General features: G+C 39.9%; 4 protein-coding genes across 10 annotated transcripts; 2 read left to right on the top strand and 2 right to left on the bottom strand.

The window, feature by feature from the left end:
- Positions 1–51,059: 51,059 nt before the first annotated feature.
- On the top strand, positions 51,060–76,380 carry FHL2 (four and a half LIM domains 2). Of its 3 annotated transcripts, none has more exons than XM_058184549.1 (8): positions 51,060–51,128; positions 51,357–51,434; positions 54,041–54,099; positions 58,196–58,375; positions 64,046–64,220; positions 66,201–66,370; positions 68,777–68,963; positions 74,044–76,380. In XM_058184549.1, the coding sequence occupies exons 3-8, from the start codon at positions 54,073–54,075 to the stop codon at positions 74,193–74,195; spliced, it is 891 nt and encodes a 296-aa protein (XP_058040532.1). In that variant the 5' UTR covers positions 51,060–51,128; positions 51,357–51,434; positions 54,041–54,072; the 3' UTR covers positions 74,196–76,380. The 3 variants fall into 3 exon arrangements, with proteins under 3 accessions (XP_058040532.1, XP_058040531.1, XP_058040534.1); XM_058184548.1 differs by having other exon boundaries at positions 51,115–51,185; XM_058184551.1 differs by lacking the exons at positions 51,060–51,128; positions 51,357–51,434; positions 54,041–54,099 and having other exon boundaries at positions 58,218–58,346.
- A 1,026-nt stretch (positions 76,381–77,406) lies between these two features.
- On the bottom strand, positions 77,407–84,166 carry C5H2orf49 (chromosome 5 C2orf49 homolog). The gene is made up of 4 exons (XM_058184552.1): positions 83,990–84,166; positions 82,651–82,817; positions 80,245–80,608; positions 77,407–78,932 (listed from the first exon to the last, which is right to left on the bottom strand). Exons 1-4 carry the CDS (start codon positions 84,152–84,154, stop codon positions 78,885–78,887), a joined length of 744 nt encoding a protein of 247 aa, XP_058040535.1. The 5' UTR covers positions 84,155–84,166; the 3' UTR covers positions 77,407–78,884.
- Positions 84,167–85,537: 1,371 nt separating this feature from the next.
- On the top strand, positions 85,538–119,501 carry TGFBRAP1 (transforming growth factor beta receptor associated protein 1). 2 transcript variants are annotated; one of them, XM_058184544.1, is made up of 12 exons: positions 85,538–85,677; positions 98,885–99,819; positions 101,315–101,509; positions 102,290–102,444; positions 105,000–105,082; positions 107,795–108,136; positions 109,877–109,934; positions 112,015–112,158; positions 112,807–112,953; positions 113,641–113,800; positions 117,453–117,886; positions 118,380–119,501. In XM_058184544.1, exons 2-12 carry the CDS (start codon positions 99,141–99,143, stop codon positions 118,566–118,568), a joined length of 2,586 nt encoding a protein of 861 aa, XP_058040527.1. In that variant the 5' UTR covers positions 85,538–85,677; positions 98,885–99,140; the 3' UTR covers positions 118,569–119,501. The 2 variants fall into 2 exon arrangements, with proteins under 2 accessions (XP_058040527.1, XP_058040526.1); XM_058184543.1 differs by lacking the exon at positions 85,538–85,677 and adding an exon at positions 96,123–96,623.
- Positions 119,502–124,791: 5,290 nt separating this feature from the next.
- Positions 124,792–133,547, bottom strand: GPR45 (G protein-coupled receptor 45). 4 transcript variants are annotated; one of them, XR_009155272.1, is made up of 3 exons: positions 133,457–133,543; positions 132,595–132,659; positions 124,792–125,071 (listed from the first exon to the last, which is right to left on the bottom strand). XR_009155272.1 is itself a non-coding variant. In XM_058184546.1 (3 exons), exon 3 carries the CDS (start codon positions 126,681–126,683, stop codon positions 125,568–125,570), a length of 1,116 nt encoding a protein of 371 aa, XP_058040529.1. In that variant the 5' UTR covers positions 126,684–126,949; positions 132,595–132,659; positions 133,457–133,543; the 3' UTR covers positions 125,078–125,567. The 4 variants fall into 4 exon arrangements, 2 of the variants coding, with proteins under 2 accessions (XP_058040529.1, XP_058040530.1); XM_058184546.1 differs by lacking the exon at positions 124,792–125,071 and adding an exon at positions 125,078–126,949; XR_009155271.1 differs by lacking the exon at positions 132,595–132,659 and having other exon boundaries at positions 133,457–133,547.
- Between the last annotated feature and the right edge of the window lie 10,632 nt (positions 133,548–144,179).

Here is a 144,179-nt window from a genome sequence, read left to right as displayed (position 1 = left end):
AAGACATTGCTTTCTTTAGATAATGATCAACAAGCAGAAACTCACATACCTTGAGCATGTTAACCATGTGGATGATGGACTGGAAAAAACTTGTTATGTTTGCCAAGACTGAGAGAAACAGAAGAAGGGGAGGACAACAGATAAAACCAGTTCTTGAGATCAGAGAGATTAGTGGACTGTTCTTAGATCTATGAATTATAACCGAGGAATTTTTCCATACAATCGCCAGAAGTCAAACATGACTTGATGATACCTGACTAATATACACTGGAGATCAGATACTAAGCTTGCATTGTCAGCTCTACTGCTTTGGAAGGAATTCCAGAAAGTTGTTGTCAAGCAAACATGTTCCTTATCATAATGTGACCTAATGTGATCAGTTTATAAGGAGAACACAACAAAGGGTTTCAATTTAGTTTGCTACCAGTTCACTCGTGCACGCAGAGCCTCCCACCGCCACTGCTACCAGTTTGCCCGATCCGGAGTGAACCAGTAACAACCCACCACTGGTTCCCCCTCACTCTTACAAAGAACCTTGTAACCATTCAGGTGGCCCTTTCTCAACTGAGATAAAAGGGAAGTTATGTCTGCCCATGAGGAAACAAGTACAGCATGCAGGGCAGAATAACTATAGAAATAGTCCTCATTTAGTAACTGGCTCATTTACTGACTGCATTTACAACAGAAATGAAAAAATAACTTTACATTCTATCCTCACATTTATGACCTTTGCAGGTCTGTAAAGCAAAGGAAAGCTGAAGTAGGATCAGAAGCACAGTCACAATTTCATTTAACGATCACTTTGCTTAATGACCATGTTGCCCACCCCAATTATGGTTGCTAAATGAATATTACCTGTAGTGATTTGACAGGTGCTGGTAGACCTATCTTTTAATGATGATTCACTTATCTGCTCTATACGGATTCAGTGCAGATATAAGAAATTTGTAGCTGTTGCGTCCAGTCCACTCTCTGGTCCGCAGGAGCTGATGCACTCTAATTGGTTGTTGCAATTCAGGCGCGGGTCTAAAAGGAGTTGTCAGAGTGCTGACAGCTGCTGTTGTGACCCAGGTTCCTGGACCCGGACTCCTGGACTCGGATGATTCAGAAAGTGAGGGAGAAGACCTGGCAAGCCCTGCTTCTCTTGGGCCCTCTCCCTCCCTGGCACCCACTCAAAGGGAGGAGGAGGGGCCGGCAAGGCCTGATTCTCTTGAGCCTTCTTCTGATTTGGCAATGCCCCAAGACCAGTTTTGGAGTGATGCAAGACTGCGCAGACGTGATCGGCGCGCGCAGCAGAAGCAGCGTTGGGATAAAGCCAAGGAATGATTGTCATGCAGTGACATCTGCAGAGACTATAAATAGGAGGCGGGACTTCCTGGTTTTTTGTCTTTGACAAAGCAATGAATTTGCGCGGGCAAACAGTATCAATGGAGGGAAGAATATATTCGTGAGTAATTCTGGCCTTATCTATAATTTCCTCGTTATCTCCAGAAACTTGGCAGGCCCGTGGGTAGACGTGGCCAGGACATTATCTATGTAAATAAATGAAAAAAGAAGGCCTTTGACTGACTCTTTGCTGGGAGTATTGGGGAGAGGGAAGCAGAACAGCTGCTGCTCCTGTTAGCCAAGCAGCCTTCGCTAGCCGCAAAGCTAGCGAATAAGTTAATGGGCAATGTTAACTCAAAAAACATTTGTTAGCCTTACAAACTTGTCTTGCCTCAGTCTGTTCGTCCCTCACAGGGACATAACAGTAGCAATAGCACTTAGATTTATATACAGTGCTTTTATAGCCCTCTCCGTGCGGTTTACAGAGTCAGCATATTTCCCCCAACAACCTGGGTCCTCAGTTTATCCACCTGAGAAGGATGAAAGGCTGAGTCAACCTTAAGCCTTTCAAAATGCCAAATTGCCATCACCGGCAGTCAGCAGAAGTAGCCTGCATTCTAACCACTGTGCCACTGCCATTTTCTGGTTATTTGGATATATTTTCTCTACAAGCCTGATGTTTTTTTGACACCAATTTGTTTTATTTATTCCTTACTGTATCTGATGGGTCCATTAGAAAAACGATGTAGGAGAGCATCATTATTAAAATACACCAGAAAATAAATTGACATACGAGTTACTAGCAGTTTGGCTGTGAAATATCTTGTGCCCATAAAACAGTTGCATTTGTTTATTATTACTTGAAAAGGGGAGCAGAAAAAATTACTTGAAAAGGGGAGAAGAAATAAATAAATAAAGCAATTACTTTTCCCAAAACAAACCAAACAAACAAAATAAATAAATAAAAAATGTATTCGACAAAGTTGCTGGATCATATGTGGACACAAGAGGGCAGTCCTGCTTTTGACACTATAGTTACGGTTGATGTGGAAAAGATGAAAGTATTTAATAAAGGAGAATATTTGTAGCTCAGGGTTGACATGAGGGGTCCTTGGTGCTCTCTGAGCTTGCTTGATTTCTTGCAGATGTTTCATTACCCAGACTAGGTGACATTATCAGTGTATCATCAGCATTGATGATGTCACCTAGTTTGGGCAATGAAACATCCTCAAGAAAACAAGCAAGTTCAGAGAGCACCAAGGACCCCCTCAAAGTGAAGTATGCCCCATGCATATCAAAGGATGAATAACTGAAACAGAACACTGATACTCCAGCAGTGTAAAATATCAATTGCATAATTCAACGTCTAGTCAATGCCATATCAATTATTTCTCAGGGAAGCATTTGTTCACATACGATATCCATTTTTTCCCCAATGCCTGTAAGTCACTCTTTACTCTCAGCAACTGCCTGGACAAGTCCCTACAGTTTTCTTGACAAGCTTTCAGAAGTGGTTTGCCATTGCCTGCTTCCTAGGGCTGACAGAGAGTTGCCTGAGGCACCCTGTTGACTTGATGTCTGAGGTAAGTCTGAAGTTCCCACTTTAAAGTAAATCTAGAACTCCCAGGCTCCCACTTTCTAGCCTGAAGTCTTAACCACAATTCTTATGCCTTTGAAAAGTTGTATCTTTCTCTAAAGAGGACAAAATTACTTTTAGAATAAAGCCCTTTGCCGAGGAACGATTATTTGTTAACAACCCTTCTCTCTAGGTCAGAGGTGCCCAATCCCCGGGGCCAAGCATTGCAAGAGTAGTGGGTGAGCACACATGCACGCAAAACTCCATTTGTGCAAGCGGTGGGCCATTCTCTCTCCCTCCCCTCCTCCCCTGGTCCACAAAGCCGAAAAGGTTGTCATTGCTGTTCTAGGTAGACCAGGGATTCTTATGCATTCTACCTATAACCAGTGATGGGATTTAAAAAAAATTACTACCAGTTCTGTAGGCATGGCTTGGTGGGTGTGGTGTGGCATGGCGTGGCTTGCTGGGTGTGGCTTGCTGGGCATGACAGGGGAAAGATACTGTCTCCATTCCCACCCTACTCCAGGGGAAGGTTACTGCAAAATCCCCATTTCCTTCCAATCAGCTGGGACTCAGGAGGCAGAGAATAGATGGGGATGGGGTCAGTCAGAGGTGGTATTTACTAGTTCTCCAAACTACTCAAAATTTCCACTACTGGTTCTCCAGAACTGGTCAGAACCTGCTGAATATCACCTCTTCCAATTGTGGAAGATTGTTCATTAAAGAAAACCCTAAACTCTGTCCTAGGACAGGCTTGTGCAGACTTCAGACTAGTAAATTCCACTATGCAGATATGCATGCATTTTACAGGGCGTATCAACTGTTCCATAACTAACTCAGAGCAGCATACTGGACAATTCTCACTTCTGTAAACTCAGATTAAAACAGAATACAGGTAGTCCTTGATTTACAACAGTTCATTTAGTGACCGTTCAAAGTTGCAACATCACTGAAAAAAGTGATTTATGACAGTTTTTCACACTGATAAGCATTGCAACCTCCTCATGGCCATGTGATCAGAATTTGGGTGCTTGGCAACTGTTTCACATTTATGACCTTTGCAGTGTCCCAGGATCACGTGAATACCTTTGTGACCTTCTGACAAGCAATGTCAATGGAAAAACCAGATTCATTTGACAATTGTGTTACTAATGTAACAACTGCAGTGATTCGAGAACTTCCAGTTGACATCGCAGTGGAAACAGACTGGAAAATAGTGGGCTCTGATGAGCTGCGTGAAATCCAGCTGGACAAACTGCTACCAGAAGGCTTTCGAGTCATAGCCGTCTTGTAGGAATGGTGAAGAAAGGAGAGGCATTTCGTGGACCGCAAGGAATTGGCAATTTCCTTGCTGGAACAGAAACGGCTCTCCTGAAGCAGCAGCGGGGCAGCAGCCATCTTATGGTGGTTGCTACGATGCTGGGACAACCGGAGATAAGAATTGAGCAGGAGTGGCATTTGGACAGAATGCCAGAACTGGGTGATATAACTGCCAATTTAAGCTAAGAAAAATGGGAAATGAAGTCTTAAAAGAATCCTTGAATTTGGACTAGCAGTTATCTGGCATTTGGGGAGAAAAAACACAAACATGGAAAAAAGAGAAAGCATGGACTGTAATACAAAGAATCTAAGAGGAAGTCTTGGATTTGGAAAATTGGGGAAAAGCAAAAAATTTTAAAAAGGGAATAAGCAATTTTTGGAAGAAAGACAACAAATTATAAGAGTTTTTGAAAAATTACTGAATATTTTGATAAACAATACAAGACTATTTTATAAGGTGTAGAAACGGAGAGTGCCATCTGCTGGAGAAAAGAAAAAGTACTGTGATACTGTATTCAAATAGACAAAATAGGAAGCAGCTGTTTGAAGAACAAAGGAATATTTTAGGAGGAGATATAAGAAAATTACATAGACTTTAAATTTTGGCTAAGTGAGAACATTTAAGGAGTGACTATGTTTTACATCTGGGTGGTTGTTTTATTTTCCTTCTCTTCTGGAAGATAGCTTCATAATGGGATTTGACTGTTTCTGAATTTGGATAATAATGAATAATTGAGAAGAACATTTTAATTTTAAAGACAAAAGGAATAATTGAAGAAGGAAAGGAGAAAAGAAGCAGAGATACAAGAAAACTATATAGACTTTAAATTCTAGTTAAGCTCATAGAGATAATTAGGGAGGTATTAAATTGTTATAAAATGGAGTTGTAGATGTATAAAGAGCTACTTTTGATGCTTAAAAGCATATGTGAATCTTTAATAGGCAAAAAAGAAATGGAAAATTCATTTAAAAATACAGAAAAAGAAAAGGAAGAGGAGTTGAAAGAGGAAAATTTAAATGAGAAACAGAAAATTAATAATGTTGAAGAGAAAGTATTAAAAAATAATAATCAGATAGAAAATTTCACAGAAATGTTTGGGATATTAAAAGAGAAGAGAGAAAAGGGAGAAAACCCACCCCCTAAAAAAGAAACAGACAAAAGGGGTAAAGGGGAATATCTGGAAGAGACAAGGGAAAATTTTAGTAAGGGAAATTCAAACAACACAACAAAAAAAGATAAAAGGAAGCCAGAAGAAGAAATGTAACATATATAAAAAGAAAAAAAAGAGAATTGAGAAACTGGAACGATATAAAGGGGTGTGCAAAAAACTATTAGAAAAGGGGATGTTAAAAAGATTTTGAGATGATGGTTAAAGATGAGATGATGAGGTAAACATTAACAAATATATATAAAATAGATTAATAAATGGGAATGGGAAAGTAGACAATATAATAATAATAGTGCTTTTTATAGCTTTTTAAATTAGAATGAAATTTTAATTGTTATAGTAGTGGCAAGAGGGAAGAAGTATAGGATATACTGTGATGTTAGCTAGATGAAAGCATTAATGAATTGATAAGGAAATATGTGAGAATAACATGGCAGAAATTGAAAAAATAAGATACGGTGGAAAATGATTATAAGTGATTATATGATAAAGATAAATGAATAGAATTACATTTAATTACATTAAATCCTAATAGATAGAACTGTGAAAATAAGAAACTTGACAATATTATTAATTTTGATAACAATGTAATTAAATTTTTTTTACTACCGGTTCTGTGGGTGTGGCTTGGTGGGCGTGGCTTGGTGGGCATGGCAGGGGAAGGATACTGTAAAATCTCTGTGAGTAGATTGATCATGTGACCTTAATTCTGCGTATCCTCAACATCTCAAGAGGCATTGGAATGGCATCCAGATAACATTTAGAGGCATCCATGATATTTCAGAATTGCCTTAGGAAGCTATTGATTTAAACCTACCAAAAATGCTATGCATTTATCACACACAGCTTGTTCTACTGAGGTGTTCACAGGATACAAATACCAGCACATTACAGTATGTCTGTATAATGTGCTGGTATCTGTAAATAACAGAATTGGAAGCGACCTTGGAGGTTTTTTACTCCAACCCCCTGCTCAAGCAGGAAACCATATACCATTTCAGACAAATGGTTGTCCAATCTATTCTTTAAAACCTCCAGTGATAGGGCACCCATAACTTCTGGAGGCAAGCTGTTCCACTGTCAGGAAATTTCTCCTTAGTTCTAAGTTGGTTCTGTCCTTGATTAGTTTCCATTGCTTCTTGTCCTGCCTTCATGTGCTTTGGAGAATAGCTTGACTCCCTTTTCTTTGTTGGTGACCCTTTAAATATTGGAACACTGCTATCATATCACCCCTAGTCCTTCTTTTCATTAAACTATACATACCCAATTCCTACAACCATTCTTCATATGTTTTAGCTTACAGCCCCCTAATCATCTTTGTTGCTCTTCTCTGCATTTTTCTACAGGGGTAGGTCGATGCGTCCAGAGAAGTGCCTTAAGTCTTATCTGCTTTTTGAAGTACAATCCTGATTACTTCCAGCTAGCAAGAATGTGGACAGGCTGGATGGTAAAGATATGTTTAATTCCACACATCTGGTAGGTTGAGCTGAAATTTCTAACTCGAGGTTTCTTTAATTGAGCAACTCAGTGTCACTTCAAAGTTCAGAATTGTGAGATCAAACCTAGAATCCCCTGGATACTACTTATTAGTCCACACACTGTTTTATTAGAGATAAAATAAAATAGCAAAATTAATAATTCCATTTCTGTACTATAGGAAAGATTTCCTATACTTCCCCGTGAACTATTTATTCCATTTGCAGGGTGCCTAGAAGTAGTGCCTTATTAAGCACTGCTGAAATCCATGGAATGTATGTCCATTTTAAGATAATTGTACTTTTCTGCCTAGATCCCAAGTTGCTCTAACCCTCAAACAAGTGAGTGTTAATTACACTGATGGAAAATGATAATCTTATGCCAGTTGTGCACATCGCAATGCATTGGCACAGGAAACATTTTAAGTGCTGTGAAACATTCTAATTTTATAGTGTGGAATGTTCTTTAAAAGGTCACTGTTAAGGACAGTGTGAGCTACTTCCTCATGATCCCATTTGCTTCCTACTTCTTCTTTTCTATCTGTCTCTCCACCAGGAGATGACCGCAGTTTACAAGCCACTTGCCTTAGATAGCTCCATTTTTCTGCTCTCAAAAGAAAGGTATCTCAGGTGGGGGAAGGGGGAGGGAAGGCAGGATAAGAAAATCTAGATGTGTCTGTAAATAAGGTGTATACCTTTAATCATGTTGTAGTGGCTGCCATCTTTGATTCTTTAGTGCCTCACAGATATCCTTTCCTCATGTTTGTCAAAATACCAAAAGTGTCTTTGGTACTGCAAATCCTCCCTCCCCTGCCGTTCCCCTCCTTCCTCCCCTGTCCTCCCCTTTCCTCCTTTCCTCTCCCTTCCCTTCCCTTCCCTACCCTCCCCTTCTCTTCTTCTAGTGAATATAAATGGCCATATTGGCTGTAGATTCTGCCTCAGTACACTCTCTGCAATAAGCAACCGATTTGGAAGATCTTTTATACAATTGATTAGGGTACCCTGACAAAAGGGATCTCTTTACGAAAAAGAGGGAACCTCAGCCAAAGCCTCCAATTTCCCTTTATAGTCAGTATAGCAGAAAGAAGTACAAAAGAAAATCTGATGGGGTGGAAGAAATCATCCTGCCCAATTACTTCAGAGGCATGGATGGTTAGTTAAACCTCCCATTACGGTAAGCATAAAATGTTACGGAGTGAAAAGGCGTCAGAGTCACATAGAATCCGTTGTGAAAAGATGTAGTTGCAATCAGTTTAAACAATTAGCAAGTACAGTTTGTTATTCAGCCAGAGAAAGGTTTTCTCCTGCAACTAAAAAATTAGAGAGATTTGGTTGCTGCTAGGGCAAAAGGCTTCTGCATTCTATTCTATGTTACAAGCTTATGATAAATATATTTTTTTTAAAAGTGAAAGAAATCCCATATTGCTTTGCCCTCATCTCTATAAGACTCAATCCCTTTTTCACCTTAACCTTCCCCTCCTTTAGGAATACAAAGTTAACTTGAATATCCTAATATGCATTTAAAAATGAGTTAAACTTTACTACTTTAAGAAAAAGATACACATCTCAAAAAAAGTTTTATTGCTTTCAAGAGCCAAACTTTGATCAGCAATATGATTCCTAAAATTTAGAAAAAGTGGACTGTGCTCCATCAGAGTTTATGTGTTAATAGATTTGTTATCTTTTATGGTTGCACAAGATTTTTTGTTGCAAAATATGGTATAGAATTTGGGAAACATTAGGTCACTGGAAAACTTCCCCCCAATCTTTAGGGTAGATCTTTTTTGAGGAGAGAGATGAGGGGAGGGTGTTGGTTATTATACAAAAAAACATTTTGAAACCATTCTTCCCTGAAAGGCCCTGTAACAATAAAGAGTATATTTATATTTTTCTCTTCTAGCTTTGGAATTGCATATAAATGCCTCCTCCTGACAGCTCTGGCAAGAATTGTAAGCTAAGAGATACCATCTGACATAATTCATAGCAGAATTCAGAGATGCCTACAGAGATCTCACTGTAACAGCATTGCCAAAAAGGCATTAAGAGTTGTTAACCTAATTTTGTGAAGCTTCTTCTCCAGTAACATTGTACTGTAAACTAGGACATTGCCAGACCAATTCTTGAATACAGCTCATTTATCTGGAATCTGCACTGTATATCGGACATTAATACAATTGAGCGAGTCCAGAGGTTTTTCATGAGAAGAGTACTCTACTTCACTGCTCACAACAGAATACCTTATGCCACTAGACTCCAAATTTTGGGCTTGGCCAACCTAGAACTACACTGCCTACGGTCTGACCTAAGCATATTATACAAAATTGTCTGCTACAATGTCCTATCTGTCAATGACTGCTTCAGTTTCAACCACAATAATACGCGAGCAAACAATAGATACAAACTCAAGATAAACTGTTCCAAATTTGATTGCAGAAAATACGACTTCAGCAACAGAGTGGTCAATGCCTGGAATGCACTACCTGACTCTGTTGTTACATCCTCAAACCCCCAAAACTTTAACTTTAAACTGTCTATCGTGGGCCTCACCCCATTCCTAAGAGGTCTGTAGGGGGCGTGCATAAGTGCACCAGCGTGCCTACCATCTCTGTCCTATTGTCCCCATTTATTCGTACTCATTTCCTGTGTTCATGTCCACGTTTATACATGTTCATGTGTTCATGTCCATGTTTATATATGTTTTCTTGTACATGTTTGACAAACTAAATAAACTAAATAAATAAAAATAAAATGTCAAGAAGCTGGTTGTAATGATGCAGTTGAAGCTCCATTTTTATGTGCATTTATCAACTAAATGCATTTCCCCTTTATTAAAAGGGGGGGGATGCATTGAGACACATATCTTCTAAAGAGATCAGTGAAAATTCCTATGAGGCATTTTTTGTCATTAGTTTGTTTCTCTCTGTAAATGCATCCGGATGTCCTGAGTTCCTTCTATTCATAAACAATGTCTGAATTCCAGGGAGGAGGTCTGGCTAATCCCTTGGCTTGAAGGGTCATTAATTGAGCTTTGGACTCTTGGTGACTTGCTTGTCAAATGCAAGCTGGATTGACTCTTATTTACTTGACATTTTAGTGTTGCTTAACTGACAAATGTCTGCACAGCGGACTTCCTTGGAGCCAGAAGCTCCAGCTCCAGGACCAGCTTTAAATCCAAACTATAAAGTGGGATTTTGTGAAGTACACTAATATGCTTTAGAGTAGACCCTTCATGTCAGACATTTATCTACGCATAAACAAACGAGTCTGAGAAGTCCCTAAGGGAAATGGTGTCAATTTCTGGCACATTTTATTTTAATGGAGAGCAATAGAGACAAGATTATTGTTTATTCAAAATACGGTAGGGTTATGCTGTGTTTCATCTTCAGATATTAGAATGGCTTATGAAATGCCACAAAGGTAGCAAACACAGTGTTTCTCAACCCGAGCAACTTTAAGATGTGTGGACTTCAACTACCAGGGAATTCTAGGGAATGAAGTCCACACATCTTAAAGTTGCCAAGGTTGAGAAACCTGGTCTAGAAGGATGCATATTTAAACACTCAGAATCAAGAATGAATGAAGAAGTCTTTAGACATGTACAGTATTTGCTTGTCATCACCAATCTTACAAATGGTGTTATGGATGCTAATTCTAGAAATGCCACGGCCTGGGGATATCCTCTATGAACAGTGGAATTTGTAAAAACATAGAACAGAGACAGATGATTAGTCTAATTCACTTGATGTTGTCAAAGTTGAGAATGGGTAATCGGAAGTCCCATCAACCCCAGCCAGCAGGCCCAATGACATGGAATTGTTGGATTTATGATCCAAAATATCTGGATGACAATAACCCCAGACTGTTTACTCCTAGCCAGTGGTGAAATCCAATTTTTTTTACAACCAGTTCTGTGGGCGTGGCTTGGTGGGCATGGTGTGGCTTGGTGGGCATGGTGTGGCTTGGTGGGCGTGGCAGGGGAAGGATACTGCAAAATCCCCATTCCCACTCCACTCCAGAGGAAGGATACTGCAAATCCCCATTCCCACTCCACTCTGGGGCCAGCCAGTGGTAGTATTTGCTGTTCCACTGTCAGGAAATTTCTCCTTAGTTCTAAGTTGGTTCTGTCCTTGATTAGTTTCCATTGCTTCTTGTCCTGCCTTCATGTGCTTTGGAGAATAGCTTGACTCCCTTTTCTTTGTTGGTGACCCTTTAAATATTGGAACACTGCTATCATATCACCCCTAGTCCTTCTTTTCATTAAACTATACATACCCAATTCTTACAACCATTCTTCATATGTTTTAGCTTACAGCCCCCTAATCATCTTTGTTGCTCTTCTCTGCATTTTTCTAGAGGGGTAGGTCGATGCGTCCAGAGAAGTGCCTTAAGTCTTATCTACTTTTTGAAGTACAATCCTGATTACTTCCAGCTAGCAAGAATGTGGACAGGCTGGATGGTAAAGATATGTTTAATTCCACACATCTGGTAGGTTGAGCTGAAATTTCTAACTCGAGGTTTCTTTAATTGAGCAACTCAGTGTCACTTCAAAGTTCAGAATTGTGAGATCAAACCTAGAATCCCCTGGATACTACTTATTAGTCCACACACTGTTTTATTAGAGATAAAATAAAATAGCAAAATTAATAATTCCATTTCTGTACTATAGGAAAGATTTCCTATACTTCCCCGTGAACTATTTATTCCATTTGCAGGGTGCCTAGAAGTAGTGCCTTATTAAGCACTGCTGAAATCCATGGAATGTATGTCCATTTTAAGATAATTGTACTTTTCTGCCTAGATCCCAAGTTGTTCTAACCCTCAAACAAGTGTGTGTTAATTACACTGATGGAAAATGATAACCTTATGCCAGTTGTGCACATCGCAATGCGTTGGCACAGGAAACATTTTAAGTGCTGTGAAACATTCTAATTTTATAGTGTGGAATGTTCTTTAAAAGGTCACTGTTAAGGACAGTGTGAGCTACTTCCTCATGATCCCATTTGCTTCCTACTTCTTCTTTTCTATCTGTCTCTCCACCAGGAGATGACCGCAGTTTACAAGCCACTTGCCTTAGATAGCTCCATTTTTCTGCTCTCAAAGGAAAGGTATCTCAGGTGGGGGAAGGGGGAGGGAAGGCAGGATAAGAAAATCTAGATGTGTCTGTAAATAAGGTGTATACCTTTAATCATGTTGTAGTGGCTGCCATCTTTGATTCTTTAGTGCCTCACAGATATCCTTTCCTCATGTTTGTCAAAATACCAAAAGTGTCTTTGGTACTGCAAATCCTCCCTCCCCTGCCGTTCCCCTCCTTCCTCCCCTGTCCTCCCCTTTCCTCCTTTCCTCTCCCTTCCCTTCCCTACCCTCCCCTTCTCTTCTTCTAGTGAATATAAATGGCCATATTGGCTGTAGATTCTGCCTCAGTACACTCTCTGCAATAAGCAACCGATTTGGAAGATCTTTTATACAATTGATTAGGGTACCCTGACAAAAGGGATCTCTTTACGAAAAAGAGGGAACCTCAGCCAAAGCCTCCAATTTCCCTTTATAGTCAGTATAGCAGAAAGAAGTACAAAAGAAAATCTGATGGGGTGGAAGAAATCATCCTGCCCAATTACTTCAGAGGCATGGATGGTTAGTTAAACCTCCCATTACGGTAAGCATAAAATGTTACGGAGTGAAAAGGCGTCAGAGTCACATAGAATCCGTTGTGAAAAGATGTAGTTGCAATCAGTTTAAACAATTAGCAAGTACAGTTTGTTATTCAGCCAGAGAAAGGTTTTCTCCTGCAACTAAAAAATTAGAGAGATTTGGTTGCTGCTAGGGCAAAAGGCTTCTGCATTCTATTCTATGTTACAAGCTTATGATAAATATATTTTTTTTAAAAGTGAAAGAAATCCCATATTGCTTTGCCCTCATCTCTATAAGACTCAATCCCTTTTTCACCTTAACCTTCCCCTCCTTTAGGAATACAAAGTTAACTTGAATATCCTAATATGCATTTAAAAATGAGTTAAACTTTACTACTTTAAGAAAAAGATACATCTCAAAAAGATTTATTGCTTTCAAGAGCCAAACTTGGACCAATAATATGATTCCTAAAATTTAGAAAAGGTTGACTGTGATCCATCAGAATTTATGTGTTAATAGATTTGATATCCTTATGGTTGCACAAGATTTTTGTTGCAAAATATGGTATAGAATTTGGGAAACATTAGGTCACTGGAAAACTTCCCCAATCTTTAGGGTAGATCTTTTGAGGAGAGAGATGAGGGGAGGGTGTTGGTTATTATACAAAAAAACATTTTGAAACCATTCTTCCCTGAAAGGCCCTGTAACAATAAAGAGTATATTTATATTTTTCTCTTCTAGCTTTGGAATTGCATATAAATGCCTCCTCCTGACAGCTCTGGCAAGAATTGTAAGCTAAGAGATACCATCTGACATAATTCATAGCAGAATTCAGAGATGCCTACAGAGATCTCACTGTAACAGCATTGCCAAAAAGGCATTAAGAGTTGTTAACCTAATTTTGTGAAGCTTCTTCTCCAGTAACATTGTACTGTAAACTAGGACATTGCCAGACCAATTCTTGAATACAGCTCATTTATCTGGAATCTGCACTGTATATCGGACATTAATACAATTGAGCGAGTCCAGAGGTTTTTCATGAGAAGAGTACTCTACTTCACTGCTCACAACAGAATACCTTATGCCACTAGACTCCAAATTTTGGGCTTGGCCAACCTAGAACTACACTGCCTACGGTCTGACCTAAGCATATTATACAAAATTGTCTGCTACAATGTCCTATCTGTCAATGACTGCTTCAGTTTCAACCACAATAATACGCGAGCAAACAATAGATACAAACTCAAGATAAACTGTTCCAAATTTGATTGCAGAAAATACGACTTCAGCAACAGAGTGGTCAATGCCTGGAATGCACTACCTGACTCTGTTGTTACATCCTCAAACCCCCAAAACTTTAACTTTAAACTGTCTATCGTGGGCCTCACCCCATTCCTAAGAGGTCTGTAGGGCGTGCATAAGTGCACCAGCGTGCCTACCATCTCTGTCCTATTGTCCCCATTTATTCGTACTCATTTCCTGTGTTCATGTCCACGTTTATACATGTTCATGTGTTCATGTCCATGTTTATATATGTTTTCTTGTACATGTTTGACAAACTAAATAAACTAAATAAATAAAAATAAAATGTCAAGAAGCTGGTTGTAATGATGCAGTTGAAGCTCCATTTTTATGTGCATTTATCAACTAAATGCATTTCCCCTTTATTAAAAGGGGGGGGATGCATTGAGACACATATCTTCTAAAGAGATCAGTGAAAATTCCTATGAGGCATTTTTTGTCATTAGTTTGTTTCTCTCTGTAAATGCATCCGGATGTCCTGAGTTCCTTCTATTCATAAACAATGTCTGAATTCCAGGGAGGAGGTCTGGCTAATCCCTTGGCTTGAAGGGTCATTAATTGAGCTTTGGACTCTTGGTGACTTGCTTGTCAAATGCAAGCTGGATTGACTCTTATTTACTTGACATTTTAGTGTTGCTTAACTGACAAATGTCTGCACAGCGGACTTCCTTGGAGCCAGAAGCTCCAGCTCCAGGACCAGCTTTAAATCCAAACTATAAAGTGGGATTTTGTGAAGTACACTAATATGCTTTAGAGTAGACCCTTCATGTCAGACATTTATCTACGCATAAACAAACGAGTCTGAGAAGTCCCTAAGGGAAATGGTGTCAATTTCTGGCACATTTTATTTTAATGGAGAGCGATAGAGACAAGATTATTGTTTATTCAAAATACGGTAGGGTTATGCTGTGTTTCATCTTCAGATATTAGAATGGCTTATGAAATGCCACAAAGGTAGCAAACACAGTGTTTCTCAACCCGAGCAACTTTAAGGTGTGTGGGCTTCAACTACCAGGGGATTCTAGGAATGAAGTCCACACATCTTAAAGTTGCCAAGGTTGAGAAACCTGGTCTAGAAGGATGCATATTTAAACACTCAGAATCAAGAATGAATGAAGAAGTCTTTAGACATGTACAGTATTTGCTTGTCATCACCAATCTTACAAATGGTGTTATGGATGCTAATTCTAGAAATGCCACGGCCTGGGGATATCCTCTATGAACAGTGGAATTTGTAAAAACATAGAACAGAGACAGATGATTAGTCTAATTCACTTGATGTTGTCAAAGTTGAGAATGGGTAATCGGAAGTCCCATCAACCCCAGCCAGCAGGCCCAATGACATGGAATTGTTGGATTTATGATCCAAAATATCTGGATGACAATAACCCCAGACTGTTTACTCCTAGCCAGTGGTGAAATCCAATTTTTTTTACAACCAGTTCTGTGGGCGTGGCTTGGTGGGCATGGTGTGGCTTGGTGGGCATGGTGTGGCTTGGTGGGCGTGGCAGGGGAAAGATACTGCAAAATCTCCATTCCCACCCCACTCCAGAGGAAGGATACTGCAAAATCCCCATTCCCACTCCACTCTGGGGCCAGCCAGTGGTAGTATTTGCCGGTTCTCCGAACTACTCAAAATTTCCGCTACAGGTTCTCCAGAATCTGCTGGATTTCACCCCTGCTCCTAGCTGAAACAGTGGCAAGAGACAAAAATATTTTTATTTCCCATGTGGAATTAAAACTGGGGTCTTCTCAACATCCAGTTTTCACATTTCCATTATAGCTTTTACTTTCTGGCTCATAAGAAGTTACAACTCTTTCCTTCTATTCTTGACTTCAAAATGTTTAGATAATCAAACAACCAGATGCGCAAATTGTGCTTTTTTTGCAGTTTCAAAAGGCTACAACATGGAAAGAGTGGGTTTAGAGTTCTAGTTAAACTACTGCTTATCATAGGCTAGACTTTCTAGGGTAGCTATAATCCAACAAGAGTGGCATTTAACTGGTTACATAGGTGGATTTTCAGCAGGTTCTGAGCAGTGCTGGAGAACCTGTAGCGGAAATTTTGAATAGTTCCAAGAACCAGTAGTAAAAATTCTGACTGACTGACTGACTGACTGACAACCCCATCTGCCTCCCAAGTCCCAGCTAATTGGGAGGAAATGGGAATTTTTCAGTAACCTTCCCCTGGAGTGGGGTGGGAATTGAAATTTTACAGTATTCTTCCCCTGCCACGCCCACCAAGCCACGCCCACAGAACCGGTAGTAAAAAAATGTGAAACCCACCACTGACTGGTTACTAAACTTCTACATATAATTGTATATGTATTACAAATAATAGCAGTTTCAGGGATTGTATAATTTTCACATCCAACAATTCCTTGTTTTCTCAGTCATCATTTCATATAACCATTTGCAAAAGTTCCAGCACTGGTGTTTATAGCAGATGTAGCCTTCCTATTTGGGGAATATATCAACTACATACATGTTTTTGAATGAGTAATTATAAATGGCAGAATTCTTGGAAATCTCTTGATGCCATAATAAATACTATTGCAGCTAAGCAGGAGTTGATCAAGGTCTGAATGACAGAATTATGTCAGCTACTGTATGTTAGCTCATAGTGATGGGAAGTAGAAGTCTGGTTTTCAGGAAGGCATGAAGAAGAGAGACAAAACAAAGAATAAAACATTTTATATTGTTGTCCATGGATTACCAAAAGGAATTTCTATAACAATGCTATTTAATATATATCGCCTATTCCACATTAATTACCTGAAATTTCACTGTTTATTGCTTTGTTTACCTTCACAGCAACCATGTGGAAGATCTGTGTGGGCACGCTTTGCTCCAGGGGTGGGATTGAAAAATTTTAGCAACCGGTTCTCTGCCCGGTTGCTGAGTGGGTGTGGTCATGGGGGCGTGGCCTATTCGGCCTCCTGCACCACAGGTGGGGGGGCATTTTCACCCTCCCCAGGCTTTGGAGGCTTTCCTTGAGCCTCCAGGAGGGTGAAAATGGCCTCCCCCCGGAGGCCCTCTGGACGCCAGAAACCGGCTTGTTTCTGGACTTACAGTACTTCCAGTAGGCACATTTTTTGCCCTCCCCAAGCTCCAGAGGCTTTTCTCGAGCCTCCAGGAGGAGAAAAACAGCCTGCCCAGGCTCCAGAGGCCCTCTGGAGGCCAGAAACAGGCCCATTTCTTGACTTCTGGAACTTCCAGGAGGCTCATTTTTTGCCCTCCCAGAACCTCCATACGGGCCCTGCACTTACCTCGCATCCAAAATGGGCTGCGTGGAGACTCCAGGGAGGGGAGGGGAGGGATGGGCAGGGCCAGTCAGTCCTTGCAACTACCGGTTTGGCAAACCAGATGTAAAATTAGCATCCAGTTTGCCTGAACCAGTCCAAACGAGCTGAATCCCACTCTTGCTTTGCTCCTTGTTCCCATCTGTCTCCAGGTTTTACTTGTCTGTTAGACTTCAGTAGTGAAAGAACAAAGCAGGCAACAAGAGTGGGAGTGAGATTCTTCTTGGTCTTCATTAATCTAGGTCAGTGTTTTTCTGCCTTGGCAACTTTAAGCTGTGTTGACTTCAGTTCCCAGAATTCCCAACCAGCACATCTGGAAGTTGAAGTCCATATGTCTTGAGGTTGCTAAGATTAAGAAACACTGATCTACTCTCTCCTTTAAAAAGGAACACGTATTCAGGTCAAAGGAGAAGATTTCCTCTAAAAGAATCTAGTCAAACTAAAATACAGTAAGAGAGGAATATCTTCATTAAATCTGAAGGCAGTAGGTTAGGTTGAGGAATAAAGGAAGATCTCAGTGCATAAGATCAGTTCTCAACAACTCTTCATTTTCTAGGCTCACCTGCTCTCCACTGACTCATTTGATTTTTTTGATAGCCCAGCCCTTTGACTTTAGGGACTTAATAAATATATTGCATTTCTTGAAAAACTCCAAGATTTCCACAATTTACTCAATCTGTTTTTAAAGATAGGAAACTGATGATGGAGAGAATTTTTTTTGTTTATTAAAAATAAAAATTATACTTTCCCTTTTAACAGAAATGTTTTTACATAAGCTAAATGCCCTAACCTTGAACCTAATGGAGAGGAAATGTAATACCACACCCTATCTAGATCACTGGTGCATATGCTGGGACACAGCCATAAAAACAATAGCCGACGCCCTACTGAATTGCCAATTATATCAGGAGTGGCAACCTACATTACCCCATCCACTCCTTGGTAGGTGTGGTGGTAGAAAGGATTGAATATAAGATTATGCAGTTCTTACTTGCAGAAACTTCTAAAAAAGTGGTTCAGTTCTGCAACTGCTTCAGAAATCAATTGGCTTAAACTCACCTAGGCTGGGTCATTAGCCAACATTTAAGGGATTATAGTTATACTTCTCTAACACTAGTTACTGTCTTACTGCTTATCACTGCTTATCACTGATTTAATATTTCTCCATCTATGTGTATCAGGGATGAAATCCAGCAGGTTCTGACAGGTTCTGGAGAACAGGTAGTGGAAATTTTGAGCAGTTCACAGAACCAATAGCAGAAATTTTGAGTAGTTCAGAGTAGTTCAGAGAACCGGCAAATACCATATCTGGCTGGCCCCAGGGTGGGAATGGAGATTTTGCAATATCCTTGTCCCAGGAGTGGGGAGGGAATAGGGATTTTGCAGTATCCTTCTCCTGCCACGCCCACCAAGCCACGCCCACAGAACTGGTAGTAAAAAAACAACTGGATTTCACCACTGATGTGTATATATATATAATTTATTTGATTGTATGTTTTTGATTTAATCTGTTTTATGTGTATTTTTAAAAATTTGGCCTCTGAATATAAATAAATAGAAAGATGATAATTTAATGATTTGACAAAGGTAATTTTGTATGGCACTGGTTGAGCTGCTGGTTGTTTGAGTTAGTCGGCATTATGCACAATGATAATAGCACATTTACAAGTATCCACCAAGAGCTGACTGGTAATAGCACATTTACAAGTATCCACCAAGAGCTGACTGGTAATGCATGTATATATCTTTTCTATAAGGAAGTAATATTTGCTCATGTTTTTCAGTTTCATATCTTAATGATTAAGAATATCTATGTATGGAAATGTCAGATACTCAAGCTGGCTTGCCTGGGTGTGGACATTCTGCATGTTACTGAAGAATTAATTTTGGAAATTTTTCCAGATGATAAAGAAAGGCCAATGAACTGCTCCTCCCAGCATCAATAGTAGCCTTGCAACCATGGGCTTCAGGAAGTTCTGGTTCAGCAATGCAGCAAGTTCGCAGTTGAAAAACGCCATGGTTTAAATATGGTCCATAGTTAAGAACAAAGCCTAAATAAATACAAATGATTCAAGTTAAATACACAATGGTTCAAATTCATTACATAATACTACTTGTACAGTATTCTACAATAATACTGTTCTAAATATATGAATAATACAAATTCAACTTGAGGACAAACCTTGTTTTTAAACTGGAAACTAGCCATTGTTCACCACCCATACGTTAAGGCCAAACAGAACATATCTCAAAGCTTATCATAAATATAAAAGGGATTATTCTTCCTGAACAAATCTTGTAATAATTGCATGATCATTAAACAAAAAACATGTATGTCTAGATCAGGGCTGTCAAACTCCCGGACTGTGGGCCGGGTGTGTCACACACTGGCCACGCTCATGCCCGGTATAGTGAAGGGGAAAAAAATCCCAATACGTCATGTGATGCCGCCATGATGACGTGAGTTTGACACCCATGGTCTAGATGCAAGCAAATTTTGATGTCATAAACTTTGATGTCGCAAAAGCAATGCTTCGCAAGACTAGAGAAATTTTATGTCTTGATGGTACCAGGGATAAGACTCTTCTGGGTAAATAAAAATTGAAAGATCCATTGCAGTGTTCCAAAGACTAACCAACTTTATTTCCTTCTTTTGCTGGTATTATCATTGTATCCCTTCAACTGCAGCATAAAAATGCCCATTCATCATTTCCAACTGTAATGTATTTGAAATTTTGGAGGGAAATTTGGGCAGGAAAATACACGTTGCTGATTGGCTGGTGCCTCAGCCAAATACTATATAAAGAGAGGTGTTTGCCTGTTGTCTTTTGCTGGGTTTCACAATAAACTAAAGAGCTGTTGTCACTTGCATAGTCTCCTGCCTCTTCATTGCCCAAACATAACATTGGCGACGAGGATGGGATTTTGAAGGCAGTGAGACGAGGAAAAGAACTGAAGGAGCAACTTAGTTTCAAACCCAGGCAGTTATCAAGGACGGATACATAGTGATGTCTAGCTATACGCCGCCAGCGCCATTCAACCCAGCCAAAGAAAAATGGGGGTCATATATGGCTCGCTTCGAGTGTTTCCTCGAAGCCAACGAACTGCAAGGAGTGTCGGATAATCGGAAGCGGGCTTACTTCCTGAGCCACTGCGGACCAGAAGTCTTCGATACCGCCAAATCGCTATCAGAGCCAACGCCGGTTCAGTCGGTACCGTGGCCAGTGCTCCAGACAATGCTACGAGCACACTACGCGCCGGTGCCATTGAAGTTCGTGCAACGTTTCGAACTAAGGCAAAGAGTTCAGCGAGAGGGCGAATCGATCAGTGTGTACATGGCCGCATTAAGAAAAGCCGCAACCCACTGTGAGTACAGGGACTTGGAGGACACTCTATTAGAACAACTCATTTGTGGGGTCAGGGACATCCGACTACAGAGGCGGCTGCTTTCGAAAAGCAACCTAACCCTAGCGATAGCCCTAGATGAGGCCAGGGCGCACGAGATGTCCACCAAAGCGGCAGAAACCTTACAGAAGCCGAACACGCCTAATTCCTCAGCGAAAGCGACGCCGATTCACAGCGAGGAAATCCAGGCAGAGTGGGAAGATGAAGAAGATGAAGAGGTTTTCCACACCGGGAGGCTGGAAAGAAGCGACCATGACGAGTGTGTGAGTTGCGGAGGCCAACACCAACGACAGAATTGCCGGTTCAAAGACGCAATTTGTCGGAGGTGTGAAAAGAAAGGACACATAGCTCAGGCTTGCCGAGCCTCCCAACCTTGCCGCCAAAAATTCAAACCGGCCAATCAGCAGGGCACCGGTTCCGCAAGGCGGCCAGGGATTGGCCAATTCAAAAAAGGCGCGAAGTCAAATCACACCACTGTGCGAGTGGGTCACGCATCGACATGACTGGAAAAGAAAATATTCACCAAGACCTACATCGAAGGAATGCAGTGTAAGATGGAGGTGGATACTGGCTCATCAATCACGATTATGTCCTGGGACACAATCGCAAGGGACCTGCCAGAAGTCGCGAAACGCCAGCTGCAACCCCAAAAGCTGAGAGTGCAAGACTACCAGGGAAACCGAATCCCTGTTCAAGGAATCACGTCGGTCAGAGTGAGATACAGACAATTCAATAAAACCCTGCCGATCACCATCATCGATGGAAACCTGCCCAGCTTGCTGGATCTCGATTGGTTCCGAGCCTTGGGAATGGGCATTACCAGGGTTCACAGCATCGGCTGCAACCTGAAGGAGGAACTGTTGTGGGAATTCGAGGACATTTTTCAAGACATCCTGGGCAAGTATGTGGGGACCCCCATTTCATTCAATTTAGACCCCCAGATAGTTCCGATTAGGCTAAAAGCAAGAAGGGTTCCGTTCGCGCTCAAACCCAAAATTGATAGGGAATTAGACAAACTAGTAAACCAGGGAATCCTAGTCAACCAGTCGACCATGCAAAATGGGAGACGCCAATAGTGACCCCAGTCAAACCGGACGGATCTGTCCGTATTTGCACTGATTATAAGGCAACGCTTAACAAAGCATTGCAAAAGAGTGCTTACCCTGTCCCCATCGTACAACATTTGTTTCACTCGTTAGGGCAGGGACAGGTTTTTGCCAAACTCGATCTGGCACAGGCCTACCAACAGTTACCAGTTGACAACGAAACAGCCGAAGCACAGAAAACTTTCACACACAGGGGCACTTTTAAATGCACTCGACTTAAGTTCGGAGTTAGTGTAGCCCCTGGGTTATTCCAAAACCTCATGGAATGGCTCCTACAGGGTTTACCGGGAGTAGTCCCCTATTTTGACGATGTGTTAATATCAGCCACAGATTTGGGAGAGTTAAGGGTCAAATTGCGGAAAGTTTTGGAAATTTTCAGGACTGCAGGACTTAAGGTTAAACTTAACAAATGCCACATCGGAGTTGAATCAGTAGAATTTTTGGGTTATCGGATAGATAAGGAAGGCATCCATCCCACGGAGAGCAAGGTGCGAGCCATTAGAAAGGCCCCAATCCCAAAAAACAAAACTAAATTACAAGCATTTTTGGGGCTTGTAAACTTCTATGCTGTATTTTTTAAAAATAAGGCAACGGTAGCAGAACCACTACATAAGCTGCTAGCGAAAAACTCTGTGTGGACTTGGGGCAGGGTTGAGGCTAAGACATTTGAAGGCGTTAAGAGACTTTTGTCCAGCGACAGCCTTTTAATTCAGTATAATGGGACATTGCCATTAGTATTGGTATGTGATGCATCACCCTACGGGGTAGGAGCTGTCCTGAGCCACAAGTTACCAAACGGTTCGGAAGCCCCTATCGCATACTTTTCCTGCACGATGTCAGCAACAGAAAGGAACTATAGCCAACTAGACCGGGAAGCGCTTGCCATAGTCTCTGGGGTAATGAAATTCCACGAGTATCTGTTTGGGCGGCGATTTGAAATAGTCACAGACCACAGACCATTATTGGGACTCTTGGCGGGGGACCGTCCAACACCGGTTGCATTATCGCCCAGTCTGACCCGTTGGACTATTTTCCTGGCAGCATACTCGTACCAACTGTCTCACCGACAGTTGACAATTGACAAGAGTTCTATCAGTTACCCCTTCTTTTCCTAGGTGTATTCCCAGCTATAATAACCTTGACGAAGGAATGCAAAGCTAGTTACACGAGCATCCTCTTAGCTCTAAAAAAGAAAGAAAATGAGAAAGCAACTCAAAAGTGGATGGATTGTTGTTGATAAAGGGGATCAGAGGAAACTCTGTCTGGCTTTCAAGGTTCTGTTATTATATCCTACAACAATAAAGTAGATTTCCTGTAGTCTTTATGGAGCCTTTTAGCCTAAGAGGTCTGTAACGGGCGTGCATAAGAGCACCAACGTGCCTACCGTTCCTGTCCCAATGTCCCCTTTGATTGTATCCAATTTGTATAGTTTTTTTTATACTTATGCTTATATATATGGGCGGGATATAAATGTAAATAAATAAATAAATAAATAAATAAATATATCGTATAGTTATTTCATGCTTATGCTTACATATATTGTTATGACAAAATAAAATAAATAAAATAAATAAATAAAAATAAATAAATAAACAACAATCGTTTTCTGGAAGAACTATAACCTATATCAAAAAATAGGCCAGATGAGAGGTAACTGGGATGGACAACTGGCTGAGCTGAAGTGGAAGAGATCTTTCTCAATGCATTGTATGAATTTACTCCTTCTCCTCCTCTCTCCCCTCCCCCACCAATCTGACAACCAGCTGGACTGAGAAATACGCAAGGGCACAAATTACAAACACCTCTGCATTAGTGACTTGTCGATCAGGCAATTTGAAATGTCACCAAAGCTTCCATTGTCGTTATCCATTCATATCAACTTAAGCCTGCCCTGCCATACTTTTAAGTAAGGAAGTTGGTGATGATGTTCCGCCACTGGTTGGTGACACTGAGTGGGCGGGGAAACAAAGCCAGGCAATCCACCAATTGCTGGTCTTAAGTTCTGCCACAGTGTTGTAAAGACAGAACCACTTGCAAGCCTCATCTTAAACGTAAAGAGACCCCAGTTTTCAAGTAGTGAAGATTATGGTGGCATATTTTTCTCTTGATTAAGGAGTGGCACAATGTATATGAATTCATTCATGAGAAAGAATCCTCTCTCTTCTCCCTCCCTCTCTTCCTCTCCCTCTCTTTCTCTCTCTCTCTCTCAAATACACACATACACACACACATACACAGAGAAAGAGGGAGAGAGGGAGAGAGGGAAGGAGAGAGGGAGAGAGAGAAGACTTCCATCCTTTATAAGGTAGGTAAAATGAGGACCCAGATTGTTGGGGGGGCAATAAGTTGACTTTGTAAATATACAAATAGAATGAGACTATTGCCTTATACACTGTAAGCCGCCCTGAGTCTTCGGAGAAGGGCGGGGTATAAATGTAAAAAAAAAAAAAAAGACTTTGTATTATGAAATCCAAGTTTTTGGATGGCATATGGCATATATTAAAGGACTTCTTATAGCCAATGAGGTAATGCTTGTCCATAGAATTGGACAACCTGACCTTATCTTCTTTTGTAAATCTGACAAGATCAAATAGCTGTGCTGGGGCTTCTGAAATTTTGGATCTTTTAATCTAGAAATACTCTTAGCAGTGAGGCATGGACATATGGTCCATAATGATATTCGGTATAATATTTCTGATATTTCAGAAAGCTTTGATGAGTAAAACAGTAAAAAGATACAAGCTACTTCAGTCCCAGTCGCACATCAGTAACAATTCATCACCTCTGAAGATGAATCGGTGAAATGTAGCAAACAGTTCTGTTCTCAGAATCTTTTTTCTTACATATAAAGATGGGAAGAGGAAATTGGGCAGGGTGCAATTGTGGACGTGACACTTTGGACAGCAGCAGCACAACCAATTTCTAAGTTTAGGCCCATGTTCAAATGTGACTCTGATAAGCAACACAGCTGCACATTGACTTAAAAAGGGCAACAACCCTCATTTGGCACAAGTGCACTGCATATAAAAAAGACTCTTAAGTTTTAATTCACTGCTTTATTAACATGAGTACAACTACCAAATTGCTGTCATCTTGTTCCTTTTCTGTGTTAGAGAAGGGAGAGAACATGCAATGCAAAATTAAAAGGGGCTCCCTAGGCCTTCATCTTTTGTGATTTTTATACCCTACTATAGGTGTTTCCTAAAGCAAGTTTTCATTAAGTGCTATGGCAAGACTGACCCCAATTCAGCCAACAGGGCAAGTCATCAATTGTATCTTTCAGTGAAAATTAAAATTTGTTTCTAATTTATTTATTGAGCAACAATAAATACCTTTGGAAGGACCTGATACTATCTGATGTATAAAATACATGTAAAAGAGATCTTGCAGTGCAGTTATAAATAAAAAGTAAAAGCTCTAATCCTTTACCTTTCATGCTAAAATAATTATAATGTTCCTTCTAATGATGGGAAGCAAATGCAACTGGATCAGGCAGCATTCAGTCATGTCAGCAAGTGTAAGTCCTGTTGTGTGCACAAATGCAGCAAACAATGAGAAAGAATTCATTATCTGAACAATGTATTTTGCCAAGTATGTCCAAGAATAGCATTACCTAATGAAAAGACTTAACTCTACCTGTCACAAGCATAGAACGTTTGACTCTTATCTAGGTGACGAGGTTAAGAAAAGGAAGTCATATAATTTTAGAAGGCTATTCTGCTCAGATGGTCGTGAGGAGCCTTGCTTTTTATGTCTGGCCATGATCTGAATGCTAGGCTCAGCTGCCCAACGGAAAGGCTGGTCATTGTACTAGACTTATTCATGGCTCCTTTAAAACTAAATAAAACCTAAATCTGGGTACACAAGTTATTCTGTGAGCAGTTATTTTGCTTTAAATGTGGAAAAGGGAAATGAATATTTTAACAATAAAGTTAGTATATGAAGGATAGGAACAAGGTTCACTTCCTTCTTTTAACCTTGTTTCTTCCTATTCCACTGCATTAAATGTTCCCAACGATAATCTGTATTTGCTGTATTTCATAAAAGTAATCTATATCAGGGGTCTCCAACGTTGGCAACTTTAAGCCTGGAGGACTTCAACTCCCAGAATTCCCCAGCTGGCTGGGGAATTCTGGGAGTTGAAGTCCTCCAGGCTTAAAGTTGCCAACGTTGGAGATCCCTGATCTATATCAGCCTAGATTTAATACTTAGGAAACATCAGGTGAGTTTTATCCCCTCTGTGCCCTCTGTGCCCTCTGCTTTTTGTTTTATAATAACAAAAAACCTACATTCCTACAGCCACAGATACACACATATGCATTCAGAATAGGAAAGTTTATAAAGTGATTGTTTCATAAATCAGAGCATGATTAAATACCAAATACTCAGAGGCCACCAATCTAGGGAGGCACCTTCTCCTCATTGATCTAATATCCCCAACTGAGCAGCTGATTGTATCATAGTACACAAATGCAATTGTGTGTATTGTTCTTGTGGAGAACAAAAATAGAAGCAATGGGCTTAATAGGACAGTGTGACCTTAGTTCAGAAAACTATTTGATAAGAACCACTTGAAAGAGTAAATAAAAGCATTGAATTAGAAAATATTCTTGACGGGCTTTTAACTTTCCTTTGGCCAAAATAAAAGTACTGCTGGTTTTGATTAGAGTTCATACATCACTAGAATAGAATAGAATAGAATAGAATAGAATAGAATAGAATAGAATAGAATAGAATAGAATAGAATTTATTGGCCAAGTGTGATTGGACACACAAGGAATTTGTCTTGGTGCATATGCTCTCAGTGTACATAAAAGAAAAGATACGTTCATCAAGGTACAACATTTACAACACAATTGATGATCAATATATCAATATAAATCATAAGGATTGCCAGCAACAAGTTATAGTCATACAGTCATAAGTGGAAAGAGATTGGTGATGGGAACTATGAAACGATTAATAGTAGTGCAGATTCAGTAAATAGTCTGACAGTGTTGAGGGAATTATTTGTTTAGCAGAGTGATGGCCTTCGGGGAAAAACTGTTCTTGTGTCTAGTTGTTCTGGTGTGCAGTGCTCTATAGCGTCGTTTTGAGGGTAGGAGTTGAAACAGTTTATGTCCAGGATGCGAGGGATCTGCAAATATTTTCACGGCCCTCTTCTTGATTCGTGCAGTATACAGGTCCTCAATGGAAGGCAAGTTGGTAGCAATTATTTTTTCTGCAGTTCTAATTACCCTCTGAAGTCTGTGTTTTTCTTGTTGGGTTGCAGAACCGAACCAGACAGTTATAGAGGTGCAAATGACAGACTCAATAATTCCTCTGTAGAATTGGATCAGCAGCTCCTTGGGCAGTTTGAGCTTACTGAGTTGGTGCAGAAAGAACATTCTTTGTTGTCCTTTTTTAATGATGTTTTTGATGTTAGCTGTCCATTTGAGATCTTGCGATATGATAGAACCCAGAAATTTGAAGGTTTCTACTGTTGATACTGTGTTGTCAAGTATTGTGAGAGGTGAAACCACAAACTACAATACACAAATTACAATTGTGAAACCACAAACTACAATATTTACTTTCTCTCACTCTTCTGCCCCTTCCTTTTTCTTTCAAAGTTACTATTTAGATTTCTAAGGGTCTTTTCAGTAGTGTGCATAGCCTTTCCGAATATTGACTGAAATTTGAAAATGCCAATTGTTTGTATTTTTAAAAAGAAAGCAGAAAGATGCTGAGATAGCATATCAAACAAATTCCAGGTATGGCCTGCTAGGTATAATATAAAAATATCAGAAACTTTGTGGGTGTAGCTGAAATATCTCCTTTGCCAGTAATACCCAAATTTGCTAGGATTCAGCATTACTTCTGGCCTAAATCATTTTAGAGAGATTATTCAGGAAAGAGGCTAATATTCCTGAATTGGAAACAGATGTCTTTCATTTCCGTTTACAACTGAATAGCATTTCTGAAAGATGATCAGTCTAAAGGGTTGAGCAGACTTCTCCAACACTGCCCGGAAAGGAACATATGTATCTGTTGTTTGGGATTGTTTCATAGGTATTCCATTTATGTGATGTTCTGGCTAGGAGGCATTCAAACAGCAATGCAGAGATCAATCAAAGAATGCAGGAAGCACGTCTCCATATAAAATGCAGCTGGGATTTGGGAGGTGTTTGCATTGGCCCATCTGCAACTATGCTTACCCATCAACCCCTTCACAGCATATGTATGTGGCAACGGCTAAAGGCAGTTGCAGACAGCACTAAATTAATCTTTAGAATACAGCCCTGGACATCAACTATCCCCGGGTTTGGTAAATATGGCCATGCAGGGAAGAACGGAAATACTCTCTAATTCATGAAAGACCAAAAGATTCTAGCTGATTATCCATTTTTTGCTAGTGCTGTAAACTAAAGGCTAATTAAATATCAGAAACATTTGGATGAGGGACAGGAAATTCCCTTGATCTTTGTTGCAGATACCAGCATAAGTCTTTGCAAACCGAGTTGTGGGGAATTATCATGAATAATCCTATGTCTTACTTGATTACCTGAGCAGCATTTTCTTTTTCTTAGATATTTTCTTGTTGAGACTGGACTCTAAAATAATTGAGTAAACATTTTTAACAATAAAACAAGTCCACATCACTGTGCCAAGTTGAGAAACACTGCTCTAAAAGAAACTTCATTTGCTTCAGTATCATCGTTATCCAACAGATTTCTCATGTTAAATATGCTTTGTAACCTGTTCCAAGCAAGGTATTTCCTCATTTATGGCATCTGGACCCTGACCATTGTTGCCCAGTTACAAAGCACAAATGTGATCATTCAATGCAGTTAAATTACATCATATTTAAAATATATTACTATAGTGGCTAAGCTACCTGGCTCTTGTGACTCACGTTATTCCCCAAACATGAAGGAGGTACAGTATGCATGTGGGCATCCTTTGTGTGCTTATTCTACTTAATTTCCTACTACCTATCTTAATCTCAGGGGTCCTCAAACTACAGCCCAGAGGCCGGATACGGCCTGCCTAAGCCATTAATCCAGCCTGCACAGGACCATGAGATTGTCCTGCCCACATCGCCCCACCTACCCGCTGGCCCTCACCCGCCTTCTGGAGGCCATGGAAGACAAAAATGGGACATGCGGAGGCCTCTGGAGGCGAAAAATGGGCCTGTTTTGGGGCAGCAGAGCGGTACTGGAGGCCGGGGAGGCCAAAAACAGGACACGTGGAGGCCTCTGGAGATCAAAAATGGGCCTGTTTTTGCCTCCCTGGCCTCCCAGAGAGAGCAAGAGAGAGAGAGGGAGACACCCACACCCACACCCACAAACAGAAGTCCCTCATATGCACTCCAAGGCAGCCACAACCCTTCACTAGCCTGCTTTCCACCCTCAGGAGCATAACAAATTAAAATTTAATTTGTGTGTATTGTTTGGACTGCTAAATTGGCAACGCCCATCCAGTCACATGACCACCTAGCCATGCCACCCAGCTGGTCTGGCCCCTGAACAGTCTGAGGGACCATGAATTGACACCCCCCTTTTTTAAATTTTGAGGACCCCTGATCTAGAGTCTTCATATTACTATGAGTTTACAACTACTATTATCTTACATCTAAAATTTCTGTCTCCATGTTTTCTGTCTATTTTCCTATTTTTCATACTGTGGAGAAGATCTGGCTATTTCATGGAAGTTTCAATGGATTTTGCATGGAACACCCAAAATATTATGTTTCAGGGTTCTTGGCTAGAGTCTACTTTCAGTGTGTGGACCTTCAGCATGCAATGTTCAGTGTACATTTTTTTAATAAAGCAGGATGCAACAGCAGCAGACATTTTATATTTCATTTAACTGCTGCTTCATTTAGCTGATTTTTAAAACAATTGCTTAAACAGCAGAGTTTCATTTGAGTTATGACTGATATCCTATTAGAATATGATTGATATTCTACTAGAAGAGTGTTTTTTTCATATTCTTCTGCAGGCATGTCTTTATCTATGTCTATTCATGGAAGATTACTATATTCTTCTTCATTGTTCCTTCTATTTATTTGGATAAACTGACCAAATCTTTTTTATTATAGAAACTTAAAAGATAAAGACACTATTCTCCTTCCAGATGAAAAGTCAAAAATGGCATTGAAGATGGTTGCAAATCCAGTATGATTGCCAGTGCTGTTTGGCCTGGGATTGCATAGTTACTGCATTGTGCTATTTTATACAAAAGATGTCCCGTTCTGTATTTTAAACTTAGTTTAATGCTACATTTTTGTTTATGTAAATTGACAGTAAACCAACTGAATTTTCAGCTATGCTCAGCGTTTCTTTTGGAGAAAAACAGAGTCTATTAGACCAAAACCTTCAAAACATAAACATCCTGCACATAATAATCCATACAATTTAAGGCAAGCAGGGAGGGTGAGGGAAATGTATTTAATAGAAAGCCTGTTTCCATGTTCAGTATGAAAATGTAATATTAGAAATCCCTATTCTTCTTGGTTTGGTTGTACAGAGTCCATAATAAAAAAAAATACATATACTACTCCATTTTTTCCAATATGTCCAAGGCCACAAATATTCAATCAAGATATCTGTATTCCAACAGTTTCATACTATTGCTTTTCATGTGGTATTTCTTGAACACATACAATATGTCCTTTTTTCTTTTGCCAAGGTAATTGGAGAATATACCCTTTTGAATGGGCTTTTTAACTCATTAATATTGGATAAAAATATTTTGATATGATCCTTATATGAATTCTTAAATTAATTGAGGAATAAATAACATATGCTTAGTCCATTTTTGATTTTCTAGCTGCTTTTGATCCCTATTCTGTTACTGTTTAAAAATTAGGCATTTTATTAACATCATCAGTGGAATACAGACACTTTATCCACAAAACCTCTAGACAAAATGGAGTAGCCTGGCCATATTTTCAATCTATATGCCAAATGACAGAGTAAAATTTTATGTGGTTTTTTTTAAAATTGCTTCCTGAAATTGTAGAGGGGAATATCTTAATTCTTGGAGGTCTGAATAGGATTAATTCACCATTTAGGATAAAACCACTTCATTTAAAAGCCACAGCATTTAAAATATTTCAGACTATGTGTCACTATTTTCTGTCAATAAATAGAAAATTGGAATTGCTCAATAAAAAGTCATGGTATATCTATTCAGGAGTCAACATGTATTGGATTACTAGCTCATAATTAACCAACTTTTGAGATATGGAAGTGGTACATCATTAGCAGATCCTAATCCAGTAATTGTAAGATTAAACAGAGGAACTTCCAAACCAAAAAGTGATCAAGTGTTCACAATGTGAACGGCACCTTCCAAGACTGAGACAGAGTCTTAGAGAGGGTTTCTCCAGGCATTTACATCTCTGTGGTTGTTTGGATTTTCATCCCCCTTGGCCATATAGAGAAGTGAAAGATGTACAGAATGGGATGGGGGGAGGGAAAGTGGGTAAATCCTTTTTATTTGTAGTGATGGAAACCCTGATTATGCCACTGAGGAAAGAAGGAAAAAAGGAAGGGAAGGGAAGGGAAGGGAAGGGAAGGGAAGGAAAGGAAAGGAAAGGAAAGGAAAGGAAAGGAAAGGAAAGGAAAGGAAAGGAAAGGAAAGGAAAGGAAAGGAAAGGAAAAGAAAGGAGAAGGTTAGACATAAATACTATATGAAAATTCCAAGATAGTTATCAACAATGGAGGCTTTAATATATCCAAATACTTTTAATCTTAGAAATATTGTTAGGTATAGGGACTTGCTAACAGACAGGGGAACTGAAGCAGAAATAAGATTTGGAAGAACAGGGGATTGAGTTAGATTGGTATATGTATATGCAAATACAAGATATTAGAAAGATGTTAAACTCTATGGTTTTTATTTAGAAAAGACTGAGCTGGATAGGATTCTCACAGGAACGGAGGACAAATTAATCAAAAACCTTTATAACTTTTTGTTGGGGATTGAGTTAGAAGAGGAACAAGTAAAGGAAACTATGATAGCTTGGGCTAAAAATTTTGGATATTCAATAGACCTAGACAAATGGCAACAGCTATGGCAGAGGAATTATAAATTAACAATGTCCACTGCATATAAAGAAAATCAATATAAAATGTTTTATAGATGGCATATGCCACCTGAGAAACTGGTGAAAATGTTTTAAGATAAATCAGCTAAATGTTGGAAATGTCATCAGTTACCAGGATCTTATTATCATATGTGGTGGACATGTCCAGAAGCCAAAAACTATTGGGAGAAAATAAAGCGTTGATTAGAAGAAATGACCCAACAACATATTGATTTAAAACCGGAGTTGTTTTTATTGGGGATCCTACCGAGAAAATTAGTAAAGAAAATATTTATTTGATTATATCTGTAATTACAGCAGCAAGAATAGTTTTTGCACAAAATTGGAAAACAGAGAGAATATCCCTGGAAGGAGAAATTATTAGAAAAAATTTAGATTGTGCAGAAATGAAGAGATTAACTTTGATGATTAAAGAAAGAGAGGATTCAGAATATTTTAAGATATGGGATAAATTTTACCATTGGTTAGAAGAAAGGTACAGATAAGCAATGGATAATTATGTAAGAAAATGATAATAATGTATTTGTGGGAAAATGGTAATAGTTTAAATTGAAGTGAAGAAAGAAGAAACAACAAAATGATGGAGTCAGGAAGAAAACACCGAGATGTCATACAGAAGGAATTGATGATATTTTAATTGTATGTTTGTCTATAAAATAAAAAACTTTATTAAAAAGGAAAGGAAAGGAAGGAAAGGGAAGGGAAGGAAAGGAAAGGAAAGGAAAGGAAAGGAAAGGAAAGGAAAGGAAAGGAAAGGAAAGGAAAGGAAAGGAAAGGAAAGGAAAGGAAAGGAAAAGAAAGGAGAAGGTTAGAGATAAATACTTTATGAAAATTCCAACATGGTTATCAACAATGGAGGCTTTAATAAATCCAAATATTTTTAATCTTAGAAATAATTTAGGTAAAGGGACTTGTTAACAGACGGGGGGAATTGAAACAGAAACAAGGTTTGGAAGAACAGGGGATTGAGTTAGATTGGTATATGTATATGCAAATACAAGCAAAATATCAGAAAGATGTTAAACTCTATGGTTTTTATTTAGAAAAGACTGAGCTGGATAGGATTTTCATAAGAACAGAGGACAAATTAATAAAAAAAACATATTTTTGTTGGGGATTGAGTTAGAAGAGGAACAAGTAAAGGAAACTATGATCGCTTGGGCTAAAAATTTTGAATATTCAATAGACCTAGACAAATGGCAACAGCTATCGGAGAGGAATTATAAATTAACAATGCCCACTGCATATAAAGAAAGTCAATATAAAATGTTTTATAGATGGCATATGCCACCTGAGAAACTGGTGAAAATGTTTAAAGACAAATCAGCTAAATGTTGGAAATGTCATCAGTTACCAGGATCTTATTATCATATGTGGTGGACATGTCCAGAAGCCAAAAACTATTGGGAGAAAATAGAGGGTTGGTTAGAAGAAATAACCCAACAACATATTGATTTAAAACCGGAGTTTTTACTGGGGATCCCACCAGAGAAAATTAATAAAGAAAATATTTATTTGATTATACATGTAATTACAGCAGCAAGAATAGTTTTTGCGCAAAATTGGAAAACAGAGAGAATATCCCTGGAAGGAGAAATTATTAGAAAAAATTTAGATTGTGCAGAAATGAAGAGATTAACTTTGATGATTAAAGAAAGAGAGGATTCAGAATATTTTAAGATATGGGATAAATTTTACCATTGGTTAGAAGAAAGGTACAGATAAGCAATGGATAATTATGTAAGAAAATGATAGTAATGTATTCGTGAAAAAATGGTAATAGTTTAAATTGAAGTGAAGAAAGAAGAAACAACAAAATGATGGAGCCAGGAAGAAAACACTGAGATATCACACGGAAGGAATTGCTGATATTCTAAATGTATGTTTGTCTATAAAATAAAAAACTTTTTTTTAAAAAAAAGGAAAGGAAAGGAAGGAAAAGTGAAGGGGAAGGGGAAGGGGAAGGGAAAAGGAAAGGAAAGGAAAGGATTGTCTTCCTGTAATTAGGAGGACCATTGCAATACATATACAATATAATCCCATTTTTCTGCCAATATAAGATGGCAAAACTGGGGGAGCAGATAACAGGGACATTTATGTTGTGAGACCAAGGCTAATATATTCTTTAGTGATTGATTAGTGTCCAACCTTGATAACTTTAAGACTTGTGGACTTCAACTTCCATGGCTGGCTGTGGAATTCTGGTAATTGAAAGGAAAGGAGTCTTAAAGGCTCCAAGGTTAGACACCCCTGGCCTAAACCATAAAATCTTCCCATGCTTCAATTTTTCATGTTGCATCCTCTACCACAGTTCCTTAAAGATAAAGGTTCCACTCACACATATGTGCTAGTCATTTCTGCCTCTAGGGGGCGGTGCTCATGTCCGTATCAAAGCCGAAGAGCCAGCGCTGTCCAGAGACATCTCCATGGTCATATGGCTGGCATGACTAAACTCCAAAGGCACAAGGAACGATGTTACCTTCCCACCAAAGGTGGTCCCTATTTTTCTACTTGCATTTTTTATGTTCTTTTATGTTCAACTGCTAGGTTGGCAGAAGCTGGGACAAGTTACGGGAGCTCACCCCATTACGCGTCACTAGGGATTCGAAATGCTGAACTACAGACCTTTTGATCGACAAGCACAGCATCTTAGCTACTGAGCCACCGCGTCCCTCATAGTTCCTTACAGTACTATTGTTTTTGAAGATCCTGTTTTTAAACTCATGACATTAAAAACTACAGTGAAGATTTTAACCTAATGAACTCTCAGCAGGAGAGTGTTGTCAATTTACCAAGAGCATCTATTTGGCAAGCTCTTCTCCTAGATGAAGAATGTAGCATGCTGTCAAAGCATTCTGATATGAACTTGTCAGAGCTACACAGGTCAAATTGTTCTTTCTCCAGACCAGCTATGGAGGAATCTGCTAGTTGTTTCTTTTCCTGTTGACACGAAGGGCTGTTTCCTATAATCAGTCCTGGCATTAAAACGATAAACCCTTTCTTGCTTTCTGACTTAAATATCTTAGAATAATGTTGTAAGTGCACTGCCAAATGTGCCTGAAATGTGATTTTAATGAACACCAAGTTATCAATGCAATAGAAAGCACCATTTTTTATTATTTTTAAAATAGCATACAAGGTAGCATGCATTTTATTCTCACAACTTTAGCTAATCCATGGTCAACTTTATTTACCTCATATCCTAATTCAGCTGTGAAACCATGAAACCTACAATTTCTGTCCAACACACTAAGACCAGGATGTAAAACAGTGTGCACTTTTGTGGTAAAATTCAAATTTTTTTACTACCGGTTCTGTGGGCGTGGCTTGGTGGGCGTGGCAGGAGAAGGATTCTGCAAAATCTCCATTCCCACCCCACTCTGGGGCCAGCCAGAGTGGTATTTGCCGGTTCTCTGAACTACTCAAAATTTCCGCAGCCGCTTCTCCAGAATCTGTCAAAACCTGCCGGATTTCAACCCGGTACATATATTACATATGGCTACCTAGCCAACTCTTTTTTTTTTTTTTTTTTGCAGACCACAGAGCCCATCCTGTGATTGCGCTGCCAAAATGTGATATCAAATTGCTGAAATCCACATTTTTAAAAATCGCAAATAGTTGTGCTGAGCCTCAGGCTTAATGTATCAAGGAGATAGAAAGAGAGAGAGAGAGAGAGAGAAACCAACACAACATCTGACATAAATTTTTAAAATAAGATTTGTTATTGCTCACTCATCCTCTGGTAATGTCAAGCCCTCAGTATGTCAGGAGGAAAAAAAAATGACCAAACAGAATTTTGAAATGATTTGCTCTTTCATCTGGCAACTTTTCTAACTCAAATATAAACTCCGTTTGAGATGCCTCCAGGCTGTTTTGATTATTTGTAGAGCTGTTCTCCTTCTTTCCTTCCTTGCCGTTCTTCCTGGTGGTAAGAGCAGAGCCGAAGCAAGCTGGGATGAAATTGATTAGAATAAAATAGCAATAGACTAGCTGAAATTGTCTTTCCTCTCAGCGGGCTAGACAGGAAAACCCCTGTTCTTCCACAGGGAACAAATCAGCTGGGCTACATGCTCTGTCCATTTTGGAGAGAATAACTGCCTTGCAAAGGATAGTCCACATCAGTGGTGGTATTAAGCCGGTTTTATTCAGTTTGGGCGAACCAGTAGGGGTGGACTGTGGGATGCTCCGCCCACTCATGTGGATGTCATGATGTCCCATTTTTCCATGTTTTTGAGGCTCTGCGCATGCGCAGAAGGCCTTGCACATATGCATGTGCCTTGCGCGCACGGCCTTGCCCATTGCACATATGTCTTGCGTCTTGCACGTGTGCACATTTTCAAACTAGTAGGGAAAGTAAGTGAATACCACCCCTGGTCCACATCTATGAAAACAATGGGGATACATCAAAAATTTCATTCAGTTGCAAACTCATAGTTGTCATTGAGCAGGGATTCTCAATCTCAGCAACTTTAAGAAGTATGGATTTTGGTTCCCAGATTCTCCTAGAATGATTGGCTGAGAAATAGTGGGAGTTGAAATCCATATCTCTTAAAGTTGCCAATACTCAGAAACATGATCTAGAGTAGGGGTGTCAACTCGCATCATCTCGGCAGCGTTATGTGACATATTGTGACTTTTCCCCCCTTCGCTAAACTGGGTGTGGGCGTGGACAGTGTGCGGGTGGGTGTGGGTGTGGACAGTGTATGACACATCCAGCCCACAGGCCACAGTTTGATAGCCTTGATCTAGAGGTTCACCACACACCAAAAACAAGACTACATCTTTGTCAAAAAATTGCAAAACTTTGGCATATGTCTGCAAAAAAAATACACCTGCTATTGCTAAGACTGTTAAGTATCACCAGCTCTTGAACTATGTCTTAATAGGCTTTTCTCTCTCAAAATATCTGAGACTTTCAGAAATGTGCCACATATGGCAAGTGACTCTTGGTTCATTCCTTACCGAGATGAGAAGACCTGTTTGCTTTACAAGTGCCTCTCCTATGTTTTGTCTCCTATAATGATAAGATATTAACATATGTAGGCTTTCATGTTGTTTAATGATCAAAACTAGAATTAAGACAAAAATGCTGTGTTTGTACATTATACTGAATCCCAAATTGGCAAGGGGCATGTTTGACCCAGCATGTTTCATGTCTAGCCTGTGCGGTTGGTCTGATGTCTTGCTCAAACCCAGAACATTGAATTAGTTTAATAAACCATGATTCACTTAACCATGGGTTAATTGATCCCATAAGATATGGGATCAGATATATAGGCTGTATTCCCACACTGCAAAGATCATCACATAGTCAGTTTGCATTTGGTACAGCAATTTATTTACTGAAGAGTTGAATCCAACTTGTCTGGTTTTGACTTAATGTAATGTATAAACCCACTCCAAGAAGGAGGTTATGCTTGATTTTGAATAAGAAACAGCATTTTTGTATTGCCGTTTTTCAATTCTGACTTATTTTGACCACCATTTGCCATTATATCTGAATTTAGAATTCTGGGTTTATTCCAGGTTTATTTGCTCTATTGATTTCTTTTGGTTATAAGCAGAAGTAATGTCTGAAAAAGTTAGTAATGTCTGAAAAGTAATGTCTGAAAAGTAATGTCTAAAAAAAAGTAATGTCTGAAAAGTCAAAAACTTTGACTTTTCTTCAAAACTTATTGTGATTTGTTCCTTGTTTGTTCAGCAAAGCACAATTCAAAGCAGTATAATAAGGTACAAATATATCTTAAAACTATATGAAATGGAACATAGTAATGGACTGATTGAGGCCATCTGATGACATAGTTTCCAGCTCACGAAAGTGTCTGCCACAGTAAACTTGCTGGTTTTCAAAGTGTTGCTTATCACAGTGTACACTTGGATATAAACTGACTAGCTTAGTGGAAGACCTTGACCAACGGCTCTCTTCCATTGCCAATTTGGGTTCTCCCCTTTAGTGATGCCTTAAAAGGCTGGAGCTTGTAATGATGTTGAGGGTTCTTATCTCTTTGGATGGCTCTTTCTTTAGAGTTACTGTATTTATAGCTCATATGGCAAATGAACCCTGGACAGTCAGATGGTTAAATGCATAGTTTGGGTAATCCAATAACACGGTTAGTCTGTCTGTCTTTGTCTTCTTCATTCTCCAAGTGAACTTACAGATGTCTGAAGGTAAGAGCTAAAAGTGTTGTGTGTGTGTTTTTTTCCACTCAGCAATGCAGCTGCAGGCAAGCAAATTTTCCCTCACACGCCCCCCACTCCACAGTCTGTGAGAAACATGAAAATGCACAATATATTTTCTCCTTCCCTTCCTGGAGAAGCTATGGTATCTTTACATTTCTGAATAGGTAAACATTGTATTGCATAAATTGTATCTCAGCTTAGCTGTATTTTTACCCTAGTTATGGAGTAATCAAATGCTAACTTTGCATGTGGATTCAGATCATGAACTCCCAAGTAGTAAGACTCCAGGCTTATAATTCAATCCAATATTCATCTACTCAGAAGCAAGACCTTTTCAGTTAAATGGCACTTACGTATGCAAAGGTGCAGAGAGCTACAGTTTTTACTCCTAATAGGGACTTTCAGTGGTCATAAACATAAACAGAATAAGGCTGCCTGAAAAAACTGCACTCCTTGAAATGCAAGGAAAAATGTTTCATCTGTTTCTAGTTATTGTGTTTTTCTAACTCAGCTTTGAAAAATATTTTTCCTTCAAAGTGGCTGTTTATTCTCTAGTCCAAGTCCAAGTTCTCCTGTCTTTTGTGGTGTTTATTTTTGCACAATAAAGGAAAAATCTGAACATTTCTTTCTCAGATTTCCAAACTGCCCATCTCACCGAAAGGGAGGGCACATTTAATGAGACAGTATTATGGAGCATTAAATGTGCTATACTAGGAGCAAGGAGACCAGGAGTTCTGGTCCTCTCATAGGCACAGAAGCCAAGGGTGTGATTTTGAGCCAGTCACACTGTCAGAGCTAGCCTGGGATTCTGAAAAATATCTCAGAAAAAGGCAGTGAAAATCACTTCTGAAAATGTCTATGGAGATTCTCAGTCATCCAGGTCATGGTTGTCCCAAAGGTGTTTTTTTCAAGAGGCAACTGGACTTTCTTGTTTTTCTTTGAAGATGTTTTCCTTCTCATTCAAGTACTTTCTTCAGCTCTTCTTCTTCAGAGCTGAAGAAGCTTCTTGGATGAGAAGGGAAACGTCTTCAAAGAAAAACCAGCAAGTCCAGTTGCCTCTTGAAAAAAAGCATCTTTGAAACACTTCTGAAAAGTTGGCCAAGCAAACTGTGTGTACTTGTCTGTATGGTTACCTGGACTCAACATTGACTTGTAGAACTACAATAACATTTAATGAATTGTATGTTCTTCTACCTGCAGTTTAAGTGCAGTGGTTAAGGGCATAGGGCTAGGAAATGGAAGTTTGTGAGTTCTAGTCCTACCCAGAAAAATCAGCTGGGTGACTTTGGAGTAATTACTCTCAGCTCTCTGAAGGAAGCAATTACTACATTTACTCCTGAAAAATGTAGAAAAATGCATGGACTTGTCCAGACCATTGCCCAGGATCAAGAACAACTTAAAGTAGGGTTGTCCAATCTTGGCAACTTGGCAACTTTAAGACTTGTGAACTTTAACTCCAAGAATTCTTGAAGTCCACAAGTCTTAAAGTTGCCAAAGTTGGACAACCCTGACCTAAAGTATAAAAATGTTCCTCTAGAGTATTAATGTCTTAACTTGATAGTTCCTACTGTACTTCTACAAATGGTTGTTTGTGTGTGGGGGGTTCCATTCCTTTGGAAACTTATCAAGTTTCTTCACGTTAAATATGTAAGTACAGTAAAATATAGAAAAGAAAAAATGATTGCTTTTGATTGTACAAAATGGAATAATATTCTTGGGGAAAGGGCACTTTGAATTTTCCCTTTGCCACTATTTGTCAAACTGGAAAGCTTTGTCAATATTTCTCAAATTATGAAATAAAAAGCTAACACATCTATTTTTGGCACTTTGATATACATTCCCTGATGGTGTTTCCCAATATCCTGAGAAGGTAATTGGCAATCCAACATTCTTGTGCTGGAAAGAAGACGTGCTGCCAAGAAAAGCTTCCACCACTGATTTCTGTGAGATTTTTTTTAAAAAAGAGACTTCGTGCTATCTTTCTGCAAAAACAGCACCCAGAACTGCCAAACATCCATGATGAAATGCTTTGCATAGTACATTGCCTTTTAAAGTGATCTCAAGAGACTACTATGTTTAGTTTGTCAAACATGTTTATACTGTATGGGAATTTAGCATGGTTATTTATGAGTTTTTTTCTGACACTGTAAATGAACATAGCAATTATTTTTCTGTACATTATATATAGCACTCCTATAGCTAAAAATACAGAAAAAGACCAGATCTGAAATTTTACGGATTTAACTCCATTATAATAAATGAAAATAGCAACAAACTGATTACTGGATAAAGTTTTCACCAGAATGGTTGATGCTTTAAAATAAGACCCTTTCCTGTAAGTCTCACAAACTAATTCTATTGCACAGTGTTATTTATGCATTTTATCTCTACAGCAAATGTCCTTGTATAAGATTATGTCTAGAACATTAAATCTAATTTAATGAGCTTGAATTTTCTATATACCAGAATTTATAGGGAAGAGAGAGATGTATTATTTTTTAGAATTTGCCTTCATATTAACTTAACTGCAACACACACATTCTCTGTTAAGATCTTGCTTTCATCTCATCCCAGGCCCACAGCGGAGACAGATAGTGTAAAATAGTATTCAGTAGTCCCAGCTTTAAGTAATATTTGCTCTCTTCTCTGGACCCAGTTTAGAATTTTCATCAGTGCTGTGGTTGAAATCTCAGTCAGGAGTTGAAATCTGCCTGGTTTAAGCTGTTGTGGGTATCCCCTCTTCTAGAGAAGGAAGCTCCTATTTTATTGTTTAGATTCTATTTATTGTGCTTGGAACTGCCTAGTGAATTAATCAGTGGAACAACTTGCCTGCAGAAGTTGTAAATGCTCCAACACTGGAAATTTTTAAGAAAATGTTGGATAACCATTTGTCTGAAATGGTGTAGGGTTTCCAGCCTGGGCAGGGGGTTGAACTAGAAGACCTCCAAGGTCCCTTCCAACTCTGCTGCTGCTGCTGCTGTTGTTGTTGTTGTTGTTGTTGTTGTTGTTGTTGTTGTTGTTGTTGTTATTCTGGAGTTGCGCAGCATCCAGTTGAATAAAATAAATAAATAGGGTCATGGTCTGCTGCTCTCTATAGCCTTTTAGATATGAGACTCTTTATTTGGTAGAGCCATTTGCTTGGGCAATGCCTGACTGACACATTTTTATCAGGTCTAACATATTCATAGATTTAGGGCTTTTTTTTTTTTTGAAAGAGCACAAGACCTATGATTAAAACTCAAGACCAGCCTTCCCCACCTCTCCTTGAGAGACTGGTTAATTTAATGATTGGTTGATTTAAATGAGGAAAGAGAATGAGCTTCGGCTATAGCTGTTACCAAGACATTACAGATTTTTGTCTGCTTCTGCTAACACTTTTTCCTATTTTTACTACTTAGGGGAAGGAGGCACCATTTTGCCTATTTCATGAGCAATGTCAAGATGCTCCTAGCTACAGCAACTCACTGCCAGGACCAGCATCCTGGCCAATGATAGATTTTGCTCTTTATCAATGCTTGCTTCACCATTTAACTTTCTTCTATGTGCAACCTCTTGACCAAGGTATTTTTGAACAAGGGTTTATGGTTGCTTTGTGTTCAGGAGTAGCCTGACTGACATTAATAGGTACAGAGTACCTCTATACCTACACCCTGTTAAATCTTGGTTAAATATCCATGCTGAAAACCCTTGGCCATCACATGATTAGGAGAGCGATGGCTCTGACAAGCAGGTGACACTTACCAGAAAATACAAGTTTAGCAATCCATTAATCTCTTTACTTAACTTGTCCTGCATTAAATCTATAAAGAGAAACTTGTAACTGCCTGTGATCAATTAATTATAAGTGCCACCACAATCAGCCCAGCAGACAGTTGTGACATATTGTGGAACACTGCCCTCTGAGCACATATTAGGGAAACCCCAGAGGCTTTCTGGATGCAACTCATCATGTATATAGAAACAGTCTACCTTTCAATTTGAAAATAGTTTTATATTTGCTCATTGAGAATATAATTGTGACTTAGTTTTTAACATTTTTACCATATGCTAAATACATAAAGAACTATAAAGAGAAGTTAACTCATTGGTTTAACTATGAAGTAGAACATAAATTGACATGAAAGCAGTGTAATTTTTACTGGCACAGAGCAAATCACTTTGATGCAGTTTTCTGAATGTACCATAAACATTGTATTTGTTTGTTTTTACGTGAAACAAATTATTTCTAGACTTAGTTATCTAGACTTGCTCTACATCAAGTTGTAAATTGATCTATAAATCTGTTTCTGTTTAGACAGAAAGTTAGAGTTCTATTTGATGACACTTCTTCTATGATCCACATTTTTCCACTAAAATCTTATTTATTTTCATTCATTTATTTATTATTTATTTTTTTATTAATTTAATTTATATACCGCCCTTCTCCCGAAGGACTCAGGGCGGTTTACAGCCAAATAAAAACAAATATCACAAAAATTAAGAAACATTTTAAGAAGCTAATTTGATCAGGCCAAAACAGACTAAAACTATAATAAAACCCCCATTACAACTACATTAAGCTAGCCCTGCGCGATGAAACAAAAAAGTCTTTAGCTTGCGTCGGAAGGTCCAGAGGTCAGGGAGTTGATGTATCCCCGGAGGCAGCTCCTTCCAGAGGGCAGGCACCCCCACTGAGAAGGCCCTCCCCCTGGGGGTTGCCAGTCGACATTGTTTGATTGACGGCACCCTGAGGAGACCCTCCCTATGGGAGCACACGGGTCGATGGGAGGCTATTGGTAGCAGCAGGCGGTCCCGTAAATAACCCGGTCCTATGCCATGGAGTGCTTTAAAGGTGGTAACCAACACCTTGAATTGCACCCTGAAGACCACCGGAAGCCAGTGCAGCTTACGCAGGAGAGGTGTTACATGGGAGCCTCGAGTTACTCCCTCTATTACCCGCGCAGCCGCATTCTGGACCAGTTGGAGCCTCCGGGTGCTCTTCAAGGGGAGCCCCAAGTAGAGAGCGTTACAGTAGTCCAGGTGGGAAGTGACGAGGGTATGAGTGACCATGCATAGGGAATCCCAGTCTAAAAAGGGACGCAACTGGCATATCAGGCGAACCTGATAAAAAGCTCCCCTGGCAACGGCCATCATATGCTCTTCTAAAGACAGCTGTACATCCAGGAGGACGCCTAGATTGCGCACCCTCTCCATGGGGGCCAATGACTCGCCCCCAACAGTCAGTGATGGAGTCAGCTGGCTATACCGGGGTGCCGGCATCCACAGCCACTCAGTCTTGGAACGGTTGAGTCGAAGACTGTTTTTCCCCCTCCAGACCCGAACGGCCTCCAGATACCGGGATATCACTTCCATGGTCTCGTTGGGGTGGTTAGGGGTGGAAATGTACAGCTGGATATCATCAGCGTACAGATGGCATCGCACCCCAAAACCACGGATGATCTCACCCAGCGGCTTCATGTAGATGTTGAACAGAAGAGGCAAGAGAACTGACCCCTGTGGCACCCCACACATGAGGCGCCTCGTGGCCGATCTCTGCCCTCCTGCCAACACGTCTGCGACTGGTCAGAAAGATAGGAGGAGAACCACTGGAAAACGGTGCCCCCCACTCCTAACCCCCCAAGCCGTCGCAGCAAGATACCATGGTCGATGGTATCAAAAACCGCTGAGAGATCTAATAGGGCCAGGGCAGAGGAACAACCCCTGGCCCGAGCCCTCCAGAGATCATCTACCAACGCGACCAATGCCGTCTCCGTGCTGTACCCAGGCCGGAAGCCGGACTGGGATGGGTCAAGATAGACAGTTTCATCCAGGTACCGGGGGAGCTGTCGCGCCACCACACTCTCAACAACCTTCGTCACAAAATGAAGGTTGGAGACGGGGCGATAGTTCGCTAAAACAGCTGGATCCAGAGAGGGCTCCTTGAGGAGGGGCCTCATCACCGCCTCTTTCAAGGTGGTAGGGAAGACACCCTCCATCAAGGAAGCGTTGACAATTCCCTGGAGCCAGCCTCATATAACCTCCCGGGTGGCCAGTACCAGCCAGGAGGGACACGGTCCGATAAACATGTGGTTGCATTCAGCCTCCCCAGTATCCTGTTCATGTTCTCGGGAGCCACAGTATCGAACTCTTCCCAGATAGCATCCTCAAGACCTACCTCCATCATCCCGCCCGAATCTACCCAATCCGAGTCCAGACCATCCCGAATCTGAGCGATTTTATCGTGCAGATATTGTCCAAAATCCACAGCACGCCTAGCAAGGGGTCCTCTCGTGCTCCCTGATGGAGGAGGGAGCGGGTCACCCTAAACAGGGCAGCTGGGCGATTATCTGCCGATGCAATAAGAGCGGAAAAATATTCACGTTTTGCCGTTCTTATCGCCACTAGATAGGTCTGAATATGGGACCTTACTAGTGTTTGATCGGATTCAGAACGACTGGCCCTCCAACCATTCTCTAGGCGTCTTTTCCAGTGCTTCATCTCTCTCAGCTCCTCAGAATACCAAGGAGCCAGTCAAGATCGGCGCCGGGTCAGAGGCCGCAAAGGCGTGATGTGATCCAAAGCCCCAGCCGCCACCCTTTCCCAGGCGGCCACTAGTTCTTCAGTAGAGCCGTGAGCTAGATCCTCAGGAAATGGCCCAAGCTCCGTCAGAAACCTCTCCGGGTCCATCAGGCACCTGGGACGGAACCAACGAATCAGCCCCGTCTCCCTGCGGTGTGGGTTGGCGGTTGAAGGAGAGAATGATCTGACCATGACAGGGGTTTGATGACTAAGTCCCCTAATTCTAGGTCATTCAACCACTGTCCAGAGACAAAAATCAGATCCAGAGTGTTTCCCCCGATGTGAGTGGAACCATCAACTAACTGGGTCAGGTCCAAGGCCGTCATGGAAGCCATGAACTCCCGAGCCGCCGCTGATGTTTCACTGACTGATGACAGGTTGAAATCCCCCATAACCATAAGTCTGGGGGTATCAACAGCCATCCCGGATATCACATCCAGCAGCTCGGGCAGGGCTGCAGTCATGCAGCAAGGAGTCAGATAAGTAATCAACAAGCCCACCTGCATCCCCTGGCCCCACTTCACAAAGAGGGACTCACATCCGGCTATCTGTGGTACAGTGACCTCCCTCGGCTCCAGACCTCCGTTAATAATAACTGCCACCCCCCACCCCTACCCTGGGCCCTCGGCTGATGAAATGCACGGAAGCCCGGTGGATACATTTCAACAAGGGGCACCCCCCCTTCTGTGCCCAACCAGGTCTCCAAAATGCCCATCAGGTCCGCACCCTCCTCTTGTATAAGATCAAAAATGAAGGGGGCTTTATTTACCACGGACCTGGCATTATATAACATCAGCCGAAGGTCCAGGCTCTGGGGATTCAAGCCACTCGGGGAACAAGGAAAGTCAAGGGGACCAGAGTGCATGATCGCTTGCAAACAGCGAGCACGCACTCCCCGAATATGATATGGGCTCCCGCTTCCGCCATATCTGCCCCTCTTATTTACCGTGCATATGGAACTGCCCTCATAGAGTCGAGCTCCAGCCTCCTCCTTCGCCTCCGAACCTATAGCATCCATACCGCAAGCCCTCGAAGGGTCCAGCCATGGCCCTAATGGGTTTCCCCCAGAACCCATCCTAGCCCTCCCTCCCCTTAAAAACCCTTTACTTAAATTATTTAAAAAAATAGTAGCAAACGATTTAAAAAAACTCCTAAGTCCCTTCTTTGCAACATGCCACCTCTCGGGATTCCAAATTCCATCATCGAGGTAGGCCCTCAATAGAGTGGAGGGCCACGTCTGCAAGAGGGGGGAGTCTCGCAGACCCAAAAGTTCCGCTGGCGAATACATCAGGGTTCCGAAGAATGGTGGATGATTTTATCCCGACCAGTCCGGATGATAACATAGCAAGACTCCGGTTGGGAACGCGATTAGGTGACAATAGGTCCAAGGTGGAAAATGAAGTCACAGGATGGCAGGTCATCTGGGTGGGCACCCTCTCAGGCACAGATGGAATGCTGCCAATGATGATCCTGCCAACCGCTCTGACCGTGGGACCAGCAATGCTAATCGGCGACTAAGCAATTCCCTCATCGTCGTTGCCCACATCGGTCACTGTTGCCGCTGCAGCTGGGCCACCCAGCTGGGCTGCCCATTTGAAGTTACTGCTAAATAGTTGCTGCTTGCTAGGAGTGTTCTGGCAGCTGTTGGTTGCCAACTGCATGTAATTGAGGGACTAACTCATCTCAAATAAACAACCATATCTATTGTTACAGAGGAAAATATATATCTATTATGTGCTCTTAAAATATATTTTATTAGGCTAATCAAGATAACTTAATCCTTTTTTTCACTGGTAGTTATCTTCTGTACAAAACAAAAGAGATTGTAAATTGTACTGAAATATTGAAAAGTTTTGAATTGTTTTACCTTGAAAATTATATATGGTATAAACACATATTTTAAAAAACCTTATGATGATATATTTTTCATTTTAATGAAATGTAGTTTTCTATCCATATTTTGCTGACATTCCATGAAAGTGTTTCTAAGGCTTAAATTTAAAACCTTAGAATGGGACCACATCATGTTTCATTTTCAGTATTGATTTTGATTATTTATTTGAGTTATTACGAGGGATGCTGTAGTACTTATTTTATGTTGTATTAGGAGAAAAGTAGATTGCATGGATTTCAAATGCTGTTACTGGTACTTTACTGTGTGTGGTAAAACATTTTTTATGTTGAGACTAGAAGATATATGCAGAAATGATAATATATTTGAAATGTTGCACATTAGGTAGGAATCAACAAATACAGAAGGCAAATCTGAATATTTCCGATTTCAAATAGCAGCCTTGAGTCACCATGGGTGAATAGGCGACAATATAAATTTAATAAATAATAATAATAATTTCAGTGTTGATGGTTCTCTAAAGGCTGAATGAGATTCATCAAAGTCAAAGGGCATTCCTTATGCCAGAGAGCAGAGCCTTCTATTTACATGAATGGAATACAAGAGATACAGGTTTTACAGACATTTTCCTGGCCTGCCAGAGTTCTTCTTCCACTAAGGTGAAAAACTAAGCAGCATTTTCTACTGTTCTTTTGTCATTTTCTATCCTGTATAAGCCCGATTTCTATAGACCAGAATTTCTATAGACTGCCTGTCTTGTATATTGAATTCCTCAGTTTGCAAGGCATGTATTAGACCTCAAAATGGCAGATTTCGCATCACAATGCAACCACTATTCCTTTTGTATATTTATGAAACTTTTATGAGTGGTTATATTTCTTATTAAGGCTTTATATTTTCTTCATTACATTGTGTTAGGTGTAATTTAGTGGATGTGATTTCAAAGTAGCATGATGATTGCATCCAGTTGTCCTGATCAATAAAATTTCTTTATGGCTTGATATTATGAGTGAATCATGAGACTATGGCTTATTCAACAAATCATGCTTAAAACCATTGATGAGCTTGCATGTTGTGTGAATTCAATACTGGTCTGAAATGGTATGTGGAGTATGAAGTATGCAAGCATTTAAGTTAGGCTCTGAATGAAGATTTCTAATCTGGCCCAAGACTCCTTGAAATGAAGAAGCAAACAGTAATGACTCCCCTAGTTTAAAATATGTAATTTTCAGCTGCATCCTTGGGTAAAATTCCTAGTAAATGAAAACAAGTAGAAATTAACTGGCATTTTTCATAGTCAGAAAGTTTAACATAGATTTTTAATAATATATTTGATTTAAAAAATAGAAACTAATAGCTTTTCTTTTCTTCTAATTTAGAGGAATACAACTTCAAAGATTAAATTTCCAACTATTCTTTTTCAGATTAGAGAAAAAAGCATTTAAAGAGTTGCAAAACTCCCTAAGGAACCTCTGTGCCTTTTTGAGTGGGAGAGAAGGCTCTCTATGAAAAACAATTCCTTTTCCCCCCTATTTCATCCTCTTTAATTTCCATCAAATACATTTCAAGTTTTAAAACTTGCAGTTATGCTTCTTTTAGGCCTTCGGCAAGTGGGTTTGTGGAAAATTATGGGTACATGCTGACATATGATCCATCATACTTGTTATTCCAAGATTTGTAGGAAACTCACTGCAGCCATTGTTTTAAAACAAACATAGACGTGTTACAGTCATAGTGCTACCAACTAGCGCTTGCTCAGGAACTTTTAGGTTTATTATGTTTGTCCTGGAAAGTTTTCAGCAAGATCAACACATTTGTCAAGGATCTCACTTCATAACTGATTCTTTTAAAACTTGAGTTACATCCAGTAATAATCACTTACTGAATGAACTTTGCTTTGCCTCCTGAATACTAGAAGCCCTGAGCTCCCCACCCAACCCAGTTGCTACATGATGGAATGTATTTCTGTTCGAGGCTACAGAATCCCTTTGGCTGATTCTTAACTAAATTGATCACTGACACTAAACCAATACTTTAAATGCGTATATACTGTTATTAAGAATCTGGTTACTGTGAGAATGATAGGATGCATGCAAACCATTTGAGAAGATAGCCATTTTATCTGCTAACATTTGTTGTTGTTTTTAAATAAAAATTGCAAAGAAGAGCCTGAAAATTTAAGCAAAAGAGTGAGGGGCTCCCAGGAGTTTCATTCCTTGAATGGAAGTTAATAAGGGGACTGGAATTTTTTCCTTGAGAGAAACAAAAATGACATTTGTGACAGTTTGGAAAGTTGAACAGAAAAGTAAGGAGAAACTTTTCATCATGTATTCTCTGCTCCTTCCCAACTAGATCTCCAATTGTTGTTTTTGCTTTTAAAATGTGTATGTGTGTGGGGGGAAATAAGTCCTGTATATAATAATAACAGTGTCACATATGTGCTGGAATCAGGCAAAGGAAGTACAAACTTTCTTCTTCAGTTGTAACATATTTGGTAAGAAGAGTCATACAAGCTGCAGTTCTAATTGCTTTCCATCTGTGTTGCCTAGCAACTAGAAGAAAGCAGGGGCATCTACAGAGACCCCCAGAAAAGGCAGGATAGCAGCTGCAACCATGTGATGGAAGCCCAGCCCATTTTTAAGTACATAAATACATATACATGGTTATATATTCAATTCTTAAAACTGTTTGATCTACTACCATACTGGGAAAAGATGGTGTTTAAAATTGGTTGCTGCTGTTTTACATTTGTTCATAATCGTTGCTTTGTACCAAGCTGTCAAGGTCACAATTCTAATTACCTTATTCAGATTTTCTGCCAAAAGACGTTGCTCTCCTCCCCTCTCTCTCTTCCTTCCCAAAATGCAGTGTTCCTACCAGTGTACAAAGTCCATTGCATTCCATTTTAGTCTTCATTAAAAAGCAATGTTTGAGTGCCAGGAAGTGCCTGGAGATGTTACTACCATACCAAAATCTCTCTTATTTTCTAGACCATTTCATAGAAATAAATACTTTATGTACTTAGAAGTGGATGAGAATACTGGAGAAAAAGAACTCATTTCTAGTTGAAATGAATGAATTAAAACAAATCTATTCGTCTTTTCTTCTCAAAGGTAAAGCATCTGAATGAAACTTTAATGTATAAATTGAAAAAAATGTAAAAAGCACTGAACTACTACTCTAGATTTTTAAGAAAGATGGCCGCAAAAGAAATAGACACTGTAAGCCAGCGGTAAAATGCACTTACCTTCGCTACCAGTTTGGAAATGTGAGCCTGCACGCCTCTTCTGCACATGCGCAGAGGGTCAAAAACGGGACGTAATGATGTCCCAGTGGGTGGGCGGAGCTTCCCACTGCCTACCCTACCGGATCACACAAGCCGGATAGATGCGTCTGGATTTCACCTGCCATCTAATTGTGATCTGAATTTTTACAGTTCTAACCTCTTAGCCCTAGACAAGAAACCCTTATTTTATATACATTGTACAAATGCACATGAATGATGGGACCAGTGTCGCAAGACTAGGGAAGAGCTGATTTTTATTATCAGAAAATGTATTAAAAGTAGCATTCCACGGGCAACTTGAAGTTGAATAGGGTTGTTCTCACATTAACTTGGAGGAAAGTCAGATCATGGGCCATGTTTGGTTCAGAAAAATCTGAATTTTGATCACGTGACCTTGAGGATGTTGCAACGATTGTGTAAAAAATGGATGTAAGTTACTTTTTTTAGTGCTGTTGTAACTTCAAACACTCACTAAATGAACTGTTGTAAGACAAAGACTATCTGTATTTCCCAGACTTTTTAACCCTACTTCGATCATTTCATATTTTAATTCATATTGTATTAAATTTTGACAATAGATATTCCTTGACTTACAATCGTCTATTTAGTGACATTTTGAAGTTATAACAGATCTGAAAAAAGTGATTCATGACTGTTTTTTAACACTTACAATAGTTGCAACTATGGTCACGTGATGAAATTCAGATGCTTGGCAACCGGTTCATATTCATGACAGTTGCCGTGTCCTGGGGTCATGTAACCCCCCACTTTCATGATCCTCTGACAGGGAAAGTTAATGGGGAAGCCAGATTCACTTAACAACCCTGTTACTTTACAAGAACAGTTGTAAAATGAGGCAACAATCGCTTACCAAATATCTCACTTAGCAGCATAACTGCTAAGTGAGATATTTGGTGAGCGAGTTTTGCCTCATTTTGGGCTCAATTGTGGTCGTACATTGAGAACTACCATTTTGCAGCTGCCTATTTTTATGGTGTCTTATTTATTTTCCTTGTTGGTGTGTTTATTGTAAACCACCCAGATAGCTTCAGCTATTATGAGGTTTAAATTTTTTTTAGAAAAGAAAGGGGAGGGGAGGGGAGGCAATTCCGGGACACGTGACCTTTGCCCACCTTTGTTGCCCACCACTTTTTACCAACATCTGGATGAAGGAAGGCTGCTCTAGGCATTACGTTACTTCTCAATGGGCAGTAAAGAATGAGCCTTCCAATATCCTCCTCCTCTTGTTTATGACCTTAACTAGGTGAAGAGGTATAAGATTAATAAAGAAGAGGGTGTGGACGCATGAGTAAATATTGAAAAACTTCATTTATGAACTTCTTGCTCTCTTTCTGATGCAAGCCGCGGTTGCTTCAATCAGGGTATTGCTTAGAAAGAAAGATTTCAAATGTTTAGGCACATCTGTCACAAGGACATAAATACAGGAGTGGGGAGCCCGATGATGATGATGACGATGGCGATGATGATTGAAAGCACTGTGGAGTGGAACTGATCAAAGGCAGGGTGATGAATTGAGAGAGAGAGAGGTAGGTGTGGAGAGGAACGATTCCTTCAGAGAATGCCAGCTGCTTTGAGCACAGAGAGTGAGTGTCTTGGTGCTTTTCTCTCCATATATGGTAAAATGATACACAGGGGTTTTTCACTAGGCTGTGAAGGCAGACGCCTGCTTCCACACCACACAGACAGTGGAAAAGGACTCCAGAGTGCACAGACATAAGGATTCCCTGGCTAACCGCACACCCCTTCTCTTCCAGCTGAGCACCCGGTTACCCATTCATAAATGGATGTGATTCTCCATCCCAGCTCCAGAGGCTGCTACTAATTATCTGCCTGTAAGTACACCTCCCTTTCTTTTTTTGCTTTTTTTTTGTCCCAAAAAATCTTTGAACCAATCAATGAACCCTGAGAGGTTTTGCTGTAATTAACAAAGGCTGTGTGCTATGAGGTTGGACGGGACAGAAAAACCCTAAGCATAAGATCAATAGGGAATGGTTGCCCTTTTTTAAAAACTCCAGACAGAGGCTGGTGATAGGGAAGGAGTTATGTGTTACTTCTTTATCTTCAGAGAAATTGCTCTTTTCGGCTTGTGACAAGTTAGCCAAGGGACATCCCCAGCATGTCACTGTGCATTAGAACATTTTTTTCCCCCTGGCAGATGCTGTGCTGAATAAGCCCCAGAGAAGATCAGAAACGGGTGACATCTTGGTTTATTTGTCTTCCTGGAAATATATCCTGTTCCCTACAGGAACAAAGACCCTATTAGATTTCCAGTTCTGCAGAAGCACAGAAAACAAAGAGTGTCTTGCCTGTTTGCATTCTTGTGATCTCTGTATTACACATCAGAAAAATTACAGCATTCACAATTTATCGTATGAGCATGGAACAAAGTTTTTTCCCCATTGACCCTTTGACAGCTATACTATTTTTTCTGTAGTACATGCCGGTACATGATATATGTTACAGTCAACACCCATTTTCATGTTTTGTAAGTTATTTACATATTTACTTCATTGTTAATACAGAATGCTTTATGTCTCTTTCCACCATAGTAGATTATTACCACTGCATTTTCCTTTTTATTCAGAATATCTTTGGATTACTGCCCATGACATTCAAAATCATCTCTGAACACACTTAAAAGAAATTATTATTTGGTTTATCATTCATTATATTTCTTTTATTACCCTCCTTCCCCTGAAGCAAGATAAATTTTGTGCAGAGTTTGAAGGTTTGAAATTCAGTCTATCAAAAGGACTTCATGCTCCATTTAAATCTGGTTAAAAATTTAATCAGTGCATTTACTCCCATTGATTTCAGTTATATATTGTCACAATTTACTTCCGCTAGATTATATTATGGGAATAGAAAAAACTTGCTATAGTACTTTCCTCGTTTGTCTAACACATGGGTTTCAAACTCAATTGCATCATGTGACGTATCGTGATGTTTTTTGCCTTTGGGGAGCTGGGGGTAGGTGTAGCCTGTGTGTGACGCATCCGGCCCACGGGCCACCAGTTTGACAGGCCTGGATTCTAGCATTTACAAGGAGATTTATTTGAATACAAAATTATTATAATATCAATAAATACTTTATAAAGAGATATGCTTTCAAAAATTGCCTTAATATAGTTTGATTATGACTTCTGAACTAAGCTAATTGGCAGACACTATTTAGGGATACTTTCAGATAGAAAGACTGGATTCCCTCCTACAGTTTGAAACTCAACACTGAACTTAGAAAAGAAAAATTGTAGCAGGGTGTCACCAGCAGCCTTAGAAAAATCTGTGCTCCACGCCAAACTCCTGTTGCTGATCGAAACTAGGACTTTCAATTTATTGCATGAGAAGGAAAAGTGCACATTCTAAACATTCCCCAGGTTAAATAGCCCAGTATGAGCTGGCCTGCATTCTACCAGATTGAATAAATCACCACAGACTTATAAAATAACACGCTCCAAAGAAAGTCGGGTGAGGAGTTTTTAAAAGGAGGTGTCTTTTTTCCTGTTGTGTAGAGCTGACAAATCCTTAATATGTTTAGTCATTTTTTTTCCTTTTGGGGGAAGGAAACTAATTGTGTAAAGAGGAAGGAAGAAGAACAAATATGCCTGAGATCTTTCTAGATGTCTCTGGCTAATTTGATGACTGCCAAGACAATAATTCTTTGATATCCTTTAGTGTATTTTTTTTTAATTATTTCTTTTCCAAAAGCTGATTGAGGGATGAGAGAGTTGCCAAACCTCAGACATTAATGGAGCTTTACTTTAACCTGGTTTATGTCATAACGCTGTATTGCTTAAATTGAGATCATTATTTGACAGAGTTCATAGTTCACATTCTCAGCTAATTCTAAGCAAAATACATTATGATTTAGCTGCATAATGCATGAGTCAAATGTCTGTAGGCATATGATTAAGAAATGGAGAGAAATAGAAATCTTGTACTGTAAATGACTGAACGAAATCCTAAAGTGTCTAAAAGAATGATCACATGTTGACATCAGTCTATTGCCAACTATAAACATTTATACTTTCCAAGTTAGTCATACCCTTTTAGTACAATATATTTTTCCAATGGATGATTGTAAAATTTTATACCACTATAAGGGTTGGTTGGTGGCCAAATGTAGGATCAACAATAATTGAAGCAATAATGTCTCAGTAATTCTTTACTGTTGCCTTCTTTCACTTCTTACTTTAAAAATTTGGAGACAGGGGATGGGGGTCAGTAGATGAAAGTGAAATGTGTGTGGAATTTAGTGACACTGGTTGATTACTGACATAATTTACACCCTCAGTAGATTCAAAGTTCTCATTTGATACAGTTTAAACTATGAATGTAGCATAACGCAGTTGTCTTCCAATAAAACTGATTTCCATGTAAAAAAAAGTTGGTTAATATGTAGACAGTCCTGGTAAACCACTTTTTTCTTCTGGTGCAGGTTCAGGGAAAGTGAGATGATTGTTCCAACTGATGGTTATTAACACTTGTGGATTAAAGGTATGTTTTCCGGACTCTTGCCCTTTGTATCTTTGTTGAATGACAAACAATTGTCTGCTGCTAGGAACTTTATAGATATCACTATGAAGACAATAATATTTTTATATCCTTTGAGCTCTTTAAAATTTTTATCTTTTTACCCAAAATGGAAAAGAAGGACATCAGTTGCCACACTAGTCTTATTTATTAGTGTACCATTTCATGGAAATCCTGTAAATTAATGGCTGTTAGTTTTGTTAGTAGTCTGACTGTCCCAGAGGTCCTTCTACAGACAGACTAGTGGACTTCCCTGTGTAGCTGGTTGGCAGTTGTGAGAACAGACTGCTGGACTAGATAGGCCAGGGGTCTGATCCAGCAGCGCTTTGTCATAATACAGTCTGAAGGAGGTGTACAACATGGAGGAGAACAACCATATTTAATCAAGGATCATTAAGGGGCTGCTTTACAAAAAGAGGGACCCTGAACAAAGGATAAACAAAGATTTTGATACAAGGTAGGAAATCCTAGGGATCTGATTTGCTGGCTGGCTGTCAGGTTCAGTGTACCTGTGGTTAGTTCTATTATTAGGTAAATGGACCTTTCAGGAGTGCAGCAGAGCTGGGAAGTCCATTGCAATGGAGATGGAATGTTGAGGTCATCAATTGATATAGGATGGAATGTTGGAGTTTCTTTATGTTGCAATTCACTTGTAAGGGTTGGTCTTGGACTAGGCTGAGGGCAGGTGAGTTGAGGCCAACTATTCTTTGGTGTAGATGAACTTGCATTGGGCTTTGTCTGGGGATAAGGAGGGTTCATTTCAGTCTGATGGGGATTAGGCCAAGAGATTAATTGAATTTGACTTTGGCCATATCCAAAAGACAAAGGAGGAAATTGGTGCAGTCCCCATTTTGTTTCTTAGGTTTATTTTGTCTCCTACAGGCACTGCTGATGTTCTTATGTTCATAAAGCTGAATGCTTGATTTAAAGAAGGACATAGATGTGTCAGGCTTTAGGGAAAAATGCTAGACTGTCCATGAACATATTGGAGCATTTCAATCTATTCTGCTTACTTGAAATATAAATTGGTGTATTAACCATGAATATGAAGTAATAACTATAATCTCCTTCATAATATATAAAATATGGTCTCACATAAACAAGTTTTTATCATCTCCTGTTACTTCAGGACTAAATAGAATATGTGACAGAATGTCTATGTTTTTTGAATATATCACTTTAAAAATATTGTTGGAACAGAGTATTATAAGGTGGACAAATTAATATTTGACTATGATGGCAGTTTATATATTACTTTTCTTCACCACTTATTAGTGCAATGGTTATTAGTTATTATTAATTAAACATTAGGATCTTTTCATTTATATGTAAATTACATATATTGTAAAACATCTTGGATGCCCTTATTTTGGACTAAATATGGAAAACGTATATGTATATTTCAATGTTTTATATATGGAATATGTGTTAATTTATTTATTTATTATTTGTATTTGTCTTTATTATTTTTTACAAATAACTCAGGGCAGCAAACATATCAAATACGTCTTGTTTCTTCTATTTTCCACACAACAATCCTGTGAGGTGGGTCGGGTTGATAAAGAGTGATTGGCCCAAAATTACGGAGCTGCTTCAATGGCTAAGGCAGTTTCAGGCTTTCTAGTCTGGTGCCTTAACCACTAGACTAAACTGGCTCTCAGTTAATGTTTATGCACAAGCTTTTCTTCTCTCTCCCTCTCTCCTTCCCTCCCTTTGCCCCTCTCCTTCTTTCTCTCTCTCTCTTCCCCCCTCTCCCTCTCCCTCCCTCCCTCCCTGCCTCCCTCCTTCTCTCTCCCTCTCCCTGCCTCCCTGCCTCCCTCCCTCTCTCTCCTTCTCCCTCTCTCTCTCCCTCCCTCCCTGCCTCCCTCCCTCCTCCTCCCTGCCTCCCTGCCTCCCTGCCTCCCTCCTCTCTCTCTCCCTCCCTCCTCCCTGCCTCTGCCCCCTCCTTCTTTCTCTTTCTCTCTCTTCCCCCCTCTCCCTCTCCCTCCCTCCCTGCCTCCCTCCCTCCCTCCCTCCCTCTTTCTCTCTCTCTCTCTTCCCCCTGATGTATTCTCATGATTACTTTATGCATGTGAACAAACTTCCTGGGTATCTTACAAATATTAACCACGATAGAAGAAGATTTTCAACAATGACTAGGCAAGTTGCTCCATTGAAGTGGCTTGCTTTGAAGATCATTCTGTATAACAGGCCTAGGAACATTAGAACAGGGGTCTCCAACCTTGGCAACTTTAAGCCTGGCGGACTTCAACTCCCAGAATTCCACAGCCAGCAAAGCAAAGCAATGGCTGGCTGTGGAATTCTGGGAGTTGAAGTCCGCCAGGCTTAAAGTTGCCAAGGTTGGAGACTTCTGCATTAGAAGACCCATCAATGAAATGAAATCTCTGAACCCTTGACAGAAGCAATCCAAGTTGATAGAACGAAAGTGGCTCTTTCCAGTGGTGGGATTCAGCCAGTTCGCACCACTTCGGGAGAACCGGTTGTTAACTTTCTGAGCAGTTTGATGAATTGGTTGTTGGAAGTAATCATTAGAACAGAGAACTGGTTGTTAAATTATTTGAATCCCACCACTGGCTCTTTCCCATTATCTGCAATTAAACAATGGGGTAGAATGATGGGTCATCTGTCTGCAGTTTTTTGAGCCAGCAAGGAAACATTCCAAATGTTTTTTCAGGTTGAATGCAAAATAGTAAATATACAACATTTTTCTTTTTAAAAAAAAAAATTCTGTGGTGAAAGTCAGCAGGACTTCTGTATAGGCTTCCTTATCATGCTTGTGACTGTTCAAAGACCCACAGAGAATGCTTGCAAATATGTGTAGACTTCAAAGGTCTGCTCCATTATCAGGCATGATCAAAACAAGAGGTGGATCTACAAACACTACCTGTACTAGGCTATGTTTATACTGGGAGAAAATCTAACAACATTGCTTAATCACCAAGGTTAATTTTACACAACAGATGCAGAGTTTCTAAAGTTCGGAGACATTTGCAGCAGAGGCTGGTCATGCAATAATGCCATTTAACCTGATATTTGCTCCTGATATTCTTCCTTATGAAAACAAAAATATATGGCTTTCCCAGTTCATCTTGTTTCCCCTACAGGAGGTATGAGTCTTGTGCTCATACTCAAAGCAGAGACGATATTGCAGTTTGTCCATCTGTATTCTGATATGCTATTATATTTTGAAAAGCTACTATCTTTACTGTATCTGTCACACAAAAGGAGCTCTGATGAAGTTCCTATCCTGGGGTTAGCACGCTGTCAATTCACAAGCTCATCTTTTCCTCTCAGAAGATAATAATAATCATATTGAATTTATATGCTTCCCCCTATCAGTGACTTTGGGTAATTTGTAAATCATTCAAAACATTTAAAAACAAAGAAATGACACAAAAAGATAAACAAACAAACCCAACACAACAAAAGAAGCAAAGATGACAGAGAAAGCAAACCCAGAATAGAAGAAAGAAGAAGAAAAGAGGGGTCTATCATCCTCACCAAAGACTTGGTTGAAGAGCCTTGTCTTCAGTAGGGTAGGGACCATTGGAATCTGGGTGGAAACCTGGTTCCAGAGAGCAGGTACAACTACAGAAGGCAGGTCCTGATAGCTAGCATTGCTTAACTGAAGGAACCCAGAGTGTGCCAACTCCTTGACTCAGCCAGGCAAATACTATGGGAGATAGGTGGTCTCTCAGGCTAAAAGGCCTTATGCCAAGTAGGGCTTTATAGGCAGTGACCATCACCTTGAATTGCACCTGGAAGCACACTGGGAACCAGTGCAGCTTGTGAAGCAGAGGTATTACATAGGCGTTCGAAGACATGCACATTACTGCCTATGCTGTTGTATTTGGGACCCATTGAAGCTTTTGGGTTACTGAGATGATCAGGGCATCTGAATGACTCTCCGAAGGGTCGTTTCATATGTCATCCAGAGTAAGGCTCCTAGAAGAAATCATGGAAAATAAATAATCTTCTCCGCCTCTTCATCTTCCTCCTCCTCCTCCCTGCTGATGTTCCACCCTTTTGAACTTAACACTTCTCATCTTTTTGTTGACAGCCTGATCAAATCCTTGATGCCAAAATGACTGAACGTTTTGACTGCCACTATTGCAAGGAGACGCTGTTTGGAAAGAAATACATTTTGAAGGAGGAGAGTCCCTACTGCATCAAGTGCTACGAGAGTTTGTACTCCAACAACTGTGAAGAATGTAAGAAGCCAATTGGCTGTGATTGTAAGGTAGGCTGCCCTGCCTTTGCCCTGGCCTAAGCTTCCTTACTTGTCATTAGGTCTCTCCAAAAGGTTCCTCAAGGATTCTACCCAGGGGTGGGCTGCTGGGGATTCGCGGAGGTTCAGAAGAACCTCTAGCTAAGATTCTGTGCAGTTAGGAGAACCCCCAAATCCCACTCCTGGCTGGCCCCTCCCACCTTGCCCCTCCCAGGAGTCCCCACACAGAGGCTCAGGGACGGTGAAAAACAGGCCTGCTAGAAGTTCAGTAAGTTCAGAAACAGGCCTGGCTTTGGCCTCCAGAGGGCATCCGGAGCCTGGGGAGGCCATTTTTGCCTTCCGGAGGCTTGAGGAAAGCCTCCAGAGCCAGGGAGGGCAAAACGTCTCCCTGCTGTGGTGCAGGAGGCCAACTAGGCCACACCTACTATGGCCACACCTAGCCAGCAACCAGGCAGAGAACCCCTTGCTAAAATTTTTGAAGCCCAGCCCTGATTCTACCCATGTTAAGGGGTGCAAGAAATATGTCCCCCGTGAATGGCTCTGGTTCATTGGGACTTTTCAAAACAGTCAAAGCAGAGTTTCCTTATAACAGCTACTCCAGATGTTGTTTTTCTCTAGTCCTGAGATAAACAATGTTTCTGTTTGACTTTGTTTTTCCTTTTTATGCATTCTGCTTCTTTTCTTATATATATTAAAACAAATACCATGAAAACTAGAGGTGGGTTTCATCAGGTTCTGACCAGTTCTGGAGAACCAGACGCAGAAACTCTGAGTAATTCAGAGAACTGGTAGTCAAAATTCTGACTGGTCCCACCCCCATCTATTCTCTGCCTCCCAAGTCCCAGCTGATCAGGAGGAAATGGGGATTTTGCAGTAATCTTCCCCTGGATTGGGGAGGGAATGGGGATTTTGCAATATCCTTCTTCTGGATTAGGGTGGGAATGGAGATTTTACAATATCCTTTCCCTGCCATGCCCACTAAGCCATGCCATGCCCACCAAGCCACACCCACAGAACCGGTAGTAAAAAAAATTGAAACCCACCACTGATGAAAACTAAGAAGGCCCAGAAGTGCTGTGGATTAAGGGGAACCCATTCAAGCACTGTACTCATCCTACCCTGGGCAAGATGCTTGAATGATTTCCCAATTTAAGGCACAAGGAACAACTTGATTGTGAGGAGGACAGATGTGGGATAAAGGGAAAGAATACAACCCTTTAATAAAAGCAACAAAGACTTATTTGCCCCCATTAATAAAAGTAACCAAGTAACAAATAGGCCTTTTTCCTTCCCTTCTTTTTTATAAAATGTTAAAAATTATATAACTGAAAATCTAAATTGCAAAAATATATTACAGATTGTCCTTGATTTACGACCGTATTTGAGCCTAGAATTATGGTTGTTAATTATTGCAGTCCTTCAGTGAGTCACCATGTGACCAGACCTGATTTTATCAATTTTTTTGCAGTGGTTGTTAAGAAAACAGCATGGCCATTTAAGCAAATGCCACAGTTGTTAAATGGAGCCATTATATCCAATGGGCGCTTTTTGCTGAAAACTGGAAGTAAATGTCAAAATCCAGCTAAAAACAGCAAAAATTGCAGATGTGACCACTGGATGCTGCAAATGTTGATAAAAGTGAGCTGATTGCCAAGTGTCCAAAATAAACTATAATGATTAATTAATTAGTTTAATTTACATTAGACAATCTGGGGGCGCAGCCAGCAGATGCAAAGCCAGAAATAAGAAGAGGTTAGTATGTGGAAATTCCTGAAGCTGACAAACTGTTTCTTCCCAGAATTCCTTTTGAGTAGGATTTTTTTTAAAAATCCCTTGTGCACTTTGTGCATCTTGACATTTCTGAATCCCTTTGCTGGCTCTGTCTTCAAGATATCTCAGAGCAATTAGTTGAACTTTTCAACTCAGACAGAGGGATTGGGGAAGCTTAGTGCTACCTGATCTCTCCTATACTAACAGGCCCTTCTGCAAGAGCAAATAAGTGAGTCATAGAAGATGGTGGGCCCCTTCATCTCTGGGTGAACAACTAAGAAAATATTTGTTAGCGATGGGGGAATATAGGTGAAAAGTGGTGTGTTCACACATGCTTGTTTATGCGTTGACTTAGAAGCTTGATGTCTTAACTACAATGGGAGAGACTGACCAAGCAGAGGTGTGCTATATTGATGGTTATACAGTATTAACCATCCAGTAACTCCCAGAAATGATATACAATAGATCAGTGTTTCTCAAACTTAGCATCCTGAAGATGTGTGGACTTCAGCTCCCAGAATGGCTGGCTGGGGAATTCTGGGAGTTGAACTTCACACATTTTTAAAATGCTAAGTATGAGAAACATTTCAGTAGACAGTACTTTCCAAAATTATTGAAATAATAAGTATGTGAGTTTCTCCTGATGATACATGTCTTGAGTGCCTGGTACATTTTTACTTGTGTGCAGCAGACAAGCTTGGCATATAGGTTTCTCATAATATCTTTTTAATACTCGCTTAATTGCAATTCTAAAGAGGGCCACAGTGGCTCGCTTAAGATGCTGAGCTTGCGCTCCACTGAGGTCGGCAGCTCGGCGGTTTGATTCCCGTGAGGAGGTAAACCACATAGGGACAGGAAAGGAGCCTCCCTGGATTGCCTACTGGCATTCAGGTGTCCCATGAGTAAGATAAAATTCCTCTCACAGAGGCAGCCAGCTGCTTTGGTGATCCCTGGCTAACACGTGCCATACATTAAATAAATAAATAATGCAATTCTAAAATCCCATTCTTGCATTAAACAATAAATCACGTCAAGTTAAACCCCAGTAAAACAGATTTGTATATGCATAGTTCTGCAAAGGTCAGCAGCTGTCGTATTTTATGGTTTGTTTTCCACTCAGTTTAACAGGAATATAAAAAAATTGATGAACACAGGAAGGCATGTTTGACTGAATCTGAAATAAAATACCATGAGAAATAAAACAGAAAAAAGTTTCCAGCAGCCAGTTCTACATAATGTGTTCATTTGATTATTTTATTAATTTGATTATTAGTAAAGTACAAGCCATCTTGTAGAGTAAGGCTCTTTTAATATGGGAATTGGCTTTATTGGAGATGTCAAAGCATTGTTGTTGTTGTTCTTGTTAGTTGCGAAGTCATGTCTGACCCATTGCGACCCCATGGACAATGTTACTCCAGGCCTTCCTGTCCTCTACCATCCTCTGGAGTCCATTTAAGCTCACACCTACTGCTTCAGTGACTCTATCCAACCACCTCATTCTCTGTCGTCCCTTTCTTCTTTTGATCTCAATCTTTCCCAGCATTAGGCTCTTCTCCAGTGAGTCCTTCCTTCTCATTAAGTGGCCAAAGTATTTCAGTTTCATCTTCAGGATCTAGCCTTCTAAAGAGCAGTCAGGGTTGATCTCCTCTAGGACTGACTTGTTTGTTCGCCTTGCAGTCCAAGGGACTCGCAGAAGTCTTCTCCAGAACCAGAGTTTAAAGGCCTCAATCTTTGGTGCTCAGCCTTTCTTATGGTCCAACTGTCAAAGCATATGGTAGCATTTTTCCCCTCTAATCCAGACAACATTTTAGCTTTTAGTTCCAGTACATTCAAAGAATTTCTAACACTTATTAGGTATTTGTGCAAAGAGAAAAACAATTGAGGAGAATATGCTGCATGCCCCATTTTTTCAAATGAACCCCTAACATGCATTAATATACTTTCTATTATTAGGTATGATGCTGATAAATTCCTATCAGTAAATGGACAATTTGTTCAAATTGCTCAGGGTTGTATAGAGTGTAGTTCTTTGTTCGAAAGTCTTCTCTGTAAATATGTCTTTGATATAAAGGTTTGTTTATTATCCCACCTTTATATTATTTGTATAAATAACCCAATGCCGTGAACATAACTATTACTTCTTCTTTTTCCTACTTTTACCCACAACAACCCTGTGAGTTGGACTAAGAGAGAGAAAATCTCCCAAAGTCACCCAGTCAGCTTTCATTCTAAAGCAGAGATGGAACTCACAGTCTTCTGGTTTCTGCCTTGGTGACTTAACCACTAGACCAAAAAGCAATCTCAATATGGATTTTAGGTAAAGAACCCTAAGAGAGAGAGAGAGAGCAAAGAAAATCTTGAAGTTGACATCAAGAGTGAATAAACCTAGCAGCAAACACATGATAACCTGGTCCCAATCTTCTCTGCTCGGCGAGATGCATAGAATTGCATTCACAATGTGTTTGTGTATGTATATAGCCATCTATCTCACAATAGTGACTCTGAACAGCATACAAGGACACAGGATCCAATTTGGGTTGGTCATCAGGACCAGAAGTTTAATCCAGGGGTGAAATGCTCCTGGTTCGGACCGGATTGTGCAATCCGGTAGCGATGGGGGTGAGTAGTTCGGAGAACCGGTAGCAAAAATCCCTGCCCCCCCCCACGCCTCGCTGTTCCTCTTCTTTGTCCCTGAAGCTCTCAGTGGTGATATAGCTGCAAACAGCCTTAAATGACTGCCACAGCACTTCAAAGGGCCGCACTACAGCTGATCAGTGCTATAGGCGGCTAGTAGACCGGTACCTCCCAATAAAAGGCAATTGGTAGATCAGTGCCTCTATTTTTAAAGAAGGTAGACCGGTGCCTCCCAAAAAAAGGCAACTGGTAGATCAATGCTTCTATTTTTAAAGACAGTAGACCAGTGCCTCCCAAGTTTTGTATATGTTATTATTTTTATTATTTATTATTATTGGCCATGCCCATTCAATCACCTGACCACCAAGCCATGCCCACCAATTAAGCCCCACCCACAGAACCAGTAGGGAAAATGTTTAGATTTTACCCCTAGTTTAATCTTCTGAGCTTTCGGACTTGTGCTGGAGCTCATCCTCAAGGAACTTTTCTCTAGCAGAATTGTTGATCAGGGTGTTGATGACCAGCTATTAAGTCATTGGCTGTTGTTTCCTTGTGTTGCCAAGCCCTCAGCTCCTAAGTATTTGATAAGCTGGTGGTAAATCAGCACTCCTGTTGACTAACAGGCTTCAATCACTTCTCTGGCTATTTTTGTGCCTGCTTATCCAACAATCTTGGTGGCTTCAAAACTGAATGTACATCCTTGTTCATTGCAATTGAAGCTACCAATGAGTTTGGGTCTCCTCATCTGACTGTTTGCTTGTGTTATTGCAACCTAGTGGTTATTTTCCACCCCATCTGTCCTACATTGTCACAGAGGCAATCCATGCAGGGGATTCAGTAGATTACATTGGAAGTATTGGAGTCTGATCCTGGTGACCAACCCAGATTGAATCCTACAACATTATCCTGGGGGACATACATTCATCTTCATTCATACAAGGATCCAACTCTGGACAGACTACAAAGATACTGCAAATAGCCCAAGGATAAAATAAGGAAAAATGTCAGTGCATAATATTTTTATGGAAAAAGGGGCAAAAAGGCCATTCATACAGGTTGTGTTTATTAAAAGGATAGCAACAGTGGCTTATTCAAATATTTTTTTTAAATGAATGCTAGCTAACAAACTAGAGGTTAAATTTAGATGGATTCGAATATCATATCTGGTCACATGTTTTCCATTAGTTGTCAATCCTCATAAACAATGCTGTGATCAATTTGTGCCAAGGTTATGGAGTATTTCTTCACGTAAGCTTATGTGGTTTGGGATTTCCACAGGACCTGTCCTACAAGGATCGTCATTGGCATGAAACCTGCTTCCATTGCTTCCAGTGCAAGAACTCTTTGGTGGACAAACCTTTTGCTGCGAAGGAAGAGCACCTCCTGTGTACCGAATGTTACTCAAATGAATACTCCTCCAAGTGTAGTGAGTGCAAAAAGACCATCATGCCAGGTTAGATCTTCTCTGCTCTGGAGACACAAAGGGGTTTTCGTGAAATACTTTCTAAAACCAGAAGAAGATTCTTTTGTAAGATGCTTTATCAAGACTTTTATTTGCCTTCCAATGGTCTGGTAAAGAGGTGGTATTCAACTGGTTCGCACCAGTTTGCGCGAACCATAGGCGGAAATTTGGCCAAGGTCGCCGAACTAGTAGCGATGGCCGGCTAGCCATGCCCCCGAACCGGTCCCCCGGTCGCCGCTCACTCACCCCGCTTGCCATGTTCATCGCCACCATGTTCTTCGCACATGCGCATCCCATTGCCTTGCAAGTCCAATAGAATGTGCATGCGCGAAGAACAAGGCAGCAACGGCAGCAGCTTTTTCCGCAACCTCCGGTACTTTTCGGTGGCCTGTGGCCGGCCGCTGCCTCTTTGAGAGCGGCTTTGTGGTTGCAGCGGGAGGCTTCTTTGCCAGCAGCTAGGGGCCACCGAAAACTCTGGTCAGCTTGCCTTCCAGACTCTGGACCAGCTGCTGCGGAAAGTAAGCAGCCCGAACAAAGAGACGATAGTGGGGGAGGAAGCGGGGCTAGGGCCAGGGCTGCTAAAGGAGAAGAAACAGGGGTGACTGGCGAAGGGCGGGCAAGGGTAGATAGGTGGAAATTCCAAAAAGTTTCCTACTTTTCCTGTGGGCATGGCTAGGTGAGGGGGGGTCATGTGATTGAGTGGGCCTGGGTGTGAGTGACACTCAGTCACATGCCCCCTCACCTAGCCATGCCTACTGAACTGGTAGCAAAAATTTTTGAAACCCACCACTGATCTGGTAGAAATATGTTCTTCAGCCAGCACAGAACATTTTTCATGCAGGGCGGTCAAGCTGATATGAAAGGTGAGTGGGAGCTGCACTGGATGTCTTTTGAAAGGCCAAGAACCACAGTGGTAGGCTGATGCTGCAGAGAAGGCAGAGTTGCAACATATATATTGTAGGTACAATCAGAAGGTTTTTCTGTTTCTTTTTATGGAGTTAGGGTTTCTAACTAGTTCTACATTATCATCCTTTCAGTCTTCCTTAAGCTTCCTTATAAACCAATATTGCCATATTGTTATTACAAAAAAGGATGAATTATGAAGGGCAAAACGATTTTTCATGTTTGTGCATTTTAAAAGGGAATGTCATAGATCCTTTTGTGTACGACTTGAAATGATCTTCCTCGAATAAAAATCAGTTCCTGTCCCCTCAAAAAGAAGCAAAGATCCCAAGATTTTAACAGCTGTGTTTCAACCAACCGTGGTTGGCGACCAACCATGATGCCCTAGCTCCATTGTATGAACTCATTCAATAAATAATCCACTTTGGGGTCAATTAGAAATGCTATTCTACAATGCCCAGGTTTGCCATATCCAGATTGCAATAAAACACACAGCCACTAGGTGGCAGGAAAAAAAAAACCTCATATCTTTTCCTGCCATTTAGTGGCCACTTGTGTTAGCAATATCTGTTGTAGTGTCTGAAGGGCATCAAATTAGGGAAGATTCTTCTTCAGGGGGCTTATTTTTAGTATTTAGTAGTATTTAATACATAGAGAGCCATGGTGGCACAGTGGTTAGAGGGCAGTACTGCAGGCTACTTCTGCTGATCACCGGTTGCCAGCAGTTTGGCAGATTGAATCTCACCAGGCTCAAGGTTGACTCAATCTTCCATCATTCCAAGGTCAGTAAAATGAGAAATCAGATTGTTGGGAGCAATATGCTGACTCTGTAAAGCACTTAGAGAAGGCTGGAAAGCACTGTGAAGCGATATATAAGTCTAAGGGCTATTGCTATTGAGGATCTGAGAAATTAAAGGTGCCATTATTCCTGACTAATTTTTGGCAACCTGTCCAGATTCTTCCCTTTTACTAACTGGAAAATGGAATAGGTAGAAATGAAAGGGGAATCTCTATCTTTTTGGTGCCATAAGAACTTAAAGGGTAGTCCTGGGTTTATTCTTCTCATAGGGACGCGGAAGATGGAATATAAGGGAAGCAGCTGGCATGAGACCTGTTTTATCTGCCATCGGTGCCAACAACCCATTGGAACAAAGAGTTTTATTCCCAAGGACAATCAGAATTTCTGTGTGCCCTGCTATGAGAAGCAGTTTGCTATGCAGTGTGTACAGTGCAAGAAGGTAAAGTTTATTATGCTATGAAATGTTATGCTCCAAAATACATATTTTGTCTGCTTCTCCTCTTTATCCAAGCCAATTGTTCCAGGCTATTATCCTACCATAACTTGCCCTTTCTTTTGTTAAATCTGATACTGAAAGATAAATTGATCTAAAATAAAAGCTTTCTTATCAATGACATAATTGTGGAAGAGGAATTAGACCAGAGGAAGGAACAGGGAGAAAACTCTGCCTTTGCTGTGCTCTTTGTTATTCATTTACAACCACAGTACAGAACAGTATTTCTCAACCTTGGTAACTTTAATTTGGGTGAATTTCAACCCAGAATTCCCTAGCCAGCATGTCTGGCTGGGGAATTCTGGGAGTTAAAGTCCACCACCAGTTTTGGAACTTGAAGTCCACACAGAGACTCAAGAACTGTGAGAAAGAATCTTTCTTGAAGCTTCTTATCTGTTCTTTAATATTTATGTTGCAGTGGCCTGAATTCTGCAGTGAGTGTTTGAATCAGATTAGGAGTTTTTAGTGCATTGTTCACCCTGCTGCTGCAGCTGTGTTCCTGCTTATCTAACCATAATACACACATGTTCTGCAATATCATATCTTCATTATGGTGTCTTTATTTTGCCTTCATCCCCTAAACCTTAAGTTGTCTTGGGCTAGATCAGGGGTGTCAAACTCGATTTCACTGAGGCCCACATCAGAGTTGTGTTTGATCTCAGGGGTGGAGGGCGTGGCCAGAGGGGCATGGCAACCTCAACGGGGATGCCTATGGTGGCCCGAGTACTCTGCCAGCAAAAACGGGTTCCAAGCTCCGTTTTCAGCTTCAATAGCCTCCTAAAAGCCTCTGCCAATGAAAACAGTGCTCGGCTGTGAGTTCCATTTTTGCTGGCAGAGGCACTGCGGGCAGGTCCTTCACTGTCTCCAGGGTGGCCCCGTGGGCCAGATCTAAGCACCCCATGGGTCAGATCCCGCCCACAGGCCTTGAGTTTGACACCTCTGGGCTAGATTATAGTTCAAGTAAGTAGGATTTTCTTCTAATTACTATGCCATCTGAAGTTAGCGTTAGAATATATAAAATCTGTTGAGTTTTGCCATACCTTGTTACAGTGAGAGGAATTCAGATACCTAGGACTGAAAGTCAATGGGGATAGGTGGGGATAAATAACAAGGATGGCAAATTTCTTGCCAGAAGACTTTTTAGGATAACTTAGGAATTGGTACAGAATGATATAGTTTGATAGTAAGGAAAAGACATCACTTTATCTGAGTCAATTGATAAAGATGAAGTCAGATTTGATACTTGAAATCTGGTCTCAGGATGATTATTAAAATGCACAGTTATTGAAGCAGCTTAGAACTTCAAACCACACAACAGCCATGAGCCTTTCCAACTTACTATCTATCCTACATCTACATTATGGTCTTAGGACACTATTACAATATGATCCACAAAGAAAATTAAGTAGAGTTTCAGTGGCAAAACATTTATAGGACACTTTGTGGAAGATCATGTTTCTGTCCAAATTCTACAGATCTATTGCTATTCCAGTATAAAGTCCAGAACATTATTTGATTCTGTTGTTATATAACAGAAGGGTGGAGGATACGAAGTCAGTGCTGATTTTTCTCGTTTACCGCTATTACATTTAATAGAATAATTCAGACTGAGGCATGAATCTACAAATTCTTGAGCCCATTGACCTTCTCATGAAGTTTCAGATTATTTATTGACACCCCCCAAAAACATTGATTATATGAAAATAATTTAAGAAATACTAAATATTGATTGTTTCCTGATTGCTTATTTGTACTCTATGACTATCATTAAGCGTTGTACCTTAGAATTCTTGATAAACGTATCTTTTCTTTTGTGTAGACTGAGAGCATATGCACCAAGACAAATTCCTTGTGTGTCCACTTGGCTAATAAAAAATTCTATTCTATTCTATTCTATTCTATTCTATTCTATTCTATTCTATTCTATTCTATTCTAGTAGAACCATGAATAACAACAACAATGGCTAGCCACATCAAGCTTTGAAGGTCAATACTGATTCCTTTGGAAAAGCTTCTTGGTTTGGGAACTTGGTTTGGGAATAGAAATTATCTTGGGGAGATGATGGAAAATGTAATACATGAATATGTGTATGTTTTGGGAAGAGGGCAGATGTTGCCTTCTTGTGCTTGTAACCTTGAAAATGTCCCTTGAATAGAAACCTATGGATTAGTTGGACATTGGACAATACTTTAATTTAAAATATTAGGAGCTACTGCTCAAGATTTATTTGGTCTTTCTTTCTAAAATATTTGCATTTTATTTAAGTTAAAGAACATAGATGGCACATAGTAAACAAAAAAATGAATTCTTCCCTTTCTCCCCCCCACCCGACTCCTTTTTTAAATAAACAGCCAATCACTACTGGAGGAATTACTTACCGAGAGCAGCCATGGCACAAAGAGTGTTTTGTGTGTACTGGATGCAAAAAACAGCTATCTGGTCAACGTTTCACTTCCCGAGATGAGTTTGCATATTGTCTGAACTGCTTTTGTAGCCTCTATGCCAAGAAGTGTGCAGGGTGCACTAACCCAATAAGTGGTAGGTACTTTGATATTGCCTTCTTTGAAAATAGGAATAATTTCTATTAGTAGTCAATATAAATTGTCATGCAATTTAAAGTTCTGAGCAAAACCATGCTCTACAGTGGTGGTGATAATTTGTAAAAATTGTAGCAATGTTTAATTTAAAAATCTGGTACCTAAAGTTTTAGGCTGGTCTTCAAAGATCTAAATGAGAGGGAAAGTACTTGTTCCAAGAATGTACACAGTCCATCTTTGATATCCACTATATGCCTCTAAGTGCCAGATCCTAGAAGAGTTCAATTTAGGGTTTTTAGCCTTGTCAACTTTAAGGTGTCTGGATTTCAACTCCCAGAATTCTGCACATCTTAAAACTTCCAATGTTGAAAAACAGTGCAGTAATTGTTGGAAGGAAAGCACTGGCATCTGCCTATGAGTATTCCTAAAAGAGGACTGTAACCAGGGTGAAATCCAGCAGGTTCTGATAGGTTCTGGAGAACCGGTAGTGGAAATTTTGAGTAGTTAGGAGAACCGGCAAGTATCACCTTTGGCTGGCCCCAGAGTTGGGTGGGAATGGAGATTTTGCAATATCCTTTCCCCAGGAGTAGGGAGGGAATGGAGATTTTTCAGTAACTTCCCCTGGAGTGGGGTGGGAATGGAGATTTTGCAGTAACCTTCCCCTGCCATGGCCACGAAGACACGCCCACGAAGCCACACCACGCCCATCAAGTCACACCCACAGAACCGATAGTAAAAAAATTTGGATTTCACCACTGACTGTAACCTGAACATTGATGACGAAGCAAGTTTTATAACTCTAAAAGAATTATTTAAAAATACACAATAGACAAATGCAAAAACTAGTGCCTAAATAGCTACTGCCTATCAGCAGAAGAGTCTGAGAATAAGGCATGAGAAAGTCACATGTGATCAATAATTTTGTCAAAAAGTGTAGCCAGAGGTAACACATAGTAAATAAACCCTTAGTTCTATTTCTACTCATTACCCCTTATGGCCAGTACAGTAGATTTTGAGGTCCTGAAGAGTCACTGAAATCATGATTTCAACAATAATGGGATAGGGCTATTGTCATCACTCAGATACCATTATTTACCATTAATACTTGGCATCTTTGGTAACTGGCGGGACCACGATTCCTAGCAGTTTCCTTCTGGTATCTATTTAAGGCTCACAATTGTTTTTATCTAAAGCCTGTTTGGGGCAGTGCAGGAAATTGAAATAATGGCTAGAACTTATCAGAAAACATTGCCATTGATGGGAGGAGAAGGCATGAGAGGAATTACTGTGTCCATGATTCAGTCCAACCACCACAGTGTCCATAAATTCCTCACTGGTCACCTCCTCATTTTAGTTAGTTACAAAAAGAGCATCACATTCAGTCCATTATTATTCGATTGTATTCCAAAGCTTCCCATTTCCTCTGTCAATTTATTTTGCTTCCACTTCCAGTGGTTCTATTCCGAGCAACTTCATTTAATCTGAAAATTATGTTTGGGAATTCCTTATCCACTAAAGATTATTTGGAGAGGTGGGAGGCAGAGAATGGGCTGGGGGAAATACCCCTGAATAGTGTCTATAGTATTGGGGAAAAGGTATTGTATACAATGAATCACACATTCCCATTCTTGTTGCCAGAGAAAGTGTGTGTGTGTGTGTGTGTGTGTGCATGTATATGAGGTTATGGGACAAGGATATGTAACGCTCTTCCAAAAATATCTTAACCCAGCTCTGATGTAGCCCAAATAAGCTGCAGCATCTCAAAACAATTATTTACATTCTGATACAAATGGCTATTTTTGCATTCAAGAGAAAGCATGAAAGCAAAAGTCTATTAAAGATTACCAGAGATGGCCATGTATCTATTTTAACCTTGATTAAATAGGCCAGTTTTATATTCCTTCCTTTTACATCTAATAATCTTAATCTTTAGCAATTTAGAATGCAGCAGACCATGATTTCTTTTCATTTTTGTGTGTCTCCCTTCTCACTAATTTTTTTCCCCAAATTTTAACAAACATCTTTTATAAATGCAGTATAAAAATTAGCCAGGCCACTCTTTTGATTTGCTCTTGATTTGATTTTAATTAATAAGACATTAATCAGTTTTATGACATTTTTTAGTCTGTCATTTGTAGGTCTACTTTCAATTCAGTCTCAGTCTTGTCAAATACAGGTTCTATATCTTTTAGACACAATCTTTCTATAAAGGCAGACAGTATAAACATTAACTTCTGGGTCCACCGTTCAAAAATATTTTATTTATTTATTTATTTATTTTTCACATTTATATACCGCCCTATCTCCCTAGGGACTCAGGGCGGTTCACAGGCAAGTAAAAAGTACAAATAAATACAGACTAAAATAACAATTAAAAAACTTATTCTACATAGCCGAATTATTAAAAACAATATAAATAATAAAACCCATTTAAAACCAGTAAATTTAAAATCTAATCCAGTCCTGCGCAGATGAATAAGTGTGTTTTAAGCTCGCGACGGAAGGTTCGGAGGTCCGGAAGTTGACGAAGTCCTGGAGGGAGTTCGTTCCAGAGGGTGGGAGCCCCCACAGAGAAGGCCCTTCCCCTGGGTGTCGCCAGACAGCACTGCCTAGCTGACGGCACCCTGAGGAGTCCCTCTCTGTGAGAGCGCACGGGTCGGTGAGAGGTATTCGGTAGCAGTAGGCGGTCCCGTAAATAGCCCGGCCCTATGCCATGGAGCGCTTTAAAGATTGTTACCAAAACCTTGAAGCGCACCCGGAAGGCCACAGGTAGCCAGTGCAGTCTGCGCAGGATAGGTGTCACACGGGAGCCACGAGGGGCTCCCTCTATCACCCGCGCAGCCGCGTTCTGGACTAACTGAAGCCTCCGGATGCCCCTCAAGGGGAGCCCCATGTAGAGAGCATTGCAGTAATCCAGACGAGACGTCACGAGGGCGTGAGTGACCGTGCATAAGGCATCCCGGTCTAGAAAGGGGCGCAACTGGCGCACCAGGCGAACCTGGTGGAAAGCTCTCCTGGAGACGGCTGTCAAATGATCTTCAAAAGACAGCCGTCCATCCAGGAGGATGCCCAAGTTGCGCACCCTCTCCATCGGGGCCAATGACTCGCCCCCAACAGTCAGCCGTGGACTCAGCTGACTGTACCGGGATGCTGGCATCCACAGCCACTCTGTCTTGGAGGGATTGAGCTTGAGCCTGTTTCTACCCATCCAGATCTGTACGGCTTCCAAACACCGGGACAGCACTTCGATAGCTTCGTTGGGGTGGCCCGGTGTGGAAAAGTACAGCTGGGTGTCATCAGCGTACAGCTGGTACCTCACACCGAAGCCACTGATGATCTCACCCAGCGGCTTCATATAGATGTTGAACAGAAGGGGCGAGAGAATCGACCCCTGCGGCACCCCACAAGTGAGGCGCCTCGGGGTCGACCTCTGCCCCCCTGTCAACACTGTCTGCGACCGGTCGGAGAGATAGGAGGAGAACCACCGATAAACGGTGCCTCCCACTCCCACTCCCTCCAACCGGCGCAGCAGGATACCATGGTCGATGGTATCAAAAGCCTCTGAGAGGTCTAATAGGACCAGGGCAGAGGAACAACCCCTATCCCTGGCCCTCCAGAGATCATCCACCAACGCGACCAAAGCCATCTCAGTGCTGTAACCGGGCCGGAAACCGGACTGGAACGGGTCTAGATAGACAGTTTCATCCAGGTGCAGGGGAAACTGATATGCCACCATACTCTCTACAACCTTCGCCATGGCGGGTTGGAGACCGGACGATAATTACCTAAAACAGCCGGGTCCAGGGAAGGCTTCTTGAGGAGGGGCCTCACCACCGCCTCTTTCAAGGTAGCCAGAAAGACTCCCTCCAACAAGGAAGCGCTCGTAATCGCCTGGAGCCAGCCTCGTGTCACCTCCTGAGTGGCCAGCACCAACCAGGAGGGGCACGGGTCCAGTAAACACGTGGTGGCATTCAACCTACCCAACAACCTGTCCATGTCCTCGGGAGCCAAATATCCCTTAGTATGTCCAACGTTAAAATATTTTGCTTCATTCTAGAATTGCAAATTGAGTTTAAGTATCCTTTTGCTTTTGATTGTAAACTTTAATTGCTTCTACTTCCTTCAGATGTCCAATTTTTTAAATTGTTTTTTTTAAGTGAAACAAAGGCATTTTCCCATAAGTATTTTTAAAAATAATTAATTCCAAAAGGATTGAAGGAAATGTACCTGGTTCTGTAAAACACGTTGATCCAAATGTTCCTAATAGCTGGAAAGCAGTTAACAAGCAATTTTTAAAAATGTAGTATGGAAGTATGCAAACTAAAAGGTGCCAACCGCAATTTGAGCAAGCTGTCTATCCCCTTGTCTCCCAGAGCTCTAAATCTGGTGCAGGTTGCTGTCATTCATTCTTCTCACAATAAGCAACTCTCTTAGACTCTAAAGCAGGCGTGTCAAACTCAATTTCATTGAGGGCTGCATCAGGGCTGTGGTTGACCTCGGGTGGGGGGGGTGACTGGGGGTGTGTGGCCGACTGGGTGGCCATGTCCAGCTTGACACCACTCCCCAAACAGCTGGCATGTTTCCTCTTCGCATTGGGTAGACTGGGCCAAAGCCACGCGGGCCGGCCCCATACATTTTCCAGGATGGCCCCGTGGGCTGTATCCAACCACATCATGGGCAGGATCTGGCCTGGGGGCCTTTGACACCCCTGCTCTAGAGCAACTATGGACAATCTCAAGTCCTCTAGAGCAGGGGTCTCCAACCTTGACAACTTTAAGACAGCTTTGCTGGCTGAGGTATTCTGGGAGTTAAATCCACAAGTCTTAAAAGTTGCCAAGGTTGGAGACTCCTGATCTAGGAATTATTGAATATCCAGTCTTCTTACTGGCTATTCATTCCAATGCTGTCATTGGCTCTGCTTTTTGGAGCCAACTTCAGTCTGCTATTTCCTCCTTGGAAGTCATGGTCAAACATAACTGGGAGATACTAGGTCAGAAAAGGCGGCTTCATAACCAAAGTTCCAGTTCCAACTACTTCACACTGATGTGCCTCACTTTTTTTTTCATGCCATCTTTTTTCAGGGCTTGGTGGCACCAAGTATATTTCTTTTGAGGAACGGCAATGGCACAATGATTGTTTCAACTGCAAGAAATGTTCCCTATCGTTGGTGGGCCGTGGTTTCCTCACAGAGAGAGATGACATCCTGTGTCCCGAATGTGGGAAAGACATTTAAAAGATGAAAAGCATTTTTGGAAAAAGTTGTATTTACAATTCATGTTTTCTAATATACATAATGATGTGCATGAGTTTTGATCAAAAGTACAGAATTATTTTTTTTCTCTCAGCAATAGTTAACACTACTCTTTTTGGGTGCTAGGCCTCAACATAATATACTTACACAAAGGAAACAGAGCCATGATTGCTGGTCACACCTGCAGTTTTATTGTACATTAGAGCTCATCCTTCAGACCTCAGACTCCCTTCATAGAGCAGATTTGAGAGCATCTACTCAAGTTTGAACAATTAGGTGGTAGAATCTAGCCAACATCCACTGATCTTGAAAAGCTAAGCAAGTTCAGATTTGTTTAATATTTGGATAAGAAACTACTCGAAATTCCAAGGCTACAGATTTGATTGAGAATTTTTAAAAAAATTCTTGAAGGAAAGTAGTGGCAAGCCACTTTGGCATTGAGAAGAAAAGCTCATCTCCATTAAGTCACCAGGAAATTGAATTCATTTGAAAGAAACTTTTTTACTCACATTCACTTGAAAGCAAGTAAAAACATCACTAGAATATATTCCAGATGTTATAGAGCAATTAAAGCAGGGTTTCAAATTGTGCAGAGGTCTTACTGAGCTCAACTGAGATCGGGAATAAAAAGGTTTGGTCTGGATGATGGAGCCTGGCTAACAGGGAGAACTTGTGTAGGCATTATATCTGAGTTTTTTCTCTTTTTAGACTGTAGAAACGTATTGGAGTAGATATAACAGAGAAAAGGTAATTCTTTTTAGATCAGTTATCAAGCAATATTTCTCATTCCTAAATGCAAAACAACCAATACAAAATTTGGATGATTTAGATAATTTTCTTTGTCAGATACAAAGAATAAGATTTTCTGAAGAATTACAGTTGCCACTGTGGTGGAGGAAGAATCAATATTTAAACTTCCCAGTTCACAAATGTATGGATGATAATAATGTAGGTTAATTTAGGTACATATCAGTTATACTATATTTGTGCCATACCTTAAAAATATTGATTAAAGAATGTGATTTTCTTCATCAGCATTCGGAGCTGTTCCCATTTCCAAACACATGAACTTGTTTCCAAATAAATGCCCAAGTTTGGTGGATGCAAATATACAACACATTATTTCAGGATGTTGCAAAATCATTGCACAAAATAAAGTTTTTATTCCTAATAGATTTTTGAAATTTCATTGCACCTTAGGAATTGCAAAGTAATAAATGTATTTCTAGCAAAGTGTTGTATTTTTGTGAATTTGGAAATTTTAATAAATGTTAACCATTAAAGTAAAGCTCGAGTAGACGCCTTCTCTTTAAAAATATGACTCTACATAAAAAGAGGAACTGTTGATTTCTAAAAGAAGCCAATTTTCAGAAACTAATATAAAATCAAAGCATTTTATATTGGATTCACCATTACAAACTGTATCATAAAACATGGGACATAGTTAACTACTTCATATGGAGGTAACAAATTGCCCTAATTTCCTGAAATAGACCGTAATGAAAATTTGCCTTCCATTCTATTTCTTGTGCTGTTGTAGTTGTGATAATGCATATCTATTTGCTGCATTTCTTTATTTGTGTAGATCTTGATCACAACAGCTGTTCGTCTACAAATCTACTCAGTTAATGTTTTACTGAGAAATACTCATCGATAAATAAATGGGATTCTTTGGTAAGTGCATTAAAAATACAGCTGAACGGGAATATTAAGCTTCAACTCTCTGGACGCCAGGTTATTGCACAGGTTAAATCTCTTTCCCAGTTCAGGAAGGGAGAATTTACTTTCCCTTGCCCATGCAATTATGATTGGCAGCGTTGGGGACATGGCCATAATTCAAGGCAACTGGAGATAGATGGATTATAGCATATCTCTGAACCACACTGTTCCAAGACTCCGGTCAGTTGACTAAGAACAAACAGGACAATAAAAACAATACATAAAAACTCCCAAGCATCTTTATAAAAAACCTACCAGAGCAACATTTTCACTGTCAGCTTAAAACAGAGCAGACAATGGCCAGTAAACATTTGTTTCTATGCTTTCATCTTCTGTTCTCGTGTGAGATGGAAATGCAAAACATCCCCTCCCAGAAAGAGAATCTCTTTTCTTTGCCCAAAGTACCATTTTCACATTAGCCACATTGCCCTTTCCTGGCATATCTCAATGCTCAATCTAGAGGAAATTGAAGAAAAAGAAGCATGGTGCATGCCATTTACAACATGATTTTCCGTAACACTGGATCAAAAAGAAAACAATACACATGAAGATGCCCAAATGCAGTGTGGTGGCTACATGAAATTACATTTTTGAGAAAATCACTATTTATTGTCACAACGTATGACCCTTGATAGCTGAGTTTTAGGACAGTACATTTATTTCATAGCAGGAGTTACCAACAATATGTTTGGGCTTCAATTAAGATGACAAAAAATTAGTTCCTGTTGTTTTTAAGGACTGTTTACTGAACAATCCCACTTGGTTGACCATCTCAAATCTATGCTAAAAGCTTCTCAAAAATGATCAGCCAGTTTTGAAATTATTTCTGTGTTTAAAAACATGTGAAAATATTAATAACTCAAATCTTTATATCAGCTCTTGCCCTTTCCTCAGGCTATCTTTAAGCCTGCCTCATCAGATTCACTGAAAGTGACATGTGAACAAAACCTTTGGAATCTAAAATCTATGTCTTTCTATCACCTTCATGACAGGAATACAATTATTGTGTTATTTTATTTTTAATAAGAACACTGGGTGACCATATAGGAACTTACCTTTTATGGTCTTTGTAAGCATAATTACTTTTTTACTTGACTCTACAATCTACAGTTGCTCATTTGGAATATCTACTGCAATTCCTAAAAAGGTAGAACACACCTAGATTTTTTAAAAAATGAATTACAAACCCTTATACGTGTACTGACCAAAGATGCATTTCAAAGGATAATAAAATCAAGCTATGATCAAAAGTGCTAAATTTAAAAAAATCAATGTAGCTGTTTACAGCACAGAGTAAAGCTACTGTATGCCACTTCTAAAGACTATTTAAATGTTTCCAGTGTTGCAACAATGCTATTAGGTGTACCTTAATCCACCAATGCTGGCATAGATGTTTAATTCTATTATACAAAAAAACTCGTTAAATCAGCATAACAAGATAAAATTATAGCATAAAGATGATCTACACAAGAGATCACACTTAAATTAATTTAATTTAGATAAACTAATAAAATGACAGCAATTCAAATACAAAAACACAAAATTAAATTGTATACAGTACTCAAGTAGAAAACGAAGCGAATTCAACTACACTTTAATACACCATTCTTTATATTCTGAAGTGTTCTGTGATGTCTTGGGGCACAATGGAGGCAATGGAAATTATATATCAGTTAATGCAATCATAAGAGTGAATAGTTAAACATAAGTAAATAAAATTTACTGTGAAGCAGTAGCATACAAGACTGTGGGCTAAATCTTATAAATGTTCAGAAGTGATATGTCTTTTATCTACCTTACTGATATCAACACAACTTAAATGTACTCAGTGTGGCAATTGGTTTTTTTCTTCCCCAATACAATGAGCAATTTTACAACAATTATATCTCACTTTACTTCTGCTGTGTTGTGAAGAAGCTGCTAAAATTTAAAGATTTTCAAACTAAATTATCTGTATCACCAAGATGCTGCCAGCTTCTTCAGAGCCTTTAACTAATACAATTTTGTTAATGACCTAAAACTACATTGTGCATACAAATGTGATTCTAATATTTTAAAACCCCAGGATGTTTTTTTTACCTCATATAAGAAAAAAATACAGAAATTTTCAAAGAATTTATTCACAGACAGAACTTTCATCCCTGCAGACTTCCAATAAGTTCATCTCTTTTCTAGCTGCATAAATAAATAGAGCATTACTTTCCTCCTCAATTTTGTCAGTCATTATTTAATTGTAGTTAAATAAGCTTTCCTTAAAAATGCTAGTATAAAACACTAATCACATACTGTATAAAAATGCAGTTCTGCTTCACACTGTTTTTTTTCCAACAAACAGTCTTGAGGGTGGGGGCCTTCTGACTATGTATCTCTAAAGACAAGAGAAATCCATTTGATCTTCCATTTTAGCAAAAACTTCAATTTGAAGCAAAACCAGTGTACAGTTCAGGATTCCACCTAAAGAAAATTGGAAAGGACCAGAATAGTTTCTCAAAAAATAATATTGGCACCTAAAAATGAGAAATTATTTTTCTAGGCCTTTCAACAGAAACTATCATGCACAAATATCTTAGTAAAATCAGAATAAGGAAACAGTCTTCCATACTATTTAAATATATGGTATGTGTTTAAAAAAATATACTATTGTACAACTGAACAGAATAGTTAGAAACTTTCTATATCAAATCATGCAAAGACTTGATGTATAGACTACAGTTAAAAATGCAGAAGAAAGGCTGGTAAAACAATTTTGTTCTTCCAAAATTAACTTCTAAAATGGGGAATAAATTCAAAGTGCAAGATAAATACTCTCAGGTCGATGGTGAACATATGGTGCTTTCTTTATACCATGAAGTTCTAAGCAACTACCCACTGCAATCTGCATCTCTGGTTAGCACAATTCTTCTGTACTGAAATGAAGACTAAGCATCATTTGCATTTCTAACTCTTGTAGGTTCATGGCCATGTTACATGCTGGATCTTCCTTTTTGATTCAGGAGGCTTCTGGAGGGAGAAAAGAATTAGATTATTTAAGGAGACATGTTAAAGCAACCAGAAATTTCTGTTTCCATCTAGTGGTTAAAACGAAGGTGTTTTGAAATCTTTAAAAAGGACTTCAGTTTTCCATTACATATTAAGTTCTTGTCTGGACTGAACATAATGAAGGAAATATTAGTATGTATCCCAAATTAATTAAAGGACGTTTATCATTACTTTACTATTTATTGTCTCTTACTTCCTGCACTCATCTGTATCTTCCACAATGTCCAATGTTGCAATGAAAAGTGTGGGTGGCGAGTTAGGGGCACAGGCTGCAGTCTCTCTAGAAGGCCTGTCAAATTGGGGCCCGTGGGTCAGATGCGTCACGTGCAGCCTGGCTCCGCAAAGGCAAAAAAGTCATGATATGTCACGTGACGTGATCGAGTTTGACACCGGTGCTCTAGAACAAGAGGACCCACTTAAGACGTGAAATGGGATCTCTTGGCACACTAATGTCTCCTTTCCTCTGCAGCCTTCTCATTCTCCTCTATAAAAGCTCCTCTATAAACCTCTGTTTATAGAGGAGGTTTTACAGTCTCTCTGTAAACCTCCTTAAGCCAATGTGGTAGAGCCACCAGCTGAAAGAGAGGGGCCCCTCTAGTGGGAGTAAAGAGTCATTCCCGCTTAAAATCTGATCAAATATCTGTTTGATCTCAGATGTTTACTTTCTAAGTAAACATCTGAGATCAAACCCTTAGATTTATATCTGCACAGGTAACCAATAATAAAATATATTGGGCCTATCCACAAATGGGTCTAGTTGCTAGCACCTGACATCTAACATATTTTAAGATCCTGGAGAATGAGAATTTAGAACATGGGGAGGGAGAATACAGATTATTATATATTCAGGATATATCAGGATATATACTGAATATATAATACAGTATGTATCAGTGTCCAAAAACCCCTTATTTTCCTAGAAAACATTTTCAGAACACCAAAAAAAAAAAATCAAATGAAATTTGTGCCATTTCTAAAATAATTACCTTTACATCTCATACAGATTTTTGTAAAGCACTTTTGGGGCAAAGCATATTACTTGCTTTGTGTCAACTGAGGGTTATTTTTAACAATAAGAACATTCTTATCAAGATAACACAACAACAATATGGTAGTAATGAACAAAAGTCTACTGTCTTCTTGAACTAAATTAAGATAGGAAAAGGCTGGTGCAAGTTTGAATTCTGTTTTTAAAAATGGCAGCTGCTAACTACGGAGATATTTACTGAGACATCATTCAAGAATGACCTGATAAAATAATAGATATACTTACTGATGAATCCAATTCTTCTTTTGGAGCAGCTCTCTTAAATTTTATAACAGTAGTTCCTGTAAGAGGCTCTAAAGCTGATGGCTTTTGACCAGGTGACATATTAACTACAATATTGTTCTGTTTACCCTCATCATTCCTAGATTCCCTCTTAACATCCAATGAGAAAGTGGAAGCAGATATGCACAATGTGGAATTTGAAGGGACAGGCAGTCTTTTACATGTGTCATTGGTACTTCCAGATGAAAGGAACTTTAAACCATCAGCAGCGCCGTTCTCGGTCTTCCTCACTTTAATACTCGTACTTGTTGAGCTACCATCAAACACAATGAGAGGCCTTTTTCTTAGACTTTCCATTGCCATAATGCTGAACAAGAAAAAGTGACATAAAAATTGATCATATATATGAAACAAAAATTATTAGAGTATTCTAAATAATATCCCATTTTAATAACTATTTGGAAGAGAGTTCAGTCAATTCCAATATAACTTTTAGCCATATGCATACTTAAATCAGGACTGTAGCTATTCAAACTGATGAGGAATTAATCTCAAATGGCAATGCTTTTGTACTGTCAGATGTGCATTTATTTCACAATTAATCCAGTCTAAGAATAAAGAACACACTAATCATTTTGAAACGTAAGGAAGAAATGGACAAACCAAACTGAAATAGTCCAAATCTGTACACAAGTTCTCCAAAGATTAAATCAAAGATAGACAATAATCTTGGACTAAGATTCCAGAGCCTTGTTAAATCCTTTGTCTCAGCATTGACCACTTTTGATGTTTTTGCTTAGAAATGTGGCAAGATTCTTTTCCAGAACTGATCTACTTTCAGTTGGTGGTAATTCTTTTTAATTATGATTTGCATTAGTGCCACCAATTCCAGATAAGGTGCTACAACTGGAACAGCAGGCTGCTTAAAGAAGTATAAATATGTGTGGCATACCTCTTTTTGACTTAAATGATGAATAGAATTTTAGAATAGTATTTAAATGGCCAAGTGTGATGGACACACAAGGAATCTATCTTGGTGCATATGCTTTCAGTGTACATAAAAGAAAAGATACATTCATCAAGAATCATAAGGTACAACACTTAATGACAGTCATAGGGTACAAATAAGCAATCAGGAAACAATCAATATCAATATAAATCATAATGATACAAGCAACAAAGTTACAGTTATACAGTCATAAGTGGAAGGAGATGGGTGATGGGAACGATGAGAAGATTTAATAGTAGTGCAGACTTAGTAAATAGTTTGACAGTGTTCAGGGAATTATTTGTTTAGCAGAGTGATGGCGTTTGGGAAAAACCTGTTCTTGTGTCTAGTTGTTCTGGTATGCAGTGCTCTATAGCGTCGTTTTGAAACAGTTGAAACAGTTTATATCCAGGATGCGAGGGGTCTGTAAATATTTTCACAGCCCTCTTTTTGACTTGTGCAGTATACAGATCCTCAATGGAAGGAAGGTTGGTAGCAATTGTTTTTTCTGGTTAGGTACTTGGGTTGTACTATGAAATTAGGTACTTGGGTTATGCATTGAATATATTATATACAGATAAATGAAAGCAGTTCCACGCTAACCCTGTCTTGATCTCAATGCTAATTTATGACTGTTGACGTCCGATTTCTTTTCATAATAATGTGTAACATTAAGCTGCCATTACAGACAACAAAATAGTTGCTTTATTTATCTGACAGAGTAGGTCAAGATAATCAAGGTTTCCCTTCTTCAATTGATGGACTTTTTCTCAGATAAAGGTGAGAGAGTTTGAAGCCACAGAGAGCTATCAAAGAGTGTTGTTTAGCTGAGAGCTGTACAGGTGCATTACCACCAACTCTCCTGTGGAAAGTGAGCCTCAAGAACCAAGTGAAACCCCCTCCTCCCACTGAGGCCTGCTCAACTGGACTCATTCCTCCCTCTGACCTACAGGGTAATTAATTACCTCTTCTGCCCTTTGATGAGGACTGCAGAACTGGGCTGTTAGTTATCAATTATTAATGTACTTCAATTTACAATTGTTTCCTTACTTGAAAGACAATTTGGGAGGATGCAAATAATAAATTTATACAGTGATTTAATATGCTGCCCTAGAAAGCAGGATATTGTGACTTCTAGGCCTCCTTTAGGAGTGAAAGCCAGCTGGTGACTTTGGGGCAGTCACTCACTCTCAGCCTAATCCACCTCTCAGGATTGTTACTGTGGGGAAAATAGGAGGCAGGAATATGAAGTATGTCACTGTCCTGAATTACATATAAAGAAAGCAGGACAAAAATCTAATAACAAATTAAAATGTAGGAAATAATATTGTCTAATTCAAGATAAGTTGGTTTCCTGTTATGTCACAGACTTTTGAAAGATTCTGAAGAGAATCCAAGTACTATAAACAAAGCAAACTTACCTTTGGGTGCCATGTTTCAACACTTGCTGACTTCTTTGCTTTTCTATTAGTTTCCCCCATCTGGTTTTGGGCAAATCACGCTGAGGCAATGGTATGACATGTTGAATATACAAGTCAGTAAGGCAATCTTTACTGATTTTCACCTCATCTTCTACTGGGATATTCTTCTGATGAAAAACAATAGAAATCATTTTGTTATGAATATTACAGTTTATAACATGCTTGAAACAAACACTATGTGTAACAATATACTTTGTACAATACAACAGACAGAAAATCGCCAAAGGTTTGCTGGCATGTTTGTACAGTTCAGGGTTTCTTTTGTCACACAGAATGTACATTTTATTCCAGACCTACAAAAACAGAAAGAGCCTATAATACTAGCTGGTTATCAAATATGACGGAAGGTCTCCCTAATATAAAAATTCTGATTATTCCACCCATATACATTATACTTCTAGGAGAAAGGTGGTAAATTTTACTAGATGGAACAAAAATGAAACAAGAGAAGCTACACATTTCCTTATTCTCAACACACCATGCTGCTGGTTAAAGTATGGAGGGGAGGAAACCCAAAAGACACCTCTTATGTGTCATGATGAATTTACATGTTATAGATTTGCAAGATTGGGTATCATGTTGACAACAAAGGAGATACAGGTAGTCCTTGCTTAAGGGCCCTAATTGGGGCCACCATTTCCTTTGGTAAGCAATGCAGTTATTAAACAAAACATCACCTGATCGTATCGCTTAACAATGGTAGTTTCAATAGTCCCGGTTCTCTTGCCCCTGCTCTCACCTTTGCTTCCTCTCTCCCCACCTGCCTATCTTCTCCATCCACCACCCAGGCACACTGCTCTCTGCCATCCCTGTGGCCCTGTACTCCTCTACTCCTGCCATTCTGCCATTCTTACTGCCCTGCCCCTCCATTGCTCCCAGCTGATCTTTTCCATCTTTTACCTCTCACTGCTGACAAGGTGCACTTTTGCATGAATATAATAATATTGCTTTACAAAGAAAACCCCAAGAAAAAGCAAGAAAATTAAATTCTTAATTCTTGCAATTAACATAATTCTGAAATAAAGGATTGCCCTTTATACAGGGCGTGTGATCACCACACTTAGGGAGCGAACTTCTATTGGGTTGCTACCAACATCAGGGAGAATACCAGTCTGCAGACTGGGCAGGAACGTCGCGAGAGTGTTAAAGCGGGACACTCGCCTTCCCCACGGCGGTGGCAAAGCCAAAGATGCCCGGCAGAGACCCTGGAAGGTGGCTACCTAGGAACCCCGAGTCTAGCCCGTGCTTCCTCGCCGCCCTGCCTTCCCCTCCTCGCTACCTGCTCCAGCGTTAAGAGTAAGAATTCCTGCGAGAGCAGCTCCGGGTGCAACAGGAGGTCCGAGTCCGCCCGCGCCGCGTCGCCACTGCCATCCTTTGCGGAGAGCCCACGGTCCCCAAAAGCCGCCATCTTTCCGAACGCGATCCTGATTGGCCGCCTGAGCATTCTTTCGAAAGGTTCCTTCCGGTGACGTCACGAGGGACGTTCGGAGGAAGCGCCGCTGAGGTAGGAAAATGTAGAGTGAGTGAAGGTGTTCGTTTCCGGGTTCCCGTTTTCCAAGAACGAACAAACAGGAGAGTTTTTCAGCGTAGCCGCGGTTGAGGCAAATCCCAGGAAAAATGCAGAATTCTTCACTTTCCTACTTTCTGTGTTTGATCCAATAAATGAAACTGGAACTTCCTATATGAATACTCGTTTAAGTTTTAAAATGAATCGGGGCTAGTGGAGACTAAAACATACGATGAACGCTTGCAGGAACTAGGTATGTCTAGCCCAGGGGTCTCCAAACTCGGGACCTTTAAGACTTGTGGACTTCAACTCCCAGAATTCCCCAGTCAGCCATTGCTTTGCTTTGCTGGCTGGGGAATTCTGGGAGTTGAAGTCCGCCAGGCTTAAAGTTGCCAAGGTTGGAGACCCCTACATAGAAGACCTCCAAAGTCCCTCCCAAGTTCTCTTGTTATTCATTAGCAGCGTTTCTCGAACTTGCAACTTTAAAATGCGTGGACCTCAACTCCCAGAATTCCTCAGCCAGTACGTGTTGAAGGCCACACACATTAAAATTGCAAGTTTGAAAAACAGTGCTAACTAAAATTCGTTTCAGGGGTCTCCTTGTATTATGTGTGCATTTCGGGAGGGGGTCGGCGAAATATAATAACTGTAATCCCAGCAGGATTTTACGTTTTGAAGAAAAGAGATCAGTCCCTGGGGCAGACAGGATCGACCCAGGCGGCTTTATTTGCTGGTGACACAACGGTGGCTGGGCTGAAAATGATTTATGATCGCCCCGCAGGTAGTCCAAACCTGATAGGAAAGTATTTAAAAAGTTTTAAATGACACCCAAACTGAGATTTTCATCCACACCTGCACTCTATAAAGCGGTTTTCCAACTTCAACCAAGATCAGAGTAGTTCAAACGTTTCCTTGCTCTTTCCTCGGTCGTATTGGGTCGGAGGACCAGGAGCACCTTTCCTGAATAGCCCCCTAAAAGGCACAAGTTTTCGTGAGCTGCTGCTTCTTCCTTTTAATACAGTACAATGGGCTAATCGGAAAAGACGATTCTTTGCCACCACTCTAAACTCCTCTATAACGTCCATCACATTTAGTTACAAAGCTTGTACGCGGGCAGGCAAGCACGCTAAATTTGAAAATCCATTGCAAAAAGTGAATTTTGACTTCCTGTTTACAACTTTGAGCTTCTCGTTGTAAAGATTCCTTTTTAGGGGAAGAATTTAATTCTTTTTGACGGTCTGCAAATATCGGCTCGCAAGCAGCCTTTCCCCAGCCCCACGCTGCAGCGTGGGAATAACCCCCGCATCTTGCTATTTGCCAGCAACTAAATATTGGAATTCTACGTTATTTTGTTCAAGTCGCTCGCCTGATCACGGCAGCAGATCTCGCGAAGCGGATCGGGAGAAGACCTCCGTAGCCCTTGGAGAAGGAAGCCCTAAGCTAGGAGATCCCAGGAGCAGGTAACTCAATTTTTCTGGCAAAACCTATCGTCCCTGTTGCCAAAATAGTTATATAAAGGCGATCAAAAAGCCAAAGTAGACTTGATGGAGCCGTCTTTTCACCCCTGCATGTTACACACGAAGGGGAAATGTTGAGAGATGCACATTTTGTGGCATTCTCATTGTTAAGTTCGGGAAGTAACGAGGCTGGAGACCAGGGTAGTGACAACAGCTCTTTAATATAGGGTGAACCCAGCAACAGGCTGGGGGAAAAACCTCTCCTTTTATACAGTTCTGCTGGAGGCTTCGTCCAATCAGCAACGTGCTGATTTCCCGCTCAAATATTTAAAGGCACAACTGTTAATACATAACACTCCTCCCCTCCCAGAAAACACTTGGTCTTATTTACATATTTATTTACATGTTATTTTTCGACGTAGTCACGCAAATAACCTGGGCGTCTCCTAGTTCTTTCTGACCTGCGCGGTTCAGTTCTGGGTGGTGTTTTGAGCTGGTCGGAGGGGCTGTTTTCTCCTCCCAGCTCTTTCTCTGGGCCATCGGGCTCTGGATTATTGGCCGACTCTTTTTCTTGGCCATCCGGCCTTGGATTAATTTTGGAATTTTCCCTGCTGCTTCCCTCGGGGACCTGATGGCGTCGCTGGAACTCTGGGACCTCAGCTAAGTCTTGCGCCTCCCCCGGGTCATTGTCAGCTGTGGATTCAAAGTGGTATTGGTCATTACCTGTCTCTGTTGGTTTGGTTTGGTCAGTTATTCGTTTCCTTAACTGATCTATGTGGCGCCGCCACACTCGGTTGTCTGGTAGCTCTACCACGTACGATTTTGGCCCTGTTACTTTTGTTACTTGTCCGGCGACCCAACTCGGGCCGTCCCCATAGTTTCGGGCCCACACCCGGTCGCCTATGCTCATTTCCCTTGTTTTTTCTAGCTCCCCCTTGTAACCCTCGGGTGTGTAATGGGGGTTCAAACGGTCAAGTGGGCACCGGAGTTTCCGTCCCATTAGCAATTCGGCTGGGCTTTTTCCAGTGGCTGTGCTTGGGGTTCTGTGCTGGACGGCTAGGAAAAGTCTATTTTGTTTGCCAGCCACCTGGCTTGAGCCTGGACAATGCCTCCTTAGCGCCCCGGACGGAACGCCCTGCAAGGCCATTCGACGCAGGGTGGAAAGGTGCAGAGAGGGCATGTCGGATGCCTTCCTCTGCCAGGTACTCTTCAAACTGGGCTGCCGTGAATTGGGGCCCATTGTCGGACACCAGAGTGTCCGGCAACCCGTGAGTTGCGAATAGGTGGCGCAGGGTTGCGATTACTGCTTCGGCTGTGGTGGACTTCATAAGTATGATCTCTAACCATTTGGAAAATGCGTCCACCACCACTAGGAACGTTTGGCGTGAAAGGGCCAGCAAAGTCAATGTGGATTCTTGACCAAGGCCCTTGGGGCTTTTCCCATTCTCTGACTGGGGCTGTTGGGGTAGCGGTCTGGACTCTTGGCAAGCTTGGCATTTCCCTACCCTCTCAGCAATCTCTGCGTCCATGAGTGGCCACCATACATAGCTTCTAGCTAACCCCTTCATCCTTACGATGCCTGGGTGACCCTCGTGGAGGAGGTCCAATACCTTGCCCCTTAACTTAACAGGAATTATTACACGATCACCCCATAACAGGCACCCCTTGAGCCGAGAGCTCATCACGTTTCTTAACAAATTCTTTGAACCGTTAAGCCGGCGCTGGCCACCCTCTCTGTACCCAACCGAGTACAGTCCTTAACACAATGTCCCGGTATGATGCCCGAGCCACCTCCTTTGATGTGACTGGGCCAGAGTCCAACGAGTCAATAAGGAGGATGGGTGTCCCGGAGTGGGGTCTTGATCGCCCCTGGCAGTGGGCATCGGCTCAATGCGTCTGCATGCCCCACTTCTTTTCCCGGTCGATGCTGCAGCTTGTATGAGTAAGCGGCTAAAAATATAGTCCATCGAGTCAAACGTGGCGAAAGGGCCACAGGCGTTGGCCGGTCGCCAGCCAGGGATCAAGTAACGGTCTGTGGTCAGTCACGATTTCAAAATTCCGCCCAAAGACATACTCATGGAATTTTTTGACCCCTGATACAATGGCTAATGCTTCTTTGTCTAATTGGCTGTAGTTCCTCTCTGGGGAGGACATCGTTCTAGAGTAGAACGCTATAGGGGCTTCTGTGCCGTTTGAAGTCTATGGCTGAGTACAGCCCCACCCCATAAGGGGCGCATAAACCAGCACTAGGGGTAGTGAGTCGTGATATTGGATGAGCAGGCTATCACTTGAGAGCAGGTTCTTTACTGCTTCAAAAGCCCTATTTTCTGACTTTCCCCAAGACCAAACAGTATTTTTCCTAAGAGCCTATGCAGCGGTTCCATAGCAGTTGCTTTGTTCTTTAAAAGACCGCGTAAAATTAACCAATCCCAGGAATGCCTGCAGCTCTGCTTTGTTTTTGGGCGCTGGAGCCTTCCTAATTGCCTTAACTTTGCTCTCAGTAGGGTGAATTCCTTTCTTGTCTATCCGGTAGCCCAAGAAATCGACCGATTCGACCCCTATCTGACATTTATTTGTCTTGACTTTTAATCCGGCTGTCCGGAAAATGCTCAAGACCTTTCTTAACCGCTCCCCCAATTCCTCCATGTTTTCCCCTGAAATTAGGACATCATCAGTAGGAACTACCCTGGGAGCCCTTGCAGTAGTCGTTCCATCAGGTTTTGGAACAGCCCTGGTGCCACACTAACCCCAAATTGCAATCGGGTGCACTTGAATGCCCCCTGTGCGTCACAATCGTTTGGGCTTCGCTGTGCGGGCGTCTACTGGCAGTTGTTGGTAGGCTTGGGCCAAGTCTAACTTTGCAAAGACTTGCCCTTGCCCCAAAGAGTGCAATAAGTGTTGCACCACGGAACCGGTGCGCTTTTCTGTAAGGCTTTGTTAAGCGTCGCCTTGTAGTCAGCGCAAATTCTAATTGACCCGTCCGATTTGATGGGGTGACGATTGGCGTCTCCCACTTTGCGTGATCGACTGGCACCAAAATCCCTGATTTATGAGCTTGTCCAGCTCCTTATCGATTTTGGTTTTAGGGCAAAGGACTCTCCTCGCCTTAAGCCTAATGGGGGCTACCTGGGGTCTAAGTTGAAGGAAATAGGGGTCCCCTTGTACTTGCCCAGGCAGTCCTTGAAGACATCTTCGAACTCGTTAAAGAGAAAGTCTTTCAAATTGCAGTCACTTCTGTAGATGCCAGTCACTCCCATGCCCAGGGCACGAAACCAGTCTAGTCCCAACAGACTGGGCAGAGTTCCTTCGACGATCGTGATGGGCAGGGTCTTCTTGTGAGGGCCGTACTCGACTCGGACGGAGGTGGTCCCTCGAACAGGGATGCGATTCCCCTGGTAGTCGTGGACTCGTAGTCGTTGTGCTTGCAGGTGGCGCTTGACGGACGGCAGCGACTTCGCCAAAGTGTCCCAGGACATGATGGTGATCGCTGATCCGTGTCTACTTCAAGCCGGCACCGCACTCCCTCTATTTTGGCTTGGTGAAGATCTTCTTCTCCACTTTGGTCGGGCTGACCTGTGACCACGGTTGTTTGGTTGGAATCCGCGCCTTTGTTGTTTGGGCCAATTGCGGGTCGCCTTGCCGATTCCGCGCTCTGATTGGCCGATTTGAATTTTCGGCGGGAAGGTTGGGCCGCTCGTCAAACTTGAGCTAGGTGTCCTTCTTCCCGCACCTCCGACATATCGCATCTTTAAATTTGCAGCGTTGGCGCTGGTGTTGACCCCGCAGCTTCCGCATTCATCTCGGTCCCCTTTGTCGCGTTTCTCGGTCGGCAGACCCTTCCTCGTCTTCACCTTCGGATTCGGTCTGAACCTCCTCCTGGTGCACGGGGTTGCCTTCGCCGCCTTTTGTGGAACCGGTTTCTGCAGCGTCTCTGCCGCTTGGGATGACATTTCATGTGCTCTGGCTTCGTCCAGAGCGTTGGCCAGTGTGAGGTTGCTCTTTGCTAGCAACCGTCGCCGTAAACGGATGTCTTTGACCCCTCGGATGAGTTGCTCGAGGAGCACCTCGTCTAGGTCACGGTATCCGCAGTCCTTGGACGCTCTTCTTAGGGCGGCCATGTAGTCACCTATGGACTCGCCCTCCATCTGCCTTCGCTCTCCGAATTCAAACCGCCGCACGTACTTGGACGGCGTTGGTGCGAAGTGATTTCTCAGTAAAGTCTGTAAAGTTGGCCACGACACCGACTGCAACGGCGTTGGCTCTGCCAGGGCTTCCGCGATATCAATGACCTCCGGACCGCAGTGGCTTAAGAAATAAGCCCTCTTTCGGTTGTCTGGAACTCCGTGCAGTTCGTTGGCTTCTAGGAAACTTTCGAAACGGGTCATATACGTTCCCCATTTCTCCTTAGCCGGGTCGAACGGTGCGGGTGGAGTGTAACTGGCCATCTCGCCTTTTCTGCCCTGGATTTGCTGGGTTCGGGTCTATCGTGCTTCAGCTCGGTTCTGGTTCTCCTCAGCCTCGAAATCCCACCTTCGTCGCCAATGTTAAGTTCGGGAAGTAACGAGGCTGGAGACCAGGGTAGTGACAACAGCTCTTTAATATAGGGTGAACCCAGCAACAGGCTGGGGGAAAAACCTCTCCTTTTATACAGTTCTGCTGGAGGCTTCGTCCAATCAGCAACGTGCTGATTTCCCGCTCAAATATTTAAAGGCACAACTGTTAATACATAACACTCATTCTTTCTATATCTTTGAGAATTGGAAGATGCGCATCTAAATGACGAAAGAGAATTAGGAAGCACTTTAAAAGAAGCACTACCCCCCCCCCCTTCAAAACATCCGGGTTAGGAAAGGTCGTGTGTGCAAATTTAGAAAGATCGGTTGGTTTTGACCCAAAGCATTTTTAATTGAAAGTTATGAACTATATTTACTCCCGTATTTTGAAATACTTATATATTTCAGCTTGAATATATGCAGGAGTGGCTATGGAGAACAAGGAGAGTCATCTATAGAAAATTATTAAAAATAATATTTTTGGCTAACATGGATTTTACAGGCTATGGTAATAGAAAGTTTGCGTGTATGTGTTCAGCTAGCTATGGGTATTTCTTGTAACAATCATTCTATAACTATTAGCAATGCATTTTACAGTTTCAGATGCCAGTTGTCAGGAAAAAATTCTAAAACTAATGAACTAAAAGAATTGTATAATGTCTCTGTAGACAACTGCTACAAGCTATGCTGGTGTAAAAGTGACAAAGTGCACTGTGATGTGACGGCATATCCGAGCCTTTCAAGGCAATCTCAAATAATTGTGTATGAATTCTAAAATGAGCTCCATTGTGTATATTAAATAAATTTTAGCCAACTTAATTCTAAATGTGTTAAACTACAACTCCTGAAATTTTATTGGGCTATGCTAGTTAGAAATTATGGATATGTGATTATGCTAGCTAGAAATTATGGGTGTTTATGCGTACTTGGAAAACAATATGAAAAAGTTGACTGAATATGAGTATATATAAATATAACTTTGAATATGAGACTTTGACTGAAGGCCACATTTTTTCATTACTGCTTACAAAATATCTGCAAATTCTACAATCCCAAAAATGTGAGAAATATTAATTTATCTCCTACCTTTATTATTTTTATAAATAACTCAAGCTGGTGAACAAAAAAAAAAAGAAGCAAGAGTAAAATATCAGAACCCTCTTAACAAACTATTATTATAATTCAACTTGCAGGAAGTTTATTACAGCTTATTTATCTCCAATCATCCTAGCAGTTAAACTGATTTATTCTGGATTGAATATTCAGGATTGTTTTCAAATGCCATCTCTTTTCTATTGTCCAGTTAAATATATTAGATTCATTCTCCAAAGTTGATCTATATTCCCCAAAAAGGCCAATTGAAGTTGTTTTTAAGTTGAGAATGATAAATCCATTCTCCAATCCCCTTCATTTGACCAGTTTTCTGCTGTTTAAGAGAGCGCAAGCCTGAAGACATGCATTATGCAAGCATGTATAATCCCCTCAGGTAGTTCTAAATTTATAAAACCTGTACCTCTTAATCTCCTTCACCGAGTCTACTGTTTCCAAATCCAATTCCTTTTGTGAATCTAATTTAACTCCAATTACTTGCATTTGGATGGGTTTTTTGCAAGCATTATTTTGTCAAATTGTTTAAAAAAGTTTTCAAATTGGATTTGCATATAACCAAAAAGTCCTGTTGCTCTGGTGTAACTTGGCAAATAAAGCTTCTCAGAGACAAGGAGGATATTTATCAAAAAAGAGAGGCAAGGACATTATTTCAATCTAGATTAAAAAAGATTTTTGAAAAAATAATCTTCAGATCCAAAGGTCCAAAATAGTTGTAAATCAAATACGAACACTTATTACTTCAAGGCATGTCTTGTTTTTCTTACGACACGGGATATTTTAAAAAGTGAAAAAAAAAATCTAAGGAAAAGAACAAGAAACAGATAAAATCCAGTAGGGGTTAAAATAAATCAGCGTTCAGTCAGCTGGTCAACTTTTAGAGATAAGAAACTAAACAAAACAGAAACTTTATAAAGTGTAGTTGAAACCCAGGTGTGCTTAAGAGAACTGTCTGCCAAAAGGAAAAAGATGATGACCTGGTTTTCTGCCACTCCCACTTGGAACATTAATCTTCAAGATTCCTCATCCCAGGTGGGTCCACTGTTATCCAAAGATATCCTGGGTCACTGCTAAGTGCTCCTATTCAAATCCAGGGAGCAAGGCTGTCAAAGAACCAGCTTTGGTAGCAAAATCAGCAGATCATCAGCAGGAGAGAAAAATCTCCCTACTGCTCGCCAGGCATCTTGGAGAGGAACTCATTGATTGATTGATCCTGAAAAGGTAAACAGAATCTGTTTTGGTTTATTAACTGTTTCGGAGACCATCAAAAAAGTCTATGGCTCTCTATAAAAATCAGCACTTTAAAAAAAAACCCAAAAAGACAATGGTAAACTACTACTGCAGTTATCAGGAAATCTCCATGGATGTATCTCTGAAGTCACCAGAAATCCAATTCAATTTAAAGGTGCTTTGACCTGTATCCTACAAATCACACTTTTTTAAAATGTGGGTTCATGACATTGGAAGCCCCTTTCTCTAAGGATAAGATCATGCAGTTCATCTGAACCTGGCTTTCTCCTAGACCACCTTCTGACCTCATTAATCCAATTCGTTATCAATATTTCATCTCAGTTGCAGACATTCTGCAATATCAATAGGGCATGGAAATAAATAGTAAAACCCAATCTTACACATTGTGGCATTCTTATGGGTTTACCTTTCTTAAGCTATTTTTTGTACATTCAGACAGAAACCTCAGCAAAAAGAAAATTGTTTGGCTGCATGCATCTCCTATATTTTGTCTATATTCTGCATGGAAAAATTCATGAACAAGGCAGTCTATTCAGTGTGGAATACTCTCTGTCTTCACAATTTTTCTCTTTAAATATAACAAAACTTTAAATGGATCATTCATTGTACAGTGGAAAATATGTGAAAAAATAACAGAATTTTGTTATTTTTTTATTTTTTAAGAACATCTCTGATTAACAAATAATTTCTAGATTGCCTTCAAAATATAGAAAGTTTTAGAAGTTTTGTTGTTATTGTTGCTGAAAGCACAAATATTTCAGGGTTTTTTTTTTCTTATCAGGTAAGAGACATGAAACTATGCTTGAAATGATGCAATATTGAAAAATGTTGTTTTAATTAAGAGTTTACTCCCAAATTTAGAAAACTGGCTCTAAAATCAGTTGCTTATCAGTCTAATTCATGCTGGCCTTCAGAATGTTCATAGTGCAATGTCAGAAACTTGAATATCTGATATGCAATAGATACCATAAAGAAATCATTAACCTACAGACTTGATGTACTGGTTGTTAATATTTGGCTATGCTTTCCAATCTTGCTTATCCTATTCAAATGGAATTCCTGGAGTTCATTCAATCTAAACAGTACCACCGAGGACAAGCTGAGCTGACAGACAGCTCAGCTACTAGGGTACATGGGAACCATATTTGGGAAAATAAGTCTTCTACTATGTGAGTTCTAAGTTTCAGTCTGGTCCCCAAAAGACCACATAGCTCTCATCTCCAAGGTAAGACAGGAAAAATACATCTAGCCATCATTTTTCATGAGTGGTTTGCCCAAGAGTGTGACTTGCCCCTAGTCACACAGCTGATTTTGTGCCTAAAGGAGGACTAGAACTCGTGGTTTCCCAGTTTCCAGCCTGCTTTCTGGTTTTTATATGGAAGTTGAAGCTGTATGTATATCGGGAGAAACATAATCATCAGTTGTATATAGTAGTAGTAATTAAGTGCTTAGGGCTAGGACATTGAGCTTGTCAATCGAAAGGTCGGCAGCTTGGCGGTTCGAATCTGGTGCTGCCATGTAATGGGGTGAGATCCCGTTACTTGTCCCAGCTTCTGCCAACCTAGCAGTTTCGAAAGCACGTAAAAATGCAAGTAGAAAAAATAGGGACCACTTTTGGTGGGAAGGTAACAGCGTTCCATGCGCCTCTGGCGTTGAGTCATGCCGGCCACATGACCATGGAGACGTCTTCGGACAGTGCTGGCTCTTCGGCTTTGAAACAGAGATGAGCACCGTCCCCTAGAGTCGGCAACGACTAGCACGTATGTGCGAGGGGAACCTTTACCTTTACCTTATACAGATAGTCTTTCTAAACTAGGGCAGTTTAAGGAAAGGAGAGGAAGAAGATGGCAGGTAAGATAAATGAATGGGGTCAAAATTACAGAAATGTCTTTGAAAGAGCTAAAATTTACCACTAGAGTCAGATTAAGATGGCAAACATTTAACTAGGCCTTTATCAGGTGTGGTATTCTGCTATATTTATCCTACTCATGCTCAATATTGTCATATAAGAGCGGCACTTTTAACAATTTACAAATACTTGGTTTTTTAAATTAAAAAGGTTCATTTTTATAAAGAGCTTTACATATTATTGCCATTTTTACTTTAAAAACAAAGATTATTTAAAGTTATCAGTATATTTAATTATTTAGGCATTTGATCTTTAAGATTTTTTTTCAATTTTGTTCTTAATTTTTATGTCTGCTCAATGGGAAGTAACATTTATCCTTTATGTTTCTTCTTATATCACCTTTTATTTTTGGCCTCGACTCAATAGCTGGGCATAACCAAACATTCCTTAAATTCACATTTTGCTTTTCCACACTAAATTAGAACAGAGAACATTTTTTTCTTATAATGGCTGAGGCATACATTGAAAGCTTTGGACTAGATGGGATTCTATTCCAGTTCATCAAGGATTTTCTCCTGGACACTCGTGATATCATCTGGACTGACTTCAGGAGGTCTGGGACTTACGGTTTAAAAAATAGTAGCAAAATGTTGCACATAAAAATAGGCAAAAAGCTTCAATTGCATGTCACCACTGCTCTTTTCACTTTTTTTATTGCACCCTGTGGACAGGGCCTCTGACTGGCCTCAAGACATTATTTCTTATTTTCTGGTAGCATTTGGGCCAATATACAGTACATAAAGGGGAAAGATTAGCAGAGCCATGCCTGTGCTAAAGGCACAGAACCTGAGATAATTTAGTTTTCCTTCACAGAAGACCCTCACCTGGGCATGCACATTGTGATGGAAGGTGCCTAACTGCTTATTTTTATATACCAATTTTGCTGCTGCTGTTGCTGGAGCGGTGTACCTACAGCAAGCTCTAGATCTGTGTCATATTGATATATGATATTGATATATTGTCATATTGATCAATATCAATGATCAATTGTGTTGATCAATTGCGTTGTAAATGTTGTAAATGTTGTACTTTGATGAACGTATCTTTTCTTTTATGTACACTGAGAGCATATGCACCAAGACAAATTCCTTGTGTGTCCAATCACACTTGGCCAATAAAAATTCTATTCTATTCTATTCTATAAGGGGTCCTGGACCTTTAAGTGCAGGAGCAGAGGTGGTCCAAAAACTAACTGTGGGAACAGTCCTCCAGATCTTTTCTTCGATTTCCAGGGCAGTTTTTTTTCCTTTTCCTTGTTTGTTTGTTTATTTATTTATTTATTTATTTGCATGTTGATCACTTTTGCTAAAACAATTCTATGCGTCGTTTTAAATCCAACATTAGAGAAGCATTAGGTCAACGTTTATGGGGTGGTTCCCTTGCCAAGCTGCACCCAAGAAACCGGCGATTAGGAACCAGCTTCAGCTCTCGACGCACAGGAGCCAAAGATGCGCTCCCACGGAAAAGAATTCTACCCCGCTTTCCGGTGGAAATCCAATCCCAAACACCGTCTCCAAGAGCCATCCGGTTGCTAAGCCGAGGGTTGCGCTCTGACGAAACTTCGCGCCGGTCAAACCCGCCCAGCGGGCCACCCCCAACCCGCCCCGCACCAGCCAGCGGGAAGAATCCGCCTGTCAGCCTGCCTTGTGACCGGAAGGGCCGGGGAGCCGCCCCCGGAGGAAGAGCCAGCTGCAGGAGCGCACGGCGCTGGCAGGGGAGCCGCGGATTTCCCGGGGATAAGGCGGGGAGCGGTGGCTCCGGCGGACGGCTTGGGAAAAGGGAGGTGGAGGGGCTGTGGCAGGTTGCATCTGCACTTCCACTCCGACGCCCCGACCTGCTGTTTGCCTTCCAGCGCTCTCGGCTCCGGCCTTTTCCCATGGTCCTCGCCGGTGTAGCAGCCCCCTGCCCCGGGGCTTAACCCAGCCTGGAGAGGGGCGTGTGTGGCGCAGAAACCCGGCCTGGCCGGCTTAGGGTAGGTGCCGCTGGAAACGAGAGGATGCGAAACGCCACGTCCCACCCATCTCCCGTGGGCGAGGAAGCCGGAAAGGACGGGATCCTGCCAGGGCTGGCTTGAGCCTGGAGGAATCAAGGAGGGTGAGATTTGGAGAAGAGCTGAGGCTTCGCTCATGGTAAGGATGGAGCACTCAGTGGAGACCCAGGGGAATCGAGATAGGTAGATCTCCTTCGGGTGGAAGATGAGAGTTGGCAGGTTTTCTCTTGCGCCAAATCCCTCGATGGATACAATAAAACTGAAGTGACAACCGGTGCGAGAGTTACTGCTCCGTTTTTGAAGGAGAAAGAATTATACCCACCAAAGACTGGCTGATGTTCTTGAAAATGACAATAATTTGGGATGATTTATTTATTTGTATGATGATATATCCTGCTTTTCCTGCAGAAGCTCAAGAGGATATTTCCCACCTCTAATCCCTCCCCCCAGGGATCCTATGAGTTGGGTAGGTCTGGGAGAAGATGTCCGATCTAAAGTCATCCATGAGTTTTGGCTTAATGTGGGCTGGACCCCATTTCTAGTCCAGCATCTTAACCCCTGCATTTAAGCTGTTTACAAAAGTATCCAGAATCTTGCATCACATCTGATGTTTTTCAGATGTGTTTGATTATAGCAGCTGAAGTTAAAAGTATGCAAGGCCAGCGACATCAGTCGAGGGGAAAAAATTGCCTGAAAAACAGGCATTATTGAACATTTACTGAAGCAGTGCCATTTTAAAGGCATGGTAGAATCCCTATGGAAGATGCTGTACTTTCATTATGATCATCAGGATTTCTGACTATATATCATATTTCCTAATTAAACTATATTAGGATGCTTGCTTTAAAGGTTTATTTAGGGCTCCATATGGTTTCACTGTTACTTCTATTTTGTGCATTACAGCAAATCAGTTACTTATAGACTTATTAATATTTAAGCGCATGCAGATTATAAATGCACTTTACATTTTTAGTTATTCTTACAACAGCCCCACAAAATAGACTAGTATTCGTCCTATGTACATGAGGCTGAGACTGAAAGACAGTTTCATCTTTAGATATAATGAAATTATGTACTTTTTAATCGTAATTTTAATTGTAATTTCCCATAATTTGGTTACTTATATATTTGTGTTAGTAAATAAAGATTGATTATTGAAGAAGAAAAAAATTAAAAAGGTGCAATCATTCAAAATTATAATGTTAATCAACTTAACATTATTTGATTACAATATTTGATTATTATTTAGAATCTGTTGGATTTTTTAGATCTAAATATAGTGCAAACTTATATTCATACAAATTTTGTTTAAATAATTAGAATGTTAAGGTAAAGGTAAAGGTAAAGGTTCCCCTCGCACATATGTGCTAATCATTGCCGACTCTAGGGGGAGGTACTCATCTTCCTTTCAAAGCTGAAGACGTCTCCGTGGTCATGTAGCCGGCATGACTCAATGCCAAAGGCGCACGGAACACTGTTACCTTCCCACCAAAAGTGGTCCCTATTTTTTCTACTTGCATTTTTTACGTGCTTTTGAAACTGCTAGGTTGGCAGAAGCTGGGACAAGTAACGGGAGCTCACCCTGTTACATGGCAGCACTAGGGTTTCGAACCGCTGAGCTGCAGACCTTTCGATCAACAAGCTCAATGTCCTAACCCCTTTCATCCAAATACGAGAAAAGGTATTTCATCCAAATACGAGGAAAGGTGGGTCAGAGTGTCTTGCATTCTGTACCTGCAAAATGTAATGTAAATTAGATGATACCATGTTTTGTAAAATCTGTTGTAAAAGCAAAATGGCTTAACCTACAAGCTGTCATGACTGTTCAGCTAGTAGTCTTTTTGTTACAGTGTCTACAACTGCAGACACCAATGTGAAGAGGGACTAAAGCCTGTCCAGTATGATGAGAGTTACTTTTAAATAAGCATACTTAGATTGCACTGTTTATAAATAATACAATATTATCAAGAATATATTCTATCTAAAAACTGGCAACTTAAATTCTACAGAATTTATCAACCATGAAAATAGAGCATATCTGAATAGGACTGAGCTGGGGAAGGATACCTGTCTTGCACAGTGGCCTATAGCATGCTTCCAAAAATTTGGAATGAATGTGGCAGCATTTCTCTTAGGTAACTGTGTGGCACAGATGTGTTGAGACCAGTGCTAGAAGATATTTGCTTACCGTGCTGAGCCATCAGTAGGGCTACTTGTGATTGGACATGAGTTCTGGTAATTCTCATGATGATAACTTCTTGAGGACTTCTTGAGAAGATGGAAGTACGCGCCAAAGTCTTGGGTGCTAAGTAGTCATGAAACTAATATCTGTCTTATTATTTTAGGGATCTGTGTTCTAGAGCAGTGTTTATTTACGTATATATTTATTTACATTTACAGGTACTATGGCTGTCCAAGCTGCAAATGCAAGAGTTCAATTATATTAAAATAGTTATCTTCAGAAATTTATTCCTCAGCAGTTTGGCGAACTGGTATTGTGAAAATTGACAATTTCATACCATTAAAGTTTTAAAGAGAGAGGAAGCCTGGCATTTTAAATGATGAAAAGACAATGTAGCTTTCAATCCAGAAGTCCAGAAATCCAGTTTCTTTCTTTTTATTTATTAATTTAGTAGGCAATCTTCTGGAAAGCACAATGAGTGTCAAAGCCTTCAAGCTTGTTCCCGCAGTTGAGTGGGAGTTGCTGATGGGTGATAGATCTCAAATCCATATCGAATGTGTGGAGTGCTGTGGACGAAACCTCTACATTGGAACAAATGAGGGTTCTATTTGCCATTTTCTCTTGGAGGAGAAAAATTCCCCTTCTGAAAAAATACCTTTTTCTATTTCCAAGCAGCTGCATAAGTATGTCAGTTGCCGGAAGGCTGTGGGAGAGTTGAAAGCAGCTTCTGCACTTAACAGACTTCTGGTGCTCTGTGACAATACCATTACTTTAATGAACATGATCAACTTGGAACCCATCTCCACTGGGGCCAGAATCAAAGGAGCCCTGATGTTCACATTGAATGAGAACCCTGTGAATGGGGATCCATTCTGTGTGGAAGTGTGTATTGTGAAACGGAGGACCATCCAAATATATTTGGTCTACGAGGACAAAGTACAGATTTTGAAAGAATGTTGCACGCGAGAACAACCTTGTGCTGTAGCGGTGGATGGCTATTACTTATGCCTTGCTCTCACTAATCAATATATTATACTAAACTACAATACTGGAGCTTCCCAGGAGCTCTTTCCGTACACTGGTGAACAGAAGCGACCAATTGTGAAAAGAATAGGCAGGGAAGAATTCCTGTTGGCTGCACCTGGTGGATTAGGTAAGCTGCTTCAGCTCATTATTTGGGAACTTTTGCTTTATCTTTTCTTAACCTTTCCTCCTTCTGCATAATAATTTTGCAAAACTTCTGCAAAAAAAATTGCAAAGTCAAAATTCACAAAATGCTGGTAAATGTTAGACGGGGTTGCTGTCTAACGTTAAAAATATCCAGAGTTAGTTGTTCATTTAGGAAAGTACCTCTCCTTATGGAATTAGTAACCTGTGCAGGATTTTATTTGTGTCCATTCCACATTTCTGTGACAAGTACACCTCTCTGACTTCTAACAATAAGAGCAATCCAAAAAAGAAATGGCTTAAAGTATTAAATAAACTGTAATTTTATTTTATGAATCTAAAATCCTTAACATTCTGCAAAAGAATCAAGCAATTGCAATAGTAAAATGGAGTAAAAATATAAAAGAGCAAATAGATAAGCTATGTTAAATATCTAAAAGCTGTCACTAAATGTTTTTAATGTTCTTTTTCATAGAATAGCCGTTCTACTATGGGTATTTAAAAATAGAATTTTGGCTTCAAAATTCTGATTTGCTTGAATTTTCTGAAAGGTAATCAGTTCCATTTTTATGAAACTGCTCTTCATAAATGGAATAAGAATTCTTGGGATGAATTTCTTATTTAAGTTTGCAAAAACTTGTGTATTGTTAAAATATGAAATATGCGATTTAACTTTTTTATTAACCAGCTTATAAGGTTATAAGGAGGAGAATCTGCAATTGTCCTCTTCTTTCTATTGATAAATGGCACTGTCTGGATTTTATCACTAGCTATTGCCTGTTTTTTATATGATGCAGGAAGTTCTGTGTTAACTGTGATTGCTAAATAATTCCCCTGAAAAGTAAGTACTAGTGAACTCCATGGCACTTATTTCTGAACAAAAGCTGCCATTTAAGTGACAAAATAATGCTGACAGTAAGAACTGTTATTAAAAATCTTTTTGACGGTGAAATAAACTGCTTCAAGAAGATGTAGGCAGGTCTTCATTGCTAGTAGCTGAATTGGGTGGCCATTTGCCAGGGATAATATAATTCTTTCATTGAGCAGGAGATGAACAAGTAATAAAGATCCTTCCAACTCTGCGCTTCAAAGTGAAATTTAATTCTAGCAATAAGAATTAAGGACAATCAAAGCACAGAGAGATTGTCTGAACTGTGGCAATAGAGCCTCTGTTTTGTGATCTTGCATTAAACGTAGAAATCTGTAGAGGCAGCCATAGCCCTGCCATCAAGGAAACAAGATAATTTTGGAAGATTGTGTGTCAGTGTGCAAATAATTAGTATGCTACAATTCTGTGGCCTAAAATTACAGAACGGAATAGGAACATCTGATGCATTTCTTCAGGTGGCAGAATATATTTGGGTCATGCTTGGAAATTATCACGATGCTCCATGTAACCTTTTGCAGCAGGTATGCATACAAACAACAGCTTAGAATTCAGGATGAGAAAGTTCTAATGTCTTCTTTTTATACATTGGCAGGTATGTTTGCAACTGTGGATGGCATTTCCCAGCGGGCTCCTGTTCGCTGGTCAGAAAAGGTGATTGGGGCTGCCCTCTATTTTCCGTACGTAATTGCTCTCGATGAAGAATTCATTACTGTGCACAGTATGCTGGATCAGCAGCAGAAGCAAACCTTGCCCTTTAAGGATGGGCATATCCTACAAGATTTTGAAGGTACATAAGACGGAGAGAATCAGTCTGGTTTAGTGATTGAAGTGTTGGGTTAAAAGGTGGGAGACTGGAGTTTTATCCTGCCTTGGACACAATAACTGTTCAGAGATGCTTGCTAGTGAAACGGGTGACATATGAATTTAACAAACAAACAACCAATCAGTCAACCAATCAGTTGGTTGACTGTGACCCAGGTCTTTCTCTCAGCCTAGAAATATATTAAGTAATGACAAGTCACTTCCAAAAAATGTTGCAAAAAAATGCAGAGACATGTCTCCAGGAGTCAAAATTGTTTGATTGAGAGGACCCAGAATCTGCCTTTATTTCTTTTATATTGATTGGTTTGTTGTGTAAGACACGAAACATCACAAGTACTTTTTGCTAACTGCTGCATGAAACTTCTGTTTGTGTTGGCAATCATATATAAATAACAGGAAAACCTCAGCAAATCTGAACTGTTGTAAACTGGAGTTTCATTTCCTCATCTAAATGAATGAAAGGAAAATTATTTGTGAAAGATCAGCAAACATTTGTGACCATAAAGACCTTCTGAATAACTGCTGGCCCTTGTATCTGGGATCACTATTTCTCCCTTGAAATGGTAAAAGAGAATTATTCAGCCCTAGCAGAAATTATATTTTTATAATTTGCATTTGAGAAAAAATGGCTGTGTTTTTCTACATTCCTACCATTGGAAATATTTTCTTTTTAAAAGAGTATATGTGTTCTCTCTCTCATGCTTTGCTTTGTAAATTGGACATTTTGTTTTGTTTTTAAATTTAGGGAAAGTAATTGTAGCTACTACCAAAGGGGTATACTTCTTGGTCCCACTGCCTCTGGAAAAACAAATCCAAGACCTTTTGGGCAGCCGAAGAGTTGAAGAAGCACTAGTGTTAGCAAAGGGAGCTGAAAGGAATATTCCAAAGGAGAAATTTCAGGTCTGCCTCTGATTTTAAAACGTCTCTGACTTACACTCAGATAACTATTAAGTTAAAAACGTAGTTCTGTGTTTGTTAATGTATTATTTCTTCAAGAGATAGATCTAGGTAAGGATGTACAAAATGTTTTGAATTTGAATCCTTTGTTTTAAGCAAGAATATTACTTTGCTTTGAATAAGAAATGGGATACTTCCAAGCGCCCTTTGAGTTCAGAAAGTTCTGTTACAAGTTCAAAAGGTTTTTTGCTTAATATTGTAAAAATATTTTGTGCGTGAAGCAGTCTCTTTGCTCCTTGAAGTAAACTATTTTATGCCCGGGTGTAGGTGGTGGTGGTGTTGTGAACATTTAAATGGTTCAAATTTGAGATGTTTTGCACAGTGGTAATCCTGGGAGTGCACTTGAGTGAATTCCACAGCTTTGTGGTTAAATTAGCTGTGTCAGGAGTGATGAACTACCCTAAGGTATTGTAATTGTAATGAACATTTAACAAACGTTAAAAAAAAACACATCTTGAAACATCTTGTGGCTTGCCTTACCCTTGAACTAAATGTTTTTACCTGAAGATAACTTACTGGCTTTATCAAGTTTTGTTTACCGATGCAATGTATTCATTTAGCTAAGATTTGGGTATTTATCAAAGATCGTTCACATATTTGAAGCATGGTACACGCTGTTTCTGATATCCAACTGGTTTTCCGGCATTGGTAAAGGCATCCAATTGCTTTGCCTTCCAGTATGTGATTTTATCATGTTCCTTTGTCCTGAGCACAATCAACGAATGGGATCTCTGCCTAAAAGCTTGTAAATTCAAAGATGCAAAAAGAGAAATGGCTGGAAATCGGAGGCAAGCAAACTTAGGGAACCAGTTATTCCTGAAATTCTTCTGATAACCAGCCTGAATTAAAGGAATTATAGTGCCTAATGGACTTAATACCTCAGCAAAACTAATAAAATCATCCTGTAGGTCTGCAGTACTATATAGAATGTAGTTGCTACTATGATTACTAAGAAATTGCTTTTTAATTAGCATGCAATTTAGTAGTGCATGTGGTTAGACAAATATAATTATAGTAATAAAAAGGCAAAATATACATTAGATTCTATTCAGAGAAATGAAGGTAGTCCTCGATTTACGATCACACAATGGAGGCCAAAATTTATGTTAAGTGGGACATTTGTTAAGTGAGTTTTGCCCCATTTTTAGGACCTTCAGTCCTTCAGTGAATCACTGCAGTTGATAGAAGTTAATAACCCAGTTGAATCTGGTTTCCTCATTGACTTGGCTTGTCTGAAGGTCACAAAAGATGATCACATGACCCCGGGACACTGCAACCGTCATAAATATGAACTAGTTGCCAAGCATCTGAATTTTGATCACATGATCATGGGGATGCTGCAAAGGTCATAACTGTGAAAAATGGTCATAAGTCACTTTTTTCAGTGCCATTGTAACTTTGAATGGTCACTAAATGAACTGTTGTAAATTGAGGACTAATGACATTAGTCATTTTAAGTCTTGATACATCCACTCCAATTTTGTGGCTTTAGTCTTGGCGTGTCCCAGTAAACATGCTTATCTTCTTCCACAAACGGGAAGCCTGGGTTTTGAATGTGTAACAAAGTTCAGTTATAATAGTTTGATTACCTTTATATTTGGTAGCGGGTATCTGAACTATAAATCAAGAGTGGTTTGTAGGATTAATCAAGCTTGTGCTTGAACAAGTGAAAGGACTAAATAATTGAAAATGGCTAATTATTGTATGGCCATAAAAATATAATTAGAACACTTTAAAATATTGGGTCTTAATTCAAATTCTTTTTGTTTTTATTTCCCCTTAATAAAGATGGCTAGTGATATAAGTAATTAAATTAATAACGTATGCTTCTGAGTACCTAGAACTTTTGGCAAGCATTTCATGGAAGAATACGCATCCCAGATCTTAAGATTGCAAATGCATACGTTTTGCGGCATGCATGTGTGAAACTATGAATTTTTCCAACATGTGTTCATTCTCCAAGACAGTGATTCTCAACCTTGGCAACTATAAGATGCGTGGATTTCTACTCCCAGAATTCTCCAGCTAACAGGTTAGCTGGGGAATTCTGGGATCTGAAGTCCATGCATCTTAAGTTTCCCAAGGTTGAGAAAGAGTGCTCTAAAATATGTAAGTGCACTTAATATTTTAGTGCTATTTCTCTAGTGAGTGGTTCTCAAGAAGAATCTTCATTTTAAAGCATACTTTTGATTATAGTACAGAAGTCATTTGAATGCCCTGTAGAATTTTCTACTGCAACTACCTTTTTTTGGAGTGTACTCAGGATTTCTTTGAACTAGCTGGTGCCCGACTGTTGTGCTGTGCAGTCCCAAGGTGAAAGGGCAATCCATTTCCAGCTCTCTAAATCTATATCTCAGGCACACAATGTGCAAATGACCTCTGAATCGGGCCAATTTTTTCTTCTTCCTTATTATAATGAAACCAGGTAGTTCATTAGTCACTTTCCTGCAGTGGCCTTTTCAACTTAAATTATTTTTTCTTTGTTCATTCCTTTGCAGACAATGTACAAGCGAATTTTGCAGCAAGCAGGATTTATCCAGTTTGCACAGCTCCAGTTCCTTGAAGCAAAAGAGCTCTTCAGGTAATGCTGCTATGGGGTAAGAAACATTCTTGCAGTCTAGTTCAGTGTTTCTCCACCTTGGTGACTTGAAGATGAATGGATGCTGCCTGGGGACTTATAAAAATTGCAACCCACCCATCTTCAAGTTGCTAAGATTGAGAAATATTGGTCTAGCTCACCATTGCTTGATTAGGTTCATACGTTTGGTTTTTAAAAATTTAGGACATTGGCCCAAAGCATATAAAAAGCATGACATTTAGTCAATGGACCTAATGAAATTGGAGCTGGTCTTTAAGTGATACCCAAGGAAACAGACTAATCTTGATTAGTCGTTGGGTTTGTGACAGGACTGTAAGCTTCTGCCTTCCTCATCTGCTGGTGGATTCACTTGCTTTTCTTGTTGGATACAGTGGATAGAGAGTTAATACTGAAATAATATTGTATTTGCTACTCAAGCAGCTGAGTGTGAGTTACTTGATAATTATATATGAATCTTAAACTTTTCAATCGAAGAAGAATTTGGATTTCTAATGCAGAGTATTTAGGCTAAGCAAATTCAGATACTAAACTAGATTACATCCTATACCTCTCAATGTTATGCGGTTGATAACAATTTTGGCCAGTTTACATTCTCTACAGTCCAAGTTTCTCGTATACTATATGAGATATACAGTAAAAGCAAGCCAAGATCAAAACAGGCAGAAATTATTTTGTAGGCTATTCTCAAAGAAGAAACAGTTACATTAACATATTATTCAAATGGCCGTTTAATTGATCTGAAATCTATAATGTGTACAGTCCAGGTTTTTCGATTATATGATGTATTTTAAACCATTGTTATATTGAAAAAAACTGCTTCGGCTAAAAAAAGGAAATGAAAATTATTGCCTGGTTTTGGTAAAAGCATTTCTAATTTATAAATAAATATTTTATTGTTCTGTTCATAATAGGAGAAAACAAATTTCCATTTTGTTAAAAATGGTGGGGGCGCACAATTTGAAAATAGTTTGTTTTGTGCGGAATTTTTTTTTTTTAAGTAGTGGTTTACAGTGGGATTAGAATTTTGAAATATATTTTTATAAAACCTACCTGGGCTTTCCTTGCTGAATCTGCCTGTTAAGTTTTCAGGTGCACACACTGGATGTTGTTAGTTGCGAAGTCGTGTCTGACCCATCACGAACCAATGGACAACATTCCTCCAGGCTTTCTGTCCTCTACCATCCTCTAGAGTCCATTTAAGCTCAAGCCTATTACTTCAGTGACTCTATCCAGCCACCTCATTCTCTGTTGTCCCTTTCTTCTTTTGCCCTCAATCTTTCCCAGCATTAGGCTCTTCTCCAGTGAGTCCTTCCTTCTCATTAGGTGGCCAAAGTATTTGAGTTTCATCTTCAGGATCTGGCATTCCAAAGAGCAGTCAGGGTTGATCTCCTCTAGGACTGACCGGTTTGATCACCTTGCAGTCCAAGGGACTCGCAGGAGTCTTCTCCAGCACCAGAGTTCAAAGGCCTCAATTCTTTGGCACTCAGCCTTTCTTATGGTCCAACCTTCACAGCATATATTGCAACTGGGAATACCATAGCCTTGACTATATGCACTTTTGTTGGCAGGGTGATGTCTCTTCTTTTTTGCTCTCTTTTTAGTATGCTGGGTAGACATTAACAATCCTAGCAGAATTCATTTACTATTTCCTTGAGCCAGATGAAGTATTCTTCTAGTTGAACCCAGTTTCTAGTAACATAGTGGACATCTGTCCGCAAACACATCTGTGTAACTTTTTAGCAATAATGCTACAGTAATTCGTTGTTTTCTTCTGGAAAGCTTTTTGACTTCTCAGTCTATTCGTGTTTTCGTAGTGGGTTTCCATCCAAATACTGAGTATAAATCTTAACTTTTTGAGATGAGCCAAGTTTGGCTAGAGATGGCCACTCAGTTGTCTATTCAAAAAAACCCCCAAGTGTAGGATTTCTGAATTAGAAAGCATTGTCCTTTTTGTTGTTTTTATTTGTTTATTAGTTTTTTTAATGTCGTACTTGTACAATGAGTCTAGACAGCTTACAATATAATAAGTAAAAAATTGTACGAAGCAATTAAAATTAAGAGAGTTAAATAGGGAAGCTAAAAACAAAGACAATGGGTGGCAAGGAGGTAGGAATTTTCTCTACCTCCTCAGCCACCCCAATGTAACAGGTCTCTCTTGGAGCCCCAGGCCAGATGGCAAAGATTAGTTTTCAGGCTCTTCCAGACTGCCAGGAGCGTGATGGCAGATCTCGCCTCAAACAGGAGTATATTCCAGTGAGCAGGTGCCACAGCAGAAAAGCCTTTTCTCCTGGACCATGCCAGTTAAAATTCTTTGGCAGATAGGATCCAAAGTAAGCCTTTTCCCCTGTAATGAGTGGGGCAGGCTAGTCTCTTCAGGATGAGATGTTTCTCAGATACCTTGCCATAAAGGGCTCTAAAGCTAATGACCAACACATTCAATTGGATCCAGAAGCAAATTGAAACCGGTGTAGCTCTTGCAAAACAGTGTCACATGTGCATCTGAGGGGTTTCCAGAACTTACTTCATTCTGTACCAGCTGTAGCTTCCAAATACTATTCAAGGGTAGCCCCATGTAGAGTGTCTTGTAGTAATCCAACCAAGAGATGACCAGGAAGGAACATTGTTGTTATTGTGTGTGTGTGAGGCATTCTTGTCTTCTCTTCTATTACTTCTCCTTCAACATTATTATTGCAGAAGCAGCCAGCTGGATGTCCGCGAGCTGATTTCTCTCTACCCTTTACTGTTGCCTACTTCTTCTTCATTCATGCGGTCACACCCTCCTCTGCACGAATATGCTGACCTAAACCAACTTACACAAGGGGACCAGGAGAAGATGATCAAGTGCAAGCAATTTCTCATGACCTATCTGAGTGAGGTCCGCAGCACTGACGTCACAAATGGCTACAAGGAGGATATTGACACAGCCCTGTTGAAACTCTATGCAGAGTCCAATCATGAAAGTCTTCTGGATCTCCTGGTCTCTGAGAATTCTTGCCTTCTGGCAGACAGTGCTGCATGGTTGGAGAAGCACAAAAAGTAAGCACAAAATTCCCCAGATAATCCTGTGCTTTGTACATCTCTTATCCTAATTGCCCAGTCAACTTTGCTGTTCACCTTTTGGTATATTGAACCAGAGGCCTGCATCTTTATTTTTATTTATTTATTTATTTATTTATTTTGTCACAACAATATATGTAGGTATCATACAAAAAGATTATATAGTATATAAACACATATATGAGTAAATATAAGGAGGTATAAGCATATATATAGGAAGAAGAAAAGGAAAAAAAAACAATAGGACAGGAACGGTAGGCACATTTGTGCGCTTATGCACGCCCCTTATGGTCCTCTTAGGAACGGGGTGAGGTCAATAGTAGAAAGTTTTTGGATAAAACTTTTAGGATTTCTCTGGCATAAACCAGATACTGGTTTAGAAACAGATACTATAATACTACCTCTGTGCAGCTACAACTATTCCTCCCAAAGGTGCTTTTTCAAAAGGCAACTGGACTTTGTTTTTCCTTGAATACATTTTGCTTCTCCAAGAAGCTTCTTTAGTTCTTTAGACGCTCAGAGAGAGTGCTAACAACCAGATGACTTCAAGGAATATAAATCCTTCCATCCTCCACCATTCAGAACTGAAGAAGCTTCTTGGATGAGAAGCGAAATGTCTTCAAGGAAAAACAAAGTCCAGTTGTCTTCTGTAAAAGCACCTTTGGGACAACCATGACTTGAATGACTGAGAATTTCCTTAAACATAGTACTATTACTCCTTCTTTGCCTTCTCCCTCCCGTCTTCAAATTTATATGGTTCACAATTTCCAAAGAGTTTGAATCATATGTTAGATCATCTTAGTTTTCAAAACTAGATCCTTTGGATTCAAAATTTATGTACACTATTTTGCTGCTAGAATTGTCAACTGGTTGTTTTTTGAGAGCTGAATACAACGAAATTTCATTTAATGTATGCTGTTTGGTGTACATTTAAAGTGACAATAAAATTTTTATTCTATTCTATTCTATTTTAATCTAATCTAATCTGATTTTCTTTAATTAGAAAAATTATATGGCTGCCCAACTCATGGTGACTCCAGGCAGCTTACAGAAATAAAAATCATAAGAGCCACTTTGGTCTATTGGTTAAGGCACCAAGCTAGAAACCAGGAGTCTGTGAGTTCTTAGGCATGAAAGTCCATTGGGTGATTTTGGGCCAATCTCTCTCAGCCCAACTTGCCTCACATGGTTGCTATGGAAGAAAAAAGAACTAATATGTAAGTTTGCTACCTTGAATTATTTATAAAAAATCATAAAGATGGGATAAAATAAATCAGAATCTTATTTTCAAGATATATCCAAATTAATTTTTCAAAGGACCATTGCATGACAGGTGGCCCAGGACTGACTCCCATGTTCTGAGTTGAGGGCAGTTTTGCTGAGCTAGCAAAATTACTCCTTACTAGTAAATCTCTGCTATCTAAATGAAATCCAGGTAGCATAGCAGGCCATCTTGTGAATAGAATTTGTTTCCTTGCACACTTTCATTGCTAAGCCCTCATTTTCCTTCTACCGTGTAGTGGAAGTAGATGGTATAGGCAAGTTTTGGAATGAAGTTATGCTAATCTGAGACTGGAAAAATTGGAATGTATTGAAAACCTAAATCAAGGGCTCTCAAACTTTTTCCCAAGTCCTTAAAATAATACATAATTATTATGTATTAATAATTCCTGCTGTGTTGCCTAAGTCACTTGCTATTTCATATTCCTTGTTGTACAGGTTTTTTGCACTTGGGCTCCTGTATCACTCAAATGGTCAAGATGCTGCAGCACTACAGGTTAGTGTACAGAATGGCTTAGCTCTTTCTTCTTCCACTTTAAGTCTATTCAAAACTTGTGGTGGAGTGACGAAGATCCTGAACCTGCAGTTGGGAGATTGGTTTTGTTCCTACCTTAGGCATGAAAGCCTGCTGGGTGACTTTAAGCCAGTCACTCCTTAATCAGCATCAGTCTCTGCAATCAGCATCAGTCTCTGCAACAAACCAGCTGATAAACAAAAACTGTTGTTATATCATGTATTGATAGCTTTGCTGTAAGAGTTAGGTAAGTGCGGTGCACAAAGAAGTATACTCAGCAACCTTGTAGGACAACTTTAAGAACTCAACAACAAAGTAGTCACAAGTGGACATTTTTAAAGCCAGTAAATTCATTCTTAGCAAACACTTTGACATTGCAAAGAAAATGATATCCTTGATTTATTTCTGTGTTCCTTTTCTATTTATTCACTTTTAAAAATGTTTAGCTCTTTATATATCCACAGCACCAGTATCAGTTAAGTTTGCTAGCTAAGCTAACCTGCCATCTCAACCTAGATACATTCTACCAATTAAACCATTGTAATGGTTAACCTTGGTTTTTATGCCTAATCAAACTGTGTGTTTCTTGGTGCATCCTGTAAATTACAAAGCAGAGTTCCCAAGTTGGTGGCGCAAAACGGGGGGGGGGGGGTGGAAGGGGAGGATGATTTTGTGGGAGAGGAAATCACATGTGTGCATGCAAGTGCCTGCGACATTCGTGGCAACACAAGCACAAGTGGAATTGCAACTGCCTGCAATGGCACTCATGTGAGTGCACACGTGAAGGCGCATGCACCGTCCAACCATTCACACGGTCCAGTGGCAATTAGCCCGCAGCCTGGTAGTGGGCCATAATCCACAAGTTGGGGACTCCTGTTGTAATATTTCCTCTATAGTTACTTTAGGGTTAGGGTTAGGGTTAAGGGGGAAACGGACAGTATGCACTTCAAAAACTTAAAATGCTTTGCTGCCTATAATCAGGTCAGTGCAAATATCACATGACTTTGGATCAATATTGTTAATATAAAATACCAGAGAACTTAATAATTGCCATTCTAATATACATTTTAGATAGATGGGAAAATATTGGGAATGGAGGGTATTTAGTAAGATCTACACAAAATAAAGATTTGTACATTGAAAGAGAGAAAGAAAGATCTGTGTGATTGAAATGTATGTGCTTCCCCCCCACCCAGGGAATTTGTGTTTTTGTGTGAGAGTGTGTGTACATAAATACATAGAAAATATAAGGTTATATAGAATATAGAATATATTCTATATAATATAATATATAATATATATAATATATAATATAATATAATAATAATATATATAATATAATAATAATAATATATATAATATAATATATATAATATATAATGTTATATATATATATATATATATATATATATATATATATATATATATATATATATATATATATATATATATAGAAAATATAAGGTGGCACTGTGGGTTGCACTGTGGCACTGTGGGTTTCAGCAGGTTTTGATCAGTTCTGGAGAACAGGTAGCAGAAATTTTAAGTAGTTCAGAGAACCAGTAAATACCATCTCTGACTGTTCTGCCCCCATCTATGCTCTGCCTCCCAGCTGATAGGGAGGAATGGGGATTTTGCAGTAACCTTCCCCTGGAATGGGGAGGGAATGGAGATTTTACAGTATGCTTCCCCTGCGCCACCATGCCACACCCATCAAGCCATGCCATGCCCACCAAGCCATGCCACGCCCACAGAACCGGTAGCAAAAAAATTTGAATCCCTCCACTGCTCTGTGGACTAAGAAGAAGATATTGTAATCTGAAGTGAGGAGTTAAACCTGTCTACAACTCATGAAAGCAACTAGGTGATTTGCTGGTGACCTTCATCTCTAAAGCACCTTCTTGCCTTTGAATGTGATGTATGGCTGTTATGTATGGCTTTAAGAAGCTCTCCTTATTCTTCAAGGTCTGTTCTTTCAGGAGGATGGCCTGGGGCTGAATAAAAGAAAAATAGCACTTGTCCTTTTAAAGACTGAAATGAAACTTCTGTTTCTTTACTTTAGTTGTGGATACAGATAGTCAATGGGGAGATTCAGGACTCTACACGCACAGATCTTTATGACTATATTGTAGACTTCCTAACCTCCTGTTCTGACCATGAATTGGTGTGGAAGTACGCAGAATGGATCTTAGAGCATAACGAGGAGGTATGTGGCTAAATCCTAAAGTTTTAAAACTGCTGTTGCTTGGATACCTTTGTCTCGAATAATTAGATCTGTACATTGAGTTTTATTCCTGAAATCTTTAATTCTGTCCCCTTGATATTCCAGGGTCATAACCCCCAAGAAAAAGTCACAGTGCTTAAAGTGTCAAACTATCATTCAGATGCAATTGTAGTTGTAGGTACTAGTGTGTAACCCTAAAAGGGACCTTCATTTTTGTTGTTTCTCTTGCTTTTAAGACATAATTTCTCAGGCTTTATTTTCTTTGATTTTGGAGCATAGAATTCAATACCTGGGAAATGCAATATTTTTGCTAGAATTTTTATGAAATCTAAATTGTATTCCTCACTTTAAGGAGGGAAGTGCAAATATGTTAGGTTTTGTTTTGCTTTTTTCAAACATTACATTCAGTTGTAATACAGTGTATTATAAAATGTGACCAAAAGATGTATCTAGCAAACATTGTACAAGTTTATTCTGGGCTTTTTTTGATCATTGCTACACAATGAGGGTTTTTTTTTTAAAAAAAATTCTATATGAAAAAGCAAGAAAAGAATCAAGTGTTTCAGAAAATGGTCTGTGAATTGTCTGTCTTATCCAGTTCTGGAATCTCTAAATATTATATTGTTTTAGGTTGGTGTATACATTTTCACTAAAAGGCCCCTGGAAGACCAAGAGAAAAACAGCTTTAACCCAGATGATGTCATCAAATGCCTTAAAAAATATCCAGTGTCACTAGTAAAATACTTGGAGTACTTAGTTCTAGAGAAAAGAATAAAAGTAAGTTTGGGTGAGGACTTCTGTAGAATATTAATGCTTTGAAAGGAATTATGAAAGAATGTTCCAAGCTATACTTGTGCCTTTACATTTTGTGTTTTATATTCAACATTTTTGTCTAATTCTCTTATTCACTGTAGGATAACTTGAGGGTTGAACCCTCTCTCATCCTCCCCTTGTTTATTCAAATTCTAAGTAGAACTACCAAATGATATTGGATGTTGTAAAAGTAAATGGTGGGAATGGTATAAAATTCACATTTTTTAAATAGACATACAAGTTCTTGTATTTATGGTGATAAATTAAATATAATATATATATTATATTATATTACTTTTTACATTTTTCCCGTTTCTGTAGTTGTGTAAAAACTAGCTAAAATGCTATAAAAGTAGACATCCTTTTCTGCTACGTCTAATGCTGTACTTGTGGCTTGCACTGCAGCACAGATACGAAATAAATATTTTGACTTTATTTTCTTTAACTTCCCTTTAATCTTAGGAGTATATATTTGGAAAACTTTAGATATTAAAATATTGTTCTCCCAGAATTATTTTGATCGTGACTTAGTTTTTTTGTGTATTATACTTTTAACCCAGCTAAGTAATAGAAGCTGTCTTAATACTTTGATGTATGGTTTGGTGTATGAAAAGTGTTTTAAGGATGGCTTGGTTATTTTTATTTTCACAGAAAGAAAAGTACCACACCCATCTAACAGTGCTTTACCTCAATGAAGTGCTCCATCTGAAGTCGCTGGATGCCAAGAGGCAGGGGAAGCTGACAAAAATGCAGACAAAACTACGCACTCTTCTGCAGAGATCTGACCTTTACCGAGTTCATTTCATTTTAGGTAAGACTCTTCAAACTACATTAATCAAAAGCAAGAAATTTATTTTTTCAGGGTTTAATCTATTGCATTTGAGTCCAATGTTGGGCTGAGTTGATGTGTACTGCCAGACTCCAATATGTTTGAGTCTACTTCTCCATGATATTCTCATTCTCTCTCTCTCTCTCTCTCTCCTTCTCCCTCTCCCTCTCCCTCCCTCCCTCCCTCTCTCCTCCCTCCCTCTCTCTCTCACATGCCCATTTTTATCTCCTTTTGTGTCTGTTGTCTGGTGGGCTGCCAAGAAACAGAATCTATAGTCTGAAATTTATTATAGAGGCTCAAAGGTATGATGCCAAATAAGGCACAACGTGATGTGAAGTTATGTTATTGAGGGATTATGTTTAAGATATAGTATTGAGACCAATCTTTGTTGCTTTATTGTCAGCTTAGGCTTCAGGATAATTCAGAATTGATCCAACAAACTGAAATCTGAAGTCTGGTAAAACGGAATATGAAGCAGTTCAAGTAATTATTAGAAAACATACAGTATATTGCCATAATATTTGATATTGAGAAATTTAATTCTAGCAAACAGCCAATACTGGTTGTTTAGGGAAAAAGGATGTATGTTAATCTATTTCATTAAACATGGTTTCATTAATTAGCGCTAGAATACTTGAATACTGCTCCAGGATGACTGTTAATTGATTGTATTAAACCTTAATTGAAATGGAACCAAAATCCTGTGTTGCCATTTTTAACTTATCTTTCCCTGAAGGTGCCATTTGAGCTATTATATGTTTTAAGAATCTGGGAGTATACTTTAATCTACAGGTGAAACTCAAAAAATTAGAATATCGTGCAAAAGTTCATTTATTTCAGTAATGCAACTTAAAAGGTGAAACTAATATATGAGATAGACTCATTACAGCAAAGCGAGATAGTTAACACCTTGATTTGTCATAATTTTGATGATTATGGCTGACAGCTCATGAAAACCCCAAATTCACAATCTCAAAAAATTAGAATATTGTGAAAAGGTTCAATATTCTAGGTTCAAAGTGTCTCACTCTAATCAGCTAATTAAGCTATAACACCTGCAAAGGGTTCCTGAGCCTTTAAATGGTCTCCCAGTCTGATTCAGTAGGAATCACAATCATGGAAAAGACTGCTGACCTGACAATTGTGCAGAAAACCATCATTGACACCCTCCATAAGGAGGGAAAGCCTCAAAAGGTAATTGCAAAAGAAGTTGGATGTTCCCAAAGTGCTGTATCAAAGCACATTAATAGAAAGTCATGTGGAAGGGAAAAGTGTGGAAGAAAAAGGTGCACAAGCAGCAGGGTTGACTGCAGCCTGGAGAGGATTGTCAGGAAAAGGCCATTCAAAAGTGTTGGGGGCTTTCACAAAGAGTGGACTGAGGCGGGAGTCAGTGCATCAAGAGCCATCACACACAGACGGATCCTGGACATGGGCTTCAAATGTCGTATTCCTCTTGTCAAGCCGCTCCTGAACAACAAACAACGTCAAAAGCATCTTACCTGGTCGAAAGAAAAAAAGAACTGGTTTGTTGCTCAGTGGTCCAAAGTCCTCTTTTCTGTTGAGAGCAACTTTTGCATCTCATTTGGAAACCAAGGACCCAGAGTCTGGAGAAAGAATGGAGAGGCACTCACTGCAAGATGCTTGAAGTCCAGCGTGAAGTTTCCACAGTCTGTGTTGATTTGGGGAGCCATGTCATCTGTTGGTGTTGGTCTACTGTGCTTCATTAAGTCCAGGGTCAATGCAGCCGTCTACCAGGAGATTTTGGAGCACTTCATGCTTCCTTCCACAGACAAGCTTTATGGGGATGCTGACTTCATTTTCCAGCAGGACTTGGCACCTGCCCACACTGCCAAAAGTACCAAAACCTGGTTCAGTGCCCATGGGATTACTGTGCTTGATTGGCCAGCAAACTCGCCTGGCCTGAACCCCATAGAGAATCTATGGGGCATTGCCAAGAGAAAGATGAGAGACCTGAGACCGAACAATGTAGAAGAGCTGAAGGCCGCTATTGAAGCATCCTGGTCTTCCATAACACTTCAACAGTGCCACAGGCTGGTAGCATCAATGCCACGCCACATTGAGGCAGGAATTGACGCAAAAGGGGCCCAAACCAAGTACTGAGTACATATGCATGCTTATACTTTTCAGAGGTCCGATATTGTTCTATGTACAATTCTTGTTTTATTGATTTCATATATATTCTAATTTTCTGAGATTGTGAATTTGGGGTTTTCATAAGCTGTCAGCCATAATCATCAAAATTATGACAAATCAAGGTGTGAATTATCTCGCTTTGCATGTAATGAGTCTATCATATATTAGTTTCATCTTTTAAGTTGCATTACTGAAATAAATGAACTTTTGCACGATACTCTAATTTTTTGAGTTTCACCTGTAGATTTTCTAAGATTCAGGAAATGTTGTACAGTATTTTGCTAAACCTTTTTTCATGAAGTATATAACATTTGGGAATTAGACAGCTTTATTTTTCCATGTAGAAAAAGCATTGAGGTTAAAGTAATCAATCATTGCCTCTGAGTGCCATTTTGGCAGATAAGCATTAATATGGTTGGAAAATTCATTTCTAAAATGTACAGTTGATTTCTAAAGAGGTGACACAGCTGTGTAGTTAGAAGAGAAACAGGTTGTTCTCCATTTGCCTGTTATATCAGAAAAGATTTAATAATTGATTCAAATTAAATAGAGTAGATAGTTTTTTAGCATTGGGCCTTATGTGTAAGAAATCATACATTTCTCCAATATGATTTGTGATCATGTTGGCAAATATGCCTAGAAGAATTCTCCTCAGCCTAAGAATTTTTATTTATAAATGCAAAGATTTGGGTAAAGTTTATTGTTAGGCAGATTGTGATGATAAATGTTTTGTTTACTTCCATGTCACCTAGATTGTGACAGAGATACTGTTCATGCTGATTACTTAATTTAAATATCTGTTAAAATATTTAAGGATATTTAAGAATATTTACATATTAGTAAGTAATATTTTGAGCTTGTCTAAGAATCATCCTCGAAGAGCAGTCACTGACATGTGAATATGACTGCTGTCAGGATGCATTATCTTTTAGATTATCCACTTGGATTCAATTTAAAGAAATCATCTTTATAATGCAAATAGACTATAATTTTGTTTTCGTTTTGATCAAGCAGTCAAATGTGCTTTTCTACTGAAAAGGCAGATAAAAAATATTGTTTTAAACTAGTGTTATCAGTCTTGTGATGAATAATCATGATGTCCTATTATATGTATATTGCATGTGTAATGTTTTGCACGTATCTTCAGAACAAAACTATGTGAATTCACCCCCCAGTTTTGCTTTATGAGAGGTCATGATGGTTCAGAACTCTAGTAGGCACCTTGCTCTGAATGTATTTTTCAGTTGACTTTTTATTGCATAAAATAATCAAGAGTCTTGTATTATCTTAAAAGTTCACAGATTGATTGTAGATTTCATGAACTGTGATTAATTTCACTAGATGTATAAGTATCTTGAGAGAGGTGTGCATCTATGGAAGGAGATAAAATATCTGGATATGAAATGTATCGCGGGCCATCCCAAGTGAAATAAGCATCCCTTCTGTCCACAAAGCTTATACTTAAATTTACATTTGGCAGATAAAATTGCTGGCACAGATCTTCATGCTGAGTGTGCAATATTGTATGGGAAGCTAGAAGAACATGAAAAAGCTCTACGGATTCTCGTCCATGAACTGAAGGACTTCTCAGCCGCTGAGGACTACTGCCTATGGAATTCCGAGAGCAAAGACCTTCCCTACAGACGGAAGCTTTTCCATATGCTTCTCTCAACATATCTCAATTCCAACACACCCAACCATGAACTGAATATGGCAGCTATTGACCTTCTGAACAATCATGCAGCTGAATTTGATGCTGCGTGGGTTTTGCAGCTAATTCCTTCCAGCTGGTCCGTACAGCTTCTCTCCTCATTTCTGATGGGTGCAATGAGGGAAAGTCTCCATTCACAAAGAATGGCTGAGATTGCACTGAGCTTAGCAAAAGCTGAGAACCTTATTTACAAGCATGAAAAGGTAGGTTTATAGGAACTAATTAACGGGGTTTTGCTTGCAAATTTCTCCTTTTTAATTCATCGTAGACAAACATACTCTAACTTTTGTGGTGCATATGTACATGATAACTTATGATTCCTATCTCTCCTTCCTGTGCTATTTCTGTATTAAAAAGTGTGAGAAGTGGGTGAGTGGATCTACCTTTCTTGAATTTTCTTTGCTTTTCCCTTTCCACTGTAATTAGATTCCCAGGCTTTCCAAGGATCCAACCAATCCTCAGAGTCTTATATCATTGCCAGGGTGCTGCCAAAGATCTAGTCTGATCATTCCCATTAAATATTACAGTTTCTCTAAAGGTACATTGGAATTGTATCTCGATGAATGCTGAAAGCCAGTGTAAGAGAACGGTCATTCAACCTCCTCTAGTCAAGTTCTTACCTCACCAATAGTGGCTTTGCAAAAACAAAATTGGAAGAACCTTACAGATGTTTTCTCTTCTTCTTGCTGCTTTTAGGTGAAACTAAAAGAAAGCCCAATCCTTCTCTCTGACAAAAAACTCTGCCAGGTGTGCCAGAAACCTTTCTGTGAACCTGCCTTTGTCCGGTATCCCAATGACACTGTGGTCCACACACACTGTGCTGCAAAGAGACTTGTGAATTCCAACACAAACCATCACTTATCCAGCTCCAGTGGACGGACATGAAACGAGTTGAGTCAGTGGCTGTGGTAGAATTGGATTCCTGGGAGCAACAAAGGAGGATCTGGAGGAAAAAAGAACAAGGCAAGAAGAAGAGGCTGGCTGGGCATAGATGGGAAGGCACAAACTCAACGTGAAACAGAGCCACTGAACTTTTTAAAAAGTGACAGCACAAGAAATCACAGGGGTTTATATAGAATGGATCCTTTCCTCACAGGAAGGGTGAGCGGTTCAATATGAAAGAACTTTTTTTTAATTAAAATTTGCACTGAACTTGGTTATCAACTGTCTTGAAATGAGAGGGTACAGCATCACGTTCTGTGCCCTCGATATGGTTAATATTTGAAGCACTTTTGAGCCTTCGTTCTCCTCCTTTTTCTGCCTTGTATGTTCACCTATTACAAACTGATGGAAGCACTGAGCTCTTAGTAATTCCTGCTTTAGTTATGAGCAAGGCAGGACAATGCAAAGACCACTGACTCACTATTTCTAACTTTAGGAATAAGTCAAAATGTGGGTGTCTCTCATGTGGGAAGCATATAACATTTGGGATTGTGGGGTGGGGGAAGTCTGGTGGAACAGGCTGTAGTAATTGTAATGACTTATTTATTACCATACAAATGTTCTGTAAATACTGTTGAATGGAAAGGTTTTTTTTTTAATATCTCAACATTCTCTAGAACTAACATAACTAATCAGTGATTCCTGGGTAGTGTTTTTTGTTTTGTTTAAGAGTCTATACCCATCATTACAAAGAGCCATTGTTAAGCTTTCCTGCAAGCAAAGAAACCAGTGCCTCTCCTTTGCAGGAATGACATGAAAACTTTTATTCGAAGGGATAACAAAATGAAGAAGAAAAAATAACAAATCAACAGGTGACTTCTCAAGGTGCTGAGTATGCTTGGTAACAGTTAATAAAATACTTCAAGAATTCTGAAAGTGTGCCAAACTCTTTGAAACTTGCCAGGTATCTGTAATGCCTGCCACATTATATAAATCTGCAGAATTTATATGCCCATCCAATCAAAACCAACTCTGAACATATATGCAAATAAGTTTAAAAGTACAAAATCAAAAATATGATGATGTGAAGTTGTTTTTTCATTTATATTTCCCCTTCTCTTTCTCATATCCACAAACCTGAATCTGCTTCTCCAATTCGGTCTTCTTACCAAATTTAAAGAGGGAAGCACTGTGTCCTTGGATTAGCTGACGAATTAGATTTAAAGTTATTTTCTTAAAACTCGGAACAGGCTTTTGCTCATATTCTTGGGAGCCCATTTCAATTGAAAGCAAGGTTGTCCTTTAGCAAGTTTTACTGACAAGATTAAGATAAATTTCAGAAAGCTCAGCAGATGGAAAGCTTTCTGTTAAAATCCCATTCATCTCTTTTAAGGTGTTTTTCACATACTTCACACTTCACCATGTACACCGTGTAGCAAGGAAGTCCATTCTCTTAATAGGGAAGAAAGGAGAAGAGTGTTCAGGTGGATAGGATAAGATTTTTTAAAAATTTATTTATTTATTTAATCGCATTTTTATACCGCCCTATCTCCCGGGGGACTCAGGGCGGTTTACAGCCTAATAAAAACATACATATAAATACAAAATAAAACACCAATTAAAGAACTTATTAAATAAGGCCGAATATTAAAAAATTGCGACGGTCCCGTAGGTAACCCGGCCCTATGCCATGTTCTGGACTTAACTTTTGTTTGATTGCTTAAACTTATATCCACTATATAGCTTCATATTTTCTATACCACATGGAAATCTTAGAATGGATCTCTTCTGTTGAGCTCCTTCAATTTTTCATCTTAGCAGAATTATTTAAAGGGAAACATACAATAGCAATCTCTACTGTTCATAGCTGTCCTAGGCACATAACCAAAGAAACTAACAATTGCTTTATGAAACTGGGTGTTTAAAGCAGCTGGCCCCTCAGCTATATGTGGTTCCTTTGCCAATGCCAGATGTTTTAGGCCATCTGTATTTACTATTGGCTTCTTAAAAAGTCATTGTATAGATGATGCTCAGTATGAATGTTAGAAATCAGATACGTTGATTTTCATAGTAATTGAATATTAGGGTTAAGTCTTCTAGAAAATGAGCACTATAAAAGTTTGGAAGAGTAAACTATATTATCTGCATGCTTATGAATGTATATTAGCAAGCAACTCACCAGCTACAGCCTTATACAGCTTCTAGGGCTAACAGTTACTAATCACTATTAAAGGAGAATATTTGTAGCTCAGGATTGACATGAGGGGTCCTTGGTGCTTCTGAACTTGTTTTCTTGCACTGATGATGTCACCTACTTTGGTAGTGAAACGTCTGCAAGAAAACAAGCAAGCTCAAGTACCAAGGATACCTCAAGTTACTAATCACCTTGGTTTAAGGAACTGCATTATTACTCAACATATGTTATCCCTTCAAGTCCTTGACTCCTGGCAACAACATGGACAAGTGTGTGTAGTTTTCTAGTCAACAGTTCCCATCTACTTCAATTAAACTAAATCCAGTTGGATTAGGTGGTTTCTGTGCAATGAAAATATTTTGTGTAGCTTTAATATTCTAAAAGTGCTTTTTCAACAGGCAACTGGACTTTGTTTTTCCTTGAAGACATTTCGCTTCTCATCCAAAAAGCTTCACTTCTGACTGAATAATGGAGAATGGAAGGATTTATATTCCTTGCAGTCATCTGGTCTGAGACTTGTTGAGGCCGCTTGGAGGTTTATCTGTGCCCTTGGTTTAGGGCAGGGTTGTCAAACTCGATTTCATTAAGAGTCGCATCAGGCTTGTGTTTGACTTTGGGAAGGCCAAGAGGCGTGGCCAGGGTGGATGTGATCAGCTTGATGTCACTCGTGTCAGGGATGCCTATGGTGGCCTGAGCACTCCGCCAGCAAAAACTGACTCCCAAGCTCTGTTTTTGGCTGGGATGGCCTCCTGCAACCCTCATGTGGCCCTTCTGAGCTCCATTTTCGCTGGCAGAGCACCGCGGGCCAGTCCTTTGCTGTTTCCAGGACAATCCTGCGGGACAGTTCTAAGCACCGGCGGGCCAGATCTGGCCCCCAGGCCTTGAGTTTGAGATCCCTGGTCTAGGGGGACCCATTTTGCTGTTTTACAGCATTCGCATATTTTGCAGCATGTTTCCCAATGTATGTTTTGCTTAATAGCAATAGCACTTAAGACTTATATACCATTTCACAGTGCTTTACAGCCCTCTCTAAGCGGTTTACAGAGTTAGCATATTGCCCCCAACAATTTGGGTCCTCTTTTTCCCAAATAATTAAACTACAAAAGTTTTAATTGTTTTTATAATAAATATTGCAGGGATATGATTTTTCCTTTCTTTTCCAGATGTATATTAAATCTTCACAACAGTACAATATGAATTTGTATAAAAACCTCTTGTGAAGATGCAGCTTTACAACAAAGCCTCACTATTTGTGATATTTTGACTTCACTGTGGTCTAAACCTCTTCTTTTGTTTTTTACTATGCTTGATAGGACTGCTGCAAATTACATTCCTTCATATTTGTCTATTGGAATTAACATGTTAAATTTTTCTTTTTTTACATTTGACTGAGAAGTTACCATTGGATTTGCTTTGTTTTGGCTTAGTGTGTTGCATTTGCTACTTAAGTTCAGGCTTGGTAGGTTGCCCTAGCTAAGTTTTTTTGGAGGGGGTCCCCTTTGTTTATGTGTTATGTACACTGAAATCAAATGAAGAAAACAAACATTTCTATCTCTTTACCTATACAAGCATAGCTATTGGAAGTGGTATTTTGACCATCTTCCAAAACTATGCATATGTGAAGTGTACCATTTGTGCATCCAATAACTTTATTAGAATGAGTTAGCAGACAGGGTGGAAAGAATGTGCTCAAAAGAGAAATCATGATTACTTCTTGGCTATGAGGCTTGTAGGAAGCCAAAGGCAAATCATGTCTTCCTGGCAGAATCAGAAAAGAATGCAGTGGGATTGCTAATTTATCAGCAAATAATTTCTTGAACTAATAGTCCATATTAAGTAAAAGTTAGTTGTACTGTGGTAAAAGCTTTCTTCTGGTTTTAAAAAAGACCAGTTTTAGAATTGGAGAGACCCTTGATATGAGCTTTTGTCGTGGTTTGGAATCTGCTTCAGACTGGACACCATTGTCAATTTTTGAGAGCTTATACCATACCAGCTTGGCTGCAGCAGAAGGAGAATAATAGCAATTCATGTTGCTGCCTCATTTCTTACGGCTAACATGGACAAACAACATGGTGGTTCATATTCTTCCATTTCTCTGCTGGAGAGAGAATTGCCTATCTCATGATTTTGAGATTTCCTGAAGAAAAGATGATAGCAATTCAGATTCAAATTCTTTTATGAGAGATTTGGGCATGAAAATAACTAGAATCGGGCAATGCCCATCTACCCTTTTGCCTTCCTATGACTAGAATGTCAGCAGTACAATTTTAATTGCAAACACTTCAATGGCCTTCCCTATCATCCTGGGGAATTGGGAGAAAGGATGGGACTAAAGAAAGCATTCCCATTTCTCCTCCGAAACGTCAATTTTAATGTGGAGAAGCCCCAGCCTTTCCAATGGAGAGATATGTATAGACAGGACTCCAGTGCACATGAAGCACTTGAGGAACCATTGGTCAAGCAGGACATAAGATCTGGTCACCTGTCTTCTTTCCTACTATTATCACAACCTGTCCTAGGAAGGCCTTATTCCGAATAAGGGCTTTTGAGAAGACAGACCCACTACTGACAAGCCTAGAAATGAATTATCCGAAAACTTGCATAACTGAAGATAATTTCCAAATAACTAGATTGACACCCAACTGTATTTATAAAGAAGTAGCAATAGCTTTGCAAAGTAGGGGGGAAGGGCCTGGCTAGATAAAGGCCTAGCAAGTGTGAGGCTAGGACCTTAGCTCCTATACAGCTGGCCATCTCCTGGCTCTTGCTAGGTTTTGGGGAAATCAGCTATATTTATAAAGGCGGGAGGGACATGGTGGCTCAGTGGCTAAGACGCTGAAGTTGTCGATCGAAAGGTCGACAGTTCAGTGGTTCGAATCCCTAGTGCCCCGTAATGGGGTTACTTGTCCCAGCTTCTGCCAACCAAGCAGTTCGAAAGCACATAAAAAATGCAAGTAGAAAAATAGGGACCACCTTTGGTGGGAAGGCAACAGCGTTCTGTACACCTTTGGCATTTAGTCATGCCGGCCACATGATCATGGAGACATCTTTGGACAGCGCTGGCTCTTTGGCTTTGAGCACTGCCCCCTAGAATCAGGAACGACTAGCACATATGTGGAACCTTTATCTTTTATACAAAGGCGTCAGCTTCAGATGTGCTTCCCGAAACCTTCCCCTTGCTTAGCCTCCCCTCCCCCAGAAACAGACATTTCTTCAATAAAGAAAACAACCTGGGAGGGAGGGAGAGACTACCCATCCCCCATTATGTGTTGGAACTAAACTCTGCCTCTGCCCTCCAATCTCTATCCCTTTTACAAAGCTCATTTGCTAAATTTGGAAATAGATTTCAAGTGTCCAAGTTTTTTGCTGCCTGCCTTTAGGACCCAGTTTCTACCTTTGCTGCCTGTCTGACTGCATTTAGGACCAAGTTTGTGGCCTAGCCATTTGTTGCACATTTGTGTTTTAGATGTTTTCAGATCCTCCAGGAATGCTGCAAAAAGGTTTTCTTTGCTTCTTCCTTTTACTCTAACCTGGAGTCAAGGTGACTTAGAGAATAATTTAGAGATTATTGTCACGCTTTTCCCAGGCATGCAGTGAATTTAGCAAATGAGGATTTTAAATGGGAATGCCATCTTTTTTTGTTTGTTTTCTTTACTGAAGAAATGTGGGTTTCTAGGGGGAGGGAGGGAGTTAATCAAAGGAAAGTTTTTGAGCTCATTTTGAGAAGCAGCAGCCTAACGGTCAATGACCACAAGGCTGTTGCAGTTGTTTGTAACTTTGAAACAGGATAGTATATAGGGTTGTTTGGGGGTTTTTTTGGGGGGGGGAGTTCTGTTGTAACTTTGAAAGGTTGTTAAGTGACCTGTCATAGTTCGGGGGATACCTGTATTAAATGCTGTAATGTATTTAATTTAATTGTTGCATATTTTCCTTTGAAATCACAACAAATAATTACAATCAGAGCTGTTTGCATATGTATAAGTAAGGGATTAATTTGTTTTCCTTCTGTTGTGATCTTAATGACCACAATCCTTATTTGCAGAATTTTTTAATAACTTTTTTTTGTGCAAAAAAAAAAAAAGCAGCTTTGGTAAGGACTCTGTACCAGAGGAAAAGGTTGAATAATCCATGTTCTGTAATTTGAACCTTGATTATCTTCCGTTATTTAAAGATAGACCGAGGGATCTAAACCAATCCCAACTGTAAAATGTCAGAATAGACTATTGCAAAAATGGGTCTTTCTGTAAGATATTCAGGTTGCAATTTGATATTTGTTTTTGCAAGACAACCAATTTGATTGAAGGGATAGACACTGAAATAAAAAAGCAGACATGTTGATGTTTATTTTTTTAACTGGAAGAACATAAAATTACAAAAGCAGTGTTGTTATTGGCAGTAGATTTGATAAAACCACACTTAGCATAATGTGCTAATAATAATAGTAATAATATTAATAATAATAATAATAATAATGTGCTGTAATTCAACTTGAAACACAGACAATCCTCAAATATGATAGCAATAACACTTACATACCGCTTCATAGTGCTTTACAGCCCTCTAAGTGGTTTACAGAGTCAGCATATTGCCCCCAACTATCTGGGTGCATAGCTAATTCATAAAACAGTACTATAGACAGTATTAACACTATTAAAGGCAGTATTAGAAGAAATATTTCTAATTTCAAAACTGATAGGTGCTGAGCCAGGATTTCTTTTACCAGGATGAACTACCTAGAGTCCATTAAACCACAACTTGAATTCATTCCACATTTTCCTTTCTAATACATTAATGATTATGGTTTATTTCTAAACTCCAGATGGGGGATTACTGCAGATATATATTGTGCTTGGCCTTATTTTCCGTTTTGTCCGTCCAGGCACTTGAGGAAAGATTTTAAGTGTTTTTGGCATGAACTCCAGACAGGACTCACGGAATTTCTTGATCCTCCAGCAGTAGATGATGGGGTTGAAAACGGACTTGAGGTAACTCAGCCACAGTACGTAAGTGCTAATGATATAGAAAGAGGGGCTGTAATAGAACCGTTGGCTGAAGACAGACATCAGGCTAAAGACTGTGTACGGAAGCCAGCATAGGGAAAAGCCAACGAACAGAATAAAGATGGTAGTGAATGCCCTAGTTTTGAAGCTCATGTCTACATCAATGTGGTGAGGCTTTTGCAGTCCTACTAGACTTAGCCTGCTCACCTGGCTGAGGCAGATGTTCTCAGCGTGGTTGTGGATCCGGACTGTGTTCTGACGGACAGTGTTCAGGATGCAAAGATAAGAATACAACATAATGCCAAAAGGGACAAAGAAAGTGGCCACAAGCAGCATCACTGCATAAGCTCGGTCTGAAGGGAACTTGGTGTATCCAAGGACACACTGGGGAGCCCTGCTTGGCACTTCCACAAATGTCAACCCAACAACAGAAGGGAAGGAGATACAAAACGAGAAGACCCACGATACAGCTATCACAATTTTGGCACGATGGGGGTTCAGCTTGTCTTGGTGCTGGACAATAATGAGGAATCTATCCACACTAATAATTGAGAGTATTAAGACCCCTTCCAAGACAAAAAACCAGTAAAGCATGGCGGATATGCGGCAGAAGTGAGCTCCAAAATTCCAGTTTACTGTAATAATGGTGACAGCAGTAAATGGCATGCAGACTAAAGACAACATAATGTCAGAGAAAGCCAGTGTAGCTAAAAGTAGATTTATTGCTGAACGCATGGCTGGCTTCTGGTAAACAATCAAGCAGACAATGGTGTTGCCTAAGAATCCAATGGCAATCATAAGGAGCATTACTATAGCCATTAATATCCTGAGTGAAACTGGCAAGGATGTATGAGCAGAGGTGGTGAATTGGATACTCTCATTAAAGGGAAAGAACATGTCTGAAGGTGTCTTGTTCCATGCCATTCTGAGAAAAATACTGGAAAGGCAGAGAAAAGGGAAGGAAGGAAGGAAGGAAGGGCCTTTCTGCTAGCTCTTCAGCTCCTGCCATTTTTCCATTGTATTTGCCACACAACTCTAAACAGAAATGAGTCCATCTTGGCAAGTCTGTCTGTAGAACAGATTTTCAGCAATCGTTGACAGATCATAGCATAATGTATAAGTTGTTGCATTTCTGAACAGAGACAATAAGGAAGCCACTGCCAAGAACTTTTCTTCAGGGACTTTCAGATCTAGAAAACCGGATAAAATATTCAAGAAATATTTGAAATTCAAGAAAATGTGACAAACTGTTGGGAGTCAATATCTAACTTTAAACACTTGGCCCTCCCCCAATAAGAAATTAAAAGAAGCATAAGCATAAATACTTCATAAATGCAAAAGATCATGCACTCAGGATTGGAAAACACTCCATAGGTGCTATGTAACCTTCCCTACACGTAGTGTACACATTGATTTTCTATCACATTTGTTGAAAGGTGTCTTAACTTCTGAAATAGGATCCTGAGCTCCCACAAAAGTTCCACCAGTCCTACCCTATCTCTATCGTCAAATGAGAGCATAATTAAAGGTTTCATTGCTGCTAGTAAAGTCCCAAAGTAAGTTGGTTGCCTAAATCTATTGCCATTTCTTTGTATTCTTCCTATCCCCCCCAACAACCAATCTGCTCTGGTTTCCCCTTTTGGTGCAATGCAGCATGAAGCTACAAGCTCAGAAGATCACTGTATTCAAATCCTGATCGCTTCACACAGAACAAGAAGGTTTTGAAGGAATCAATTATTTCAGAAGATCTGTGAAGACTGGCTCTTTAAAATGGTCTTAGTTAATATACATCAATAGAAAACTGCATCTCAAAATCAGGTGATCCAAAAATTCTACTTTTTGACACTTCATCTGCTCATTTAGGTTTAGTAATTAAAGCACGAGGCTAGAAAGCAGGAAACTGAGAGTTCTAGTCCAACCTTAAGGCTCAAGCCAACTTTTCTGGCACTGCCTTGAGTGGAACATATGCATCCGTTTGGGAAGGGCAGCATTGGCATTCCTTTTATACACCCATGAATTTTAACATTACGGCTAGGGACCCACAAATAGCAAGGCACAGTATAGGAAGTCAGATCAACCATCAACCCCTTCGCAGCATAGGTATGTGGCAATGACTACTAGAAGGTATGGACAACTCTAAATCAGCTTTAAGCCCTGAAAACCAGCTGGGTGACTTTGGGTCAATCACTCTTTCTCAGCCCAACTCACCTCACAAGGTTGTTGTTATGGGGAAAATAGGAGGAAGGTGTATTGTGTATGTTTGCCATCTGGAGTTATTTGTAAAAACAATAAAGGCAGCCTATAAGCAAATAAAATAGTATGTAAAATAAATTTTAAAACTGCAGCAAGTCATAACTGATGTACTATTATGCCTGGCTTGGCAGCTTATCAGAAAGTTGTAGCTAAAACCATCATAGCACCCTGGCACTTGTATTGCACCTTTACAAATACCTCGAGGTATACCCAATATACCTTCCTCCTATTTTCCTACAACAACCCTGTAAGGTGAGTTGGGTTGAGAGATAGTAAATGGCTCAAAGTCACCCAACTGGCTTTCATGACTAAGGCAGAACTAGAATTCACAGCCTCCTGCTTTCTAACCAGGTGCCTTAACCACTAGACCAAATTGGCATCCCCACATCATTTGTCTCCCAAGTAACAAGGACCTTGGCTTACCCAATAACCATTTGCTTGGATTACATTATTTTTCATCCTTGCTGCTTTATTTCCAGAATCAGTAACCCATAAAGAAGATTTGCTATGTGTGTATCTAGTTTTTTCAATCGATCAAGCCTTTAAGTTGTTGGGACTACAAAGCCAAAATGCCTTACTGGCTCACAGGGAATTCTTGCGCCAATAAACAAATCCATGAAACAGAAGGAAAACTTCTTCATGCATTCTAACATGATCCAAGCCAAAACTCATTTTATATCATGTAATAACGACCATCTCTGATCCACTGAACATCTCAGTATGGCAAACCTCTGCAAAGAAGGCAATTGTGCAAGCCACCATAGTTCACAACAAACCTTTACTAGACTTCATTTGGAAACCGTCAGGCAAAGAATAGCATTTATGTGGTTCTGCATGTCACAAAGACAGTCCCACATATCCTCCAGCCAGGTACTTTGATTTACCTTTGATGCTTATTAATTTTCTTGTCCATTTTTGTTATTGTTGAATCCTACCTCTTGAAAAAATACCATTAATTGACTTTTTTGTCAAAAAGATATTTATCTTAAATTAGATGCTAGTTCACCTGAGACATACATCCACATTTTATTTCTCCGGCTTGAATTACAAATGAATGTGCTTATCAATTCATTGCAAAACCGTATTACCTTAATATATGGTAGTATGAATGTTCTCTCTGTGGTACCTCTGTGATGATTTGTAGATGTGGGTGAACAGTGAAGTAATTAACATGTATATGCAAACCTGGCTTGGAGTGTTTTCTTTTGCTTTTTAAAACCCAGATAGGTCTTTAGTAGAGCTGACAAATTGCTTTTGCACTCAAATGTCAAAGCAATTTGTGAATGTTAGGGCAGATGCTCCATGGTTACCTTGCATAAAATTGAACTGTAAATACTTGATTTGAGTGTTTTCTCCAAGCATCACCCTAATGTTCACCATTCAAAAGAAGAGTTTTTGAAAATGGGGCAAAATCTATCAAACACTCCTACTCTCATTTTAAAGCAATTTTGCATAGTTCACACACAGAGGCAACTGAAAGGTAAGGAAGCTGTTGATATATTGGTAAATTATTCATGACATAATTCTTTATTATGCTATTTTAATTTAGCAAATCATTCCAAGCTAAAGTGATTTCAGCTATCAAATACATACATTTCAGCTGATTTTTCAAACAGCAGTCAAAGTTGCAACAGAAGTGAGGCACAGATTATTTTGTGTATTGAAGGACTATCAGTCACCTTAGATGGAAAGTCCAATTTTCTTAAAATGTGATTTTTAATACAGTTGATATATCTGAAGGGGCAGATTCCTAGACTAATATGGATCCATTTGGCTAAACTTTAGGGACTTTTGTATACATTACAGCTCATCTGGCTACTGATTACAGAATCCTGGGATCTGTAGTTATGCCGAGAACTATCAATCTGAAGATTTTGGACAAGATGTATGATATTGAATCCAGTTTTAATACCTATAGGAAGACGATATAGATGCAGCAGGAGTCTCTGCAGGGAAAGAGAGTCTAACAGGCAGGATGACTAACATGACTACAGAATGTGTCCTTTTTGAGTATGCATTAACATGACTAAACGCCAAAGGCGCATGGAACGCTGCTACCTTCCCACCAAAGGTGGTTCCTATTTTTCTACTTGCATTTGTTACATGTTTTCGAACTGCTATGTTGGCAGAAGCTGGGACAAGTAACGGTCAAGAAATAGTCAGGCATGGGAAGGGTTTTATGGCTCCCGGTGTTTTCTTTTCTGTGGGAAACGGATCCAAATGGCTCTTTGAGTGTTTAAGGTTGCAGACCCCTGGATTAGATACCAGGAAACCATGAGTTCTAACCCTGTCTTTGACACAAAGTTTAGTGAGTGACTTTGGCCAGTTACTCACAATCCTAAGGAGGAGGAAAAAAAAAATCCAAAAAACCTTGCCAAGAAAATTGCAGAAACTAGACCAGGCAGTAGCCAAAAACTTGAAGGGGGAAACAGGTACAGACTGACACAAATATACATAACCATACACACTCTTAGTCTTAAGCAGCATTAGACTATTTGCATAGCTTTTAAATTTTTTCATCCATTGCCCCATCTTTAGTTAAGCATTATGCCAAGGTGTACAAATTCATCTACTAGCTGTAATATTTTGCCATTTATACATAATATGCGATTGTTTAGTTCATGAATGAGTCAAATAACAAAGGCCTTGATCTTTAATAGATTAAGTTTCAAATCTTTACTCCTGCTTTTATCATAAAAGCTAAATTTATTGCAAGTCATTCAGATCCTCATGTATCAGAACATTGTCTGTTTATAAACAAACACAAATACAAAATGAACTAATTCCATTTTAAAAGGAATGAGTCAGGGCTGGAAAATGTTTTATGAAGATCCATATCAAAAAAGAAATAAAAGAAGTAATTGCATCTGTTTAGGTGTAGACTCCACTGTTGTTTTTAATAAAAATGAAAGAATGTGGGAGGGAAAATAAATCCTAATAATAAATGGATAGTTTTCAGTAATCTAGAAATCTAGCTAATAAGAGTTGTCACCACTAGAGGTCATATTTTAAAAAGAAAAAATTCTGATTATAATCAGCTCCTGGGATTCCCATGTCAAACTTCACATCTATAAGCAATTGTTAATTTCTTTAAAAAGTGAGCTGTTGATATGACATGAAGCCATACGTATTTATTTCAAGCACGTTGCTGAGTCCAAAATGAATCTCATGAGATTTTTTTTTTCAGGATTAAACTAGGAAATAATTTTTTTTCAAATAATGCTCTTCTACCCAGTCATACAGAAAAGAAATAAAGATCTTTAGAATATCAGTCATTATGTATGGTGTTAAGTATAGTTTATAGGGAATGAGACCAGGGGTGGGCTTAAAATTTTTTAGCAAGTGGTTCTCTACATGGTTACTGGGTGGGCGTGGCCAGTGGCCGTGGCCTAATTGGCCTCCTGCACCACGGCAGGGGGGCGGCTTTTGCCCTCCCAGGGCTCTGGAGGCTTCCCTTGAGCCTCTGGGAGGGCGAAAACGGCTCCCCCAGGCTCCGGAGGCCTTTGGAGGCCAGAAACAGGCTGTTTCCAGCCTTCCCAAACTTCCAGTAGGTCTATTTTTCGCCCTCTCCAAGCCTCCGTGTGTGCACTGCACTTACCTGCATCCAAAACGGGCTGCGTGGAAACTCCTGGGAGGGGCAGGATGGATGGGGCCAGCCAGGAGTGGATTTGGGGGTTCTCTGAACTGCACAGAGGTTCTCCCGAACCCCCAGCAGCCCAGCCCTGCATGAGACCTCTTTACTCTTGGCTCTATAACTATACCTTTCTTGAAAGTTTTTTTCCCTTCTGGAATGGATCTTGGATTTTTTTGTTGTTCTAATCTTTTCAGTATATGATGGAAGCAGCTTAGAAGATTGAGACAATAAAGCAGTAAATAAATCTCCACAAGTCAGAAACATGTATGGATGGCATAAGATGACTATAAAACAAACTTCTTGCATGGAGGAAACTGAACTTTCTCCAAAGCTACCCAACTTTTACACAGATATTTGAATGAAGAAACATTGAAACAAGGGGCTTCTTATTAAACTGGCTTTGTGACAACTGTTCCTAATAGTAGCACATGATCCATAAATCCATGTAAATTTCTTCTCCCTAAAAACCAAGATTTGTTGTTCCTAGTATATTCTCTGAACATACATAAATATACATAGAACAATTGAATTACCAACTATCCTTTGCAATCTGAGGGGGAATCAATTAAACCATCCTGAGAAGTAGCTGTCCAAGTCTCCAGAGATTGAGAACCCACAACTTCCATAAGTAAACTGCTCCATTCTTATACAATAAGGTACAAAAGGCCCTTACCCTGATCCATTCCTCAGAAATTGCTGAGGAATGTTCTAAATCCACACTTTGGAAATCTATTAAAAGAGATCAGTGATATTATTAAACTGACAGTAGGTCACTGAAGGAACAAAGTCTTGGGCATTGTGGATGGTGTCGATTTATCCCTCTTGACTGTCTTTTGAAACCAAGTAAAGTTATAATAATCACAATGCACAGTGTGGTTTTCTAGAGACGACCATTCATTTTTCAATGGAGGGCCTTTGTTCATTTTTTGTACACCAAAATTCTTTTACCTGCCAAGGAGTTTTGTGCACCATTTGATTGTATTCTTTCCTGCTCCCCCACTCCAAAAAGAGACCTGTAAATTACGGTTAGGATTATCAATCAATGGTAGAGTTAGGTACAAATGTCATAATCGCAGCAAAGCTTCTGCACCAATTTATTACACCTAAGATGTGTGTGTGAAAACTTTTGGACCCGAGGAGGGGTGTGTGTGTGTGTGTGAAAACAAGAACTCAAGGGAAATTGATAATTGTAGGAAAGTACGTTCTATATCAGACATCTCATCCTTGATAAGAAAGCAAAAAGAAGTAACATTAACACCCCAACGTTATATTTGGTTTGAATATCTATACCACATCAAGTTGCTAGAATGGAATCTACAATTCATGAAGAAACGGCGAAAGGAAATAAACAACCGCGGAGCAATGATTATATAATACAGAGCCGGCTTCCTTCCCGGTTCCTCTTGTTACCGCATTATTTGGCCCGCAGCTTAACAGAATTCTGTGCAATTCAAAGAAATTCTTACCCACCGATTTAGCCCAGCCCTGGCTCACCCCCGAGCGTGCCACCCACTAGAGGCGGATCACAGTGCCCCACAGAGCGAAATGAAGGCTCCCACTCAGAAAGCCAAGCACGCCCACGCCTCACCCCGGCACGCCATTCATCCAGGCAACTCAGGGCTTGCATTTTATTTTATTTTTAATTTTTTGCAACGCCGAGATTTTGGAGCCCTGGCGGGGGGAAAGAGGGATGGATCCGCAGCTCAGCCTCGGGGCGGGCTTTGAGGCTAAAGGGGCAGATGCCCCCATTTTCCCGACCTCGCCCGCAAGCTCAACTAAAATCTGGGGCCCGCCCTCCCCAAACACTTACCGGATTCGGCCAAGAGCTGCGCACCGCTCTGCTCTATGCAGGAGGCCGAGCCTCTGAGCTCCCTTCCAGGAGGACCCCAGCAGTAAAGCGCACGATCTTTAGAGTCAGGAAAGCGCGCCTCCTGCAGGCCTCGCGGGGAGGGGAACAAAGGAGGTGAGGAGACATCTATGGATGTTCTCAGTCATCCAGGTCACTGTTGTCCTAAAGGAGCTTTTTTTTCTCAAGAGGCAATTGGACTTTCTGGTTTTTCTTTGCAGAGGTTTGGCTTCTCATCCAAGAAGCTTCTTCAGCTCTGGTGTTGTGTTAGTTCTGCCTTGTTTATAAATTCTGCAACCTGTTCCAATACTTCTGTTGGTAGAAGTGATTTCAGCTCTGGGAGTTTGTGTTCCACTCTCTCTTTCAAAACCTCAATTGTGAAATTAACTTGTTTTACTCTTTTTTCCCCAGTTGCAATGTATGGCTGTGAAGGTTGGACCATAAGAAAGGCTGAGCGCCAAAGAATTGAGGCCTTTGAACTCTGGTGCTGGAGAAGACTCCTGCGAGACCCTTGGACTGCAAAACGAACAAACAAGTCAATCCTAGAGGAGATCAACCCTGACTGCTCTTTAGAAGGCCAGATCCTGAAGATGAAACTGAAATACTTTGGCCACCTAATGAGAAAGGACTCATTGGAGAAGAGCCTAATGCTGGGAAAGACTGAGGGCAAAAGAAGAAGGGGACGACGAGGTGGCTGGATGGAATCACTGAAGCAGTAGGCATGAGTTCAAATGGACTCCAGAGGATGGTAGAAGACAGGAAGGCCTGGAGGAATGGGTCGGAGACGACTTCACAACAACAAAATTCTTTCATTGAGAAGTTGGAGCTGTGCTTTCTGCAGGATGTTTTCTGCCTTGTGTCCCTTCACTGTTGAGCACAGACGCAGGCTGTTGGGGATGAGTCTGTGCTGCCTGCATCTCAAACTTGAACCACAAATGGTTCCTGTAGTCTGCAATTTTTCTGGAAATCCACTCACAGTCCCGCACCATTCAAAGGGTGTTCACTCCAAAGTGCATAGCTAAATGTCTATGGAGAGTCTCAGTCATTCAGGTCATGGTTGTGCCAAAGGTGCTTTTTTCCAACAGGCAACTGGACTTTCTGGTTTTTCTTTGAAGACGTTTCATTTCTCAAGAAGCTTCCTGGATGAGAAATGGAACATCTTCAAAGAAAAACCAGAAAGTCCAGCTGTCTACCCTTCCTCACAGTTACATGATAAAAATTTGGGCACATGGCAACTAGCATGTATTTATGACAATTGCAGAGTCATAAACATGACTGCCATTTGCAACCTTCCTAAAGAACTTCTAACAAGAAAAGCTTGGGGGGGGGGAGATTCATTTAACAGCCATGTGATCCATTTAACCACCATTGTGATTTGCTTAACCATGGCAGGTATGACTCATGTAGCAATTGCCTCACTTAGTAATGAAAGTTAACATGTATTCCTAAAGAACTTCTAACAAGAAAAGCTTGGGAGATTCATTTAACAGCCATGTGATTCATTTAACAGCCATGTGATTCATTTAACAGCCATGTGATTCATTTAACAGCCATGTGATCCATTTAACCACCATTGTGATTTGCTTAACCATGGCAGGTATGACTCATGTAGCAATTGCCTCACTTAGTAATGAAAGTTAACATGTATTCCTAAAGAAATACAAAAAGATTGCAATAGCACTTAGACTTATATACTGTTTTACAGTGCTTTACAGCCCTCTCTAAGCGGTTTACAGAGTCAGCATATTTCCCCCAACAATCTGGGTCCTCATTTTACCCACCTCAGAAGAATGGAAGGCTGAATCAATCTTGAACCGATACTTCTGAGAGTGAAAACTCTGTACTCCCCAAACTGAATCACTGTTCTACCAACAAGCTTGTTAATGTATTGGTAGTCTTCGACTTACAACCACAATTGGGACTGGAACTTCTGTTTCCCAATTTTACAACCTTTTTTGCCACAATCATTTAGCAAATCTGACTTTGGTCATCAGAAGCCCACTGGCAAGATTGCAAATTCTGATTAGATTATCCTGGGACATTGTAAATGTAAAAGCATACTGATTGCCACACACCAAATTTCGATCATAGGAATACTGCTACTGCAATACTTGTAAGAATCAGTCAATTTTTCCCCCAGTGCTGTCACAATCCTGATCCCTAAACAGATGGTTATAGTCATGAATTACCTGTAATTTAACCACTAATTATTCTTGTTACTGTTTCTAGTCTTCAACTGCAGTTTTATTTCAATCAATCATTGTTTTTAAAGATCCACATGAGTAAAGACTCAAAGTTCACTCTGACACTGTCTTCCATCCAACTCTCCTCCTCACATATTATGAGTTGAATGGAAGTAGAATTGAGAAAGTTTTAGTCATACTCCACTTTTATGAAATAAGGGGAACGAAGGCCAGAAGGCATTGTTACTCAGCTGCTGCTGCTGCTTTGGGTTTATGGAGTACCCTCCCCTTAAATTTAAGGCTTGCTCTATCTCAGTAGCTTCCTGAAGCTGGAACATTTTTAGAGCATTCCAAGAAGCTTTTTAGCGCATTTAGAGACTTCATCATTGATTTCTTTTACCTAAAACTATGTCTAGTGATATATTTCTTGGTACTTTTAGTTTTCATTGTTGTAATAATTTATCCTAGCATTGTTTCAACTTTGATCAATTATTAGTAATTACTTGTTTATATTTACCACACTTTTAACTTTTTTAATCCATGAGTAAACTTCTGTGAATATAGTGACTTGGAAGCATGATTAGGGGACTGGAGGCTAAAACATATGAAGAATTGCAGGAACTGGGTATGTCTAGTTTAATGAAAAGAAGGACTAGGGGAGACATGATAGCAGTGTTCCAATATCTCAGGGGTTGCCACAAAGAAGAGGGAGTCAGGCTGTTCTCCAAAGCACCTGAGGGTAGAACAAGAAGCAATGGGTGGAAACTGATCAAGGAAAGAAGCAACTTAGAACCAAGGAGAAATTTCCTGACAGTTAGAACAATTAATAAGTGGAACGACTTGCCTGCAGAAGTTGTGAATGCTCCAACACTGGAAATTTTAAAGAAAATATTGGATAACCATCTGTCTTAGATGATGTAGGGTTTCCTGCCTGGGCAGGGGGTTGGACTAGAAGGCCTCCAAGGTCCCTTCCAACTCTGTTGTTGTTGTTATTATTATTATTATTATTATTATTATTATTATTATTATTATTATTATTATTAAATAAATAAATAAATAAATAAATAAATAAATAAAGTAAGTAAGTAAGTAAGTCTGGATTGGCTGTACTTTCCTTTTGACAACCAGTGATGGGTTCAATCTTGGCAAGTATTTTGCATTTACATACATCTTTTGTATTCTTGCAATAATTGTTTGTAAAAATTGTAAATCTTTCAGCTTGAGTTTGATCCCAAGTGCCTTCATGAATGTATTTATGTATTATTATTATTTTTTTGCAACAACATGGAAATGATTTGCTATGGCTACCTTCCCAGATGGTTTTGACTTCCCAGTTAGTTTTGACTTCCCAATCTGACACAGCCTTGGTTTACTTACATAGACAAGCCAAGATCTACAGTAGATAGCATCAATAATTCTTAGTAATTAATCATAATAGATATGTACTTATTTAATATTAGTAAATTATTCAGAACGTCAGGGCAAAGGAAACATGCAAAACATGGCTGCTGAAAAGTCTGATGTTCATCAGAATGATCATTGGATACATCTTTATTTTCTTCTGAATAATGAAGTATGTTCATCCTCTTTCCTTGAGACTAATTGGGGAAGGCACATATGTTGCGCTTATCTTTCTGCTCTTCTATCATGCTGTGTGCAATTGGTTGGGCCACATATGATCTGCTCTATGTCACATGACTAGGAAGAAAATGTGGTGAGGGATTTAAAATGGATCAATGCAAAATTCTGTATCCCTCATAGAAAGCTTGGAACATTTTTTCCTGGAATGTTTTTTTCCCCAAGCCCAGCCCATTTCCAAAATCTATCTTTTGTTTGCAAATATCTCCTATCGCACCAACTTTGGTCCCATTATATCCTAGACTATCTTTTCTTTTATGTACACTGAGAGCATATGCACCAAGACAAATTCCTTGTGTGTCCAATCACACTTGGTCAATATTCTATTCTATTCTATTCTATTCTATTCTATTCTATTCTATTCTATTCTATTCTATTCTATACACTTATTCTGCAAGCAGAAATTCCAAGCCCTTACATCATTGATAATATTAAAAAAATTAAAAATCACTCTTTGGTTTCAGATCATTTTTGCCTCAACTGTGCATTATCTTAGATGGTACCTGTTGCTTTTGTAACTAGTTGTAGTAAATATGCATTCCAATAAATAGGGGCACCTTTGTAGTTATCAAAATGGTACAAAGGGGTATTTCTAATGACTTATCTATAGCCATACCTCAGAAAAGCTTATATAAATAAATAAATAAGTAAGTAAGTAAGTAAGTCTGGATTGGCTGTACTTTCCTTTTGACAACCAGTGATGGGTTCAATCTTGGCAAGTATTTTGCATTTACATACATCTTTTGTATTCTTGCAATAATTGTTTGTAAAAATTGTAAATCTTTCAGCTTGAGTTTGATCCCAAGTGCCTTCATGAATGTATTTATGTATTATTATTATTTTTTTGCAACAACATGGAAATGATTTGCTATGGCTACCTTCCCAGATGGTTTTGACTTCCCAGTTAGTTTTGACTTCCCAATCTGACACAGCCTTGGTTTACTTACATAGACAAGCCAAGATCTACAGTAGATAGCATCAATAATTCTTAGTAATTAATCATAATAGATATGTACTTATTTAATATTAGTAATCAGATAACATTTCGTAATTATAACTTTGAAAATAGTTCTTATAGAATAAGATCAGAAAAATATACCATTATATTTCACATATGACGGAAGAAGACGCCTAGAGAGCACCTGAGGGTAGAACAAGAAGCAATGGGTGGAAACTGATCAAGGGAAGAAGCAACTTAGAACTAAGGAGAAATTTCCTGACAGAACAATTAATAAGTGGAACGACTTACCTGCAGAAGTTGTGAATGCTCCAACACTCCAACAATATTTTAAAGAAAATATTGGATAACCATCTGTCTTATATGATGTAGGGTTTCCTGCCTGGGCAGGGGGTTGGACTAGAAGGCCTCCAAGGTCCCTTCCAACTCTGTTGTTGTTGCTGTTGTTGTTGTTGTTGTTGTTGTTATTATTATTATTATTATTATTATTATTATTATTATTATTATTATTATTATTATTATATAAATAAATAAAATAAGTAAGTAAGTAAGTAAGTCTGGATTGGCTGTACTTTCCTTTTGACAACCAGTGATGGGTTCAATCTTGGCAAGTATTTTGCATTTACATACATCTTTTGTATTCTTGCAATAATTGTTTGTAAAAATTGTAAATCTTTCAGCTTGAGTTTGATCCCAAGTGCCTTCATGAATGTATTTATGTATTATTATTATTTTTTTGCAACAACATGGAAATGATTTGCTATGGCTACCTTCCCAGATGGTTTTGACTTCCCAGTTAGTTTTGACTTCCCAATCTGACACAGCCTTGGTTTACTTACATAGACAAGCCAAGATCTACAGTAGATAGCATCAATAATTCTTAGTAATTAATCATAATAGATATGTACTTATTTAATATTAGTAAATTATTCAGAACGTCAGGGCAAAGGAAACATGCAAAACATGGCTGCTGAAAAGTCTGATGTTCATCAGAATGATCATTGGATACATCTTTATTTTCTTCTGAATAATGAAGTATGTTCATCCTCTTTCCTTGAGACTAATTGGGGAAGGCACATATGTTGCGCTTATCTTTCTGCTCTTCTATCATGCTGTGTGCAATTGGTTGGGCCACATATGATCTGCTCTATGTCACATGACTAGGAGGAAAATGTGGTGAGGGATTTAAAATGGATCAATGCAAAATTCTGTATCCCTCATAGAAAGCTTGGAACATTTTTTCCTGGAATGTTTTTTTCCCCAAGCCCAGCCCATTTCCAAAATCTATCTTTTGTTTGCAAATATCTCCTATCGCACCAACTTTGGTCCCATTATATCCTAGACTATCTTTTCTTTTATGTACACTGAGAGCATATGCACCAAGACAAATTCCTTGTGTGTCCAATCACACTTGGTCAATATTCTATTCTATTCTATTCTATTCTATTCTATTCTATTCTATTCTATTCTATTCTATTCTATACACTTATTCTGCAAGCAGAAATTCCAAGCCCTTACATCATTGATAATATTAAAAAAATTAAAAATCACTCTTTGGTTTCAGATCATTTTTGCCTCAACTGTGCATTATCTTAGATGGTACCTGTTGCTTTTGTAACTAGTTGTAGTAAATATGCATCCCAATAAATAGAGGCACTTTTGTAGTTATCAAAATGGTACAAAGGGGTATTTCTAATGACTTATCTATAGCTATACCTCAGAAAAGCTTTAAAAATCCATGGAATTCAATGCCAGTTGAATGAAGGTATAAGTAAATAAATATGGATGACTGATTCGGTTTTAATAACAACGAAGCCTAATATTTAAACAGGCATTATTAAAGACATAAATTCGATTTATTGCAACTTTACAAGTTTTCCCTACTTTTTTTTCATTTTGGAAAGCTAATATTATTGGTTGTTGTAAACAGCTCCATCTTGTGGCAAAATATATATTAGTAATCAGATAACATTTCGTAATTATAACTTTGAAAATAGTTCTTATAGAATAAGATCAGAAAAATATACCATTATATTTCACATATGACGGAAGAAGACGCCTAGAGAGCACCTGGAGGTCCAGTCGTTCCGAAGCTGATCGGACACTAGTTAGGTCCTATTCTAGGACCTACCTGGTGGCAATGAGGGAGGCGAGGCGTTCCTACGCCTCCACCCTCATTGCGTCGGCAGATAACTGCCCGGCCGCCCTGTTTGGTGACCGCTCCTCCTTCATCAGGAGGTGCGGGATGACCCTTTGCAGGGACGTGCCGAGGAGTTTAGTGGTTATCTATACGATAAAATCGCTCAGCTCCGGGACGGTCTGGACCGAAATTGGGATGATCCAAGTGAGGGAGAGGAGACACGTCTTGTTGAGCCGGTTTGGGATGAGTTTGACCCTGTGGCTCCTGAGGACATGGACAGGTTGTTGGGGAGGCTTCACGCCACGACATGTTTACTGGACCCGTGTCCTTCCTGGCTGGTACTGGCCACTCAGGAGGTGACACGAGGCTGGCTCCAGAGGATTATCAACGCTTCTTTGTTGGAAGGGGTTTTCCCTGCCGCCTTGAAAGAGGCGGTGGTGAGACCCCTCCTCAAGAAGCCCTCCCTGGACCCAGCTATTTTGGGTAACTATCATCCAGTCTCCAACCTTTGCTTCGTTGCGAAGGTTGTAGAGTGCTGTGGCGCGACAGCTACCCCAATACCTGGATGAAGCCGTCTATCTGGACCCGTTCCAGTCCGGCTTTCGACCCGGATACAGCACGGAGACAGCTTTGGTCGCATTGGTGGATGATCTCTGGCGGGCCAGGGACAGGGGGTACTCCTCTGCCCTGGTCCTATTAGATCTCTCAGCGGCTTTTGATACCATCGACCATGGTATCTTGCTGCGCCGGTTGGGGGGATTGGGAGTGGGAGGCACCGTGTATCGGTGGTTCTCCTCCTATCTCTCCGACCGGTCGCAGACGGTGTTGACAGGGGGGCAGAGGTCGGCCGCGAGGTGCCTCACTTGTGGGGTCCCGCGGGGGTCGATTCTCTCGCCCCTGCTGTTCAACATCTATATGAAGCCGCTTGGGTGAGATCATCAGTGGCTTCGGGGTGAGATACCAACAGTACGCTGATGACACCCAGCTGTACTTTTCCACCCCGGGCCACCCCAATGAAGTTGTTGAAGTGCTGTCCCGGTGTTTGGAAGCCGTACGGGTCTGGATGGGGAGAAACAGGCTCAAGCTTAATCCCTCCAAGACGGAGTGGCTGTGGATGCCGGCATCCCGATTCAGTCAACTGCAGCCGTGGTTGACTGTTGGAGGCGAGTTATTGGCCCCAAAGGACAGGGTGCGCAACTTAGGTGTCCTCCTGGATGATCGGCTGTCGTTTGAAGATCATTTGACGGCCGTCTCCAGGAGGGCCTTCCACCAGGTTCGCCTGGTTCGGCAGTTGCGCCCTTCCTTGATCGGGATGCCTTGTGCACAGTCACTCACGCGCTCGTTACCTCTCGCTTGGATTATTGTAATGCTCTCTATATGGGGCTCCCCTTGAAGTGCACTCGGAGGCTTCAGTTAGTCCAGAATGCAGCTGCGCGGGTGATAGAAGGAGCTTCGTGTAGCTCCCACGTAACACCGTTCCTGCGCAGACTGCACTGGCTACCTGTGGCCTTCCGAGTGCACTTTAAGGTGTTGGTTACGACCTTTAAAGCGCTCCATGGCTTAGGGCCTGGGTACTTACGGGACCGCCTGCTGTTACCACATGCCTCCCACCAACCTGTACGCTCTCACAGAGGGACTTCTGAGGGTGCCGTCCGCCAAACAATGTCGGCTGGCGGCCCCCAGGGGAAGGGCCTTCTCTGTGGGGGCTCCCACACTTTGGAACGAACTTCCCCCAGGCTTACGTCAAATACCTGACCTTCGGACTTTCCGCCGCGAACTGAAGACATACCTTTTTATTCGCACGGGGCTGGCTTAAATTTTAAATTATATAAATTTTATCGATTTTAAATTTTCTACTAATTTTAAATGGGGTTTGGTTTTATAAATTTTAAAGTTCTAGGCTAATTATAATAAGTTTTTTAACTTGCATTTTAAATTGTATACTGTGGTGTTTGTATTTTATTGTCGCCTGTACACCGCCCTGAGTCCTTCGGGAGAAGGGCGGTATAAAAATCAAATAAATAAAATAAAATAAAAATGACAATATTGATATGATGTTCATGTATACTTAAGACTCTCTAATGGTGACTTATCATTCTGTCTTGGAAAAAACATTTCATAAAGATCTAGAACTTTCATGTAATATATTAATTGTGTTGAGAAATATTTTGTAGTTTTTATCTAACAATAGGTTATATTTCAAGGAAAGTATGTCCTCTTCCACATTAAATATTAGTAATATAGATATTTCATAAACTGAAAAATATATTGAGGGTAGTTTTCTTGGAAATGTTTTAAATAGGAGGAAGAAACATCAATAATCTGTACTGTTTGATGATACAACTCTTAACTGAAAATCTGAACAACATGGAATTAGGAAAAAAAATGAAATAGCTCCCCCGCAACTAAGGACAGCCCTTATTTTTGTTTTACAAGACCTGGCTTTTATCCAGTAATTGAAATCAGGCTGCTGCTGATGGTGATAGTAAGAATTAATTTTATGCCACCCAACTCTTGTTGGCATAAGTATTATGAAAGAATATGTCTATCAATGTCATATTTTTTTAAGCTTCAGGACAAGTTTTAATCACATTTTTGTTTTAATGAGATTCATTATTTTTCATTTTTTCACTGCCCAGTTTCATAGATGGTTGGCCATATAAATTGAATAAATAAAAATATCAAGAGCAAACTAATGATAATAGTTCACCAAGCAGTCTTACGTTGACAATGAAGATACAGACATGGTAGATAACTTCTGCCTTTTTAAGATCGACTATCAACAGCAAAGATAAATACCCTGCAGACTAGTACCTGGTAGAATAGCAATGAAGACCTTGGAAAAGATATTCAGATGCTCCACGTACCTACAAAGATCAGAATTGTGAAGGCAATGATTTTTCCCTGTGATACTCTATGAAAGTGAAACAAGTCAGAACAAATGTTGACACTTTCAAACTTCCATGCTGGAGAAGATTCCTAGGAATGCCATGGATGGACAAGAAAACAAAAGGATTATTGAATAAAACAACCTAGAATTCTCAAATGAGGCACAACTGACTAGGCTTAAATTAACTTATTTTGGACACATTGTAAAGAAAACCTAGTCCTTTAGAGAAATCAAATAATGTTGGGAAAGGTGAAAAGAAAGAGGACAATCAAAAACAAGGTGGACAGATTCAATTTCAGCTGGAAGACTTGAAGGGACTGAGTGAGAACAGGTCATTCTGGAGGAACTCACCTATTTGTTGCTAAGAATTAATTTTATGCCACCCAACTCTTGTTGGCATAAGTATTATGAAAGAATATGTCTATCAATGTCATATTTTTTTAAGCTTCAGGACAAGTTTTAATCACATTTTTGTTTTAATGAGATTCATTATTTTTCATTTTTTCACTGCCCAGTTTCATAGATGGTTGGCCATATAAATTGAATAAATAAAAATATCAAGAGCAAACTAATGATAGTAGTTCACCAAGCAGTCTTAACGTTGACAATGAAGATACTGACATGGTAGATAACTTCTGCCTTTTAAGATCGACTATCAACAGCAAAGATAAGAAATACCTGCAGACTAGTACCTGGTAGAATAGCAATGAAGACCTTGGAAAAGATTTTCAGATGCTGCACGTACCTACAAAGATCAGAATTATGAAGGCAATGATTTTTCCCTGTGATACTCTATGAAAGTGAAACAAGTCAGAACAAATATTGACACTTTCAAACTTCCATGCTGGAGAAGATTCCTAGGAATGCCATGGATGGAC

Source organism: Ahaetulla prasina, chromosome 5, assembly GCF_028640845.1.
Source record: "Ahaetulla prasina isolate Xishuangbanna chromosome 5, ASM2864084v1, whole genome shotgun sequence".
Taxonomy (NCBI): Eukaryota; Metazoa; Chordata; class Lepidosauria; order Squamata; family Colubridae; genus Ahaetulla; species Ahaetulla prasina.
Note: the sequence above shows the minus strand (reverse complement) of the source record. Positions and strands in the feature narration are given on the sequence as shown.

Bases quoted from the DNA above. Each gene is read 5' to 3' on its own strand.
- FHL2 (XM_058184549.1), top strand. From the start codon at position 54,073: ATGGTTATTAACACTTGTGGATTAAAG. The intron at 64,221-66,200 runs GTTAGATCTTCT...TTCTTCTCATAG, and splicing joins CAAAAAGACCATCATGCCAG to GGACGCGGAAGATGGAATAT. The intron at 66,371-68,776 runs GTAAAGTTTATT...TTAAATAAACAG, and splicing joins AGTGTGTACAGTGCAAGAAG to CCAATCACTACTGGAGGAAT.
- C5H2orf49 (XM_058184552.1), bottom strand. From the start codon at position 84,154: ATGCTCAGGCGGCCAATCAGGATCGCGTTCGGAAAGATGGCGGCTTTT. The intron at 82,818-83,989 runs GTAGCGAGGAGG...GTTTTTCATCAG, and splicing joins TACTCTTAACGCTGGAGCAG to AAGAATATCCCAGTAGAAGA. The intron at 78,933-80,244 runs GTAAGTATATCT...TTCTCCCTCCAG, and splicing joins AAGAAGAATTGGATTCATCA to AAGCCTCCTGAATCAAAAAG.
- TGFBRAP1 (XM_058184544.1), top strand. From the start codon at position 99,141: ATGAGTGTCAAAGCCTTCAAGCTTGTTCCCGCAGTTGAGTGGGAGTTG. The intron at 99,820-101,314 runs GTAAGCTGCTTC...ATACATTGGCAG, and splicing joins GGCTGCACCTGGTGGATTAG to GTATGTTTGCAACTGTGGAT. The intron at 117,887-118,379 runs GTAGGTTTATAG...TGCTGCTTTTAG, and splicing joins TTATTTACAAGCATGAAAAG to GTGAAACTAAAAGAAAGCCC.
- GPR45 (XM_058184546.1), bottom strand. From the start codon at position 126,683: ATGGCATGGAACAAGACACCTTCAGACATGTTCTTTCCCTTTAATGAG.